Below are 144,179 nucleotides of genomic sequence, written 5' to 3'. Positions count from 1 at the left end.
ACCCTGCGTATCACCCTGTACGGCTCATAAAGGTGGGGCTTAAGTTTCTCAGCCCCCTTCTTTTTTAGTGATGATTGTCGGTATGGTTGTAACCGTAGGTAGACCATGTCCCCTACCTCAAACTATCTCTCCACCCGACCCCTGTCAGCATACAGCTTTTTCTGGTTCTGTGTTGTAGCCATGTTATCCTTGAGAGCTCGGAGAACATCCTGACTCTCTTGGATCCATATCTTGGCTCTGGGAGCCTTGCTATCACCAAACATCACGTCAGCAAAAGATAGAGGATGATACCCATATAAAGAATAGAATGGTGATATACCAATGGACATGTGATGTGAAGTATTGTAGCGGTACTCCCCTAGATGCAGCCACCTCAACCATGCTCGTTTCTGCCCACTGACGTAGTTACGCAAGTAGCCCTCTAGCCACTGTTTAACTATCTCTGTCTACCCATCCATTTGTGGGTGATAATTGGTACTTGGTGTCAACTCCGTCCCCACCAACCGGAAAATCTTCTGCCAAAACCTGCCCATAAAATGATTGTCCCTATCATTGACGATGGTCTTATGAAGACCATTTAGCCTGAAGATCTCCCTGAAGAATAGCTCGGCCACCTATGCTTCTGTGTAGTGTGCAAATATGGCAAAGAAATGCGTGTACTTTGTCAGTCGGTCAATGACGACAAAGATACAATCCTTTCCCTGTACCGCGGGCAATCCTGTGATGAAGTCCATCGCAATGCTCTCCAATTTCCCCTCTGGAATGGGTAGTGGCTGCAATAATCCCATGGGATGGCTCATCTCTCCTTTCTTCTGCTAGCAAACATCACACTCCCTCATATGTCGGAGTACATCCTCCTTGAGGCCCTTCTAGGAGAACCTCTCTCTAATGGTCCTATAGGTTTTGGTAAACCCCTGATGGCCTACCAATGGTGAATCATGTGATGCCTAGAGTATCTTCTTCTTGAGCTGAGACCCCTCACTCAAGAAGATCCGATCCCTGTAATAGATGATCTCATCGATCACCCTGAACCTGTAATCTGCCACCTATTTGTCCAGAATCTCACATGCAAGCCTGTCTTTGGAGTACTCTACTAAGAGTGAGTCCTCTAGTCTGTATTGAAGCTCATAAGAGACAACGTGGCTGGTCTACGTGAAAGGGAATTTGCTACCATTTTGTTCTTACCCTTGACATACTCATTGTTAAAGTCATATTCTTGGATCTTACTGATCCACTTCTGCTGCCTCTCTTGCAACTGCTTCTGCTCCAAAAAGAACTTGAGGCTATTGTGATTAGTCCTCACCTTGAACCTGTTCCCTACCAAATACTACTGGTACTTAGCAAATGCATGCATGATGGCTAGCATCTCCTTGTTGTATATAGAAGACAACCTCTCGTGCCGAAGCAGCTTCCGGCTCTCAAAGGCTATAGGGTGACCTCCCTACATCAATATTGCGCCGATCCCCTCTCTCGATGCATCACACTCCAAAACAAATGGCTGCGTAAAATCTAGCAATGCAAGCATTGGGAAGATGCTCATAACCTCCTTGAGCCTATCAAAGGCTCGCTATGCTGTATCCGATCAACCGAGTGCCCCTTTCCTCGTCAAATCTGTCAGGGATGTAGCAAGCTGTGAAAAACGTTTGATGAACTTCCGGTAGTAAGTACAAATACCAATGAATCCTCAAAGTTCTGTCACATTTCTCGGCTCCAGCTAATATTTGATGGTCCTAATATTCTCCTCGTGGACCCTCACTCCATCCACTCCTATGATGTGTCCCAAGTATAACATCTCTGTCTACCTAAACTCACATTTGGAGAGCTTGGCATAGAACTGCTTCTCCTCCAGATGCGTAATATTGTCTCAATATGCTGGAGATGCTCCTCCCACGTCTTACTGTAAATGAGTATATCATCAAAGAACACCAACACAAACTTCCTCAGGTGACTATGGAAGATGTGATTCATGCAAGACTGGAATGTAGCTGGGGCATCGGTTAGCCCGAAGGGCATCATCGAAAACTCAAAGTTCCCATAATGACATGTGAATGTGGTCTTGGGAATGTCTTGCTCTCTCACGTGAATCTGATGGTACCCTGATCTCAAATCAATCTTTGAGAAGAATCGTGCTCCTCTTAACTCATCCATCAACTCATAAATCCTGGGTATGGGGTACCTGTTCTTTAATGTCCTCTTGTTCAGGCCCTGTAGTCAATGCACATCCTCAATGTATCATCCTTCTTCTTCACTAACACCACAAAAGAAGTAAAAGGACTCGTGCTTGGTCGAATGTGCCCAAGAGCCAACAACTCCTGAATGGCCCGCTGTATCTCGTCATGATAGGCCTTGGGATGCCTATAGGGGGTGGTGATCACTGCCTGGATGCCCTGCTCAAGATCAATAGTGTGCTCAAACCCCCCATTTGGTGGATGTTCTGGTGGAATCTCTCCAAACACTATGGAATAACGATCAAGGATGGACTGGATCTCTAGATGTATCGTGTACCCTGTAGTCCCTGCCTTTGATGCACGTAGCTCCACTGCCCACTCTATGTCTGCCTTCTAGAAGATTTCCTCCATCTGATGAGCCGACACAGTCTGAGGCGCATATATGTGTTGTCCCCTTATCTTCTCATGCCTCCATGTCTTCTCATCATCCCACTCCATCTCTAGGGTCTTCCAATCCGTTGTGACCTTCCCTAGAGTAATAATCCATTGAACACCAAGTATCATGATGGTGTCTGGAATATCGACCATGAAAAAGTGGTTAGTCAATGTGTAGGTGCCCATCGTTATTGAAATCTCTGGGACATAACGAGCACACGTCATCATCTAATCCCCTGGGACCAATACTGAAAACCCATCAAAGCTCCCTGTCTGAATACCTCTCTGCTCAACCATCTGTGCATCGATGACGTTGTGGGTTGCCTCACTGTCAACCAAAACTGATACACGTTGGCCACATACTATCCCTCGTATGCGTAGCATCAGATACTTGGTAACTCCTCACAACACTGCAAGGGCTCCTCCGATGGGTGAAAAAGATGCACCACCTATTGCTGGTTGTGGAGGTGGCAAAGGTCCCTGTATGGCATGGCTATCTCCTGCCTCCACATCCTCCTCGTCATCCTCTTCTCCACTACTCTCAGAGAAGACCTCAATGAAATGTGCCTTGCCAGCATCACATCTATGCCCTGGTGCCCATGGCTCCTGACATGTGAAACACAACCACTTCTTCTTCAGCTCCCTCTTGACATCATCGTCAATCTACATTCATCTTGGATTCCCCTTTTGAGGTGGAATCCTCACATCCTTCCCCTTAGACTGGAAAGTCTGTCTCTGGGGGTAAGGTGTCTGGGTCCTGGGTAAGACATCTTGTAGGTCCTGGGTCCTGCTGATAGCATCCTGAAGGGTGGCCGGTCTAGCGGATCCGACTAGACCCCGAAGTGGCTCTGCTAACCCCTCAACATACATATAGATCCTCCATGTCGTGGATAGGTTTGGCACCATCACGGAGACCCTCAAGAAATCTGCAATGTAGGTCTCTGGGCTCCTTGTCTGTTTGAGCCTTGTCAGCTCAACGAAATGCTGATCTGGATCCCTCTGATCAAATCAGTCCATCAGTCTCCCAGTAGACTCGGCATACATCGCAACTGTGGAGTGCGCAAGAGTAACCATCCCGTCAAACCACAAATCTTGGGCCTCACCATCCAAATGCAATGTTGCCACCTTGATGGCCTCTGCCTTTGACATCTGGTTAAGCTGGAAATAAATGTCCAGCTTCTCCACCCAAGACTTTGCTGAACTGTTTGATGAGCCATCAAACGTAGGCAAGTGGAATCTACTCGCTGCATAGTGGGTGTCACCATCATGGTAGTGTCGGTACCCTCTGTGATGGTCGCGAGGTCTGCTATCCCATTGGAGCTGAAAAAAATCTTTGAATGAGAGGACTTCCCTGAACTCCTGCCCATAGGCCTGGTTCTTTGCAAAATAATTGCCCATATGTCCGGGCTCTGCCTCCTGCTGGGCTGCGACCCCCGTGTCCGCTCCTAAGAAAATGGGCATGGTAGAGCGTGTAGGGGCATGTGAGGCCAGCTTCTGTGCAGTATCACGCTGCTCTGGCATGTGATGGGATGCACCTCATCCCTCACCAATCTAAAAAACTCGTGGGCTCTCATTCTGTCTGGCCTCTACTGCCATGAATCTCTGCCCCATCACCTCAATCTGCCTAGACAGATCTTGCACTGATTTGAAGAGCATATCCACAAATCTCTTCTTGTGCCCATTGGCCATCTATTCTGCATCTACCACAGGCTCCACCTATTTTGCATCCACCATAGGGACACAGTCTCCCTCCTCGTAGGTATTCTCTAACCTATGTTCAGCGTCTCTGTACCTCCTACCTCTGTAACAAATGTAAGGTTTTTCCCCTCATGTCATAGATTGCTAGCTTCATAGGCTGAGCCAGATCTATGCTCTGATACCACTGTAATATCCCTAACCCAGAATATTCCTCAAAACCCAGCAAAAACTCCAATCAAATATGTGCAAATGATATAATAACCCAGAAGTGATAAAATAACAATGGAACAACATATAATAATGTAAACTGGAAATATAAGCAGATACACAAGAAATGCAGCAAGAAATGCTAATCCATTTTATTATACTGAGAAATAAAATGAGTATAAGAGGTGATTAGACATATGGCACCTCGACTTGCACAAGGCAAGTGAAGAAATACACTCAGAATGACAAGAATGGCCACTCTGCGTGAATGCTACTGTTGTGCTACTGCTACTGCTAGGAGAAAAATGATGATTTGGTGCTACTCCCCTCCTTGGAAAAAGCTAAAACTCTGGATTCGGGCTCCACTCAAGAAACCCATAAAAACCCAGAAAGCTCTCTTAAAATAGCCAACCCCCGAAAATCACCCCCTTGGGGTTCTGCGCAGTTCCTCACTGCTCTGCGTTGCCACTGAAGGAAACCCCTCTAAAATCTACCTGAAACCTTGCCAAAAATCCTCCAATAGGCAAGGCCTGGTCCCCTGCTCAATCACCGAGCATAAATCCTCCTGAAAAACCCCAATCCAACCCTACTGCCAGAAAGAACCGCGTCCCTCTCTCAGTGCTACGCAATCCTCCAGAAAGCTGATGAAACAGCTACTGAAAATGTTGATAAAGTACTATTGAAATGCCAATGGAAATACCTTGCCCGAGTATGCACTTGATGTCCCCCGGGGCTAAGGGTGAGATCTCCAAACATGCACTAAACAATGCTGCAGACTAGCTAAATAGCCAGCACGCTTAGAAGTCGAAACGACTAGCTCAAAATGCACATAATTGAATGAACCCAAAATGAGGGGGCTCCTCTCTATTTTATGGCCTCTGCCTCTCACAATCCCTAGGCTCACCTCCTCTTGGTTGATTCCCCTCTTGCCATGTGTTCTTCCCTCCCGCGCAGTCCCTCCATGTGTCTGCGTGGGCCCCATTTCTGCATCCCCCTTTGGCCCCTTTGGCTCCTCCTTAAGTCACAACATTGTGCTACTAGGAAGTGACCTTTTATTCTTAAAGTGAGTTATGTCCCCTGTCCTCACTTTTTTATTTATAAATAACTATAGAAGGAAAAAATTGGGCAAAATCAAATATTCCAATTAGCCATTGCTAATTAGGAATATTACACAACCCATCAAGGAAGAAGCCTTTAGTAGACCGGTACCAATACTGACGTAAGAGTCAGGTACACCACCCACTGAGGGTAAAAAGCTACTTGGGTGCAAAAGGACAACTAGTCCACTGTGACTACATTTCCATTCAATGGAAATAGTATGATGTGAAAGACAGTAGACACAATGGTCGTCATGGCATAACTCCAATTACGATCCTACAAGAGATTATAGTTGAAATTTTTTATCTATGACTTTGATGTCCACCATTACCATTTTCCCATACAAGGTGATGGGGTAGCTAGCTAGGTAACCTTTTGGGATGAAAGTGTGGACGTCAAAATCTAAGGGAGTTCGACGGTAGTGATAGGGTTTGAGAGCCCAAAGCGAGCCAACATAAAGCTGACATTACGCAGGTAGAAGCACCTTCATCGATGACAATTTTATGTATACCTTTAAATTTCAAAAATATTTGCACCTGAAATGCAAGCTGGTGAGAAAGGGGAGGTTTACACTTTTCCATCTCGAAAATTACAAGCATAGAATCATGTGGGTTGATACCACCAATGGCTGAAACCAAAGATTTCCTTTGTGTTGGACATGTTTGTAATACTTCGAGCACTGACATAGCCGAAGGTGATTGTGCCAAGCCTTCTACAATGTTGTAGTTTTGAGTGGCACATGTAGATGTATTGTGCGTTGTGCGTCAAAGTACCCCTTTAGGGGGGTGAATCACAAGTTTAGAAACCAGCCTTTCGATATGAAGATCATTAGGAAGCAGTGGGTTTTGATTTGAGGAGGGTTCCTCTTATTGAGCGATAGGAGCTCCATAAGATTTGGCTTTGGTTTGTAGATCTACGATTTCAAAGGTGTAAACCGTAGAGGGTCCTTCACCAGCTCGAGGCTGTTGCGAACCACCATTGCCCCCTTGTGGGGGTTAGGGTTGGTTTGTAATAAGGTGTAGCTATTGTTGAGTGGGGAAAGGATTATTCAGGACAACAGGGGTCCTACCAGTATCCTTTTTAGCAATGAAATTTGTGCATTCCTGAAGATGCGAACGACGATAGGTCATGTGATCTTCAATACAGATTTTGCAAGGGAATATGGTGGGTTTATGGTTTCCATTGTCAGGGGGCACAACAGCTTTTTGATTTGGGTTTCGCTACTTTGTTGACTGCTCTTTAAAAGGAGCGGTCTTTTTCTTATTCTTCTTATTCTTACCATCATGCTTTTACGTAGACTACACAGAGTTGATCATGGTGGTAGGAAAAGTAGTTGATTTGGTAGAGGGGTCCACTTACATCTCGGCCATGTGACTGCTGAGTTGTTTTATAGTAGCCCCAGAGGTTGCGCCGATAATCCCATCGGTGTGTGCTCTGGGTTGCTAAGTAGAGGGAGCATTAGAGTTGCAAGGGGCATTGGGAATTACATCATATAGAGTGCTAGACTACGAATATATCATATCTAAGTGTTGGGCATGATGTATTGATTGGTCTTTTGTGACCGTACCACCTAAGGCGATATCCTTAGCGATTTGGGGGAGTAGAGACTTGCAGAACCAATCCGCTAAGAGATAGTCTTGGAGGGGAGCTTTGACTAACCTTTGCCTACGTCTCCATTCATGTATATGATCAGAGATGTGGGTGGAGGTTTCCTGACCTAATGAAGTGATGAGTTCCATCCCAGTTTCATAGCAGATCGGTAGCTGGAAGTGCTTTAATAATTCCATCGCTAGAGCGTCAAAGGTATTGATTGATCTGCATGGTAACTCGATGTACCACTTGGCTGCATTGCCAGTAAGGGTGCAGGGAAAAAGACGTAACTAGATACTATCATCCACCATGGAGTTAGAAACACACCAAAGATGATAGATGGTGATATGGGTACCTGGATACTCCCCTTGTTTCCCTTCGAACTTAGGGATGTCTGTCGGTATTTTATGTGAGATTGGCGATGAGAGTAAGTTATGATAGATGGGGTCATTTGTAAGTTTGTACAAGTCAAGGATATTAAGTGTTGCCAAGAAAGGCAGAGTGTGTGATGCCCGTGAATCAGAACAAGGCGATGACATATGACTTGACGATCCTTTTGGTCCTCCCATTATGTGATTTCAAATATTATCCACAGGTGGTGTGGTATAGTAGGTGCCTTGGGCTATGGTATTGTAATGTGGATTTTGATAGGGATTGTTGGGCTGGGGTATAGAGTTTCCCGCAAGATAAGCAATGCCCCCTTGACTCATGTGAGGTTGTGAGTAGGGTGCCCCCATTGATTGATTGGGACCTCCTTGACGATTCCCACTCGGCATAGAACTAACCATAAGTCCTTGACTAGCATAAGAAGTGCTCATGTCAATCAGTGACTAACCATGCATGCCTAAAAACAGAGGGGGGACTGTTACATTCCTAGTCGATATATGCATATTGAGAGTGCCCCCATATATTTGAATATTGGGGTTAGAACTATACGATGGATGCCAACCATATTGTTGGTTGAAGGGACCTGCACTAATTATGCTATATTGAGTGTTATAAGGAGCATTTTATGTAGCACTTGTCTAAGGTATAGAGTTTGACACTAAAAAGGTGAAACCCAGAATAGATTGGGTTCCATTCGTGGAGGGTTTCATGTTAGGGGTTGTACCTAAGACAAATGGGATAGCAGGGTTTGCCATCAAAGGTGTGGTATTGACTACCTACTGGGGAAGTGGTGGGGGACCAAAAGTGTCCAAATAGACCAACAACCTGTTAGTCATTGACGGGATGGGTGGAAGTGTTCCAACTGAAGACAAAGGAGGTATAGATGCAACAAGAACGAAGAGTGGGCCAACGGATTCGTGATCCGAGGATTGTATGGAGGAAGAAATCCTGTAGTAAAGAAATCCTCTGGTAAGCTTGAATCGTTGGATGTCGAAATTGATTCTATGTGAGATCTTGGAGATTGATTTCCCGAGGATGGGGAATCTAGTTCACTAGAGCTTAGCAGATCCTCCACATTGAGTGGGGGAAGTCCTAACAATCATCTAGATTGACGACGAGGGTCAGATGTATCCACGATGGTTGATAATTTTTACAGTGATGTTTATTAAAGTCTCAATGATAACACTCTAGCACCTAAGAAATAAAAAAAAATATACTAAGTGAATCAATCATCAAGCAGAGGGAAATTACCCTGTTTGATAAGCACCGATCACTGGAGATGAAACCCGTATCACAATGAATAACAAAGAGAGATGGCCAAATGTATAGTTATGGTTACTCTAGAGCTTCACCTGAACCTCAGATTAAGGGGTCAAGTACTCTCGTGAATATGGGCACCCCCCAAAAAACTGAGGATGGAGTAGGTTCGTCCGTGTTAGGTACCAGATAAGCCCGCCCCAGTCACCTTGTGTTAGTCCCTAAGAGTATGGAAACTAAGGATACCTTAGATCACATACACTACCAGGGGGGACATAGTCAGAGACAATATGCTATGTGGGAAGGTTAATTGAGTTCCTGACTCAGCTCCGATATCCCTTAAGGGATCCCCGATACACAAAATACCAAAAGGAGATGCAAGCGAAGGGAGGCTACCGTCACTTATAGTCCGATGTTGTTTCGTATTTAGATCTGCTTTTACTACAGTGGTCCCAGTAGTATGAGTGCAGAAGGATTTCTCTTTTTTAATGACACTAGTTTTGGTGAATGATCTTGGGCAATTTACTCGCACTGCCTATCCCAAGATCGTAGCCTAAACTATTGTAAATTTTCTCTAGAAAGAGTCATTGATTGAGTTTAGGTAGATTTTAAGTTTACTTTGTTAGAGTCTTCGGTAGGGGTGTTGATGTATGATACTTGGTGGGACTCTAACTCAAATCATGCAAAAGACAATGCTTGTAAATTTTTAGTTTTGATGAATAAGTTATTTTTCACAAAGGGAGAGTTTTTCATACATCAATATTCATTCCATGCATCCTATTCATTATAACACTAGCATAACCGACATAAATTTTCAATGCTCTCTAATAACTACTAAAACCAAATAATGCAGAACTTAACTAGCTAAGCAAAAAAATAAATAAAAAAATTTGATTTTTTCTTTTATGAAAATAAAATCTTTTAAGAAGAAAATCTATTTTCTTAAAAAAAAATTCTTTTAGGACACAGATCTTGCAAACCAAACACAACTACAGATCCCTTATCAGTCTAGAAGCAAGTTTCCCACCCCTTTGAGGTCACAGACATGGTTGTATATCAAAAATTGGGTGACTAATGCTTTGTGCTAAAGGCCACAGAGAGTTACTAGAGGCACTGACGCTCTATTTGTGCAGCCACAAAGCTTTATAAAGCTCTGTTTACTCTGCTAACCTACATTAGTGAGGGAAAACAACTCAAAGAAGGGTTGAGGGGATCAGATATAGGGCTGAGCAATGAAAGAAGAGTGCTACAAGGTCCAGATGGGTCAGAAAAGGAATGAAGAAGTACAAGAAAGTCTAGAAGGAGGAGGAAGCTAGGAACTTTCTCGATAAACCAGGAACTAAAGTGTAGTCCCCAACGAAGTCACCAATTTTGCTATAGGATTAAATGCACGGTGTATGGAGAATGAAGAAATGCTAATGGTCTTCCCAAGACCCTTGGTAGACTGTAAAATTATCTACAATGATCACAAAGATACATGCATGTCCATACTCAATAACTAACTATCAAAGAAAAATAGATTCATTACCTCGAGTCTCTGTGTAGATTTTCAAGAGAGCACTATGCAACTATGTGGAAGTCCCTTGAGCTATCTCCAGATCAAGTACTACACATATAGGAGACAAGCTTAATCACAACACAAAACCTTGACAATTAATGAATGAATATACAAAAGACATCTAGTTGCACATAACTAAGCTACTCATGATAAAAGGCATTGGACAAACAAAAAAATGAATTATAATACCAACACCATGGAGTAGACAGTACAACTCTAGTTCTATACTAATGTCGAAAGAGTGATTACAACCGTTGGTTTCATCAGCCTTACCTTACCCCTTCAGCTCCTATCTCTCTCTTCGTTCTTACGAACTTCTTATGCTTAGGTCTGAGACTCTACTCGACAATCAAGTAAGTTATCCTTTCAAATGATTTGACCCCTTTCACAATAGCCCTAGCTTTTCTTATGTAGCATTTGAGGTTAGGGTTGCCAAGTTTCTCCATGAGTTTCTTTAGGTAAAAGCAATGATGTTGCCATTCTTTTGAGATCTTTCCTATTTTCCTTCTTCATTAGGATTAGAAATCCCTCAAATAGGTCAAACTTTGATGTTTCCTTGCTTTTTTGAGTATATTTAGGAGAGAATGTTGGGATATTTCTTAATCAATTCACTCCTTTAACCCTTAGATCCTCATTAGGGTTCACTAACGCAGTCCCTGAAGTAACAAGTAGAGTTACTGGGGTCACTATCGCTCGCTTAGGCTTGCAGAGAAGCTTTATAAAGCAAGTTGTCAGTGTATAGGCAACGTTAGCTTGGAAACAAGGCTTGTGAACTTGGTCATTGCTTCAGCCATCATGTCTTTCCCCTCTGAGCTGATGAGAAGTTCATTTTGTTGTATAACAAATATTCCATCACCATTAGAAAGGTATCAATACAATATTTCCAAACATTTATCCTGTGCTCCAATACCTCAAGGATAGTGTATCCAAATAAGGAATCTAAAGCCCAATTTTTTTTTATTTCTAGCAATGTTTACTTTCCAATTTTTATCTTGGACATATATAGTGTCCCCCCTATATTTCCTTCATTGAAAAAAATATTTCCAACCATATGTCCCTTTGTCATTGATGGAAACCTTTACTAAATTTTACAATAATACTATAGAACTCACCCTATCTTAAATTATCCGTATGACTACAAATTCTCCATTTTATGCATCAATGGAAAAGGGTTGATTTTACCTCTTGCTACTATTTATTGCCCTAATATTTTAACAATGAAACAACTACTTTCTGAAATTTCTTTCCTCTACTTTCTCCATTGCTAGGCTTCCCTTATCAATATTGTGTCTACAACTTAGTTGCATCTCAGAGTCAAATTGAATGAAAAATGAATGAAAATGAAGAAAATAAAGGACTCAATGATAAAAAGGCTTATGAGGATCAATTCACAACTTTTGTTGGTTACATTTTTTATAGTTTTGGGTTGCAACTTTCTCGCTATTCTCTCTCTCTCATACTCTTTCACACATAGAGAATTCTTGGAGCACTGTATCATTGGAAGAAGGAAGGTAAAGGAAGGATAAAACAGTAAAGGGAAGAAATAGTCAAGAAAGGAAGAGTTGGATCAAGCGGCTACAAGGGGATTACTTTGTAGGTATCAAGTTGCATGTATGATTTCCTTGCTGGTTTTGGCATGCATGGTACATGCATGTGTATATTTGGTTCTCTTGTTGTCATTAGCATGGTTTTTTATAAGTGACATTGGTTTCATCCTTGCCTTTCCATTTCTGGATAACCATAGTGTGATGGGCTCTTTCATTTGGTTTAGCTTTGGATTGCAAGATGGTTTTGGAACTAGGAAAGCTAGCCTTAGGAAAATTTCCAAGGGACTAGGAATCCCTTAACTGATAATGGCAGGATACATGGTAAAGCCTCAGGGTGAAAACAAGAAAAATCGTCAAGGAATTGGTGAAGAAATTTTGAAAAATCCATGCGTGTTTAGGGACTGGTGATTGCTTGACTGATTTTGGCGTGATTGTGGTAAATCCTGGTAGTGCATGTTCCTTTTTTTAGGCCTAGGAATCCCTTGATCAATAATGGAAGGATTGCAATAAATCCTGGTTGTATAGGTGAGGTTTTCAGGCCTAGAAATCCCTTGACCAGTAATGGAGGGATATGCGGTAAAGCCGGAGGAAGCCATGATTTTTTTTTTTTTAAGTCCCACATTCATGCTTGTAATATGGCACAGGGGTGATTGACTAAAAGAAAGATTCAGTTCTGCCCAATCTATGGTTAGGTGGTACATGGAACTCCATAACTTAGTTGGTTTTTGCATATGTTAACAAGAGCTCTTTTCCTCCTGTATTTTATCAGTAAAATTACTTGTTATTATGTGGCTTTAATGGTTGTTCTGTCACTATTGTTATTCTGGTTATATACTAGTTATAATCATGGTTTTATGACATATTCTAGTTATGGATCTTATCATGTTTTGATTCGTAAATGAATGGTTATTGAATGCATGACCTAATAAATGTTATTGCTACTATTGTGAGACGACATTAGAACTTCTTGATTATTCTCATATAAGTATCAACTCCCTATGTTTAGATATCCATTCATGACTTGTAAATTACATGTTCACAAAATGTTTGACGAAATGTTTGCCATGGTTAGGATTGTTTAGGTCAAGTCATTGATAACGTTTTGTGTTAGAGGATTTTTCCTTGTGTTATTTATTATTTTGGAAAGTTTCATCAAGTTTTAGGCAATGATCTAGAGTCTAGCCTTGAAAAGGTGGCACAAATTTCACGGTTACAAGCACAAAACTAGGCATTTGGGACCATAGTCATTAGTTTGCAGGATTATGTATGCAACTTGAGGCCTAAAATCACATGGATGCAGGCTTATGCATGTGATTGGGAGTCTAGGTTAGTGAAATATCAATCGAATTCAAGGTTTGGGCACCTAGATGGGTGGTTTAGCTCCTGGAGGTCTTATAGCTCTTAAGGAAGGTCATTAAAGTTTTGCTTCATCGATTCCACTTCCGTACTTTTACTAAGGAGGTTAAGTCATATCATAGTAAATCTTCATCACATATATAGCCCGGTGGACTGGTGAACTTGGGTAAGTGTGGGAGGAAGGTGTTACAGGCTCCATACATTTTTCTCTCACGCAACTAAATTTGTAAAATTTTAAAATGAAACTAGAGTTAAATGCATTAGGAGTGTCTATGTTAGTGTCATGTCCTTTGCATCATGATGTCAAATAAAATGACCCCACAACAATGTAGTAATGGGAAAAACTATTCACCCACCCTTATTTCACACTCAATATAGATGTAAACTAAACTTTTCATTCCCAAAACTTTAATAAGTTAAAAAAACTAATTAATTGTTTAATATGTAATGTTGTGGAGGTGAGTGGTGTATGGAAGAAATGTGGGAAGGGGGAATGTATGCGGAAATGTAGAACATTTACGATGAAAATGTATATTCAGTGTTCGACACACTCATCCTCCCACACATCAATTCTTTCTCATATGCATTAAAAAGCTTGATCATTTAAAATTGGATATGAATTTTCTTAAATTTAAAATACTTTCATGTTTGTGGGAGAAATTTCCCTCTACACCGTTACTCTTGCACATACCCCCTCTTTCACATGTTTTATTTCACACATATCCTCATGTTCATACACATGTTCTCCTGCACAGCTGAATCTGTACAAGTTTAAAATTAAAAAATGTTTAAAATGAAACAAGAGGCAAACACACTGAGAGTTCATGTATTTGTGTCAGCATCAACGTGAACATTAGAGCACTAACTAACATAATACAGCCCCTTCCCCCCCTCTCGCTTACCTAAAGGACCTGGGTAGAGAACTATCTAAGTGCTAGTGTCAAAGCACTCATCAATGAAATGAACATTTACAAAACTAATCTTATTTTCATTTTAAAATTGTTTGTTAGGCACTAAAATATACCAAAATTAATTTTTTTTCCATCACGAAAATTATGTAACACACATGAAAGCTCACTTAACCAATGGAAAATTAGAAATATTTTTTTAAAAAAATAAGAAAATATTTTTTAATTTATGGGAAAATATAAATATTTAACATTTCCCAAAAACTTTCATTAATGTTACTAAAAAATTACAAAAACTTGACACACTCATCCACAATATAAGGAACTTTGACCATGATTTTTTTTATAATCCATAAGAGAGACACTTATTAATAATATTATTAAAAAACAAATTTTCCAATATTATTTTATGAAAAATTATTATATTATTAACTAATTCATGCTCTAGGAATTATTTTGAACACACAATGAGGTGGTGTAACAATTGAATAATGTTTAGTCACTCTAAGAAGTGATGTCTTAAATTAAAATATTGTGAAGTATTAGTATTTGGATTGTTTTAAAATTAAATGATATATATTTTGAAATAATAGTGTATTAAAATTATATAAACTTAAGTATATGTTAGTAAATTTGAATATTATATATTTAAATATATATTTAATTGTGTATATTTTAATTTATATAATTAGTTAGGTATATGTGTTTATTTTGGAATAAGATTTCAAATAAATATTAAGATGGTATTGATTAATTTTTATGCAATATTTTTAATAGTAATTAGGATAGAGAATAGAGATTCATCTCTAAGATAGACATATTCTTTTTGTCACTTAATTCAATTAAAAGAAATGTTATGACCATAAATATAATTGAATATTTATTGTTTATCATTACATTATTATTATTGTTTTTATTACATGTTTTTTTCAATATATATATGTTTATGTGATATGCTAAACACTTATATAGTTAATAATAATAATAATAATAATAATAATAATAATAATAATAATATTATTATTATTATTATTTAATTATTTTTTTATATTTTTTTAATAATTATAATATAAGATATATAATGGAAAAAAAATATCATTCATATTCATCATTAATTAATGACTAACAATAATGTTATTTATTTAAATATTATCTAACTAATAAATTAATTAGCTTTTTTTATTATATTTTTCATATTAATTAAGATGGAAATTAAAAAATAAAAAATTAAAATTGTTTAATCTTTAAAATTTAAATACTTTAAAATTTTAAATTTGGGTATCTTAAATCCATTTATATATTTAAAAATATATTAACAAAAATCATAATTTTACATTAAATTAGTAATAATAAAAAATTATAATCTTACATCAAATTTGATTTCCTTTTATTTGGACTACGCATTTAATTTATATGGCTATTTGTAGCATTAAATTTATATGGCTATTTGATTTGGAGTAACATTTTATAAATTCTTCGTTTTTAAGTCCATCATTGAAACTCAAGCAAATAATTTATGTAGGTTATTTAGTGAATAAGATGTTTATTATTTAGTGGTAATGATTGAATGCCGGACAGAAAGAAAACGTTGACGGGTGTTGTGTGAAAACGGAAATATATGGCCGCGTAAAACGACTCAATCTAGCTTATTCCATTTTCCTTCGAACACAGACTCGACAGTTTCATTCTATGACATCGATTGTTCATACTTGTCTCTCCCTTTTCGCAGTCAAATGTGACCCATTTGCTCACAATCTCCAGAAAAAAAGAAGATGAGGAACAACCTCTTTCATTTGATTAAACCCTAAACATTTTAGTTACGCACTTTATTGTTACGTATATCTGCACGCGTCATATTAAATTTCCATAGGGAAATTATTATTTCATCATGTCTTAAGATGCAAGAAGACGTAGGCATGACGACGGATGGAATGATGCAAGTTTAAATGTAAAATATCTAAGATGGTAATTTAATCTAGAGAAGATGCTTCATTGAGTATTGCAATAAGTAGTATGTAAATATTAAGTATCATTATTTATTACCTTTACATCCTCCTTATCAAATATCAGGTATAACATTGTGACAGATATTTGCCATGGACAATATACATATCAATTGATCAAAATCACTACTTTGTGTGCCTAGGGATATCAATTGATCGCAACCACAACTCGGTGTGCACAACCAGGATGGCTTATACACTATGTTGTTCGCATTTAAGACTAAGTTTTTGATTCAGTTCAACCCTCAGATGGTTCGTATGTTATTGTATAGTCTGATTTCATCTCCTTCTTGCTTGTTTCTACACTATTTAGCAACTTGACTATTGTATGGGTTGTGCATTTTTAGCCGATCTTTCTATTCCCTGAATAAAGACAACTGACTATTATGTTTAATAAATAAACAAATTTTACTTAAATAATATAAAATTTGTATGAAAGAGGTTTATGGCATAAATGTTTGTTGTTTTATGGTATATTTAGATGTCATCAAGTGTACTCTTTTCCTAACATTTTACTCATATCTCCATCGGTTATATAGAGTATTACATTTTCTTTCTAATGGTTTGTTGTAGGCGACATTCGCCTTGAGGACATTGTAATGGGCTAGCTGAAATAAGAAAGTCTATATCATAGTCTTCTTTGTCCCAAAACTATATTGAAGATTGGTTATTAGGACATAGTATTTCTTTTTGCACATTTCAGATATTGTGTTATTGAAAATACTTTGAGTGTCACTAAGTGTTTATTTTCATAATCAACCATGTTTGCACTACTTGAAATGGGCCACTTTAGATTGTTTTTTTGCATGGTGGTTTATAATCATAATCACCCTGACTTAAGTAGCACTTCCATACTCTTCACTAGTGTAACATGGATTCTCAATATCTACAACTACCTAGTTTAACATTATGGGAGGTGGTGTGTTATCTTTGTAATCAAATCAAATTGAAAGTAATTATATATATATATATATATATATATATATAGTCTTTTCCATACTTCTTCTTCATACTTTAATGTTATTGAAGAGTAAAATGAGTTAAAGTTGTTGAAGAACTTAGTATTGATAATCCATGGTATTGTAACAAAAACCTTTTTACAAGCTAGGAATCTTCCATGGTAAAAATGGGGGAGGGGGTTCGGTCCTAGAAGTGAATGGGTGTATGCATTTTCATTTGTTGATTAAATAGAGCTACTATTGCAACTTTATCATTTACTTTCTTTTATTTTATGTTTATTTTTTCTTTTGTTATTTTAATTTTCAACATGGAAGGTAATGCTTCCTTCCGTGATTCTTTATGTTGCACCATTTCATTGGACAACATCAATTATTTTTTAAGACTGGGCCTTCTAAGGAGCATCGGTTCATATTTAGACAATAGCTACCCATGCACTCTAGCTAGATGGATTCCCATCCATAATGACACTTATTTTCTCTCATTGTCTTTATTGTACATGAATAATGCATGCATAATGACACTTATTTTATATTGGTGTTTTTTGTTATTTTATTGTACATGAGTAATTAATCAATCCATTTGCGACAAGACACATTTCAAATAATTAGTCTTTTTGCTTAAGGTAGTTAAAATTTATTTTCTTATATTTTAGAAGGACCTTGAATGGTATTGACAAGTTGGGGTTACATTGTCACCTTTATAGATTTTTCCATACATATTGTTTGCACATTTTAGTATCTACATGCTCCATTGTTCACACAAGACATTTTAGTATCTAATTGCTCCATTGTTTATTTGATGGTTAATGGTGATTGCTTCTATTTGAATCATCTACCCTAGTTCCTAAGAGCTTATTTTTCTAAATAATTTCTATAGTGGTTGTTAGTCCTTCTCTCTCTTACACTAGAGCCTTTCTCTAGAGTTCATCCAAATTAGTTGAGATTACTTGGCTAGAACTTTTTCAAAGTTTTGGTCATACTTCATGATTGGAGCTATTCCTATTTTTATGTGTTTTTCTCTTTCCTTTGAATGCATCGTTGTGAGATTTCAATTTCAACACCAATGTACTTTTCAACATTGACATCATTATATCTTTTAGAGAGGAGTTTTTTCCTATTGGTTTGTCTCGTTTTCTCTTATTCTGAAAGTTTATTTTGTATTTGGGTACCTAATAAACCCTCCTACCTAACCTAGTTTCTACTTTGCTTAATATATGTTTATCTTAAAGCATTTGTACTTGTTATTTTTAAATGCATTTTTATTTTCTCATGCAACCTTATACAATATAGCCAACTATTAATAATTGTATCCTCAACTAGATACTCTTATATTCCTATGTATGATAGATATAACTTTGGTAGATATTCAACCTTTTTCATTTCTATGTATACCATATATTTTATTAAATAATGTACAAAGGTTATATAGATCTATTTTTCTGAACATTCAATGGAGCCTCACCTCATCTATAATTTAGGTTTAAAGAAAAATTTATATGCAAAATTCCTCCCATGGTTTAATTTGTATGTGTTTATCCTAAACAAATTGCAAATTTTATTTTTTCCAAAAATGAATTGCTGAGATAAAATTGTTTTAAAATTCTTAAAAAATTAAACATTTTTACAAAAATGCCTCTAAACATTTTATAATTTACATATTAAATATTAATAAAATTTATAAAAAATCTTATATTTTTCTTAAAATAAACTTAAATTTCTATATTAAATAAAAAATATAACTTTTTTATTAAAATAACATATCTGAGTTATTAAATTTATAATATTCTCTATACATCTACTTTGAATTAAACTTAATCTAAATATTATCGTAAGCTTTCTTTATTGTAGAATCATGGATAGTAATTTTTGTGTTTATTTATAAGTTATTAGTTGAAATTACTAAACCTAATTTGTAAAAGAATAAAAATTCCTAATTTTTAAGGTTGAATAAGAGCTCATTTGAATCTATCCACTCGAGTGAGTTCATGCTACCAGTGTACGTGCTTTTCAGAACCTCTGTCTCATATTAAATGAGAATATTCACTGCGATTAGCCCGCCAATTTTTAATAACACTATAATCTAAGATGTAATTTAATAAATTTATTCGTGAATATATTAACAAATTAACATATTTAGGGATGCGCATATTTAGCGATGCGCATGTTAAGATGGTTTCCTTTCTCACTATTATAGAAATATAGAAATGTGGGCTTTTGTTTTTTTTTTTTTTTTCTTCCACGAATGACGTCTGTATAAGTTCATCTTTGTGTTTTAGTATAATAGCCTTGTTCTCCACTGAGGCTCCATTAAGAGAATATATGACAAGCATATGTCTCAATTTTTTTCATTTTCTATTAAGAAGGATAATGTTTCTTCTACGAAAAGTATTTTTTTCCCATTATCTAAGTTCAAAATTCGTGAATAAAAGTAAGGATATTGGTTTTAGCTGACTCTCTATTTTGAGAAGTGAAGTTATCATTTTCATGTATATTTAAATAAATTTATATTTTTGCATATTATAAATATTTATATTTGTTTTGGGAGAATGTAGATCTTTATGTTACAAAGCCTATAAAATGATGAAATAATTAAAGTTTAGTTGAATTTAATCTATTATTAAGAGTTTAGGAATATAAAAGAATTATTATGTATATTATTTATTTAGTTGGTTATGATAAAAATTGATGTTCTATTAATTAATTGGCTTTCCACGTAAGAGAGTTGGAGAGTGCGCAAGCACTTCACACATACACACTATGTTTCTATGTTGAGAACAACCTAGTACATATAGGCTTTCACACAATGAGGTGGTTTGAACCACTCCCTGAATATTTAGGATCTGAGATCTAAAATTAGGGTCTCAATCCTATCATTGTTATAACAACTTTCTCCATTATCTCCAACACTCCTCCTTAATGGAGAAAGGGTACTAAACAATAACGTACACTTGTTGGTCTAGTCTCAGCTAGGCTTACAATTAAAAATATGAAAAAACTTGGTAACAGAGTTTTCATTTTAGTCTTCTTGCAGCAGAGCCCATCCTTGTTCATTTGTGGATGAGGCTTCATCTTCGCTTTTCTGGCCATGAGGTATTGTTGTATCTTCACCTCATTTCTTCCCCTATGAAGGAAAACTTGAATTCTTATTCTTGCCCTTCTCATAATTATGGCAGGCTGGATAGAGAATTTTCCTTCTCACTATTTTCGGTGTTAACCATTTGAATGCTAGCTATGGTGTGTTCACCATTCATCACTGCAACTTCTATGTTGATCTCATAAAGACATTGTGTTTCAAGCCATGCTTCAAGAAACTTCAATTCTTCTTCAAACTTCATTATTTTTTCCCTGTTGTTGTTGGTAACATCTACACACACAGAAATATTAATGAGATAATCAGAATTTAAGTTCTCTCCCCCTTTGTCTTCTTCTGCCACGTCTTTGCAACTAGCTTCATGTGGCTCGTCTAATTGATCGTCAACAATATATTCCTCTTTACATCCTTCCTAAAAAACACCTCGTGAGTCTTCAGTCTCACGTTGTTGCAGAACATATAGTATCTCTTGATAATCGTGGTCATTTATAAAACCACTATACCTTATGAAAAAAATATCCTCAGGGTAAAATATGTCTAAAAGTGCAGCCATATTGGAAAGGTCCAGCTTATCTCACTTCAAGATTTCTTTTTGACTCCAGAGGGTCCTTGAGCTCCAACAACCCTGTTACCACCCAAGCAGGAAACTTCTCTCCTTAAGAGCTCTTCAATTGTAGAACCTTGTAGATTGTGGCTTCCGTGCCACATAGTTCTTAGTGCCCTTTGCTCTAGGATGAGCAATTAAACGACCTCTCACAAGCGAGAAATGCTATCAATATGTAATTCTCTTGAGCGGAATAATTTCCTACGAAAGTAATGTTTTCTTGCAGTGATTCACCCTCTATGACGACTAAAAAAGATCTCGCTTTAGACATATTCAACGGCTCGATCTCTGCAAAATATAAAAATAGTAATGTTTGTTCCCCATATTGTTGCAGTGATGGTATCAAATATTGTAATGAAAAGAAGTCCGAGCTGTTTATGACACGCAGTTTGTAAGACAACAGCTGGAGGATGGTTTTCGGCATAGGCCTTTTTTTTACTGGACTCATCACGGGAATCTCCACCCAATCTGTCCTCTCCAGGGCCTGGGATTGAATCTCCCACACCAATTTCAATTTAAATTGTGGCTTCCGTGCCACATAGGTCTTAGTGCCCTTGGCTCTGGCGATGAGCAATTAAACGACCTCTCACAAGCGAAAAATGCTATCAATATGTAATTCTCTTGAGCGGAATAATTTCCTACGAAAGTAATGTTTCCTTGCAGTGATTCACCCTCTATGACGACTAAAAAAGATCTCGCTTTAGACATATTCAACGGCTCGATCTCTGCAAAATATAAAAACAGTAATGTTTGTTCCCCATATTGTTGCAGTGATGGTATCAAATATTGCAATGAAAAGAAGTCCGAGCTGTTTACGACACACGCAGTTTGTAAGACAACAGCTGGAGGATGGTTTTCGGCATAGGCTTTTTTTTGACTGGACTCATCACGGGAAGCTCCACCCAATCTGTCCTCTCCAGGGCCTGGGATTGAATCTCCCACACCAATTTCAATGAAGGATGCAAACACAGTAATTAATTCAAGATGGTTCCACTACAATGATCAACGACAGTAGAAGTTTTTTTTTTATTTATTTATTTATTTATTTTTATTTTTTGTTATCGTGGGATGATTTAGAGTAGATCGATCCTCCATTGAATCGCTGTAGCGTAGATCTCTGTGTCCAGAAACCCTCCGATCCCTTGGCAGAAACCTTTCTGTAACAAAAAAACTTAATTTTTGAGATGTCGAGCAAGGACGACGATCGAGAAGAGGAGGAACTTCTGCAAATGGCATTGAAGGAGTAGGCGCAAAGGGATTTGAATTATTAGCGTGTCTGGCAACAGAGGCAAAGTAAGCAAGAGGTCAATTTGAAATGTGTGTCCAATGAAGATCCAAAGCGGGATATGACAACTTTCCAGCACAGGCTCATCAACAACTCAGCCCAATCAGCGCTCCATCACTTTTCTCAGCCCACTATGCATAGCAATCATATCTGATCTGAGTACTTTTGCGCGGTGTTAGCAGTCCGCACGAGTCTAGGCAATGCAGGATACCATGCAACATCCGCTGCTCATGCCACAGCTGCCACAATCACCTCAAACATGATTTCAAATGAAAACATGCAGATACAGGGTTGCACAGCCACCACACAGCTACTCTCTTGCTCACGCAGGTCGGCGCTCTTACTTTAGCTTACTGGATCAGCAACCTTGAACCCCTGATACCATGATAAAAATCGATGTTCTATTAATTAATTGGTTCTCCAGGTAAGATACCTAGAGAGTTCCCAAGCACTTCACACATACACATTATGTTTCTATGTGGACAACAACTTAGTACATATAGGCTTTCACAAAATGAGATGGTTTGAACCACTCCATGAATATTAGGATTTGAGATCGAAAATTAGAGTCTCAATCCTATCATCACTATAACAGCTTTCTCCATTATCTCTAACAAGTTAAACATTATTATTATTTCTATTGGCCATGCACATGCAAAATATTCGTTAGGATAAGATGTTACTACCAATTTGGAATTTGTAAGAAGTAAAAATAAATGAATATAGGTGAGATAGTATTGTTTTCCATGTTCATTGACCCTAGAACCAACCACTTCTTGCTAAGAAATAGGCATTTTTGCATGAGCTAGTTTGCACTTATAAGATGGGGAGATAATTGGGTGGTTTCATGATTTGTGTTTTTTATATAAACATCCCTAAAATAACAAAGAGGTTTTGTTGTATTTTTTTGGAAAGTTTGTGTAACTTCATTCTAAATCTCTATGTAAATTATTTTAATAGTAGATAATTCCATGGGTTTAGTCTTCGTCTTTCTCAAGAATGGTAAACTATCATTTGAAATTCATTGAAGGTCACCTCCTCCTAGGAAATAACTTACACTAGACATCCTACATTATAACAGGGGTATGATTTTTTACCACTCTATCATAGCACCTTTGATTCCATTTTCCCTAACGTACTTCACCCAATCCTATAGCCCATCAAGTTTTATTACTGTCCACCCTCATCACCCATCTACCCTTTTGTTTCATCGATTGTGGCTACACCCGTAAACTCTACACCACCAATTGCATCATATCAACTTGTACCACCTATAGTACATCTACTGTCCTATTTCCATTATTGACTAAAGTATTCACAATTATATCACCCATTGATGAAATATTTATCTTTCATTAATGGAAGTCATTTTAATCATTTTTTCATGATTTTATTCTTGCAACTACTAGAAGAAGACATCACAAATGATCCAACTTGTATAGGGAATGAAATGAATGTTAATAAAGGAAATGAAACACACATGAAGAAATATAATGGATAGCATAGAAATATGTTGAAAACATAACTTCTATTATTGAATGAAATACCAAAATATTGTACAACATGAAATGGCTAGAAGGGTGGTAGCTATCTATGAGAAAAGGGATATCAGAACTATTCACATTCACAAAATATGTAATAGTAGGTCAAAAGAATGGATCCAAGAGGTCTAAACTCTAACCCTAGAAGGTGGAAGACCAAAAATATTTCAGACCCCAATGTGGTTAGTTGGTACATCAAATTTCCATAAGTGCAATGTTTTCACACAATATCCATTTAGGGCATACAATAGCTCATTGGAAACAACTATCTAAGGGATAAAAATTTTGAATAGGAAAATTCATGTCATGGAAACCCTTGGCCCTTGGAATTGAAAAATAACATCGTTTAGGGTTTCAAAATGGCCTTGAAACTGCAGGATCAAACAATCATAGAAAAAAAATCCATGAAGAAAAATATGCATTGAGATAATGTAGGAGGTAGGTGGCCAATGATATCATCTTGGATTAGTCCTCTGAATTATGAAGAAATGGTATCCATTGTGTGAAGTCGCCTCATCATATGGGGAGAATTCTACTAAATTTGGCTCTTGGTGAGCTACTTTCCTTGATGAAGTAGTTTCCCTACTTTGATAGCCTCGTAGGGTTGTATGTTGTTCGTGGGTATCCTTTTTCTTGGCATCCATGACCTGATACACTATAGCCATTTAAAAATAGTCACGTTTGAGTTTTATGGGGACCAATTGCCCTAATTCTTTCAAGCTGTCCAATAGAGGTGGAAAATATGGTCGAAGTAGCTACAAATTAAATATTCAGTGCAAGATAAGGGTGAATACTTAATTGAAAATAATTTTCAACCACAACCTTTATAATTATGTAAGGCATGTATCAAATTGGTATGATGCTTTTATGGCTACTTGTTATGTACCATTTTTGTAGATGTAGTAAGACCTTATTGCCAACATCAAACTTATGTGTAGCCTTGTGCTCACTATGTCATTTCTTATACCTGGTATTAACTTTGTAAAAGATATAATAGACCAAAATGAAACCAAACACAGACAAGGAAGAGTTTAGAAGTGGCTTTAGTTGTGATAGTCTTCTTGCATGGTGGAAAAATGGTCAACTTAGAGAATTGGTCAAGAAATACAAACACATGATTACCATGCATGGTGGATGTAAAACATACCTTGTAGTCCATGGAGACTAACTCTCAAGGCTTTTTTAAGGTCAGTAGAGGAGTGTATAACCCACGCTTCTTCATGGTTGGTTTACTAATCACATAGGAACTACATGATTTGATATGCCATTGGACATCCTAGTGAAGCTTTTGCCAATAGAAATACTTATGAAATATTGCTACTATCATTTCACACCAAAATTCCCTACTGTTATGGAAATAGTACACCCTAGGGTATGGGTTGAGCACCCCGGCAGAGTGTAGGGCATACACCAAAAAGAAGAAAACAAACAAGCATCCTTAATACTTAAAGTACTAAAGTAGGAAGAAGTATTACCTGAAAGTCCTACATTTGAGGTCATTCTCATAGGGTCCAAACCTTTTGCTTCCTCCAATGCCTTAAAACCTACAACTCATTCAAGAAAAACATATACACCAGAATAATTGAAAACATGTTCATGATATAAGTGTTAGATCATATAAGCATATAAGTACAAAACATGAAATCATACATTAGTTAAATTAAAACATGAACTAAAACATTAAGATCCTAACATCATGTTAGGGCACTATAATACAAGTGATTCCCCCATTACTATTGTAATTGTAGCCCTTATTGTTATTTTTGTGCCCTTATTGTCCCCACATTGTTAATATTGTGGCCCATTGAAGCCCATTATATTTATTGTTGTGCCCTTATATTATTACTGCTATGTCGGCTTTGATTATATTTTGACCCCTTATACTCCTGTATAGAAAGGAGGCTTTGTCAATATCATCCAAGAATTTTTCACTTGTGTAAATGTAAAGGAGGTTTCCCCCTCGAAGAGGCTGACTTTGAAGTTGTTGATCTATCTATTCTTCTATTTTGTGAGTTGGTTGCATAACAATTGGTATGAGAACTTTGCATTCTAGGGTTTCACTACTTCAAAGCGGCATCATGGAATTTTCACTATAAATTGTTTTCTACGACATTTCAGAAGGAAAAGTTACAACCCATTTGAGTTGTAATCTTGATGAACCTCGGGTACAAATTTCAGACCTTGTCCTGCTATATTTGCAGAAATATGATCCGATGAAGTTATGGTTTTTGCAGGCTCCCAAATTATATCTCAAACAAGTGACCTGGGGAAAATCGTCATAAATTTCATTCTTATAATTATATTCAACTTTCATAAAAAGTTATAGAAAGGGGATCAATTCTAGTGTTCTGTGTATCTGTTTTAGGTTCGAAGGGTGAAACAGTGACACGTGGCACTTCACACAAGTTTTCTCTACTGAACCGATCTATAATCAGGCCATTGTGGGAGATTTGTTAGAACTCTTCCTTGCAGAATCCAATATTGATCAGATTTGCGGGGTTGGAAAAAGGACTCACAGGGATACTGCAAGAAACAGTTTCAGACCTTGGAGATCTAAAGTTACAGATATAAAATAGATTCAATATCGAACTTCTACAAAGCGAAAGAAAAGGTGTGTAGTTTTTTTTTTTTTTTTTTTTTGCATAAGTTTGGTTTGAAAAATTAGTTTGAAGTAATTCAAAGGGCATAATGAAGCATACTTATCATTAATTTATGCCTCGAAGAGAGAAAATGGAAACATGTAGTAAGCAACCTGAAATATCTAGCATGGTGCATGAAGAAGAGGAAGAACTGCAACATGATATATCGAAATTATGAGACCAAGTGCAACAAAATTCACTCTCACAAAAAGTAACAGAAGCTAATATGGATGGTTTAAAGAAAGGTGTGGAAGATAATATGTATGGCGTGGAAGCTAAGATGGATGGTGTGGAAGCTAATATGGATGGCATGGAAGATAAGATGAATGGTGTGGAAGCTAAGATGGATAGTATAGAAGAAAAACTTAAAGGCAACATGGAAGATTTGAAGATAGATTTAACAAAGTTTCTACAAGAAATGCTTACTAATGGCAAAAGGGTAGTAAAGGAAACTCATGATGAGAACAAAAGAAATGTTAATAATGATTTCGTAGACTTTAACATTGAATTGAAGACACACCACATTCCAAAGATAGATATGAGGAAGTTCGATGTCAAGGATCTCGTAACATGGATACTACAGATGGAGAAATATTTCAATCTCCATAATATGACAAACACGCAAAAGGCACACATAGAAACTTTATATTTGGAACCAAATCAGTTTGTATGGTATCAACGGATTTTATCTCATAAACAAATTGTCACTTGGGAATTTTTTATGGAAGAAATGATCGCACATTACGAGGATACAAAAAGCAACATCTTTTTTAGCCAATTGATAAACCTCAAACAAAAGGGTTCAATGATGGATCACATTGAGGACATTCAAAAATTGAATATAAGGGTAAAAGATATTCTAGAGGAGTATAGGATTGATGTGTTCATAGGGAATTTAAAGGATAACATCCAACATGATGTTCACCCTTGGTAACATGATTCATTAGAGAAGACATTCAGTTTGGAAAGAAAAATGGAAATAAAAACTATGGCATCAAGGAAGCCTACCACTCACAACTATAAATATGGAAGTGTTGTTGCGACTAGCCTTCCACAACCTACAAGGTTGACACCACAACAATTTGAGGAAAAAATAGCAAAAGGTGTTTGTTACAATTGTGATAGAAAATACACTAAAGGTCATAAGTGTGTTGAGAAGAAATTATTTTACATAGATTGTGAAGAGGAGGAAGAAAAGGAACAAGAAACGTCAAAAGAATAGGATACACACCTAGAACGAACCCTAGAGAAATAATAAATGAATACGACCATATCTTGTAATGCATTGTTTTGAATTACCACTCCTAAAACTATCAAGATAGAAGGACATATCAAGAAGAAAAAGGTAATATTGTTGATTGGTTCGGGTGGTACCCATAATTTTATTCATTGTAAGATAGCCATGGAATTGAATTGCTTCCTATATCTAGCACTAGAGTTTCAAGTGCAGGAACCATAAATTTCTTTGGAATGTGCCACAATATCAATCTATCCATGGGAGAATATGTATTGAATAGCTTGATTCTTTCCATTCTAATGGGTGGTGTTGATGTTGCACTCAGAGTCCAATGGCTACAATGTTTAGGTACTATAAATTTTAATTTTCAAAAACTTTTCATGAAATTTTTTCAGAAGGAAAGGAAGTTGAATTAAGGGGTATCGCAGGGAAATCGAGAAAGATAATCAACTCTAACGGAATGACAAATCTTCTAAGGAAAGAACAACAAGGCGTAATTTCACAATTATGTTGCTAGAGGTTCCCACATCGAAATCATCTATTTCTCCAGATCTCCAAAAAGTCTTGGATAATCATTCCAAGGTATTTGAGACTCCCAAAGGCCTCCCACCTATTTGTGATCATGATCATGCTATTCATTGGATTCGAGGAAGTGTTTCTCCAAACATTAGGCCTTACAAATATCCCTATGCCCAAAACAGTGAAATTGAATGTGTGGCTATAGAAATGCTAGAGGCTAGTAAAATTCAACCTAGTCAAAGTTCTTTCTTTACTCCAGTAGTATTGGTGCACAAGAAGGATGGATCATGGCGCATGTTTCTAGATTATAAGGAGCTCAACAAGCTCACTATTAAAGATAAATTTCACATTCATGTCATTGATGAATTATTGGATGAATTGCATGGATCAATTTACTTCACTAAGTTGGATCTTCTTTCAGGATATGATCAAATCAGAGTGAAAGCTAAAGACATTCTGCAAACAACATTTAGAACTCATGAGGGTTAGTGAATTTTCGGTCATGTCTTTTGGCCTTACCAATGCAGCTTCTACATTTCAAGTTTTAATGAATTCCATTTTCAAACCCTTCCTTAGAAAAATTTTGTTAGTATTTTTTGATGATATACTAATATACAATAAGTCTTGGAAGTATCATGTTCAACATGTTGACAGGGCACTCAAACTATTATAGGAGAAACAATTATATTCAAAAAGCTCCAAATGTTTCTTTGGAGTACAAGAGGTGGAATATCTCGGTCATATTGTATCTCATGAAGGTGTTAAGGTAAACCCTAGGAAAATTAAATCCATTAAGGAATGGAAAATCCCCACATCCATAAAGCATATGAGAGGATTTCTCAAGTTGATAGGGTATTATTGCAAGTTTGTTAAGAATTATGGGAGAATAGCAGCACCTCGAACAAAATTATTGAAGAAAGATGCATTTTCATGGACTCGAGAAGCAATGGAGGCCTTTGAACATATTAAAGAGGAAATTTGCCGAGCACTAGTCTTAGCTATGTAAAATTTCACAAAATCCTTTATTGTGGAATGTGATGCCTCGGGTAATGGAATTGGTGATGTTTTAATGCAATAAGAGAGACCCATTGCTTTTGAAAGCCGTCCAATCAAAGGAAAGTATTTACACAAGTCTATTTATGAGAAGGAAATGTTGGCAATACTACATGCACTTAAGAAATGGTGACCTACCTAATGGGAAGACACTTCAAGGTATCATGATAGACTTAAATACTTTTTGTGACAAATATTATCTTCAGAAGAGCAGAAAGCATGGGTCAGACAAGTGTTGGTTTATGACTTTGAAATCATCTACAAAAAAAGGAAGCAAAATGTAGTATCATAGGCACTCTCAAGAAAGGATGAGGATGTCGAAGCTACATTTCTTTGTGCCATTTATATTATCAAACTAGGTTGGATAAATGAACCAAGGGATGAATGGAAGAATGACGAAGCAGTGTGGGCACTCATTCAAAAGTTACATCAAGATCCAAGTACATATGATTTTCGCTGGAAAAATGATTCATTATGGTACAAGGATTGCTTATACCTATGTAATAATTCCAAAGTCAAAAAAAATACTCTTATGGAAATGCACACCTCTCCCTTAGGAGGGAACGCAGGATTTTTAAAAACTTACCATAGGGTTAAGAAAGAATTATTTTGGGATGGCCTTAAATCTGATATTCAAAATTTTGTGGAGGGATTTTTGGTTTTCCCACAAAATAAAACTAAAACAATTAATACCGCATGTCTATTACAACCTTTATCCATTCCAAGCCAACAACGGGAATAGGTTCCAATGGATTTTATCACAGGTTTACCCAAGTCCGAAGGAAAGAGTGTCATCATGGTGGTAGTTGAGAAACTTACCAAGTATGCACATTTTTGTGCATTATCTCATCCATTTAAAGCCAATACAGTTCCTACTGCATTTATGGAAATAATTCAAAAGCTACATGGAAACCCAATGATTATGGTAAGCAACAGAGATCCCATTTTCATCAGAAATTTTTTGACGAAATTATTTTCTTGTCTTGGTACTTAGTTAGCTCATAGCTCATCTTATCATCCTCAATCTGATGGGCAAATTGAGATAGTAAAAAAATGTTTGGAAGGATATCTTCGTTGCTTTATATATGATAAATAGACACAATGGGTCAAATGGTTACCTCTGGCTGAATGGTGGTATAACACTTCCTTCCATATTGCAGCCAAAATGACCCCATTTAAGGCACTTTACGGATATCATCCACCATAAATAACATCATATTTAAGACAAAATTCTAAGGTTCAAGTAGTGGAAGATCACATTGAGCATCAACAACAAGTTCTCCAACTCTTAAAGGACAAGCTCACTTTGGCGCAAAATAGAATTAAACAGTGGGCAAGTCAACATCGTAGCAAAATACGTTTTGATGTAGGTGACTGGGTATTTCTACGGTTACAACCATATAAACAAGTGTCCCTCAATAAATCTAAGAAGGATAATAAATTATCAGCAAAGTATTATGGTCCGTACAAGGTGCTGCAAAAGATTGGTAATATGGCATACAAATTGGATCTTCCTGCAGCTTCCCGAGTGCCCCCAGTTTTCCATGTTTCATGCTTAAAGAAGGTTATAGGTGACAAGATCCCAGTTCAAAAAATATTGCGAGAACTTAACGAGGAAGGAAAATCATATTGGAACCTAAAGCATTCACAGAGACAAGACCTCGACAACTATAAAATCGATTAATTTTGGAGTGTCTAATTAAGTGGAAGAACTTACCCGATGAAGGTTCCACATCGGAGGATGAGAATTTTATATAGAAACATCCAAAACTACTCAAGCGTTGAGGACAACACTTTTTTGAAGGATAGGGGCATGTTAGGGCCCTATAATCTTAGTGATTACCCCATTACTATTGTCATGTATCCCTTATTATTGTTGTTGTGTCCCTATTGTCCCCATATTGTTAATATTGGGCCCCATAGAAGTCCACTATTGTTATTATTGTGCCCTTACATTATTATTGTTATGTCAGCTTTGATTATATTGTGACCCCTTAGACTCCTATATTGAGTGTTATAGACATTTTTGTGCCTTACAGCTATAAGCATGAAATGTCCATAATTCAAGGGATCCAAAGTCCCTAAAGATGTTGTTACAGCTCCTAAAGGAACAAGGTCAACCAATGACAGCTTCTCCCAGAAGTTCTCCAAAAACCACTCAGAAATAGTCAATTTAGGATCAATTCAGAGGCTCCACTAGCTACCTGCGTTGAAATGCAGAGTCTACACTGGCTAGGTGCACTGCAACGTAGGTGCAAGCACTACCAGGGTGCACTGAGCGGGAAATGACAAATGGCAAGCTCATTCAACGAGGTGGAAAGACCCTGGAAGCTTCCAGAATCTTCTCCAATGACACTTGCCTCAATGAATTCGACTAGTGATGAGTAAGAGGTTCTCAACCTCCAAGTGGAAGCAAGAACTGACAGGGAGAAGCCACAAGTCAAAACATAAGCTGACTCATCCTCTCTACTTACATCTATATATCGATCTCTCACCCAGAGGTTCAGGGGGCTGGAATTTTGTACTTTGCAGAGAATTGCTGTTGGTTTGAGATTGAGATTAGTACATTGGGTGATTTATGCTTTGTTGGAGGAGAGGAAGGGATTCCTTTGCTGGGAGGTAGATGCTGGATCAGAACTCACTTGGTTGTATCTCCTCTTGGACTTTATTATCATATCAATAAACTATTTGAGTTTCTCCTACATGTTGTTTACCGATGATGTTTGTTATGCTTACATGTTTAGCTTAATCTGATCTTGAGCTTTTTATGGATGTATATCTGTATCTTTGTGTAGTTTCTCTCTCTTGTGATCTTGCAGGAATTCAGTGAAGCTGGGCCAGTGAAGGAGCAAGAAGATGGGAGCTACTGAAGAGAGGAGTGATTTGGATCGACAAACTAGCAGAAGACATAGGTTAGTCAGATCCTTCTTCCTCATTTACATTTCATAAAGAAGAATACTCAATTAGTTTAGCTTGTTTGTTGCTAAGGCACTATCACACCTTAGAGTGGGATAGGGGCATTCCGAATTGGATACTTTTCCCAACAACAAATTGGTGACTCCGCTGGGGATAGTATCTTGTTAGTTTATTTGTGTTTCTATTATTGTTCTTCTCATAAACTCAGGAGTGCCGAATCGAAATGCATTTGCCATTTTCAAATGAAAAGTAGAGATCTGCCACTCTAGTCCACTCACTGGGCCTGTTTTTATGATCTGAACAAACTGATCCACAAGTGCTCTAATAGCCCTTTGTGATAGATCTTAGTCCTCCTTTAAATCATCCTCCTAATTGTACCTAATTGATAGTTTTGATCCGGCCAAAAACTGTAGATTTAACTACAAACCGTGACCCAGAACCCAGAAACAACTCTCGTTTCTGCTTCAGCGCAGACTCTGTGAAGAGGTTCTGCATTTCAACGCAGGTCTCGTGAAGGATACCTGCGCTGAAGTTCCGTTTCTCTGTGCTGAGGGTGCGCTGATTAGCCTTTGCCTTGTGCAGCTGTGGTTCCCTGCTTCCTTTTTCTTAGTTTTATCTCTATTTTTTTGCAGCCTGTTATCAGTCAGTGTACCTATCTGAAACCCCTTTTCTTTGCCTCAATTCGACCATAGTTGTATAAAGAAACTTTATTTGTTCTTTGTGTATTTGTTACATCATTTGAAGTTTCCCATTACAAAAGTAAACTAGTCATACTTTCGCCCTTAGATCTAGACCTATCGTAAGTGTCATTTTGATCTTAGGAGCGAGTTTGTTTGCCGTTCACAGTTGATTGAGCTTTTACTTTTGTCGTTTGATTTGAATTTATGCATTTCTAGTGTCGAAACAAGTAAATCATAAAGTGTCGTACTCGTCTTTTTGATTTTGAAAAAGGAACTTGTTTATGTTTTCACTTGAAATCGAATTCAAATTTATACAACAGCTTTCTTTTTAGGCATCAATATTAAGAAAGCGAAAACAAATACATGCATATGTGCATTTTCATTTTGATAGTTTGCATGCTTTGTTTTAGGAAAAGTGCATTTACAGTGTGCTCTATGCTCTTTGAGAAAAGATTGTGTCTTTCTTTTCCCCTTGTAGCTAGGATTTTCATTGTTGAAAAGATATAAAAGCTTGCTTATCATCTTTAGACTGCATTTAGGAATTGTATCATACATCTCGTGGTGATCCAAAAAGGAAAACTTCTAAGAAAGATCAACCTAAAATAAATTGAATGAACTGAACAACGCTTTGTAACTTAACGCACAACATAGAGGTCTAGGCTAGAGACGTGTTCCGGCGTCGTAAAACCTGGTGACTGTCGATCTCGCTGATGGTTGGGTGATTCCTCCTGAGAGACAATAGCGCCAGTACGGATTGTGCTCCCACGTACCATCGAGTATATATTAGGAGACCCCTATAGGAATAAAGCCTTTATCCTTAGGAAGCTGTGTCGGCCACCCTACTGATCGCAATGCACTGAACACAGCATTCAGAAAGATTGACCGCCCGTACCTTAAAAAGTATTCTGTGGTTTTGCGAAAAGTTTGGCACACCCTCTACCTAGAACTCCAGAGTAGTTCCTTTTGGCCTTTTTCAGACTCTATAACGGAAAAAGTCCGTCCGAGCATTTGTCACTTCGGGCTCGTTAAAACATCGAAGGAGACTAGAGTCATCTTTAGCTTTTTCTTGACTCTTTAAAATTGAAAAAGCAAGTTGTGTCTAAGCGTCGTTAAAATTTATTATAAACGGAACAATCACCCCTTTTTCCTGCGTTGATCTTTAGGTTGAGAAAATGGAACCCACCAACCAAGGAATTCCCCTTGGTGGAAATCATAGTCCCTTGTCCTCTTGGGGAGATGTTGGTGCGCCCCATATGGCCACATTGTCGCTTCCAGGACTAACAATTGGCTTGCCGGTCTGGCTCTTCTCAACCAATGTCGTTCAGAACACCACTATTCCTGAACAGTCGAATCAACAGTTAGACCAGTCTAGAGTTACCCACCAGCCTTCTACTTCCTCTAATTCTTCCTCTCCTCCTTCCTCTTCGCTTGACGGAACTGGTAAAACAAAAAACCAAGTTCCTAAGGAGAAGAAGGACAAGAAGAAGAAAGAGAAGAAGAAGAAGGAGCCAAAAGCGACTGGGGGCAAAGAAGTGTCGTCTAACAAAAATCCACACACAACATTGACTAGGCCTAAATCGCCATGTGTCATATGCAAGGGAGACCACTTCCACAGAGATTGTCCCTGCATCCCTCGGATACTAAAGGACTGGTCTCCCTGTTTGCACAATCCGGTGGCATCAACCTCTGATAGCCATGTTGAATGCATACCGTCAACTAGTGAAAGTGAAGTCCTTGGACAAAAAGGGAGAGCTAGATCCCCCTGTAGACTGTGCGAAGGCAATCATGCCATCCACTGTTGTCCCTTCTTAGATGAAGCGAAAAGAGTTTTGGATGACCATCCAGTTTCACCGTTACGACTTCCTCCTGGATATAAAAAACTCTTGCCGAGTCCTTCGTTAGTTGAAAATCCAGCTGGCCCACTCAAGTGGTCAGCTGAAGTGCCGGTCATTGAAGATGAACCAGCTGAATCCATACCTAACGAAAGTAAAAAGGTCGAGGTGGCAATTGACCCGGTCTTGCCTTCAGAGGATTTATCTTCGAATGATACAGTCACTGAAGAGGATAAAGATGACACCATCCAAATTCTCTTCATCAACGCAAACTTCGACGAGCACAGGGGAAATCCCCCCATTCCTTTATCGCAGGGAGGAAGTTCGTCAAAGCGATACCTGACCATTTACTCGGTCCCACCACCAAGCAACCTAGTTGTCTCCTTCGACTGGAACCAACTAGGAACACCCCGTTTGCTAGCAAGAATACCCTTCAGAATTATCGTCCAAATATACAGAATGGTCATGGCTGTCACCATCATTGATGAGGGGGCATCTGTGAGTATCCTTTCCTCTATTTCTTGGAAAGCGCTTGGTTCGCCAGCACTTTTTCCCGAAATGAGAAATCTGACAGGCTTTGATAAAGGAACCAGTCGACCTTTAGGGATCCTCCCCAATGTGCCCATAACATTGAAAAGGAAGATCGTTCAAAAGAACGTGATGGTCGTTCAAGGACCCTTGGATTATAACCTACTCCTTGGACGAGACTATATATATTGCATGGGAGCCATCGTCTCCTCACTCTTTAGAGTAATGTGTTTTCCGCGCGAAGGAAGAGTCGTCAAGCTCGTGGACCAGCTTTCATTTCCCGCATCATGCATCGCAAATATTCATATACCATCCCTAAATGGTCTCTTCACGCAAGAAATGTCTCAACCCATGGTCCGTCATCCCGATGAGCCCGAGTAATTCGGAAGGATATGACTGGAACCCAGGGGGCATGTGTCCTGGTCTGCTTCGGCAGGAAAACTTTGGGTATAGGATAGGTTTCCGCGGGAGAATATGACTAGTCTGTACCCCGTTCGTGATTGGAAGAGGGGTTGTTCTGGAATAAGATTCTTTTGTCAAAGTTATGTGAGTTGGCGGGCATTGTCGCTCACCTTTGTTTATCTCGGTAGACATCGCTGAAGAAGTGTTTTGTTTGAAAGATTAACAGGACAATCTTTGGGTAACCTGAAAGAGGTAGGCCTCTCTCGGTAAAACAACTGTTTTGGCGGAAGTGAAGTAGAGGTGACCTTGCAACTCTGTTTTATACTTGGGGGCATGCAAACCTTTTGGAGTGCAAGCAAGGGGCAGCTATTTATTTTTTAAATTTTTAGGTCCTCCCTTTAAACCCGTAGGTCTAACCCTTTAAACTCGTAGGATTAGTCGTTTTTCAAACTTGCATAACGAAAGGATGCGGGGCATAGCTTTGGTAAGGCGCAATCTCCATAAAAAATGGCATCTTACATGAGACATTCTTATCATATGACTGGATTATCGAGCAGTTTTAGCACATAGTTCATGCTCGTTAAAAAAAATAAACATAAGACCGAGTAGTGTTTTCCGTGTTTAAGCTCGTTAAAAAATGAACTATCCTCCGGTAAATAACCACTGTGAATGTAAATTTATTAGCCATTAAAGCCTTGGTCGTGTTTGCACCGTCACCTCCACTTTTCCATTGGCCGATCATTCACCTCCATATTGATTGTTTACCCATTTTGAGGAACAGCTGCGAAGAGTGATTTCACTAGCCATCCTTGTGACACTGCCGTGAATGGAAAATTCCAACCCTTACCTGGAATCAGTTGCTACCCATTTTATCACTCATTCCTCAAAAGACGAGTCTTCTTTAAGCTCTTTTCATCTGACTCGTAAAGTATGAAAATATTGCCTAGTTTTGGCCTTCCAGCTTGTTAAAGCGACCGGAAGTGCTATCCCTCCTCTAGATTTTAATCTTTTTGGACCTGAGGGATTATTGCACAAAAAGATCGAGCGCTTGTTTTGTTCGGCTCGTTAAAACTATTGAAAACTCATCCCTTCTGTATTATTTTATACTTTTTCGGACTTAAGGGATTAGATAATGAAAAAGGACTTTCGGAGTTGACTTTACGTACCTTTTCAGACTCTCTAAAAATGAAAAGGACCGAGTTATCTTTGTCGTTAGACTCGTTAAAAACGTCAAATAGCGACAAACTTGTCTTTAGACGAGAACGAGTTTCACTATCGCTAGGCTTGTTAAAACATAGTGATGGGTTTGCCCGAAGCGAAAATTATAGAACAAGCATATGTTATCCTCCTCAAGCTTGACAAAAATAAAGAGGTACTGGTTAGCAATGACTGGGGAAACTTGGGAAGAAACTCAAAGAACTTTATTGGGAGCAAGTTGCTCTTGAACATGATACTTCCACTCCGTGCCAGAGTCGGGTTGGGTTGTTTCATTCACCGGTCACATCACCATGGTCTTGCCATACCATCCATCTTTGGGGTAAATGCTACCAATCCATCACATAAGTGTCACCGATATGTTCAAGAGAAGTCATCCAGAGAAGTCAACCGTGTCCCATCCACTACCATACATTATCCTTCATTCTTTCATGATCGCCACACTGAACCATATATCATCAGATCATTTTCACCTCCATCAAAATCATTTGCTCCGTTCCGTGTCACTGATGTGGGATACATCAAGGCCCTCCTTTGACAGATCACTTCTTGTCGACATCAGCTCATTATCCAAGAAGTTGATCTAGGGACACCCCCTTCAGTACTTTGAAGCTTGCATGCCTCAATGGCAAGTTTCTCACTTCCGGCGACAGGTATACGTCAATGGCCTTCGACCGAAAGATTTTGCGTGGTGTTCGACGCCAAGTCCTTTATTCACACCACGTGAATTGTACTGCAGTACCTTGAGGGTCATTATCATTATCGGTGATTCCTCTCGCGCTTGTTAATGGTTTACCTCATTGACCGGTAATCAAGCGATGGCTTTCCATGTTCGACTTCAGAACATTTCTCGCATGGATCGACTTGTACTTAGAGTGAAGATCGAACGATTTTGAAGACCCCAGATCTAGTTTCATCCATCCGGGCTGCGATATATATTCAGGAAAAAATAAAGACATTGACATGTACAACATTGCAGCACAGACAATCATCCTACCAAAGGATGATGATTTCAGCAGGATCATCAGTCTATCATCAGACAATTGTCTGTCCTATGTACATAAAAATGAATTTATAAAGCTGAGCATGGGAATGCCCGCCTCAGCTAGATCATGAAAACAGTATGAAAAATAATGTATTGTATTGTATCTTATTACAGGTCTCCTCCCAGCATTGAATGAACTTCGGATCATCCTAATAAAGCATTTCACTCGATAAACGGCCTCATACTTTAGGGGGAAACTGTTATAGACATTTTTGTGCCTTACAGCTATAAGCATGAAATTTCAATAATTCAAGGGATCCAAAGTCCCTAAAGATGTTGTTACACCTCCTGAAGGAACAAGGTCAACCAATGACAGCTTCTCCTAGAAGTTCTCCAAAAACCACTCAGATATAGTCAATTCAGGATCAATTCAGAGGCTCCACTAGCTGCCTGCGTTGAAATGCAGAGTCTACACTGGCTAGGTGCACTGCAACGCAGGTGGAAGCACTACCAGGGTGCGCTAAGCGGGAAATGACAAATGGCAAGCTCATTCAACGAGGTGGAAAGACCCTGGAAGCTTCCAGAATCTTCTCCAATGACACTTGCCTCAATGAATTTGACTAGTGATGAGTAAGAGGTTCTCAACCTCCAAGTGGAAGCAAGAACTGATAGAGAGAAGCCACAAGTCAAAACATAAGCTAACTCATCCTCTCTGCTTACATCTATATATGGATCTCTCACCCAGAGGTTCAGGGGGCTGGAATTTTGTACTTTGTAGAGAATTGTTGTTGGTTTGAGGTTGAGATTAGCACATTGGGTGATTTATGCTTTGTTGGAGGAGAGGAAGGGATTCCTTTGTTGGGAGGTAGATGCTGGATCAGAACTCACTTGGTTGTATCTCCTCTTGGACTTTATTATCATATCAATAAACTATTTGAGTTTCTCCTACATGTTGTGTACCAATGATGTTTTGTTATGCTTACATGTTTAGCTTAATCTGATCTTGAGCTTTTTATGGATGTATATCTGTATCTTTGTGTAGTTTCTCTCTCTTGTGATCTTGCAGGAGTTCGGTGAAGCTGGGTCGGTGAAGGAGCAAGAAGATGGGAGCTACTGAAGAGAGGAGTGATTTGGATCGACAAACTAGTGGAAGACATAGGTTAGTCAGATGCTTCTTCCTCATTTACATTTCATAAATAAGAATACTCAATTAGTTTACCTTGTTTTTTGCTAAGGCACTATCACACCTTAGAGTGGGATAGGGGCATTCCGAATTGGATACTTTTCCCAACAACATTGAGAAAGGAGGTTTTCTCATTTGTATCATCTAAGAATTATTCATTTGTCTAATGTAACGGAGGTTGCCTCCTCAAAGAGGCTGATTTTGAAGTCATTGACTGAATTGTAATTTCAATTTACCATTTACTAAATATGGTTTCAAATATTTTTTTAGGACTACAAACAAAGGAGAAACATGGTTTTCCATCATGTGGGCAAAAATTGTTGCACAGGTAGTCAAGGGATCTCAATAAAACTGTCTATGATGAGTATAGACAATTCTTACCACAAAATCATCGCTATCAAGTGTGTGACAAACATAAGTTCGATGGAAAGGAAGTGGAAATGAGGAAGACAGTAAAGCTAAACCTTGCTAGGTGGAAAGAAATGTATGACAAAATAGAAGGGACAAGTTTTCCCTTAGGAATGAAAATAATCTCTAGTGTCTACAAATTAAAATATTATGAAAACTTGCCAATAGCCCACCTATTTGATACTATGCACATCGGGAAAAATGTGGTAGAGTGCTTGTGGAAACATCTAAATGGAACTAACCTTGAAGCACAAATAAAGTTAAGAAATGACCTTCAAGTTTCCAATATCATGCCGAACATGTGGTTGCATGAAGACAACTCATATTATCATGCTCCATGGACATTTACATCAAATGAGAAAGAAAACATCATTTCTACTATGAAAATCATAATATCTCCTTTTGGCTTTGGCGTGACATTAAAAACTTATTCACAAGAGATGGATCAAAGTTCTCAGGCCTAAAAACACATGATTAATGCAATTGGATAAACGTAACGCTGTCACGTGTTAGATTTATCGGAAAATTAATTAGAAAATTATATATCCTAGTGATAATATCAGTTCATGCATATTTGAACAAGGTTATTTGTTAATGGTCATGCAATATGTGTTGCCTACAGCAATACTAAGTACTTTTGATCACGGTGCCACTTTGACTATTCACAAAATATGTAAATATCTGAGGTATTTTTCAATCCATCATGCATACTCTTCCATGACTCTTATCATTTGAAGTGCATCATTGGTTATGCCTTTATATGAGTTTCTACTTTTAGTTTACAGGAAATCAAAAGTCCTTATTGTAATACATGGTAATACTTGTAGTTAGGTCTCATCTAAAGAGATACATCATGATGACTTGAAGTATTGGAAGAGGAATGTTTCACTTTTGATGTGTGATATTCAAATGTGCTTCCCTCAAACATTCTTTAATTCTGAATAGCACTACCTTGTACAGCTAGAAGAAGAGATTGAACAGTGTGGTCCTATTTATATTCAAACAATGTGGCTCATTGAGATATATATATGAAGGTATTAAAACAATCCGTGAGGCAAAAGGCTTGACCAAAAGTGTCCATAGTTGAGGGGTACATGGTTTTCCAGAAAATGGTTTATTTGAGTGAGTACTTACCTCAATTGCATCTTGAAGCTCTACGATTATGGAATTATAACCAATCTCAATCATTTTAAGGAGAAGAAATAGAGGGTGAGGGGACTTCAAATAGGATAAAAGGTATAAAAAAATGTTAGTAGGAGTTATTTTTATCTAAAATTTTATAATACATGGCTTTAAATAATTATTAATTCGTTGAACAAATACATTTTTTCATTATAGATGTGAAGGAGTGGGAGGCATTACATTTTTATGTTGAATACAATTATGAATTTATGTTGGAATGGATGGAAAAGTATGCTGAACAAAAGAAATTAGAAGATGAAAATGCATGGGCTGATATATATAATAGACATGGTGAAAACACTACTTGAGGATTTTAGGCAAGCCATAAAATAAAGTGGCCAGAGAGATGCACATGGAATTGGTTAAAGACCAATATCAAACACGAGGCAACGAAAGGGAAGGATAGAGTGACACAACAACAATTGAATTTCATTAAAGGATCTATAAATGGGAAGTTGATATATAGTAATATATTGCATATATTTAATAAATTTTCTGTTAACGTTTATATCCTTGAATCTAATTAGTTCATGTTTATATGAATTTAGGTAAGATATTACAAAGGAATGTGGAATTTTGGTCATAATTTTCGCATCAGAAAATTTGATGAAAAGAGAAAAAATTATGATTGGGAGTTTAAGCATCATTTGAGGTGGAATCTCATTCACATGAAAATAATAGACAACCAATCACAAGCACACTTCGCTACCATGGAGTGTTGCAGGACATTATAGAGCTTGATTTTATGTCTTTTAAGAAAGTTATTTTTTGTGTTGAATGGTACAAGGTTATCAAGGTGGGAGAAGAAAAAACTATCTTTCTCCATAGTTATAGATTCCATATGATCAATACATCTAGGTTTGAAGCCACTTCTGAACCTTATGTCTTTCCAAGTCAATGTCACCAAAAAAATTTCATTCCAGATTTAGAACAACTTGGTTGGTTATTTGTGATTTATTATGATCCAAGAGGATGAAGAGTAACATTTGTTCAAGATGTAGAGGACCATGATTTACTTGAAGATGGAGAAGTTCCACCGAAAGACATAGATGGCCAAGATGGAGATGATGAAAAATTTATTGTCAATGATGCATATGACCAAGATGAAGATCACGATGAGTTCACTAAAGCTTCTGAAGGACATGAGCAACCACATGGGCATCAAGTCCATGAAGATGATGAATTTATTGATTTTAATTTACCTGTAGTTGAAGGTGATGAAGACCATGAAAATGATGGTATTAATTTATTTGTGGATTTAGGATCTATTAATGATAGGGTATTTATGCCATCAGATGAGGATATTTCATGTGAGGATGACAAATTTTTATCACTACATTTACTTTAAGATAGTTGTAAGGACTCACTACAATATAATTTTTCTTTACAAGTATTGAGTTTTTAATTGTAATGAACATTAAGTAATTTGGATGTTTAATGTTATACATGTGAGGATGATGTTTTTAATCACTATGTTTACCTTAAGATACGTGTAAGGATTCAGTACAATATAATTTTTCTTTACAAGTTAAGTATTGAGTTTTTAATTGTAATGAACATTAAGTAATTTGAATGTTTAAGGTTTTACTTGTGAGAATGATATTTTTTTATCACTATGTTTACTTTAAGATAGTTGTAAGGATTCACTACAATATATTTTTTCTTTACAAGTTAGGTATTGAGTTCTTAATTCTAATGACAATTAAGTATTTTGAATGTTTAAGGTTTTACTTGAAAGACATATATATTTGGTGGAGGAACCTGATCTACCACACCTCAATTCCTTAATTGAAAATTTGAAAACCTTTACTTTATGCCATCGACATCTAGAGAAGAGAAACACAATACTATAAACCTAAAAAAACTTTGCATATCGAGTATTTTTTTATGTTTTCGTATGTATTGAAACATATTGAAATTTGTGTATGTTATAGTTCATGTCCTAGTGAATTTGAATTGTGTTATTAATGTCACTTGCATATGTTCTAAGATAAAAGTTTTCTTATTTTTATGTTATTATGTGTCTTTTTAAGAACGCTCCCATGGGTGTTATTGATTCTACCATGGGGGATTCAATGATCTGAACTACTTTTATGGAAATTTTAACAAATGAATGAGGGAAATACATTGCTATGATGATGCATGAAGTAAGCTTGAATATCATATTTTATATGTCCAATTATCTTATGTTCCTTATTATATTATGCTAATTTATGTTTGTGGAATGCAGGAAATCTCTAAAGTCATTCCAACCCCTATAATACCTTTTAATACATCTAAGGTAATGCTAGTGGTAAAGCTTGATCAATATTTCTGTTCATTTAATAAATTTATCTCACTTTATCTATTTATTAGTATTTATGTTTTTTCTAAGCATTTATGCCCCTCAATACACCCAGTGTTGGCATGCATGGATCAATAACGCCCCCATATAAATCCAATGTTATGAAAAAATTAATATTCAACCATCTATTTGTGTGAGTTTTATGCTATTTGTTGAGAAATCTAGGGCATATAAATGAAGTTGATTTCTCTTTTCAATATCTTCTTGTGATGTATTTTTACTTCTTTAGATTATGTTTTCCTTTTATTTGTTTTTTATTAGAGTTCTTATTCATCAAATAGTTACCAAACCACAATAAGAGGATAACATGGTCAAATTGCTCTTCCATCTTCTTCGCTTGACTTCACCTTGCATTCTTGGCAACTTGACTTGAGAAGGAGACTTCCTTTTAGTGATGATAACTATATACTTACCCAAAGATGGTTTGAATCAAATTCCTCACTTGTCCTATTCCACCCTTCCTTGATTTTAGAGTTCCTTGTGTGTGATTGATGCCCTAAAAAATTAGGATGAGCTCGCCTTTTATAGTCTTCATGTCACTGCCTTTTGACCTGTCTTGTTTCCGTCATGAGGCCAACTTCTTTTTATCATTTTGAATTGGTCCTGGAGGGTCATTTGAATCTATTTGACTCAAACAAAAATATTCTATGCAATATGTAACATTCTCAAATGGGTCTTTATTACAATGACTCAATGATCTATGAGGTTACCAAGAGCTACATTGTCCTATGATGACTGCTACTGGTATGTAGACTTTTACCTCATATATGAATTCTTCCTTCAATTTGTATGATTACCATGATGACCTATTACTTATATGGATTCAACTATGGAAAAGGTATTTCATCTCCTACCTTTTCCTTGATATTCATCCATATTATGAATAGTATCTAAGGGTTTGTATAGCTATGTTCTTTCATCATGCCTTTCAATGGATCAACCCATCCATTTTGTAATTCTTGTACCTGCAATACTATTTTAGCAAGTAACCAAGACAAAATATGATGCCAAAACATGATGTCAGGTTACTTTTCTAGGGTTTTATGTAATCAAGAGGTCATTCTATGGTTTCTTAAATTCAAACCTTAGATCATACTCTTTTCCCTTTGTGTCATACTATAGTTTATCCCATGCCCTGGAAATCAAATCATAGGGAACAAATACCTTAAGATTAGGGTTTTTAAATACTAGGGTTTTCTTAAAATATAAACCCATAACTTCAACACCACTACATCTTATGATGGACCCTTAAAGAGGAAATTATTATACATACCTCGTGATGGACCCTTAAAAAGAAAATTATTATACATATGTCATGGAAACCTATGTGTAGTGCTTATTATTTTGGTTGCCATGATTCTTTGCAATGATACTGTACATGTCATTGATCATTTTCCATCTTCACGACCTTAGTTTAATGAGTCTTCAGAGATATTGTTGTTCTTTTAATGGTACTTGCTTCTTGATGCGTTCCTTCAAGTTATACTATGATTTATTATGGAACTTCTTTGTCACAAAATATCAACATGGAGATTTTTTTGCATGCTTAGTTCCATCACCTTTTCAGAATGAATAAATGAGTATTAGTCTTCTTGAAATCTTGATTGAGTTATGGAGAACAAGAATGATTGGTTCCTGCATTTTTGTGCCAGCGGATGCCTTACCGATAGTTTGAATCATATGCCTCACTTGTCTTGTTCGACCCTTCGCTAATTTTAGAGTTTCTTGTGTGTGATTGATGTTCTAAAAAATTAGGGTGAGCTCTCCTTTTATAGTCTTCATGTCACTGCCTTTTGAGCCAACTTTTTTTTGTCCTCAGGCCGACTTGTTGTTAACATTTTGACTTGGTCCTAGAGGGTCATTTGAATCTATTTAGCTCAAACCAAAAGCATCTATGCAATATGTTACATGCCCAATTGGGTCTTTATGGCAACAACTCAGTTATTTATGAGGTTACCAAGAGCTACATTGTTCTATGATGAATGCTACCAATATGTAGACTTTTACTTCATCTATGAGCTCTTTCTTCAATTTCTATGCTTAACCTGATTCCTTCTTATGAAGAAGCATTCAACCATGGAAAAGGTCTTTCATATTTTAATTTTTCCCTACTATTCATATATATTATGAATACACTCTAAGGATTTTTATAGTACCCTTATTTCATCATACCTTTCAATGGATCAACCCATCCATTTTTTACTTCTTGTACCTACAATACTATTGTAGCAAGTGACCCAAGCAAAATATGATACCAAAACATGATGTCAAGTTAATTTTCTAGGGTTTTATCTAATCAAGACATCATTCTAGAGTTTCTTAAATTCAAACCTTAGATCATACTCTTTTCCCTTTATGGCATTCTAGAGTTTATCCCATTCCCTAGAAATCAAATCATAGGGAACAAATAGCTTAAGATTGGGGTTTTGAAATACTAGGGTTTTCTTAAAATATAAACCCACAACTTGAACCCTAATACATCTTATGATGAACCCTTAAAAAGAAAATTATTATACATACCTCATGATGGACCCTTAAAAAGAAAATTATTATACATACCTCATGGACACCTACCTGTAGTGCTTATTATTTTGGTTGCCATGATTCTTTGCAACGGTACTATAAATATCATTGATCATTTTCCATCTTCATAACATTCTTTTAATGAGTCTTTAGAGACATTGTCATTCTTCTAATGGGACTTGCTTCTTCATGTGTTACTTCAAGTTACATTATGATTTCTTATGGAACTTCTTTGCCATAAAATATCAACAAGGATATTTTTTTTCCTGTTCAGTTCCATCACCATTTTAGAATGAATAAATGAGTATTAGTCTTCTTGAAAGATTGACTGAGTTATGGAGAACAAGAATGATTGGTTCCTACATCTTTTGTGCCAATTGATGCCTTATATATATATATATATATGTATATATATATATATATATATATATATATATATATATATATATATATATGTATATATATATATATATATATATATATATATGTATATGTATATGTATATGTATATGTATGTATATATATATATATATCTATATATATATATATATATATATATATATATATATATATATATATATATATATATATATATATATATATATATATATATATATATATATATATATATCGATAGATAGATAGATAGATATAGTCTGAATCATATGCCTCGCTTGTCCTGTTCTACATTTCGTTGATTTCAACATTTCTTGTGTATTATTGATGCCCCAAAAAATTAGGGTAAGATCTCATTTTATAGCCTTCATGTCACTGCCTTTTGAGCCAACCTGTTGCCGTCCTGAGGCCAACTTGTTGTTAGAATTTCGAATTGGTCCTGGAGGGTCATTTGCCTCTATTTGACTAAAAAAATAAATTCTATTCAATATGTGACATGTCCAAATGAGTCTTTATGACAATGACTCAATGAATTATGAGGTTAGCAAGAGCTACATTGTCCTATGATGACTGCTACCTGTATGTAGACTTTTATTTTAGCTATGAGCTCTTTCTTCAATTTGTATGACAACCATGATGCCTTCTTACTAAGATGCATTCAACCATGGCAAAGGTTTTTCATGTTTTACTTTTTCCTTGGTATTCATCTATATTATGAATAGTGTCTAAGGGCTTTTATAGTTCCATTCTTTCGTCATGTGTTTCAATGGATTATCCCATCCATTTTTTACTTCTTGTACTTGCAATACTATTTTATCAAGTAACCCAAGTAAAATATGATACCGAAACATGATGTCAAATTACTTTTATAGGGTTTTATGTAATAAATAGGTCATTTTAGAGTTTCTTAAATTCAAACCTTAGATCATACTCTTTTCCCTTTATGTCATTCTAGAGTTTATCCCATGCCCTAAAAATCAAATCATAGGGAATAAATAACTTAATATTAGGGCTTCTAAATAATAGGGTTTTATTAAAATATAAACCCATGATTTCAACCCTACTACATCTTATGATGGACCCTTAAGAAGAAAGTTATTATACACACCTCATGATAGACCCTTAAAATTAAAATTATTATACGTACCTCATGGACACCTACCTATAGTGCTTTTTATTTTGGTTGACATGATTCTTTACAATAGTACTCTACATGTCATTGATCATTTTCCATCTTCATGACCTTCTTTTAATGAGTCTTCAGAGATATTTTCGTTCTTCTAATGGGACTTTCTTCTTCATGTGTTCCTTCAAGTTATAGTATGATTGCTTATGGAACTTCTTTGCCACAAAATATCAACATGGAGATTTTTTTTCTTGTTTAGTTCCATCACCTTTTCATAATGAATAAATGAGTATTAGTCTTCTTGAAAGACTGATTGAGTTATGGAGAACAAGAATGATTGGTGCCTGCATTTTTTGTGTTAGTTGATGCCTTAGCCATAGTTTGTATATATATATATATATATACTTACCTAAAGATAGTCTGAATCATATGCCTCGCTTGTCCTATTCTACCCTTCGCTGATTTTAGAGTTTCTTCTATGTGATTGATTCCCTAACAAATTAGGGCGAGCTCTCATTTATAACCTTCATGTCAATACCTTTTGAGTTGACTAGTTTTTGTCATGCGGCCGACTTGTTGTTATCATTTCAACTTGGTCCTGGAGGGTCATTTGACTCTATTTGACTCAAACAAAAATTGTCTATGCAATATGTAACATGCCCAAATGGGTCTTTATGACAATGAATCAATGACCAATCCTAAGAGCTCACAATGGGAGCTGGATATAGAATACAATTCCTTGAGCATGAAACCCATGCCTCAAGCATAACAAAAATAATCTTATTTTTCCTTCTTTACATAAATTACATAAAATCATGATTACATATGTAATTATGAAGACCAAACCTAGTTACATATTTCAAAATCATTAATCTATTATTCCACATTATTATATTTGTGCCTTGCGCAATGTTTCTACGGTGACTCCAACACGTGTACAACCTGTTGGTATAGAGGATCATGTTATGGCCTCTACACCTAGACCAAAACCCCACAACATGCCCTCTACATCAAATACTAATGTTCCTAGTATCCTTGTTGAATTGCACATGCATGCCCCTATTAGGAGTAAATCAAAATTAATATATAATCCATCAAATGTGGGTTCAGTCAAAATTCTCCCACCAGGACTGGAACAAGTTTCTTTGAGGAGTCTCATAGACTCACAATCAAGAATGTTAAGGCTGATACCAACTATTCCTGCAAATGTTCAAACCAAACAAGAAATAATTGAACAAATTCAGTTATGGGAAATGCCATTGGTGGAGAGTGCAGCTCCCACCTCATATGAACAAGTAAAATTAATTTTTTTATTATAATTTATTTGTTACGTTTAGGATAATTATTTTAGAAATGAAAATATTTTCATATTTTGGTTGGGTTTTTAACAGTTCCACAATTTCATTGTAAATGCAAGGAATAAGTGAAAAAGTTCTTTATGTACCTATAATGGCATCTACCTCAACCCCAAAGACTACAACAATATCATCAGCAACTACAAAATGAATGCAAGAAGTTGCAATCTTTCTCACTTAAGAAGGAAATGTCTTGAATGATGAAATGGGGTTAAAATTTTATCCCTTTATTTTTCATCGTGTAGAAAAATTATTTGGCAATACCATCCAAAAAGGAAGATCTATTTAAAGATGTCAAAATGAACATTGGTAATTCGAGTTTTGATAAAGAAATTATTTTAGAGATTGCAAGTAAATACATTCACTCAAAAGGAGACAATTTAAGGTCAAAGTTGACAAAATGCTTGATGTATCCATGTCTATCTTGGATCACAGACCAAGTGACGTGGGATGAAACTATGAAAGATGCCAAGTTTAAGAGGAAAGTTCATAATAATCCAAACTATAGTCCATCTACACAAGGAGGAGGTAAGATATGCCTTCAAGGTACAACGAAAGAAACCCAAGCTAGGGTGTCAAGAATTGGATCTTATAAATTAGGCTCTCATGGATATCATATAATTCGTGGTGGTATGGTAAGTGAATATTTTCATCTATTATATTTTCTATTTTAGGGAAAATAACCATGGCATTGTATCTTATTAGTTATTATAACTTATAAATATGACTATCTTTGTTAATGTAGTTTCACCAATTTCAAAAGGAAGATTGAGAGGAAGAGTTAAAATATGATTTATTACATGGTTCCTAAGGTTTTCGACAACACATGATAGATTGAGGGGAAAAATTAATTACTAGTTATGAATCTGAGGTTAGTTGTTTATAATATTTTATGAATAATGCAATAATTTAATCGAAGGTATAATGTTATTCTAACAAGTTAAATTGTGTTTTGTATAGGAATCCCAACAATCAAAATCATCAGGTGAAACATCTGGGAGTGACCATGAGGATGAGATACAAGCACATGATGAATAATTTGTTGGACACAATCATTCAATTCTCATTCTTGAACCTTAGCAGGAAACCATTGTTGAATATAAATGAATGGGACATAGAAATAATGAGGAGGGTGTTCAATGTGATAAGCATTAAATGCCAACAATTATTGTAGCGCCTGCTAGAAAGAGGAAATAAAGGATTGATATGTGTTAAATTTTAATAACTTGAATGTGCATCGCTCTAGCTTCTAAGTAGTTCACTAGGTTGTGAGGGTCCAAAAATAAACGAATTCTATGTGCAACAATTGTTTTTTGAACATACTTTGTTTTTTGAACTTTGTGGAACAACACAAATTTTGAAGGTACTTTGTTTTTTGAAGGTAAGTTTGTTTTCCTGCAGCACTATTTTTACGTGAGTGCCATAGAAAAGCAATTCCTTGACTCTATATTATGAATTGAATATATTGTGACTTTGGATTAGTAATAGTTCCCTTCAATGGAAATCCTACAACAATCTTCAACAATCTTCTGGACTCTATGGCTTTGTACACTTATGATAGTTCATAATTGAAGATTTTTTTGTCAAGAATTATATTTTAGATCAAACCTGTTTTGAATTTAATGCTTACTGTTGTGTTTTTGTTTCCAAGAGGAAGCCCAACCATCATGTTAGGGAGGGATTCTAATTTAATGCTTACTATTCATGTTTCCAAGAGAAAGCCCAACCATCATGTTATGGAGGGATTCTAAGTTAATTCTTACTATTTTTGTTTCCAAGAGGAAGCCCAACCATCATGTTAGGGTGGGATTCAAGAAGACAAGAAACCTAGTGTGGGTTTTACCAAAGAATGAGACCAACCCAAATGGGCTTGTCCCTTAACATAGGTAATTGCTTCTAATTTCTCACTCATACAATTTGCATACAGATTTTATTTTGTAAGATAGAAACCACCCAATTTTTGGTTGGGACAGGATGAAAAATCCTAGTACAAGTTTCTTTGGGGGTTCCCAAGTACTATCCATACCGTAATGTACTAAGAATCAAACTGGAATAGACCAATCTACAACTATACCATAGTCGAAACAACCATACAATTTGCATACATTAACCATACACCTGTGAATTTTAAATGGTCTATTTAGCTTTCAGATGGATTTTCTATCTTTGCTTGTCATGAAGGTGGTTTTCAGATCATTTCTTGGACAGTGGGAAATACCAGTCTAGGAATGTGTTAGTGTATCAAAATTATTTTCCATGTCTAAGTGCAGTTAACAACTTTCTTATGCATATATGTCTTCAATTGCTTTCATTAAACCAATGCTTGTCATTGAATTTATAACAAAAGTTCTAAATAAGGATGTTGTAACTAGGCCCTTGTATGATGTTGATCATATAAAGGTACTATTCTTTGAGTCATATCATTCTTCAGATATCTTCTTTGATACTAAAGAGGTTCTGTTTCTTCACATGCTATTATTGGGGTCTATATGTTGTACTAGTAGCTTGTATTTATGCCTTTTATTTTAGAACTTTGTTGTAGTCTAGAATGACCCAATAGACATAAAGTATTTGGTCTTATCAATCTGGTTATATTCCATCAATAATTTATTTAAATAAGATGAACATTTTTTTCCTATCAACCTTGCCCATTTTGACCACTTTCTAGATTGTTTCTATTAGAATACCTATGAATAATCCCTAGCCACATGTAATCTTCTTCTAGTCTATTATGAAACCAGCTCAAGAAAAGATAGAAAAGATAGATCAACGCCTTAGAATTCAGCCTCTTCGAGGGGGCAACCTCCTTTACATTACATAAATGAACAATTCTTGGATGATACAAATGACAAAACCTCCTTTCTATATATAGGAGTCTAAGGAGTCACAATATAATCCAGCCGACCTAACAATAATAATATAAAGCCACAAAAATAACAATAGAGGGATTCTATGGGGCACAGAAATAACAATATGGGGGTAATAGGGGCACAACAATATAAATAAGGGGTATAACTACAATAGTAATGGGGTAATCACTAGTATTATAGGGACCCAACATGCCCCTCTCCTTCAAAAAAGTGTTTTCCTCAACGCTTGAGTAGTTATGGATACTTCTGCATAAAATTCTCATCCTCCCATGTGGAATCTTCAGCGGATAAGTTCTTCCACTTGATAAGATACTCTGAAATTGATCGATTTCGTAGCTGTCGAGTTCTTGTTTCTGTGACTGCTTCCGGTTCCAATATAATTTTTCCTTCCTCGTCAAGTTCTGGCAATATTGTTTGAATTGGGAGCTTGTCACCTATAACCTTCTTTAAACATGAAACATGGAAAATGGGTGCAATCGAGAAGCTGCAGGAAGCTCCAATTTGTATGCCATAGTACCAATCTTTTGCAACACCTTGTACGGACCATAATACTTTGGTGATAATTTATTATCCTTCTTAGCTTGCTTTAGGGACATTTGCTTATATGGTTGTAGCCGTAGGAATACCCAATCACCTACATCAAAACTTCTTTCACTGCGATGTTGATCTGCCTGTTGTTTCATTCTATTTTGTGCCAACACGAGGTTATCCTTTAAGAGTTGGAGGACTTGTTGTTGATGTTCGATGTGATGTTCCACTGCCTGAACCTTAGAATTTTCTCTTAAATATGATGTGATGGATGGTGGTTGATACCCATAAAGTGCCATAAATGGGGTCATTTTTGTTGTGTATGGAAGGAAGTGTTATACCACCATTCAGCCAGAGGCAACCATTTGACCCATTGTGTCTGTTTATCAGATACAAAGCAACGAAGATATCCTTCCAAACATTTGTTTACTATCTCAGTTTGCCCATCAGATTGAGGATGATAAGATGAGCTATGAGCTAACTGAGTACCAAGACAAGAAAATAATTATGTCCAAAAATTTCCAGTGAAAATGGGATCTCTGTCACTTACAATAATCTTTGGGTTTCCATGTAGCTTTTGAATTGTTTCCATAAATGCAGTAGAAACTGTACTGGCTTTAAATGGATGTGATAATGCACAAAAGTGTGCATACTTGGTAAGTCTGTCAACTACCACCATGATGACACTCTTTCCCTCAGACTTGGGTAAACCTGTGATAAAATCCATTGAAACCTCCTCCCAACGTTGGCTTGGAATGGATAAAGGTTGTAATAGACCCGGTGTCTTAATTGTTTCAACTTTATTTTGCTGGCAAACCAAACATTCCGCCACAAACTTTTGAATATCTGATTTAAGGCCATCCCAAAAAAATTCCTTCTTAACCCTGTGGTAAGTTTTTAAAAATCCTGAGTGCCCTCCTAAGGGAGAAGTGTGCAATTCCATAAGAATCTTTTGTTTTAGCTGGGAATTCTTACAGAGGTATAAGCGATCTTTGTACCATAACGAATCATTTTGCCAGCTAAATGTATCAGAAGTACTGGAATCTTGTTGTAGCTTTCGAATAAGTGCCCACACTTCTTCGTCATTCTTCCATTCCTCCCTTGCTTCGTTTATCCAATCTGGTTGGATAATAGAAATGGCACACAACAATGCTTCCACATCCTCATCCTTTCTTGAGAGTGCATCTGCCACCACATTTTGCTTCCCTTTTTTGTAGATGATTTCAAAGTCATAACCCAACATCTTTGTGACCCACTTTTGTTGCTCTTCAGAGGATAATCTTTGTTCTAAAAAGTATTTAAGGCTATCATGATCCGTTTTTACCTTGAAGTGTCTTCCCATTAGGTAGGGTCGCCATTTCTTAAGTGCATGGAGTATTGCCAACATTTCCTTCTCATAAATAGCTTTGCTTAAAAACTTTCCCTTGATTGGACGACTTTCAAAAGCAATGGGTCTTTCATCTTGCATTAGAACAGCACCAATTCCATTTCCTGAAGCATCACATTCCACAATAAAGGTTTTTGTGAAGTCCGGTGTAGCTAAGACCGGTGCTTGGCACATTGCCTCTTTAAGATGTTCAAAGGCCTTTGTTGCTTCCGGAGTCCATGAAAATGAATCTTTCTTCAATAATGTTGTTAGAGGTGCTGCTATTCTCCCATAATTCTTAACAAACTTGCGATAATACCCTGTCAACCCAAGAAATCCTCGCAGATGCTTTATGGATGTGGGGATTTTCCATTCCTTAATGGCTTTAATTTTGCTAGGGTCTACCTTAACTCCTTCATGAGATACAATATGACCCAAATATTCCACCTCCTGGACTCCAAAGAAACATTTGGATCTTTTTGCATATAATTGTTTCTCCTCCAATAGTTGTAGCACCCTGTCAACATGTTCAACATGATCCTTCCAAGACTTGCTGTAGATTAGTATATCATCAAAAAATACTAACACAAATTTTCTAAGGAATGGTTTGAAAATTGAATTCATCAAACCTTGAAATGTTGAAGGTGCATTGGTAAGGCCAAAAGGCATGACCAAAAATTCATAATGACCCTCATGAGTTCTAAATGCCGTTTTCGGAATGTCTTCAATCTTCATTCTGATTTGATGATATCCCGAACGAAGATCCAACTTGGTGAAGTAAATTGATCCATGCAATTCATCCAGTAATTCATCAATAACAGGAATGGGGAACTTATCTTTAATAGTGAGCTTGTTGAGCTCCCTATAATCTGGACACATGCGCCATGATCCATCCTTCTTGTGCACCAATACTACTGGAGCTGAGAAAGAACTTTGACTTGGTTGAATTATACCAGCCTCTAGCATTTCTGCAACCATACGTTCAATTTCACTTTTTTGGACATAGGGATATCTGTACGGCCTGATGTTTGGAGGAACACTTCCTGGAATCAGATGAATAGCATGATCATGATCACGCATAGGTGGGAGACCCTTGGGAGTCTCAAATACCTTGGAATGATTGTCCAAGACTTTTTGGAGATCTGGAGAAATAGATGATTCCAATGTGGAAACATCTAGCGAACATAATTGTGCAATTACACCTCTTTGCTCCTTTTTTAGAAGCTTTGTCATACCATTAGAGCTGATTATCTTTCCTGGTTTCCCTGCAATACCCCTTAATTCAACTTCCTTTCCTTCCGTAGAAAATTTGATGAAAAGTTCTTGAAAATTAAAAGCTATTGTACCCAAGGATTGTAGCCATTGGACTCCTAGTACAACATCAGCACCTCCCATTGGAATGGAAAGCATTGGGCTAGTCAATACATATTCTCCCATGGATAGCTTGATATTATGGCACTTTCCAGAGCAATTTATTGTTCCTCCATTTGCAATCATCACTTGACACTCTGGTGCTGGATATAGGAAGCAATTCAATTCTTTTGCTACCCTACAATGAATAAAATTGTGGGTGCTTCCTGAATCAATCAACACTATTACCTTTTTCTTCTTGATTTGTCCTTCTATCTTGATGGTTTGAGGAGTGGTAATTCCCGCCAATGCATTACAAGATATGGTCGGATTTATTTGTTCTTCATCTAGGCTTTGTTCCTGGAGTATATCTTCTTCTTTTGACCTTTCTTGCTCCTTTTCTTCTTCCTCTTCACAATCTATGTAGAATAATTTCTTCTCAGCACACTTATGACCTTTAGTGTATTTGCTATCACAACTGTAACAAAGCCCTTTTGCTCTTTTTTCTTCCAATTGTTGTGGTGTCAACCTTATAGGTTGTGGAAGACTAGGGGCAACAACACTTCCGTCTTTATAGTTGTGAGTGGTATGCTTCCTAGTTGCCATAATTTTGCTTTCCATTTTTCTTGCTAACCTGAATGCCTTCTCTAATGAATCAGGTTCCCAAAGGCGAACATCATGTTGGATATTATCCTTTAAAGACCCTATGAACACATCAATCCTATGCTCCTCTGGAATATCTTTTACCCTTATGTTCAATTTTTGGAACTCCTCAATGTGCTCCATTACTGAACCCTTTTGTTTGAGACTTATCAATTGGCTAAAAAAAGTGTTGCTTTTTGTATCTTCATAATGTGCTATCAATTCTTTCGTAAAAATTGCCCAAGTGATAAATTGTTTACGAGAGCAAAGCCATTGATACCATACAAACTGATTTGGTTCCAAATATACAGTTGCCATACGTACCTTTTGTGCATTTTGCACATTATTGAGATCGAAGAATTGCTCCATCTGTAATATCCATGTGGCGGGATCCTTGCCATCAAACTTCCTCATATCGATTTTTGGAATATGGTGATTCTTCGATCCAACGTTAGCATCTATGGAATCATGATTAACATTTCTTTTGTTCTCATCATGAGTTTCCTTTACTACCTTTTCACCATTAGTGACCCTTTCTTGTAGCAACTTCTTCAATTCTTCCATATCGGTCTTCAAATCTATCTTCAAAACTGCCATGTCTCTCTTCAAATCTGTCTTTGAATCATCCGTCTTAGCTTCCATGCCATTTATCTTAGATTCCACGCCACTTATCTTAGCTTCTGTTAACTTTTGTGAGCGTGACATTTGTTGCACTTGTACTTGTAATTTTGATATATCATGTAGCATTTCTTCTTCTTCTTCATGAGTCATGCTAGAGATTTCAGGTTCCTTACTAGTTGTTTGCATTTTATTTTCTTGGGGCATCAGTTACCGATAATAATGCTTTACTATGCCCTTTGAATTCCGTTAAACCAAGCTTATACAAAAATTAAAAAAAAAACTACACACCTTTTTTCACTTTATAGAAGCCTGATATTGAATATGATGTATCTTTGTAATTTTAGATCATCCAGTTCTGAAATTTCTACTTATAGTAGCCTTCTGCGTCCTCTTTCCAATGCCACAATTTTGAGCCAAATTGGATTCTCCAATGAAGGGTTATGTGAAATATTCCACAGTGGCTTGGTTTTAGACTGGTTCAGTAGAGCGAACTTGTATGACGTGCCACGAGTCACTGCTTCAACCTTTGAATCTGAAACACACACACAAAAATCTACAGTCCGTCCTCTTTCTGTACCTTTTTACGAAATTTCAATCCGACCCTCAGAGAGACATTTATGACGATTTTCCCCAGGTCACCTGTTTTCCGTGTAATTCAGGAGTCTGCAAAAAGACCAACTTCCTCAGATCATATCTCCGCAAATATCGCGCGAAAAGCTCTGAAATTCAGACCCAAGGTTCAGCACCAATTCTTCTCAAATGGGTTTTGTTTTTAGACTTCTGAGACGTCACAGAAAAAATTTTATAGCGAAAATGCCACGATGACCTATTTGGAGCAGCGAAACCCTAGAATCCAAAGCTCTGATACCAAATGTTATGAAACCAGCTCAAGAAAAGATAGAAAAGATAGATCAACGCCTTAGAATTCAGCCTCTTCGAGGGGGAAACGTCCTTTACATTACATAAATGAACAATTCTTGGATGATACAAACGACAAAACCTCTTTTCTATATATAGGAGTCTAAGGAGTCACAATATAATCCAGCCGACCTAACAATAATAATATAAAGCCACAAAAATAACAATAGAGGGATTCTATGGGGCACAGAAATAACAATATGGGGGTAATAGGGGCATAACAATATAAATAAGGGGTATAACTACAATAGTAATGGGGTAATCACTAGTATTATAGGGACCCAACATAGTCATGCTTTTACTTTGAAAAAAACAATTTGATAGAGGTCAACATATACTAGTTTATTTTTATTTTTTAACTTTTTTCCAAGAAAACAAAATTTGTATTTGATATTTCTAAAATAGAAATCAAAATACACATAAACTGGCCTTTCTGCTCTTATTCAGTTTCAGAAAGGTTTTAGCCTAGACTCCTAGGACATATTGCAGTCTTCTTTCATGAAAAAAATGGTTCTTTCTAGTCTCTCAAGAGAGAAATGACATATACATACTCAATTTTTTTCTAGCATAGACTCAAAACATGACTGACACATTTTATGGTATAATTTGGGGCAAAACTATGTACACTTGAAAGATGTTTGGTCTTCACAAGTTTTGTGATATAATTCTAGGCAAAACTATGTACACTTGAGAGTTTCTATAGGGGGTATTTCTTCAGGTGAAAACAAAAGTGAAATTTTAAATGAAATTCCAAACATACCGATGCTCCTTGCCCATACCTAGCCGAATGTTTCAGGTGGCCATTTTGGTTACCCCATACTAGATACCTGTGTCAAAATTTTTAAAGAGGTTACAATTACGCCCTAAAATTGGTGGAAATATAAATTTGATTATGAGAGTGTTTAAATTCTTTTCGATCTAGAAATATATTGAAAATTACAGTCCGATTATATCAAAAACATGCTAGAATTTTTGCTTTTTTTAGAGAAAAATTGTGGCTTGTTTAGGCTAATGAAATTATGATTGTTCCATGAAAGGTCCTGACTTGTTTAGACTACATGATGAAATTATGATTGCTCCATGAATAGTCCTTAGTGCTAGATACCATGTACCAGGAAATCAACCATGCCTAGCAACCAGTTGAACAAGATTACGAAATAAAATGCAAGAATCAATTCACATACTGATTCTACCTATGACACTTAGGCATCATTCATATTTTTTATCTATTTCTATTTTTTGGTCTGTTGACATCTATTTCAAGTAACTATTTCATGTTTTCCTTTTACTGTTTGTTATGTTTCATGAATTATCAAACCTGACCCAAGGGAGTTGTATGCCTACCACAAGTAGGTCAATGGAACATGCTAAATAAGGTAATGACTATATTCTCTTAAATATAATTTCCCTATATGACATAAACAATATATGTTCTTCAATAGTAAAATAGAATATGTATAAACTTTACTATTGAAATATTTTATGGTTTGTAATTTGTTAGCTAACATTTTTGTTGCATGATATGAAACAAAAAATGGTCAATGGAGGCATAGTTAACCACTGGGCTTGTATCGACTTCCCATGGGGCGTTAAAGAAAGTTTTTCTCTTAGATTTGGTCATGAGTTGGCCGAAATGTGCCAAATCGCTGGGATGGTAGGAACATGTGGGCCTTGTTGACCTTTCATATTATGACATGATTTGGAGTTTATCCTATGATGTACATAAAACCTGGAAAAAATTGTCCTAATATATGTTATTGGTTTATGCCTTCCCCTTGTTGTAGGTATTCAATCTTGAACCTGTTATTCCAATCTACATGGCATGCCTTGACTAGGTTGAAAGCTCTGAAACTTGTATACAAAGATGCAATGAACAAACTGAGAGGCAAGGAATTGGAGCTCCTCATAGTCATTCTACTAAAAAAAAATGGATCTCTTTATGGTCAATATTTTATTCTTTCTTGAGGATTCAATAACTTTGATCATGTAGAAGTGGATTTTACATGGAATTCAATGATGTAAAATTTATGGAATATCTGAGTATGTTATTCCAGTAATATGTTTATCATTTGTATGAAACCTTGAGAGTCACCTTCAGTTATTACACTTACATTTCTTTCTCTAGAAGGGTTGAGAAGCCTAAATTTGAGAGAAATTAACTCGGTGACATTATTGCTATTGATACCTAGGAAACATGCATACACCCAAAGAACTTCTTCTTTATCACTTATGAAAGCCCCACCAAAGTCAGTAGTCTAGTATTTCCCTTAGATTCACCAAAGTGGAGATTCATAAAATGCATGGGATTAGGCTCCTATTTATCTAGAATGGGACTTATAGGCTCTAAAGATCTTAGAAGTGAATGGGTGTTGTTAGGCTTGAGCTCCAAGCATTGGATAGTTATAACATATTGTGCATTACATTATCAATTTACTCTTGGCATGAAGTATAAAATATCATTTCATGTATGTCTTGCATGATCCTACCCTATATTCCATCCACTACAAGGTGGGTGTTTCATAAGATACGTTGGTTCCCTTGCTTCCAAAATTCCCATAGTAGGAAACCTAGAAATTGTTTCCATGTGATCTCGAGAATAGGGTTCGATAAGACATAGTGCTTCTAGTTTACTATAGTTTCAAACCATGGGATCTCCACTTAGTAAACATATATCATGACACATTTTGTCATGGGACATTAAAGAATACCCCTATTCTCACTATATATTGATCAAAGGCTCTCAAGATCATTTTGTTTAAACTCATCCAAATACATCTTTCTAATAAAAAGGACCCCTATTTATCTTTTATAGATATCTACTATTTTTATTGAAAAAATTTTTTATACCCCCTAATACCTATAATACTCCCCTACCCCTGCATCTCCCCACCCAAATACCTCTAATATTTTGATTATATTTTTCACAATTTAGAATCCCACTTTATGAATATAGTATTCCTTCTTCCAATCTAGGACTGTCTTTTTTTGTGCTATATCCATATCTGTGATCAATCCCTACGACTTATTTTTGTTCTTTTGCGTTGTATCCATATCTGTGAAAAAATTCTATTGGTAGAGTCAAAAGCAGTGATTTCTGAGGTTTGTCTCTTCGGATACCCTTATAATATATTTTTGTTTTTAGGGTCAAAAGCAACTATTTCTAAGGTTTGGGCTCTTCGGATACCCTTATACTTACAAATTTCTGTTTGCAAGCTCACACTAATATTTTGACTCTATTTTTCACAATTTAGAATCCCACTTTATGACTGAATGTGGTAAGATATTGGTAAACAAGTTGAAGTTTGTGTCTTTCAAACAAGCTAGGTTTGATTATGCCAAGCTACTTGAAGGGATTGTCCCAATTATCACATAAGGATGTCACAAATTTACAAGCGTTAAGGAGACTATCTACATTTTCCCCATTTTTGTGACAACGATGGCAAAAGAAAGGCCCTTGAAATCCTCTTTTCACAAAGTTAGCCTAGATTAAAAAAATTCTTCGAGCTAATGTTGACAAAAAAAGAGAGGATTTTTGACAGAGGGTTCACTTCCAATTTTTTACCCAAATACCATGTGGGAATCTCGTAACCCTATTATTAGCTTGTAATATTATTTAATAGTAAAATACCCACCTAACAAATATTCCCATTGATGTTTATCCATGATGTTATCAATTTTTATTTTTGTTGATGACAACTCTTGCCATAATCAATCCCAGTCAAATTCCATGCTAACAGGTGGCCTTTGATCCTTAGGTATCCATGAGAACCATTTGTCAAGGCAAATTTCATTCCAATAATGGAATCATTGTTTTCTCATGTGGATCAACATAGTATTTTGAAGTACTTATATCTTTTATTTGTCCCTCAATATTGGAAATTGCAGCTAAGAATAATCTCAAAATAATGTTGTTAATCCATCCATAACATTTTAAAATCATTGTTCCTCTATAAGGTGTCTATTGTCACAATCTAAATTTCAAATTAGAGAACTAGGTCTAGTTCTATCCATTCTTAAAAGGCCATGTTGTTTAAGATTTAACACACTTTTTCTTCCATATCCTTGTCTGTAAGGCACCATGACCTTGAAGTTATTTCCACCAAGTTTTTTCACCAAGAATTGAGATTAATATGCCAATATATTTTTGACCCAATCCTTTTATGGGAAAATTCCATGATCCCATATAACCAGTTGACATGTTTTCTTTATTTTTTCCCCATCCCATAGGAAGGCATGTTGCAGATTGCAAATAGCCTTTACAATGTGCTTGAGAAACAATGCTTGAAGAATAGTTTTCAATAGAACTTCTTAGGTCCCTATAATACTAGTGTATTCCCTCATTGTTATTAATGTAGCCCTCTTATTTTTACAGTTGTGCCCCATAGAATCCCATTATTGTTATTGTTGTTCCCTTACATTATTATTGTTATTTCCACTCTCATTATATTGTGACCCCTTAGACTCTTATATACAGAAAGGAGGTTGTGTCATTTTAATCATCCAACAATTATTCATTTCTGTAATGTAAAGGAGGTTGCCCCATCGAAGAGGCTTATTTTGAAGTTAGTAGTATATCTCTTCTTCTATTTTGTGAGTTGGTTGCATAACATTTGGTATCAGAGCTTTGCATTATAGGGTTTTGTTACTTCAAACAGGTCATCGTGGAATTGGCATTGTAACTTTTTTTTAGTGAAGCTTCAGATGCTGAAATGAAAACCCATTCCAGCTGAAATCATGCTGAAACGTGTGACTGAAATTCTGATCTTGTCTTGCTATATTGTCAGAGATACAAACTAAGGAAGCTAGGGGTTTTTGAGGCTCCACAATTTGATCTCAAACCGACGACCTTTTGAAAATCATCATAACTTTATATTTGGCCATCAAATTGAAATTTCGTGAAAATTGATAGAAAGAGGACAGACTATAGTTTGTTGGGTATTATTTTTAGGATCGAAGGTTAAAACAATGACACTTGGCACTTCGTACAAGTTTTCTCTACTGAACTAGTCGATAATGTGGTCATCATGGAATATTTAACATAACGCTTTCTTGGAGAATCCAATCTCAATCAGACCTATGGGGTTTGAAATAAAATGAAGAGGGATATAATAGGAAAAAGTTGTTGATATTGACTATACATAATTATAGAGATAATAGATATTCAATATCGAGCTCCTACAAAGTGAAAAACAATGGTGTGTAGTCTTTTTAAAAATTTGCATAAGTTTTGTTTGAAAAATTAGTTTGAAGTGATTCAAAGGGAATAATGAAGAATAATTATCATTAATTGATGCGCTGAAAAAAGAAAATGGAAAAACCTAGTAAGTGACCCGAAAGCTCTACTATGACTCATGAAGAAGAGGAAGAAATGCAACATGATATATCAAAATTATGCGACCAAGTGCAACAAATTTCGCTCTCACAAAAAGTAACAGAAGTTGCGTTGGATCGTTTGAAGAATTGAATGGAAGCTAAGATGGATGTTTTGAAGAATGGTTTAAAAGTATACATGGAAGAAGTGATGAATGTCAAGATATATGGGTTGAAGGAAGGTTTGGAAAAGTTTCTAAAAGAAAGGCGTCCGAGTGGTGACAAGGCAATCCATGAAAATCATGATGAAGACAAAAGGATTACAAATTACAATTTTAAAGAGTCGAATGGGGGGTTTAATACCCACCACATTCAAAATATAGATATGACAAAGTTTGATGCAAAGGATCTAGTAACTTGGATACTAATATGGAGCAGTGTCTTGAATAAACAAAGAGAAACACCTTCTTTAGTGAATTGATAAATCTCAAACAAAAGGGTTCAATGGTGGAACACATTGAAGATTTCCAAAAAATGAATATTAGAGTAACCGATATTCCAAAAAGGAATAGGATTGATGTCTTCATAGGGACTTTAAAAGATAACATCCAACATGATGTTCGCCTTTGGGAACCTGATTCATTGGAGAAGGCATTCAAGGTGGCAAGAAAATTTGAAAGAAAAATTATGGCAACAAGGAAGTCCACCACTAGAACTATAAATATGGAAGTATTGTTCCTCCTATTCTTCCGCAATATACAAGGTTGACACCACAACAATTGGAGGAAAAAAGAGAAAAAGGGCTTTGTTATAGTTGTGATAGAAAATACACTAAAGGTCATAAGTGTGCCGAGAAGAAATTATTCTACATAGATTGTGAAGAGGAGGAATAAAAGAAACAAGAAACATCAAAAGAGGAGGAGATACACCATGAACCAACCCCAGAGAAAGAAGTAATTAATTCGACCATATCTTGTAATGCATTGGTAAGAATTCCCACTCCTCAAACTCTCAAGATAGAAGGATATATCAAGAAGAAGAAGGTAATATTGTTGATTTATTCACGTAGTACCCATAATTTTATTCATTGTAAGATAGCTAAGGAATTGAATTGCTTCCTATATCCAGCACCAGAGTGTCAAGTGATGGTTGCAAATGGAGAAACTATAAATTTATCTAGAAAGTGTCATAATATCAAGTTAACCATGGGGGAATATGTATTGAATAGTCCAATGGTTTCCATTCCAATGGGTGGTGTTGATGTTGTACTAAGAGTCTAACAGTTACAGTCTTTAGAGACAATAATTTTCAATTTTCAAGAATGTTTCTTGAAATTTTTTTGGGAAGCAAAGGAAGTTGAATTAAGGGGTATCGCAGGGAAACCAGGAAGTATAAGTAGCTCTAATAACATGAAAAATGTTTTAAGTAATGAAAAACAGGGCGTAATTGCACAATTATGCTCACTAGGGGTTCAAACATCAAAATCATCTATTTCTCCAGATCTCCAAAAAGTCTTGGACAATCTTTCCAAAGTGTTTGAGACTCCCAAAGGCCTCCCACCTATTCATGATCATGATAATGCTATTCATTTCATTCCAAGAATTATTCCTCCAAACATCAGGCCTTACAGATATCCCTATGCCCAAAAGAGTGAAATTGAACGTATGGTTGCAAAAATTCTAGCGGATTGTATAATTCAACCTATTAAAAGTTCTTTCTCTCCTCTAGTATTATTGGTGCACAAGAAGGATGGATCATGGCACATGTGTCCAAATTATACGGAGCTAAAAAAGATCACCATTAAAGACAAATTCCCCATTCCTGTCATTGATGAATTACATGGAGCAATTTACTTCACCAAGTTGGATCTTCGTTCACGATATCATCAAATTAGAATGAAGACTGAAGACGTTCCAAAAACAACATTTAGAACACATGAAGGTAATTATGAATTTTTGGTCACACCTTTTGGCCTTACCAATGCACCTTCTACATTTCAAGGTTTTATGAATTCCATTTTCAAACCCTTCCTTAGAAGATTTGTGTTAGTAATTTTTTATGATATATTAATCTACAACAATTCTTGGAAGGATCAGGTTGACCATGTTGAAATGGTGCTTAAGCTATTGGAGGAGAAACAATTATATGAAAAAACCTCAAAATATTTCTTTGGAGTATAGGAGGTGGAATATCTGGGTCATATTGTATCTCATGAGGGTGTTAAGGTAGACCATAACAAAATTAAAGCCATTAAGGAATGGAAAATTCCCACATAAATAAATCATTTGTGAGGATTTATCGAGGTGAAAGGGTATTATCGCAAGGTTGTTAATAATTCTGGGAGAGTAGCATCACCTCTAAAAAAATTACTGAAGAAACATGCATTTTCTTAGATTCCAGAAGAAACTAAGTCCTTTGAGCATCTTAAAGAGGCAATGTGCCAAGCACTGATCTTAGTTATGCCACACTTCACAAAAACCTTTATGTCGAATGTGATGCCTCAGGAAATGGAACTGGTGTTTTTTTAATGCAAGAAAGAAGACCCATTTCTTTTGAAAGTCATCCAATCAAACGAAAGTATTTACACAAAGCTATTTATGAGAAGGAAATGTTGGAAATACTACATGCACTTAAGAAATGGCGACCTTGCCTAATTGGAAGACACTTCAAGGTAAAAATAGATCATGATAGTATTAAATACTTTTTAGAACAAAGATTATCTTCAGAAGAACATAAAAAATGTGTCACAAAGATGTTGGGTTATGACTTTGGAATCATCTACAAAAAGGGGAAGAAAAATGTTGTTGCAGATGCACTCTCAAGAAAGGATGAGGATGTGGAAGAATTTCTTTCTGCCATTTTTATTATCCAACCAGATTGGATAACTGAAGCAAGGAATGAATGGAAGAATGACAAAGAAGTGTGGGCACGCATTCAAAAGTGGCAGCAAGATCCTAGTACATATGATACATTTAGCTGGAATAATGATTCATTATGGTACAAAGATAACTTATACCTTTTTAAGAATTCCCAATTCAAACAAAATATTCTTCTGGAACTACACACCTCTCCCTTAGGAGGGAACTCAGGGTTTTTCATAACTTACCACAGGGTTAAGAAGGAATTTTTTGGGGATGGCCTTAAATTGAGTATTCAAAATTTTGTGGTAGAATGTTTGGTTTGCCAAAAAAATAAAGTTGAGACAATTAAGGCCTAGGGTCTGTTACAACCTTTATCCATTCCAAGTCAATGTTGGGAGGAGGTTTCAATGGATTTTACCATAGGTTTACCCAATTCGAAAGGAAAGAGTATCATCACGGTGGTAGTTGATAGACTTACCAAGTATGCACACTTCTGTGCATTATCCCATCCATTTAAAGCAAGAACAGTTGCTACTGCATTTATGGAAACATTTCAAAATCTACGTGGAAACCCAAAGATTATTGTAAGTGACAAAGATCCTATTTTCACTAGAATATTTTGGACGAAATTATTTTCTTGTTTGGGTACTCAATCAACTCATAGCTCATCTTATCATCCTCAATTGGGTGGAAAAACCAAGATAGTGAACAAATTTTTGGAAGGATATATTCGTTGGTTTGTATCTGATAAATAGACGCAATGGGTTAAGCGGTTACCTCTGGCTGAGTGGTGGTATAACACTTCCTCCCATATTGCAAAAAAAAATGACCCCATTTATGGAACTTTATGGATATCATCCACCATCCATCACATCATCTTTAAGAGAAAATTCTAAGGTTCAAGCAGTGGAATATCACATCGAGCATCAACAAGTTCTCCAAATATCAAGGGATAACCTCACTTTGGTGCAAAATAGAATGAAACAACATGAAGATCAACATTGCAGGAAATAAGTTTTGGTGTAGGTGACTGGGTATTTTTACAGCTACAACCATACAAACAAATGTCACTCAAGCAAGCTAAGAATAATAATAAATTATCACCAAAGTATTATGGTCCTTACAAGGTGTTGCAAAATATTGGTACTATGGCATACAAATTGGAGCTTCCTACATCTTCCCGAGTGCACCCAGTTTTCCATGTTTCATGCTTAAAGAAGGTTATATGTGACTAGATCCCAATTCAAACAATATTGCCAGAACTTGATGAGGAAGGAAAAATCATATTGGAACTGGAAGTAGTCACGGAAACAAGAACTTGACAGCTACAAAATCGATCAATTTCAAAGTATCTCATCAAGTGGAAGAAATTAATCATGGATGATTCCACATGGGAGGATGTAAATTTTATACAGAAGCATCCAAAACTACTCAACCATTGAGGAAAACACTTATTTTAAGGAGAGATGCATGTTAGGTCCCTATAATACCAGTGTATTCCCTCATATTTATTAGTGTAGCCCCCTTATTATTATTCTTTTTCCCCATAGAATCCCACTATTGTTATTATTGTGCTCTTAAATTATTATTTTTATGTCGGCTCTAATTATATTGTGACCCCTTAGACTCTATATATAGAAAGGATGTTTCTTCATTTGAATCATCCAATAATTATTCATTTGTATAATGTAAAGGAGGTTTCCCCGTTCAAGAGGCTAATTTTCAAGTCGTTTATCTATCTCTTCTTCTATTTTGTGAGTTGGTTGCATAACAAAATTAGTCAAGCTATCAAGTTAATAGAACAAAATTCCTAGCTAACTAGTTTGTTTTCAAGATTCATGATAATATACTCCCAAGTGCGATGCAAAGATAATTATCTACTAAAGTTACACCTAAATATATGAAGATAGTGAATCTCCAATGAAACCCTTTCATTATAGAAATGTTTAATTATATACCATGTTGAGTATTAAATTGGTGCTTATTTGATTGAAGATTCATAGAATATCAAAAATTTATTTTAAAATTGTTGGAAGACATTGAATTCATAGATAATAGGAACACCCATAAGAATGATATCATTGAAAATATATTGATGCAAGTTTGGAAGATTCACATAGAAATCTATCACTATACAAATTTCTATCATTGAAGATCACTATTAACCCATATTCACCTACAAAATTCTCTAGGTTAAAAATATTGTTGCAAATTTGGAAATTCATCTACAAAATTAACCCATAAATTTCTATCGTTGAAGAATGATATCATTCAAAAGATATTGATGCAAGTTACATCACCATATAAATTCACATGATGGATTTCTTTATTCACCTATAGAATCAACTCAGATTTAATGGGCAATTAATTGTTATTGTGTTTTTTGTTCTATTAATTATTTGGATTAATTCTTTGTGTCCTTGTACCTATATACTATCACATCTAAGATGGAAGTACTGAATCATATCATCATGAGTATTCTTAATGATGGTTCTAGTTATTGGACCGAGAATTCATTATTGAAGGAGCTTGTGACCGATGTTGTGGTGACTTTGCAATAAGCCAGAGAGCTTGTAAAGCATTGTAGAGAGATTTCGTTCAGTGGGAAGCTTATGTATATGAAGAGAGGGAATATCAATTGGAACCATTTCATTGTAGAAATGTTTAATTATATATCATGTTGAGTATTAAATTGGTTCTTGTTTGTTTGAAGATCCATAGGATATCATAGATTTATTTTTAAATTGTTGGAAGGCATTGAATTCACAAATAATAGGAACACCCGTAAGAATGGATCATTGAAAAGATATTGATGCAAGATTGAAAGATTCACATAGTAATCTATTGTTGGCTTAGTGGGGCTTGACCAAGGTTCAATTTCAAGTTAGCCAAGAAAATCCCTACACTACTAGCCCTTTTGGCATCAATCCATAGAGCACATACTGAAGTCTCACCCGAAGCAATATGTGGTGATACTGGAACCAACATTCTGCACCCAGAGATGGTTATGATGTCATTTTATACCCCTTTATCTATCTTCATGTAGATGGATAAGCGCTCGAGTCTTATCGATATAAGTTCCTTTTACCAGCCTCTAGACCTTCGCAAAGGTCTACGACTATCTTTCGCAGACCCTAAATAGGAAATTCAACCACCTACGTGCCTCTGTAATACTTCCTAAGTCTATTATTATCTAGATCGGCTTAAGTGTATGATATTTTTAGCAGACATTAAGATATTCTTCACGTAATCATATATTATTACTTGCGTTCATGTAACAATGTAAAACATACAGATTCGCGCATCATTATAGCTTTAAATCATAAACCCAATATGCATCATAACATAATCACATTCATTTGTAACAGAAGTAAATAGATCAAACACAGGTATTTCGAGAGTAATATTCTTTATTAATGCTACAGATCTTCTTACAAACTCAACTACCCTGTGCACTCAGTTGTAGGGGTCCACACACTCAGTTGTAGACTTCTACCCTAGGCCTCTGCACACACAACTGCAGAGCCTTTCCTCTACTCTTCTAAGACTCTCATTTTTATAAAATCCCATGGTCTGCGTACCATGGGTAGATCTTCTAAATCTAACACAACTTACATAAAGAGAAGGGTAAAACCCTTTATGATACATTACATCTACGTGCTCCGCGACCAAAAATTGTGAAGAATTTACACTTTACATAAAAAAACTTGGGCTTTTATCGCCAAAATTGACCCTAGGGCACTCTGTCCCAATAGGTCCCCAACAAAAATATGGTGATTTTCCCTGAGCCACTCTGTTGGTGCAGAGATTTTAGTGTGAAGACCCCCCAACTCCACTTGCACCACTGTAACTTCAGTTGTACACTGTGTAGCTTCCTACTTAACCTGCTCCACCAGTTTCTCTATTGTTGGTCCTGCGCTATCTGCCTGGATCTTCTGCTATGTATTCTACAGGCTTTCCAACTTCTCCCAAATGGTGGCGGAGAGCACATAGGCCTCATCCAGCCAAGGCCCTAATTTTTCCTTAAGGACAACCTCTTTTTTCTCTGTGGCTTCAAGCTAATATTTCGATAGCTTTGCCTCCTGCAGCTTTGCCATTCTTAATTTCAGCCTTAATTGCCACTCCCCCTTGTTCCTTGTAGTCGTTTTCTCACTGTCAAATCATGAGTAGTGATAGTAACAATCACTTTTTGGATTCCCTACGTGGTTGCTCCTTCTACAGTGTCGCTCCCTTCACTCTTATGTTGATGTTGTGACATTCTTCCTCCTCGTGCAGTCCCCTAGTCGCGTTGCTCTATAACCGAGGCAGTGTAGTTTATAGACTCGCACCTCCTTTCAGCTGCCTGGAGCGATAAGACTGTGCTTCCATCATATAGTCATTTGGACAAATCCCCAGTGTATGGCTTCAATCGGCTTCCATTTACCTATCCAGGAAATGGATCTCCATTCAATTTCACCAGTTGGACTGCTCCACCATCAGCAATCTCTTTGATGACATATGGCCCCAGCCAATGCATCTGAAATTTTCCTGGAAATTTATAAAAGTTGTTGTCATATAATAAAACCAAATAGTTTACCTTACGAAATTTGATGTTCCAATCGTGCCATGGATTTTTTCACTCCTTCTGAACTTGCTGATGGAATCCAGCCAAAAATTTGTCTTCTTCAAGCTTTGTCAATTGCGCGAGCCTTTCTTCTATGGCTCTGTGATGAACTATTCCTATGAACGTCGCTATACGTAGACTAGGCACAATGTACTCCATTGGCATCACAACGTCTATGCCATAGACCAGCCTGAAAGGTGTCTTTCTAGTTAGCTTGTTACAAGTAGTTTTGTAAGCCCCATTGCAAAATTTTGTCAGTACATTCTCCAATATCTTATTAAATGCTTCAACCATCCCATTAGCCTACAAGTGATATGGCGTGATTTTTTTACGATGAACTTGGAATTTCTCTGTTAGCGCACTAATGATATATCGCATATCTAGTGAAATACTCGGTCATGATGATGATACATCGTGCACCCGTCTTCTCTCCTGGAGGCTGAATTGGTCTTGCAATATCAATTTCGCATTTCCTGAATGGTTGAAACGACACTTGTTGCTTCAGAGGAAGCTCATCCCTCTGTGATGGCCCACCCATCCTCTGACATGCATCGCATGCCTTACAATAAGATTTGGAATCCTTATGCAGCGTCGGCCACCTCAACCCAACACGTAAAATTTTCTACGTTGTTGCTTTGCCTACATAATGGCCTCCCACAACCCCTCCACGAGCTTCAGCTAGGATGCTTTTTTGTTCGAAGTCAAGAACATAATGTCGCAATATGTCATCCGTGCCCATATTATACAAGTGGCCTGCAATAAGAGAAAAATCTACCACATGCACCACGAATTCCTTCTTTTGCTAGCTGATGTACCCTTACGGAGCCATTCCAGTAGTCAGAAAGTGTATGATGTCTACAAAATGATTATCTTCTACGCGCATTGCAAGGAGTTGCGCGTTAGGCAGTACTTCCTCCAAATTAATGGGCTCATCACCTATTTCAATGTGTGACAGATGATTTGGTCCTGCATTCAATCACCTTAGCTTCAAAATGACTTCAGAATCATCTTCTTGAAACAATAGTAGCCATCAGCATATCCCCCCCCCCAACACAGGCTTGATAACCATGTACTTTAATATAGAATGGTTTATATACATCTTAAAGTGTCCACCTAGAAAGTAGCATCTGAACTTTTGGAGTGCGTACATCATAGCCAAACCTTGACACTATGTCATCAAATAATTCTTCTCAGCCTTAGAAGACTTCCTACTTGCAAATCCTATAGGCTGATCTAATTCTCCCTCACCGACCTGTGTCAGTACTTCTCCTAGCGCAATACATGAAATTCTTTCTTCCAATCCTGGAAGACTATGATCAGTGCAGTGACGATATTTTCTTTTAACACATCCAAATTTCATTGACATTCTTCATTCCAATAGAATGTAGCATCCTTCTTTAACAGTTTTTCCATCAACGTGGTAATCCGGGCATAACTCTTGAAGAAATTTCAGTAATAACCAATATGCCCCAGCATTGCGCTCAGCTGTTTGACACTTCTTGACACCTCCAAATTGATTATAACTGCAATCATAGCTGGATCCACCATTAATCCTTTTCTGCATACTATGTGACCCAGCAAGATTCTGAAAGGGACGCAAAATAGACACTTCTTCAAGTTTAGCAAAATCTGATACCTCTGGCATGTGTCCAACATCAAGCATAGACTAGCTACATCGTGTTTCACCAGCCCAAACACTATCCAATCATCAAAGTATACCTCCAAGAACTTGTGAATGAGGACCTTGAACGCTACGATGACTAGGCACAAAAATATCGTCGGCGTATTCTTCAGTCCAAAAGGCATCAAAGTACACTGGAAGCATCCCCATTTAGTCATGAAGGTCTTCTTACTCCTATCTTTTGGGGCGATCTTGATCGGATCGTACCTCAAGAACCCATCAATGAATGAATATGCTTCCTGTCCTCCTACATTATCCAACACTTCATCTGTGAATGGAGTCGGAAAAGGATCATGCACACAAGCGTCATTCAGCTTCCTGATATCTACACATATCCTTATTTCATCCTTCTGCTTCTTTCCTGAACTACCATAGGACTTCCCCAGTTGGACTCCTCCACTAGTTCAATGATTCCTGCCACTAACATTTTTTCCAATTCTAAGCGAACCCTTTCTTTGTACTTAGGATTGAGGTGATATGGCCTCTGCTTCACAAGCTTCACATCTAGTTTCAACGTTATCCTCATTACCCCTATAATAGCCTATAATCCCTTTTAGGTTTGAATATTTTGTAGTGAAAAAATCCTAATACTCGTGGAGAAACTCAGCAGCCTTATCCACCGTAACATCATCCCAGTAGTCCCCTATATTCGCAAACTTCAGCTCTGCCTCTATCCCAATGTTCACTTGTCTCGTTTTCAGTGGCGCATTGATATCAGGATTCTCTATTTGTGGCCCCTCCACTTCGCGGTGACCTTTTGTTTTCGGGATATTAATGTTCCTCGAATCCTCGTCTTCCTCTTCAGTGGTCACATTCTAGCACTCCATTGCGTGGCGAAACTGAGTGGTGCAATCTGGTTGAATTAAATCCAAGGGATCCTCCAGTATTCTGAATATTGTTTCTTTGACCTCCTGTAGCACTTCACTATTGCACTCAAATCTATCTTCAAAGCTGAATGTAATAAAGAATCCCTGTCTCAAAATATCCCTTTCATCCGTGCCATGGCAGAGCTTTGTCTCCAAGTGCCAATTCATAGGTATTACATTCAAGATGTGACAGAACAAATGCACCCACTCCAGTTGCGGTTTTGCTCCATAAGCATCGGTTCATTTGTCTAAGTGATCGTGCAAATCACTCCTTCCATCATATTTCTATGTCACTCGTACCTTTGGGCAACCAAACCACAACTTCATCATTCTTCTATATTCGCGCCATCCATCAAAGTTGTCTTTATGTGTACCCCACCATCTTGCAGGCGTAGGACCGAGCGCAATGTCCAAGGCTTGGAAGAAATGCTTGTCCATAACTTCCCTTTCAAATGCATCCATAAATTTATCAACGTCAGTCAAACCATCATAATAAGGAAAACTTCTTACCTTCGATGATACACAACACAATTATTTGGTCATCATGTTACATCGTAGCGTAGACACTTCGTGCAATATTTTCTGCAAGTGTTCCAATTCCTCGTCTAAACCTGATGTGTAGGATCTTTCACAGTCCCACGAAATACGTCCACCTACAGTTGGGTTCACGCAATCTTGACCTCACATTGCTATATAATAAATCTAGTCCAAATCATCGCCACTTTTGTAATTGCATACTGGTTAGGTGAAGCGTGGTCCTTCTACAGGGTGCAACAGTAGTACGATGCAGAGTGATTTTCTTTCAATGACATCATCCACTTCTCCAAATTGATCACCCCATTCATGTCGACAGCCAATTTGATCCCAAGGAGCGTAGGGTAGGGATTCCTATCATCCACAATCTCTATCACTTCAAAATGATCCAACGCGCTTGCACCTCAATATCGATTGTTACTCCCTGTAATATTCCCATGGGGATAATATTTTTCTGACTCGCCATCCTCAATTGAATAGGAGACCACAACAGTGTAGGTCACCCCATTCTCTCCCATGTCTATTTAGGAAAAAAATTCGTGTCGGATCCTAGATCCAGAATAACTTAGTCCATTTCATATTCTCCTATTTGCACGGTGAGCCTCATCTCATGCCTTATTCCTGCCTTATTCTTACTAATTTTGCTGACCATGTGCGGTCCGTCAGGAGTATTACCAGTACATTGATCCCCAAGGTAATTTTGGGCAAACTCAACATATCCATGAGAGGTGTAGAAAAAACTCCAGGGGGAGGAAATAGAAACAGTATCTGGCCAGAAGGATAATGGCCTAGAGGAACTTCTTTGAGGTGGTTAAGAGTTGGCGAACTGATTCTGGGTAGAAATGGGTTAGGAGAGACACCAATAGAAGGAAATGATCCTTGAGGAGTAGTACTCGAAGGCTGGGTTGATTTAGGAACACTATGTTGTGGTGGTGCACCATAGTAAGCACTAAGAAAAGTGGAATCTTTATAGACTCCTCGAGAGACATTTGTGAAAGATGAGACATTATTATTGTCAGCCACAGAATAAATGCTGGAATGAGGTGAAGTCTGAGCTTTGGGGTCATACTACGTCAATTAATGTAGTCTCCAGAAATATAGTAAGCATGGATGGGTCCATTTCTTGAGACTGATTATCCTGACTTCCTAAGGTAGAGACCTCAACAAAGATTTTCTTTGCTTCCATGAAAGTTTCCTTTGCATGCTACAAATCAAACTCAACCTCCTTCTCTAGAGCTTTGCAAACGCATTCACCCTCTTCAGGCCACTTTCCCCGATATTTGCTAGTTCTCATTCCACTTCGTAGCACAATATTCACATTGGGGTCTTCTTCTCGAGGTTCGGAACTCATCATCTGCAAGTTTTGTGTAGGCTACTGAGACTGTGTCCCTTTTTCGCCCATCTTAGCTATTAGTACCACACATTCTTCTATCGTGTGGTCAAACTCAGTGTTGTATTTTCACGATAGGCGCGTTGGGTTCATGCATTCTCGCGCATAGTGTCCTGGACCTCCACAATTATAGCAAATAACTTTCCCTTGACATCTCTTAGGTCCTCCTCCACCTCGTCCTCGTCCGCACCCCAGGTTTCCTCCTTGAGGCTCCCTTAGCTCCTTTATCAGAGGTCAATCGTCTATATGAATTTGATACATAGGTGTTCTCTCCATAATTAACTCATAACTACGACAATTGCACTCATCATGGCCCACTAATTAGCAGAAGTTGCAGAAGAGTCATTGTGGTGTTTGTACAAATTTCTGCAACAATTGGCAATTATCTGTTGCATATTTTCTAGCTACTTGACAAATAGCACACCATAGTGTGGGCCTTGCACTTGGCCCTACTTGAGCTTCCACTCTTAGAGGAATCTCCCTCCCCCCCTGCAACATAATTTGCAAAGACAAGGAAATGATATTTACCATTCCCTTGACTCTTACATTTCAAACACCAAAGCTCTTCGTGCACCTCTGGCCGAGCCGCTCTATCCTTCTTTAGACATTGGAGTTTTAGGCAAAGGTTCTGCAGCTCCATGTGAATCTGCTAAACTCCTAAACAAGCATCTTGAATTGGTGTCTCGTGCAATCTCATCGCAATCTCCACGGCCTCCGCCTACGTCCCAATAATTTTTAGTGATAAAGAAACCCTCAAATGAGGCAAGAGCAAAGCCACAAACCATTCGCCGCACTGCCCATTCGTAAGATTCACGTTAGCTTCATGTATCTTGCACTTCAATCTCTGATCTAACTCCCAGGGTGTCTTGATGGGCTTCATCATGATCTCCTTGAATCCAACGATCGATTTCTCTTTAGACTTGGGCCTACTAAATTCCTTATTCAGCGCATTTTGAATGTCCGCCAATGTATCCATCGGGTTATCAGTGCAATATTTAATGTACCATGTTAGTGTGTGTTCTTGTAAAGCAGTGACTAAAGTATTTTTCTTCATCTAATCATCTGTAATGACCTAGGCTTCCCACACAATGTTCGTGATGAACCAAAACTTGTATGGGTCCTCATTCCCCAAGCCCTTGAAAATGGGCAATTTTACTGAATTTGCCATATTGAATTGTGTAAAAGTGGTCGCAGTGTGGGTGAAGGTGTATGCGGCTGAGGTGAAGATGGAGGTGGTGTGGGTGGATGTGGTATTTGCAGGAACCCTTGCCTTATTAACTAGACAATGCTCTATGGAGAAATCTGTGTTGCTTCTTCATTATCACTTGGAGGAGGCTCAATCAACGGGCTATATTTAGGCCCTATTCCTTTTCTATCCCAGCATAACTTTCCACTTTGTGTAGCTCCGAACATCAAGGTAATTGCATATCTCTATTTTCACACAATATAATTTCAATCCAAGTATTCAAAGACCTTAATTACTTACCTCACAGTCCCTTGAAGAAGCATCGCTCTGCTTCATAGTAGCTAACACAAGTATCTACTGTGAAGTCCGTCACAATTCCTCTTATGATGTGATCAAGCCATTGATCAACAACGCATATGATATTATCTTCAGATGCTTCTAATATCAGCACTAACTACAGGGTCCATGCTATCGGACCGTCAAGCCTCCACCTTCCTTGGCCATTTTCCAATTTAGTGATCCACTCGTGTAATTCGATTGGGAAGGAGCAAAAGAAAATTTCATGTATCTTTGTGTACAGATACTAGTCCAACCATTGCCCTTTCATTAATCACGGGTTCCTCTTTTCTTGCGCTGCGAATTCGTGGATCTTCCTATCCAACGGATCTTCAATTTCATTCTTAATTGGATTCCAGTGATGTGACATCACACATCTCTTTATGTAGATCCTACTCCCAACAATGGAACCATTTGTTGGCTTAGTGGGCCCTGACCCAAGATCAACATTAAGTTAGCCAAGAAAATCCCTACATTACTAGCCATTTCGGCATCAATCCGCAGAGCGTGGACATAAGTCTCACCTGAAGACGTACAGGGGGGATGCTGGAACCATGTTTCCGCACCCAGAGATAGTTATGATGTCATTTTGTAACCCTTTATATGTCTTCGTGCAGATCTATAAGACCTTGAGGGTTACCGATATAACTTCCTCTTACCAGCCCTAGACCTTCGCGAAGGTCTACGACTATCTTCGCGAACCATAAACAGGTGATTCAACAATTTACGCACCTCTGTAATCACTCCTAAGTCTGCTATTATCTAAATCAGCTTAAATGTCTGATATTTTTAGCATACAATAAGATATTCTTCATGTAATCAGATATTATTACTTCCATTCATATAACAATGTAAAACATACAGATTCGTGCATCAATATAGCATTAAATCATCAACCCGTTATTCATCATAACATAATCGCATTCAATAATAACAGAAGTAAATAGATCACACGCAGGTATTTCTAGAGTAATCTTCTTTATTAATTGTTCAGATCTTCTTACAGACTCAACTACCCTGCGCACTCAACTGTAGGGGTCTGTGCACTTAGCTGCGGACTTCTACCCTAGGCCTCTGTGCACACAACGACAGATTCTTTCCTCTACTCTAAAACCTTTCACTTTTCCTACTAATGACCCATTACATTCATCATCATCAATAATACTAGTCCCTTAGACTCTTCTAAGAATCGTTGTTTTATACAATCCCATGGTCTGCTGACCATGGGAAGATCTTCTAAAGCCAACACAACTTACATAAAGAGAAGGGTAAAACCCTTTATGACACTTTACATCTACGTGCTATGCAACCACAAATTGAAGAAACTTTACAATTTACATATAAAAGCTTGGGCTTTCTGCCCCAAAACTTGGGCTTTTAGCCCCAAAATGGACCCTAGCGGACTTTGTCCCAATATCTATCACTATACAAATTTCAGTCGTTGAAGATAGTTATTAACCCAGATTCACCTACAAAATTCTGTAGGTTGAAGATATTGATGCAAGTTTGGAAATTCACCTACATAATTAACCCAGAAATTTCTATTGTTGAAGAATGATATCATTGAAAAGATATTGATGCAAGTTGCATCACTATAGAAATTCACATGATGGATTGCTTTATTCACCTACATAATTAACCCATATTTAACAAGGAATTAATTGTTATTGTGTTTTTTGTTCTATTAATTATTTGGATTAATTGTTTGTGTCCCTGTACCTATACAGTATCACATCTAAGCTGGAAGTATTGAATTAGATCATCAAGATTACTCTTAAGGATGGTTCTAGTTATTGGGCTGAGAATTCATTATTGAAGGAGCTCGTGACAAATGTTGTGACGACTCTGCAAGAAGACAAAGATCTTGCAAAGTGTTGCAGAGAGCTTTCATTTAGTGGGAAGCTTATGTATATGAAGAGAGGGAATCTACAATGAAACTCTTTCCTTATTGAAATGTTTAATTATATACTGTGTTGAGGATTAAATTGGTGCTTGTCTGATTGAAGACTCATAGGATATCATAAATTTATTTTAAAATTGTTGGAAGGCATTGAATTGACATATAATAGGAGCACCCATAACAATGATATCATTGAAAAGTTATTGATACAAGTTTGGAAGATCACATAGAAATATATCACTATAGAAATTTTAATCGTTGATGATAACTACTAACCCAAATTCACCTATAGAATTCTGTGGTTGAAGATATTGATGCAAGTTTTGAAATTCACCTACATAATTAACCCAAAAATTTCTATCCTTGAAGAATGATATCATTTAAAAGATATTGATGCACCTTACATCACTATAGAAATTCACATGATGGATTGCTTTATTCACCTACAGAATTAACCCAGATTTAACAGGAAATTAATTTTTATTGTGTTTTTTGTTCTGTTGATTATTTGGATTAATTCTTTGTGTCCACATACCTATATACTATCACATCTAAGTTGTAACTACTTAATTAGATGATCATGAGTATTATTGAGGACGGTACTAGTTATTGGTCCGAGAATTTTTTATTGAAGGAGCTTCTGACCAATGCTATGGTGACTCTGCAAGAGGTCATAGAGCTTGCAAATCATTGTAAAGAGCTTTCATTATGATGCAAAGAAACCTAGATGTGCTCATCAACAAACTCAATTTCCATCTGCGCGATTTGAATATTCTCATAAAGAGCGGACTATTGAGGGAATCTAGTGATGGCTTCAAGGTGTTAAGTCTAGATTCCAGCAGGGATGCCTTGGTTTTTTTGTCAAGGGTTTATTTCCAAGGCTTAAGGTTGGTAATACTGAACTTAAAAAATAGGCCTTGATTTCTCTTTTACAATTTTTGGAGGATGACATGAATATTTTGTTTATCTAGATGGAGGAGTTGATATTCTTTACTTCATGCATTTGCTCAACTCGCATAATGCTGCTATTAGAGAATATGCAACTTTTGAAGTGTCGATTCTGACACAAATTGATGTCTTCAAGGCTTATGTTACTGTAGAAAGTGTTCTGCCACCATTGATTAGGTTGTTGGAATCCGTAACTTCTTTTCACAAGGAAAAAGAAATTGAGGCTCTGCAGGGATTGACTTTTGACTTCAAGGAGGAGAGTATAAATGTCAAGATGAATTTAATCTTAGGGATCTATCATTGTAAGGATGGTATACACATAGATAGGGAGTATGCCTCTGCGGTCTGTACATTTGGTGAAATCTAAACCCTAGTTGAATTCCGTAGATATGGGTATTAAAGGTAAGGTATTGCATCGACAGTGTTGAGGAACTTGGCCCTTGTGGAGGAAATAAGAGGTCTCATGGTAGAGGAAGGAGAAATTCATGTGTTGATCAATCTTGTGAATTATGGTATAGCCATTGCACAAAAGTATTCTACAAAATGTTTGCATCTATTGAGTGCCCTTCATGAAAGCTTGAGGTAGAAGATCTGCAGAGAAGGTGGGGTTGAATCGCTTGTTATATTTTGGGAAAAAACAGAGAGTACCGAGGTCTGAGGCACTAGGCTTTCCTTCCTATCTACCAATACTACCCATCCCATACTTGGCTTAGATGAGTTGAGCCCTAGAGGAGAGAAAGGTGGATAGGAGAGATGAAAATAACTGGGAGTAACTCTATGACTTCCTCACCTATTGGACCACTCCCTGGGTTGAAGAAATGGATACTTCAAATAGCCTAAACCAGAGAATACTATGGAATCTATTACTCAGTATAAAATACTTATGCAAGGGTTAACAACACTATAGAATAAAGATAGAACTCTATAAGGAAGATAGAACTAGATTAGGAATAGAAGCATTAGGACTTCTCTTATTATATCTGATCCTAGACTAAAACTTAACTAATAATCTCTTATACTAACTAAGGATTAATATTTTCATTGTTTCATTGTTTCATAAAATGAGACTCTTCTTGAAAAACAATGATATTAGACTTAGACTTCACTCAGACTCTCTCATACTCTCTTAGGAACAATAGGATAGGAATCAGGGGAATTACTACTTTATAGGCCTTAGAGGGAACCAAAACCCTTAAAACAAGAGATCACCAACCTTTCACTCTTCATATCCACCTAGTTAATCTGATAGCTGCTAGTAAATAGCTGCTAGTAAATCCAAAATCCACTAGGCTATTCCGCTAATCCTATGGGAGAGGCTAATCCTATACAATGATCCAATACTTACTGCTTAAGACTCAGTAGGCTATTACAAGGCTAGTTTCCATGGAGAACTTACTCTAATAGAAAGGAAAGTACAAAAGAAAGTTGAAGGCTAGTAGTACCTATTTGGGGCATAGACAACCTTACTCTAAGGACTAACAGAAGTGTATCTTATGACTTTCACACTCTAAGTATCAAGTGCTAGTTCATACTCCTAAAGAAAATTTGGTTGGTATGTAAATTCAAAGAAAACTTTCTCATTGCTAATCTTATATAACTTCTAGGGCATTCTAATAGCCAATAGTATTTAGTCCCCATCTAAGTATACCCCTTCTTCTAATAGTCCTTTGGTATAGTAGTACCCCAGCCATATTCCAAAATAGGTGATCCTAGAGTCGATCCCAATAATCAATGCAGTCAATGCCAAGAAGAAATAGATGTTGGTACTCAATACTGGTACTTGATGCTAGGAGTTGATGTCTTTATTTCCTCATTTTATCCTTCCTTTCTCTCTCTTCTTCCCCCCAGATCCAAAAACTCCTATCTAAGTTGAATGGATGAAATAAAAAACATACAAAATGGTAATAGCTATAAAATGGCATTATCAAAAACATGAATTTTGAAAGAAAAATCAAACATTAAGTAGACCTCCCTATGAACTAGACTAGCTTAAGTCTTAGCCCTATGGGAGACTATAGTTTTGTTCAAGCCTACCGTAAGTTCTCTAAAGAGTATAAAAAAAGAATCCAATTCCATAGCCTTAGTTCCAATTCAAATTGATTTTCAGTAAATTCCTATGGGAAACTCTAATCCGCTATAATCAAATGGAAGTATACGTGAAGCCATATATACGTTAAATAATTAGAAAGATAATAAGGTTTGGTTGGACAAGATGACAACTAACAATTATGGTAAGACTAATTAGCTTTATCTAAGCCTTACTCTCATTGTTGTTCTCTTAGCTTAACTAAGCATTTAACTAAGAATAGTGAAATCAATCTATTGTTCTAGTAGTTCTTGCTAGTGAAACCTATCTTCTTTATTTGATAGCAGTAGTGTTAACCTCAACATGAGTGAAAAATCATAAAAATGAGTGCATAAGATAAAAATAAGTTCTATCTAGATTTCTTTTCCAAACCTAGACCTAGGGAACTCGCACATTTGGGGAACCAGACTCAGATTCTCTCTAATACTGACCTTAATAAGCTGAGGACACATCCCATTGAAGATCATCATTGTAGAATCATTAAAGCATCATTATATTATGAATTACATTATTAAGAGACATGTCATCTTAAGATATTAAATGTTGTATGGTGTGTTTATTGACAGTCATTAAAGATTTTTATTACCCATTTGTTTTTGTGCATTTTTCCAGCCACCGGTTACTTTTAATTTGTACTTATGTTGGATTTCTCATGTTTATTAGTGCATTAGTGCATCATTTTCATTTTTCTGATGACTTTCTTTACCAATATTTTGTTTTGCATAGTGCTTTAACAAAATATTTCCTTCTTTGAATATTTAAGTGACCTTTGGAACTATTGTCCAAGGTTTACTGCTACGTTTTAATTCTTTGCATGATCTATTCAATTTTCAGGTCTGGATTAGTACACGATGTTATTTTTATTATTTTATAATGCTTATTGGAATTTTGTGGCAAAATCTTTGATATATTTATTTGAATTATTGGTTGTTAGGATTCCTTTTCGATATGCCCTTTGTGCCATATATCCAGCAGGTAATGAAGTTGTTTCTTGTAAATTTATGTGATTGATTAGATTAATATAATGCTTCTACAATGATAATAATTAGGGGAAATGTAATTAAACTCTATGCTACAGTCTACTAGGATTTAGAGGATGATAAGAAATTAAGGAAATGTGAATTTTTAGTTTTTGACTGGTTTTTCTTTTGTTTCAGGGTGGGAGTCTACATCTACATTGATCGTAATACTTCATTACCTCTTCCTCAACTGGAGGGCCAAAATATTCCCTGCAATATTGCTCAGCAACCTAGGTGAACTTTATGGTGTTGAGAAACATTACACTTATTAAAGAGTGTTAAATAAATACTTCATCAATGACTCTCGAATTGCTAAAGACAGTAATGGACGAGATAACTTTGTATGTCACAAATAGATTGAGAATTGGCCTATATCATGTTTCCAAGGCCATTTTCAATTTTCCATCTTTTGTAGAGTCTTCATCAATACAAGTTTGCCAATCAATTGTAGATTCTAATGCATATACATTCTTACAATTTTTTGTTATCAAGGAATCTAATTCCAATTATACAAGGGTATGAATTAAATTTTCCACCATTTAATGTGATTCAAGTTTTCGATTTATATGTTAGAGAGTAAACTCTCTTGTAGGATGGAAAAATTTTGAACATTTTTCTTTTGCCTCATAATATGTCATCAAATGAAGTTCCAACTGAGGATCTTGCATGTTCAAATTCAATGACATGAATGTATTTTCAACAAATATAAGTGTGTTACCTTATTATTTTCAAGGTTTCTTTCCAGAATTGTTAAGTTTTGGAAAAAAAAAAATCATTTAGATTTAAAATGACTTTGTTGTTAGCTTTAAAAAAAATGGAATTTATTCTTCTTCTTTTTTTTCCGTAAAGAATAGAGATTTAAGGTAATTAAAATCACTATTTGGGAACTTTAAATGTTGAAACCACCTTAAAATAACATTTAAAATGATTTTGTTTATTTATTTTTAATATTTTTTCATATTGTTTCTAGAGAGACAATAGTTGGAATTATGGACATATAGTCTTTATAGAGACAATATGTTTTTAATCTCAGCTATTGTCTTTGAAGAGACAAAAATGTAATTGTCTCTAAAGAGAAAAAAATGAAAATGTCTCTACAAAGACAAATGAGATTGTCTCTAGAGAAAATATGAAATTGTCTCTTAAGAGACAATAATGCCTATGTCTTTATAAAGACCATAGTAATATAGGTTTTATATTGTATTTATAGAGACAATTTTTTAACACACTAATTTTGAGACACCCACTTAAAGGCAATATTTAAGACAATACACACGTTTCTTTTTGCCTTAAGTTAAGACAATTGACTCTAAAATTGCCTTAAATATTCTCTTAAAAGCCCCCCAAATGTAGTAGTGTGTATATAGTCTTATTTTTAAGTTTCTTGTCCCTTTTCCTCCTCTTCACAATTTATGTAAAATAATTTCTTCTCAGCACATTTATGGCCTTTAGTGTATGTTGCAACAGAGTCCCCTAGGGTCAATTTTGGGGCTAAAAGCCCAATTTTTGGGGCAGAAAGCCCAAGTTTTTGTATGTAAAGTGTAAAGTCTCAGTAATTTTTGGTCGTGGGGTGCATAGATGTAAAGTGTCATGAAGGGTTTTACCCTTCAATTTTATGTAAATTGTGCCAACCTTAGAAGATCTACCCATGGTTTGCGGACTGTGGGATTGTATAAAAAGGAGAGTCTTAGAAGAGCCTAAGGGAGTAGTATTATTGAAGATGATGAATGTAATGGGTCATTCATAGAAAGAGCAAAGGTCCTTAAAGTAGAAGAGAGGCTCTACCACTGTGTGTGTAGGGCCTAGGGTAGAAGTCCACAGCTAAGTGCGTAGGGTAGTTTGGGTCTGTGAGAAGAGATGAAGCATTAATAAAGAAGATTACTCTGGAAATACCTGTGTTTGATCTTTAAATATGATGAATATTGGGTTTACGATTTAATATTGTATTGATGCGTGAATCTACATGTTTTACATTTTTGTATGAACACAAGTAATAATATCAGTTTACGCGAAGAATATCTTAATTCATGCTAAAGATATCAGACACATAAGTAGCTATGGATAATAACAGACTTAGAAGTAATTACATAGGCACGTAAATGGTTGATTCTCTTGTCTAAGGTCCGCAATAGACCATCGTAGACCTTCGCGAAGGTCTAGAGGCTGGTAAGAGGAAGTTATATCGACAAGCCCCGATGGCTTATCGATCTGCACGAAGACACACAAAGGGATACAAAAAGATATCATAACCATCTTTGGGTGCAGAAAATTGGTTCGGGCATCCCCCATATTTCTTCGGGTGAGACTTCAGTCTGCGCTCCACAGATTGATGTCGAAAGGGCTAGTAGTGTAGGGATTTGCTTCGCTAACTTAACACTGAACCTGGGTCAGGACCCACTAAGCCAAAAAATGGTTCCGTTGTCGAGACCAGGATCTGCATAAAGAGATGTGTGATGTCACATCACTAAAATCCATCTAAGAAGGAAATTGAAGATTGGTTGGATAGAAATATCCACGAATTTGCGACGCAAGAGAACATGAATCCGGGATTAACGAAAGAACAACAGTTGGATAGGTATCTGTACATAGAGATACACAATATTTCCTTATGTTCCTTCCCGATCAAATTATACAACTAGATCACTAAATTGGCAGACAACCAAGGAAGGTGGAGACTTGGCGATCCGATAGTGTGGACGTCGGAGTTAGTTCAAAGATTGGAAGCCTCTGAAGATAAGATCACACATGATGTCGATCACTAGCTTGGTTGTGTCATAGGAGGATTTGTGACATAGTTCGCGGTCGATACTTCGGTTACATAAAGTGAAGCAGAGTGATGCTTCTTCACGGGACTGCGAGGTAATTGCTTAAGGTCTTTGAATACATGGATTAAAATCCTCTTGTGTGAAAAGAGGGTTATGCAATTACATTGATGTTTGGAGCTACGCGAAGTGGAAAGTTATTTAGGGATAGAAAAGGAATAGGGCCTAAATATAGCCCATTGGTTGAGCCTCCTCTGAGTGACAACGAAGAAGCAGCACAAGATTCTCCATAGAGCGTTGTTCAGTTAATAAGGAAACGGTTCAAATGAATACCACATCCACCCACACCACCTCCATCTTCATCTCGACCACATACACCTTCACCCACAACGCCACCACCTCCACCACCGTTCAATATGGTGAATTCAGTAAAATTTCCCATTTTCAAGGGCTTGGGGAATGAGACCCGGACCAGTTTTTGTTCGTTGCGAATGCTATGTGGGAAGCCCAGGGCATTACAGATGATCATATGAAGAAAGTTGCATTGATCACTACTTGACAGGAATGCGGGCTAACATGGTACATTAAATACTGCACTTATAACCCGATGGTTGCATTGGAGGACATTCAGACTGTGCTGAATAAGGAATTCAGTAGGCCTAATTTTGAAGCACAATCGATCATTGGATTCAAGGAGATCATGATGAAGCCTAGAGAGGAACTTTGGGAGTTGGATGAGAGATTGAAGTGAAAGATCCAAAAAGCTAACGTGAATCTTACGAATGGGCGGCAACCACGAATGGTTTGTGGCTTTTCTCTTGCCTCATCTGATGGTTGCTTTATCACAGTAAAAGATTGGGACCCAATCGAAGGCCTTGGAGATTGCGATGAGATTGTATGAGACACAAATTCAAGATGCTGGTTTAGGAGTCCATTGGATTCATGTGGAGTTGCAAATCCTTTGCCTAGAATTCCAAAGTTTGAAGAAGGATAGAGCGGATCGGCAAGAGGTGCACGAAGAGGTTTGGTGCTTGAAATGTAAGAGTCAAGGGAATGATAAATATCATTACCCTATCTTCATGAATTATGTTGCAGGGGAAGGGATAATGCCTGTGAGATTGGAAGCTCAATCAAGGCCAAGTGTAGGGCCTGTTATGTGGTGTGATATCTGTCATGTAGCTCAAAAACATGTGACAGATAATTTCCACTTGTTGCAGAAATTTGTACAGACACCGCAACAACTCTTCTGTAAATTCTACAAATTAGTGGGCCACGATGAGCACAATTGTCGTAGTTATGAGCTAATGATGAAGAGAATGCCCACATATCAAATGCATAGAGAATCTCAGCCTCCAGATTAAGATTCTAGGGGTCCACTAGGAGGATATCCAGGGGGCGAATGAGGCCAGGGTGTAGGAGGACCTGCGAGACGTCGGGGGTAATTTATTTGCTACAGTTGTGGAGTTCCAGGACACTACGCGTAAGAATGCATCACCTCGTCACACCTTTCATGTAGATATTCCACTCAGTTTGACCACACGACAGAAGGCTGCCTTGTACTAATAGCTAAGATGCTCGAATAGGGGATGCAGCCTTAGCAGCCTACGTAGAACCTACAAATGATGAGGGATGAACCCCGCGAAGAGGACCACAATGCGAATATTGTGCTGCCAAGTGGAATGACAACTGGCGAAGATAAACGAAAGCGGATTGAAGATGGTGAATGGGTCTGAAAAGCTCCAGAGAAGGAGGGTGGCTTTGATTTGGAGCACGTGAAGGAGACTTTCATGGAAGAAAAGAAAAGCTTCGCTCAGGCCTCTCCCTCAGGAAGTCAGGATAAGCAATTTGAAGAAATGGACCCATCCATGCTTACTATATTTTTGGAGTCCTGTATGAAGCTGCTACACAATAGCAATGCCATAAAGGGATTACATGAGTTGATCAATAAATGTGTTGGTAATACTCATGAGGGACTATGCGTGGTTAGGAAAATTAGTAAGCATAAAGGAAGAACGGGGCGTGAGATGAGGCTCACCACGCAAATAGGAGAATATGAAATGGACCAAGTTATTCTATATCTAGGGTCCAATGTGAATGTTTTGCCTAAACAAACATGGGAGAGAATGGGGAGACTTACGCTGTAGTGGTCCCCTATTCAAATGCAAATGGTGAATCAACAAAAGGTTATCCCCATGGGAAGATTACAGGGAGTGACAGTCGATATTGAAGGTGCGAGTGCGTTGGATGATTATGAAGTGATAGAGATTCTAGATGAAAACAATCCCTACCCTACGCTCCTTGGGATCAACTGGGTTATCGACATGAATGGGGTGATTAATATGAAGAAGTGGATGATGTGATTTGAAAGAAAATCACTCCGCATCGTAGTCTTGTTCGACACTGCAGAAGGACCACGCTACACTGAACCATTCTGCGATTAGAGAAGTGAAGATGATTTGGACCAGATTTATAAGATAACTGCACGAGATCAAGACTGGGTGAATCTGACAGCTGATGGATGATTACATGGGACCGCAAAAGCTCTTGCACATCAAATTCATCTGAGTAATTGGGACACTGGCTGAATAGATTGCACGAAGTGTCTACGCTATGATGTAACATGATGACCAAATAATTGCACTGTGTATTGTCAGAGGTAAGAAGCCTACCTTATTATGATGGTTTAACTCATGTTAATAAATTTTGGATGCATTTGAAAGGGACGTGCGGGAGAAGCATCGCTTCCAAGCCTTGGACATCACACTATACTCTACGCCTGCAATATGATGGGGTATGTATAAAGACAACTTCGATGGATGGCACGAATATATTAGAATGATGAGGGTGCAGTTTGGTCGCCAAAATGTATGATTGACCAAGAAATATGATGGAAGGAGTGATCTATGTGATCACCTAGCCAAATGGACCAATGCTTATGGAATATAACCGCAACCGAAGTGGGTGCATCTGTTCTATCACACCTTGGATGTAATACCTATGAATTGGTACTTGGAGACAGAGTTCCACCATGGCACAGACGAATGGGATATTTTGAGACAGGGATTCTTGATGACATTCAACATTGAAGATGGATTTGAGTGCATTGATGAAGAATTACAGGAGGTCAAAGTGGCGATCTTCAGAATACCACAGGATCCCTTGGATTTAATTCAACTAGATTGGACCACCAGTTGCGCCATGTGTTGGAGTGCTACAATGTGATTGCTAAAGAGGAAGACAAGAATTCAACGAACATTATTATTCTGGAAATAGAATGTCAGCGCGAAGTGGAGGGGCCATAGATAAAGAATATTGATATCACTGCACCGTTGAGAATGAGACAAATGAACATTGGGAGAGAGGCAGAGCCAAATTTTGCAAAGATAGGAGACTATTGGGATGATACTACGATGGATGAGGTTGCTGAGTTACTCAGAATTTTTTCCCTACAAAATTTTCACACCTCAAAGGGATTATAGGTGATTTAGGGGTAATCAGGATAACATTGAAACTAGACGCAAAGCCTATGAGGAAGAGGCCATATCGCCTCAATCCTATGTACAAGGAAAGGGTCCATTTATAATTGGACAACATGTTAGCGACATGAATCATTGGACCAGTGGAGGAGTTCAACTCGATAAGTCCTATGGTAGTTCAGGAAAGGAATTAGAAGCATGATATATGGATATGTGTAGATCTCAGGAAGTAGAATGATGCTTGCGTGTGTGATCCTTTTCCGACTCCGTTCACCAATGAAGTGTTAGATAATGTAGAAGGACAGGAAGTATATTCATTCACTGATGGGTTCTTGGGGTACCATTAGATCAAGATCATGAAGGAAGATAGGAGTAAGACAACCTTCACCACTGAATGGGGATGCTTTCAGTAAACTGTAATGCCTTTTGGACTGAAGAATGTGTCGACGATCATTTCGCGTGTAGTCATCATAGTGTTCAAGGAATTCATTCACAAGTTCTTGGAGGTATACTTTGATGATTGGATGGTGTTTGGGCTGGTGAAGCGCCATGTAGCTAGTCTATGCTTGATGCTAGATACATGACGGAGGTATCAGACCACACTAAATTTGAAGAAATCCTTGTTTTGTGTTCCTTGCATAATCTTGCTGGGTCATGTGGTATGTACACAAGGATTAATGGTGGAACCTACTAAGATCATGGTCATAATCAATTTGGAGGACCCAAGAAATGTCAAACAGCTGCGTGCAATGCTTGGGCATACTGGTTATTACCAAAAGTTCATCAAGGGTTATGGCCCGATTACTGCATCGATGGAAAGACTGTTGAAGAAGGATGCTACATTATATTGGAATGAAGAATGCGAGCAAAGAATGATGTGTTAAAGAAAAAAATGGTCACCGTGCCAACCCTAGTCTTCCCAGATTAGAAGTAGGAATTTCATGTGCAGGTGGATGCGTCATGCATTGCGCTAGGAGAAGTACTAACACAGGCTGTGAAGGAGAATTAGATCAACGTATAGCATTTGCAAGTAAGAAGTTGTCTAAGGCTGAGAAGAATTATTCAGTGACAGAGAGCGAAGGTTTGGCTATGGTGTACGCACTCTGGAAGTTCAGACACTACTTGCTAGGCAATCACTTTAAGATGTATATAGACCATTCTGCACTAAAGTACCTGGTCAACAAACCTATGTTGAGGGGCAAATATGCAGATGGATATTGTTGTTTTAGGAATATGATTTCAAATTCATTATGAAGCCAAGGTGACTGAATGCAGGACCGGATCAACTGTCGTGCATTGAAACAGGTGAGGAGCCCACTAATTTGGAGGAAGGACTACCTAACCTGCAACTCTTTACAGTGCACGTAGAAGTTAATCATTTTGAAGAAATCATGCACTTTTTTACTATCGTAACAGATCCAGAAGGGTACACAAGCCAACAAATGAAGAAATTGGTGGTGTGAACAGAAAATTTTTCCCTTATTATAGGCCACTTGTATAAGATGGGTGGTGAGCTCCAGTATTGCAGCAATAATGCTGCAACTCCTGCGATTCCCTTCTTTACTTTTATTAACCCGGTAGTTCGTAACAAACTTGGAAGCGACGGTGCTGTATGCACAAGTACTAGCTCTTGCCACAACTGTCACTTGGTCAGTTGGCACAAGTCCACTAGGAGCTTAAGCCAACTTCTATGAGCTCTGAGAAGAATCTTTTTAACTGATGGATGAAAGCTAACTTAAATAAGGTTGATCTACTTGCAGAAAGAAACTGGAAGGCTGAAAGGAAACGTAAACCCTAGCAAACCATAATTTTACCAGCTATCCCTACCGATGCAAGAAAGAGGATGCAAGATACTGAAAGAAATGCCATTGACTTCTAGGAAGGTAAATACATGTATCTAAGCTACTTCTACAATAACATCTGAAAGAAACATCTTTTTGTATTTTTGAATAAGTTGCCAGAATTATCATGCATGTGATTTGACTGTTTTGACTGTGCAGAGGTGGATTGGCAAGAGGAAATGCTTGGATGAGGTCGGGAAGGTTCAAAGAGGGCCTAAGGGGTCCCTAACACCCTTCCAGAGAGTTTCACAGAGTTTGGCTATCAAGAAACCTCATTCGTGAGCTTCTACAGGAAGTCTGCAGGGGTTCTACAGGATGTCTGTGATTTTCTACAGGATGTCTGTAACTTTTCTACAAGATGTTCAGAAATCGGATTTTGGAGGATGGATGGATGAAGAAAGATGAAGGAGTGGGTATGGAGGTAGGATACGGGTTTGAGGTGGTCGAGGACTTGGTGGATGGAGTTGAGGACGGATGTAGATGGATGGATTTATTCAAGGAGGACTGAAGCAATGATGCACACAAACTAGGGTTATATGAACAAATGGAAAACGTAAGGCTAGAAGCTGACCCGAGGAATGGAGCAGATGGGTTTGATGGAGTATGGGTAGGTAGAGAAGTGGTACAGGTGCTCTGCAAGTTATTTTTCCAACTGAACCGATGAAGACTTGTAAAATCAAAAACCTAGTTACATTGACCTAATCTGATGTAGTTGTCAGTAGAAAGAATGAACAGAAGTTTGAACTGCAATGAAACCATGTATACTAACTCATGCAACTAAGCAAGAAAAATTCTAAACATGTAACCAACTTCTACAAATGAAAATCAAACACTAGTGATTGCATGGCAAAGAAAAATCAGTGTTTTGTGGGCAGCAAGGTCACCCTGATCCCAGCTCCTGATCCCACTAAGGGAGAGGTGAAACCAGGGATGTTTGATGGAAATTTTTTGAAGCTTTGCCCTGTTAACAACCTATCAACTAAATCTGAGCATCAAAATTGTTTGTAACCATTAACAGTGACCTAGTTAATCAACAAGATGTAATCTACTTAACAGAAATGATTTTGCAAATACATAAAGGACAAATAACAATACATAAAGGAGGCCTTAGCACTCGGGTTGGGCCCAACCGCAAGAGTTGCAGGCTCCTATAAAGAACTAAGATCCGATGCCAAGCAAAGCTGCTTCCCATTACTCAAAAATAATCATCACAAGAAAGTTGTACAACAGTAGCTAAGAAAAACGAGCTGAAGAAAGGACAACACTATAGTGCAAATACCAACAGTTCCAAAAGTAAACTATGAAGGCTAAGGCCTTCCTATTTATAAAATACGAGGGGGCTAGCAGCCCTCCTAGATTCAAGGGACTTGACTATTCCAACTGCTAGTAAACAGTCACTCTTCCCAAAGCTGCTTCACTGCCTTTAGAACTCGTTTTGGTGGCTAGTTAAGCTCAGAGTTGAGGGTGGAGATTTCGAGGAAGGGCCATTTAATGCCACAGACAACCTCCCTACGAGTCCTCACCTCAAGCTTGGCTGTAACCTGGGCCATAATTGCTTGGTTTTGCTCCAAAATTTGTCCCAAAAACCTGAAATGACCACGTATTTTCCTCCTTGGTAGAGTGACCACCCTTATTTTTTCAAATAACATAAATATACTAGAAAAATATGCATAATCTATGAAAAATGGAGGATTTAACAAGGACAATTAGGAAAAATAAACCCAATAATTTACCCAATTCGGGGCTCATCATCACCCCCCTGCTAAATGGGTTGCTCATCCTCTGAGCAACTAGTCCGGCTCATCATCCTTTATGGCTTTGATCGCCTCCCTCACGTCCCAAGCCTCTGCTGTGATATCCTCTTCCTGGTCGTGGAATCCTGTCTTCCTTTCCACTTCCTCCTATTGTCTACCTTCCTCCTCTTCCTTCACTCCTTCTAGCAATCCCAAAAGTAAAGGAGGACTGAATTTCAAGCCAATCCAATTGGCCTGCAAATTCTGCATCAACTCTCTGTAGAGAGGTACCCTTGCCAAGGCTTCCCTCATCCTGGTGGGAGAGTGGTATTCTTTTATCTTCAGGCTGCGAGGTACTGTGTTCCACCACCTTGTGCAGGCATGCATGCAGTTTTCTTCCAACGGTCTCTCCATGTCCTCAAAGTGGGCAATGGCTTGAGCTTGTTGCTCAATGTACTCCGGTAGCTCCTGAGGACTGTTGGCCAAGTTCTGGTGGGCGCTTATCACTACTGAGGAGTCATCCAGATCTGCCCTGATCATAAGTGGCTCACTGAGCTCTCTGCCTATGATACTGCGGACCTCTGCTGCTCTCTTCTCCTCATGGCTCATCCAAGAGGCCATGGCCATAAGCTGGACATCTGCTATCACCGTGTTGGGATCCCATGCATTCATGTTCGGAAGGGAGAAGTTGTGCAGGTAGAACTCTGATAATTTGGCCCTATCCTCAGATGAACTACTGCCACATAGAGCTGCAAACTGATGATAATTTTGGAATGCGGTGATGCCCCTTTGAGCCAAGGTATTGATCTGAAACTGTAACCACTGATCCTTGAGGTATAGGGCATACGATTTGGTAGGCTACCTACACTGCAGAGCTTCCATTGCCCAGCTGGGCATGCAGGCCAGTTGGGCCTCCTTTTCTTGTACCTGCTATTTCAGAGACTGTGTCTCCAACTCTTTTTCCTGTAGTTGTCGATTCAGTGTCTCAATTTCAGTCTGCATCCCTTCCTTTCTCTGTTTTTCATCATGGATATATTTGGCTTTTGTGGGTTCCTCCTGTTGCTGTTTTTCTCCCAAGATATGAGGCCTTTCTCCCTTCCTCTGTCACTGTAATTGTAGCTGTTGTCTAAGCAGCTCATTTTCTTCCTGTAGCTTGACCCACTGGATGCTCTCCACATGTCGTACCAGAGCCAATTCCCTTCTTGCCTCCTTGAGTTGTTCCTCAAGAGGACCTATACCTGCCACACCCTTGGACTTAGTGATTTTCATCCAAGGGTGGGTCCTCACTCTCTCTTCTTCTAGTGCAAGGAAAAGTGACACTGTGAACTTTTGAGGATTGATCTTTCCGGCCTCTAAGAAGTTATAATAGGAGCACAAGCTGGGCTGGGGGCTAGGTTCCACAATGTTCTCCACCTTCTCTTCCTCCTGGGGTGATTTAGCTGCCTCCCCTTCCATTGCTTCGGTTTCCATCAACCTCGCCAGTGTTTCCTGTAGAATAGTCTCAGCATCCTGTAGAGAGGTCTTTGTGTCCAACATTTTCATTCTCTCCCTCCACATGGATGTCTTCGAGCTTCCCCATTCATAAGTGATCGATGCCTTGGAGGGCGACCTCTCCTTTTGTGTGGTATGGGTGTCTACAATTGTTATTGGTTCTTTTGACTGTGGCTGGGGTCTGCCAGTCTTAGTCCTCACACTCCTTCTTGCCTCAAAATACAAGGGAGGTTCCCTCTTTCGCTTCCCCTTTTGCTTGGGAGATGTGCTTAGGGTGGCCAGCATAGTTGCTGCCTCCCTAGATAAAATTTCTGGTGTTTTTTCCCTCTGTTGCTCTGTCTTCAGAGTTCCTGAAGAAAGTCCTGTGCTGACTGTTTTCTGTCTTCCTGTAGAAGCAGTTTTCAGGCTTCTTGCAGAAACAGTTTTCACTGTTTTGGCATGCTTGGCTGGGGGTGCCTTCTCCTTCGATTTTGTTGTGGTTTCCTTGCATGTGCCCTCACTTGCTTGGACTTTTTCAGTCCTTTCTGCCCTGATTTGCAACCGTTTCTCCATTTGCGTTTGTGCCTTTATTCGACCTATAGTTTTGGGCTCAGCAACTTGGCCCTTCTCTTGTTTCTCTTTTTTCTTTTCCTGTGGTGGTCTGTCCTAGGGTTCCTTACCCTTGGCTTTCTCTTCTGCCTCAATGTGCTCCCTTTCCTCACTACTGGATGAGGTGAGTTCCTCGGCCAGAATCCAGATATCATCATTCTCGGACATATTGTAGAAAATCTCCCTGGATAGAGGGACAGTATAGGTATTGAGGGCATCTTCTACTAGAAGCTTGATAAGCCCATGATGAGCCAGCTTGTCTGGTGTCCCTTCCTTTATTTTCGAGCCACACTCCATTAATGACTGTAGGAGGAAATATGGGATGCTTAACTTTTGTTCTGTGGGTAAATCCATCTTATGCCTGAGCTCAGTTAACAACCGGAAGCGATAACCATATACAATACTAAACCGCCCCTCACAAGTAATGTATTTCATGATCTAAAGGCTGACCTCGCTCCAAAATGGATGTAGGCTGGCTCTCTGGACCCCATTTTTATCCTCTGAAAATTGTTCTTCTAGTAGGAAGAATGCCTTTTTGGCTTTTTGGCCCAATGCCCTCTCCTCTTTACTCCAGGGTATCCCCAATGGAAAATCAGTGACTCGACTAATGAGTTGTGGGGTGAGTTTTAAGGTCAATCCTTTGAAATTTACAGTGGCGAGTATCTTGGATTTAGGCTGCAGAGACATTAGTAATTCTTCTGTTACCTCATCATCGTGACCTTGAATCTTGTCACAGAAGGTCATCCAATTGGCACGGGTCGATAGGTCTACCACCTCGAGGTTTTCTCGCAATTTCCTAGAATCCGAGGGTTCCTTTCTGATAAACCCTCGTGGCATGGTGAAAATGCTCTATTTTTTCTTGTGTTCTTATCAGAAGGGGAATTTTGTGTATGGTTTACTCCTTTGATTCTCAGGACAGGGTTTCTCAGATGTTTGTATCTCCATTTTCACCAATTCCCTGGTTATAATGATGCTGCTGCCCCAAAACTCGATTGTCAAAAAAGAAATTAGGTTCTCACAGACAAAGTGCGGAGCTTAATTTTCACACCAATCACATACAAGTCACACTTTGTTATGCACATATCAGCCCTTACAGAGGTTTATCATTTCTACAGGAGGAATTTGTTATTAGGAACCATGGAGGAGAATGTGACACAACATCATTTGAAAGAAATTCCTTGTATGATATAGGCAAACCACCATACTTGACCCATAGGCAGACTTGTTTTAACTTTCCCTACTCAAAATAGTTTAATTTATCACCTTTTGAAATATCATGCACGGGTATGGCGTTTTTCGAGCCTACCTCTCTTAAAAACTCTAATTCCGACGCAGAAGATCTGGATTTCTCTGCTCCGAGAGGCTATGATGTGCTTCCTGTAGAGCTCCTTCCCGTAGAGAGCTTTGTCGGCTTCTGGAGGACGTCACGGTGCTTCTGAGCAAACCTGGGATGCGCGAGGAGTTTGAAACGGGCCAGGAAGCTCGAGCTAATGAACTGCAGAGGAGGAGGATGTGTACGTTGCTGAAAACAGATTGCAATAGTAAATTCCAATGGTTAATGTGAGTGTTATGACTAAAGGATTTTGAATTACAGCGCAATTCATGGCATGGGGGTGAGGTGTCAAGGCCGATCCGTTGGCCAACGTCACGACCATCATTCTCCGGGGTGTCTCTGACCACAATTTTTCTATCTCTGCCATTACTCGCCGTCATTACTGCCCATCCGCCCATTTCACTGCAAATCCGTCAATTTTCCTTGAGTGGACACTTCCCACGTGTCGGCTCCACATCCCTTTGGCATATTTGAGCGTAACTGAGCTCATTCAGATCCCACGAGGCCATTTGATTGACTGTGGGTGGCAAGTTGACTAGCCACCAAATTTGTTCAATCTGCACCATTCACAGACATGCAATTTTCATAGTATAGTCTATGCAATTTGACGAAATAAGGTTAGGCACTTACCTGTGTGGCCGTGGACGTGCTCTGCAGGTTTCTGGACATGGAACGATGGCTTTGCTCATTGCTGCTTTGTGCACAGGCGCTGGAATTCCTTCGTTCATTGGCTGATGCTACATGCAAGGCTTCGGGACCCGATCCACTGGTGGTGAACGTTGCATGCACGACTCTGCCTTTTCTCAACTGTTGAGGAGGTGTTCACGTTCAAGCAGAGCTGGTTACATGCCTCCTGCGTTGATTTCAACTACTATTGACTCCATAGTGTGTATTCCAGGTGGATCAGCTATTATAGGATTATTGTAGGACATCTTGTAGCTGCTTCTCCTCCTGTGTTGCATGCTAAAACGAGCAGGGTTTCATCCACGATTGGAGGGTCTTGATGGATCTTTAATAGTCAAACCTGCCTCCGCATCCTCTCCCTCTCCTAAACAGTCGAGCCCCTGACGGACCTTATGGTTGAGCCCCTCACCATTGGAATAGTGAGTGACTTCGTCCCTCCAGTCCTCTCCTTAACAATCGAGTTCCTGCTGGACCTTATGGTCGAGCGATAAATCGATGGTGGCCTTAGCAGTCGAGTCTACTAACACACCCTCACCCATCAGAATGAGTGAGTCCAAATTGTTGTAATGATGGTGGAAAGAGATGAAACCAGTGATGGATGGGAGAGAGGAGTGGCTGCAGGTCTCATCAATAGACTTCAAGCTTTAAATCCCTTTCTAGAATCGACTTTGGCCTGGCTGAAGTCTCTATAGGATGTTTCCTGTAGAACTGCGAAAATTCTTGTAGAAAGCCCCAAAACTTCCTGTAGAAAGCTGAAAACTTCTTGTAGGAGGTTGAATCTCGACCTGAATGTGTTCAAATCCTAGAAAAAGTGAGTGGCCATGGAGGGGGTGTCTGTGAGGATGTCTGGTAGCTTGGTACGGACCCCTGTCCTCGTTTCGCGCGACCTTCTTTATCTGCACTGTATTCCGTGCAACCTGCAATAATTTCAAAGATTAAACTTGTTTCTTTTTCTTTTTCCTTTTTTTTTTTCTTTTTTTCTTTTTGAGAGACAGCAGGAGCGCCTCCATGATGTTTTCACCCCCACTATCTGCCCTGGACGCCTCAGGGAGGTTTTCGCCCAAGGATCTTTTTTATTCCATTTATTTATTTTCTGAGAGACAGCTGGGGTGCCTCCATGAGGTTTTCACCCTCACTGTCAGCCCTGGGTGCCTCAACGAGGTTTTCACCTAGGCATCTTTTTATTCCCTTTTTTTATTTTTGATGATCAAGGTGTGGCCGGAATAGAGGCAGAACCCACCCTGCTCTACTACCAGCATTGATTTTTCCACAATTTCAATGAACTCCTGCCTTGAAAGGGGTTTCTTGTAGATTTTGAATCGATGCCCATTGACAAGCATGGGGATGGCTTCTTCATCAATGGTCCTGATAAGGACTGAACCATTGTCATTGCATTTCTCCACTATATATGGTCCTAACCATCTTGTCCTCAGTTTTCCTTTGAAATCCTTGTATCTTAAGTCATACAGCAGCGCCCAATCTCCTAGCTGGAATTGCTTTTCATTAAGGTACCGATCATGCCATATCTTCTTCTGGAGCTGAACTACTTCTGAGTGGAGGCGGGCATGCATTCTCTATTCATCTAATCCATTCAGCTGCAATAATCTTTCACGTTGAGCATGACTGAGATCTAGGTCCAGCTGAGCTGCCACCCTCAATGTATCGTACTCGAACTCTATGGACAATAAAGCTTTCTTCCTGTAGACCAGCTCATAAGGTGTGAAACCGGTTATAGCCTTCCAAGTGGTGTTGTAGGCCCAGGTGGCCTCAACCAGGCGATCTTCCCAATCCTTTATGCTGCTGCTCACAACCTTAGTCAAAATCCCTTCCAATGCTCTATTAGTGACTTCCACCTACCCATTTGCTTGAGGATGATAAGGGGTGGAAGTCTTGTGCTTGATCTTGTGATGAGTGAGAAAATCTTCAATCAGGTTGGAGGTGAACTGGCTTCCTTGATCTGTGACTAACTCTCTTGGGTAGCCATACTTGTAGAAGATATTTTCCCTCAGAAACTCAGCCACCTTTTCTTCTGTTGTTGCTTTGATTGCCTTCGTTTCTGCCCACTTGGTCAGATAGTCGGTGCACACAATGATGTAAGACCGTTGCTTTGAAGGAGGGTTGATAGGACCCACAAAATCCATGCCCCACTTCTCAAATGGCTCGAAGGTCACTTGAGGTTGGAGAGGCATTTCATCCCTTGGAGTCGGTTTCCCCATCCTCTGACATCAGTCACACTGGTTGATGTATCTTCTGACACCTTGATGAAGAGTAGGCCAATAGTAGCCTGCCTTTAGAATTTTGAAGGCAGTCCTTTTTTCTGCAAAGTGGGCCCCACAAGGTCCATCATGATAGGTTAGGAGGATGTCAAAGGCTTCCTCCTCCCTAACACAACGTCTAAATATCTGATCTAGGCCAAGCTTAAACAGGTTGCCCCCGATCCAAGTGAATGGGGCACTCTTCCTTACAATTCTGCTCTTCTCCTTTGAGGATAGATGCGGAGGGAACTGTGTTGAGACCAAGTAATTTGCTATATCAACAAACCATGGAGAGAGTACTGAGATAACAAACAAATGTTCATCGGGCATCTGGTGATCCACTGTTCCTTCTCCACCTGCAGGCAAGTCCAATATAGACAAGAAGTCAGCAACAACATTTCCCTTACCTGGCTTGTCAACAATCGTCAAATCAAATTGCTGCAACAAAAGTAACCATCTAGTGATATGAGCATTGACATCAGGCTTATTCATTAAATATCTAATTGTAGCATGATCAGTGTGTACAAATGTTTGGTAACCACTGATGTAGTTTCTGAACTTGTTTAGGGAATGGACTAGAGCTAGGAACTCTTTCTCGGTTATAGTATAGTTCATTTCTGCCTTGGACAGGTTTTTGCTGACGAAGTATATGGCATATCGGAGTTTTTCCTCAACCTTTCCTAAGGCTGCCCCTATGGCTTTGTTTGAGGCATCAGTGTGGATGTGGAAAGGTAGGGCCCAGTTTGGACCTCCTAAGATTGGGGTGGACACCAGCTTATCTTTCAACTCATCCAGTACCCCTTGATAGTTGTCAGTCCATTTAAACTCAACATCTTTCCCTAAGAGGCCAAACAATGGCGAGGCTAGCTTGTTGAAGTCTTTAATGAATCTTCGATAATATCTTGCTAAGCCTAGGAAACTCCAAACATCTCTTACCTTTTGAGGAGGTGGGACCTTTTGGATAATAGCAATCTTATTAGGGTCCACTTGTAATCCTTGCCGAGAAATGGTATGACCTAGCACGGTCCCTTCAGTCATCAGGAATTCACATTTTTCGGGACTAAGGGACAGGTTCATCTCAATGCACTTGGTTAGAACTTTTCCCAGATTAGTCAATGCTTCTTGGAAGTTGGACCCATAAGGATTAAAGTAATCCATATAGATTTCTACCGAATCATGAAGCAACTCAGAAAATATTCTCAATACTGCTCTCTGGAAAGTGGGAGGAGCATTGCATAGCCCAAAGGGAAGGACTCGGTAGGCAAAGGTACCCCAAGGACAGCTGAAGTTGGTTTTATCTTGGTCTTCCTCACTGATTTGTATCTAGTTATACCCGCTGAACCCATCTAAGAAAGAGAAGAACTTCTTCCCTGCCAATCCATCCAACACCTGATCTATGAAAGGAAAAGGGAAATGGTCTTTCTTGGTGGCTTTGTTAACTTCTAGGTAATCTACACAGATTCTCCACCTCCCATTCTTTTTGGGCACCAGCACTAGAGGGGAGACGCACTCACTATCGGAGATAGGGTAGATGAATCCTGCATCCAATCATTTTTGCAATTCTTCTTTGACAATGACTTTAAGGGCTGGATTCATTCTCCTCTGAGGCTGCCTGACCGGTTTACAATCCTCTTTAATGTAGATGTGATTGGTACAGACCAAAGGATGGACTCCTTTCATCTCCTTATAGCTCCAAGCGAAAGCATCTAAACGATTTTTCAATAAGCTACACAGCTCCTTCTCCTGGGAAGGAGATAGGGAGGAGCTGATCTTTAAAGTTCTTTCAGGACAAAACTACACATTCTTAACTCTGGGAGAGGTTGAATCAATCACATAGAGGTCCAATAAGGTGCTGGCTTGGGTATCTTCCACCAATTCCTCTAAGGAAAGTGCACTGGGAGGTGGATTTTGAATCAAATTCTCAATCAAATCATCCTCGGTTTGCGAGCCTCCCCTAGTGTTTTCTATAGTTCACAAAGGTGCAGAGTAGACCTCATCCTCATCTCCTTCTTCCAACCAGAGTGGTAAGTCATGTTCTAGCAGAAGTTGGATAGGAGGATATAGGACTAGCTGCTTGGACATAGGCCCATTCTTAATGGTCATGCTTCCAGCTTGGCAACTGATGTAAGCATCCGCGGTGGCTAACCAAGGCCTTCCAAAAATGAGGGGGTATCCAATGAGCTTTGCCTTTGGCTGAAGGACTAAGAATTCTGCAAGGTACTCCCAAGAGTCAACAGAGACCAAGACATCTTCCACAATCCCTTCGGGAGTCACGGTGGAGCGATCTGCCAACTACAAGACTGTCGAGGTCTTCCTTAAGGAATTCTGAAGGTTGAGTTTAAGCATGGTGTCCCTGGTCATCACAGTAATGGCAGCCCCTAGATCAATCAAGGTATGGGGAATTATGGTGCCATTCATGTGGACATCAACTACAGGACTCCCAGGGTCCAAATACTTTGGACAGATTACTTGCCCCAACATTAGATCAGACAGTTGTCCAATGACATTGATAGTCGAGGCATATCTCTTTCGCCTGCCTGGGTGCCTGAAACACTTCTCCTTAATCAATTTGTTGTATATCGGTACATCTTTGATGGCCTGGAGAAGTGGTATTTTAACACACAACTGTTTCTGTTCTCCCAAAAGTCCAGTCTCCTCTGGGTTTGGTTGTGTGGTTACTGTTAGTCCCTCAGGAAAGGGTGGAATGGCTTTGGGTTCACTTTCCTATTTCTCTTCCTCGTCCTCTGGGGGAGGAGGTTGGAAATCTAGAAGGGTCTTCCTGGATTGCAGGTCGATCTCTTGGATCTCCACAACATATGTAGGACATGTCGTCTCCCCAGTGTATACCTGCTGGGCCTATCAGTTGTTGGGGTTCGGGTTCGGTTGATCAGGCATCTGGGTTGTCTTGGAGGAGCAGGAGGTAACGTTTGTGGCTGAGCTGGTGGTGGAGGCAAAATGGTGGGAGGAGACTTGTATTGGGGCCTCCACCCTCGCTGAGGTGCATTCCACTAAGGCTGTGGCTGGACATGTGAGTGAAACGAATGAGCAGTGGGTTGAGTATGGTATTGAGGTGGATAAGATGACAAAGGAGGTGCAGACCAGGAAGGATGAGAAAGGGGACCTTAAGAAGGCATGTGAGCAGATTGGTTGGGGCTATAATAAGCTTGGGATGTCCCTTGCATCCCCTGCTGGTAAGGTCTGGGTCCATGCAACCTCCTTTCGTTTAGGAAGTAGAGAGGTCTAGTGGGTGCCTCAGTCCCTTGGTACATGGCTTTGAATCCGGGCAAGGTTGGGCATTGGTTTGTGGGGTGATTCTCCTCACAAATGAAATATACCTCTACCGAGTGCAATGGACACTCGTTCTTAGGGTGCTTCCTCGGACATCTAGGAAAAAAAATGGCCAAAGCCCTCTCAGCTTCCTCTTTCTTTTGTTGGATTCGGAAAGTATCAAGTTGCATGGTGTTATAGACATTTTTGTGCCTATCAGCATGGAGCATGAAAAGTCGATAATCTGAGGGATCCAAAGTCCCTAAACATGTTGTTCTTACCCTTAGAGGAACAAGGTCTGCAAACCACAGCACTGAAAATCAGTTCTCCACTCAAAAACACTCAAAAACAGGCCATTTCTGGATCATGTCAGCTGCTCCACTGAGCATCTGCGCTGAATGTCAACTGCTCCTCCTTGTACCTGCGCTGAAGGTCAAAATCAATGAAGGCTACCTGCGCTAGGCGAGATTGGCCAAGTGGCACAGTCATTCTGCAAGGTGTCAACTGCCCAGGAAGCTTCCAAACTGACACTTGGTTCAAGGAATTCGCCCTATGATGAGTAAGAGGGTCTTGATCTCCAAGTGGAAGCAAGATTCTCCAAGTGGACTCAAGAACTGAAGATTAACTAAAGTGGGAGAGGACACAAGTCAGCTTCAGGCCAGTCTCAAGATGACTCATCGTTTCTCCAAATCTCCTATATATAGAGCTCTCTCATGAGGTCTAGGGAGGCTGGAATTTTGTGCAAGTAAGGAAGTGCTATTGGTTTGTGATCAGAGCTATTTGGTATTTACTTGAAGGAGGTGAGGAGGAGATTTCTTTCAGCTGGGAGGTGTTGCTGGATTGGGCCCATTGTGGTTGTAACTCTCTCAGAACTTTACTTCTATTATCAATAAAGTATTCAAGATTCTTCTATGTGCATGTGTCTTTATGATGAATAGATGTTTGTACATTTGATTTATGCTAATCCTATAATCGATTATGGATGTATGCTTCTTGTAGTTTCCTTTTCTTGTGCTTTTATAGGATCTGTGTGTAGCTGGGCCGGTGAAAGGGCAAGGAGCTAGGAGCAAGTGGCAAGGAGTGAAGACTGGATCGACTATTAAGCGCAAGATAACGGTTAGTAGACCATCCTTTTCTTCCCTCTCTCATCTCATAAAGAAGAAACTTTGAATAGCTTTGAATTCAGTTGTTGCTGGAGTACTCTCACCTTCAGAGTAGGGATAGAGGCATTCTGCATTAGATACTTTCCCCCCCAACACATGGCAATGGTCTATCTCATCTCACTTTTGAGGTCTTCCATCTGATTAGCAAACTCATGCTTGCAGAAGGTAGTACTAGCTGTAAGTGGATTCCCCCTACCTCTTTTCTGGGCTACCCTAGAGTGGTTTCTAAACACAATCTTTATGTCCTCATAAGGTAGTTGGTAATGTCTACTCCAACTAGGATGTGAAGGGTATCTAGAAGGCCTTTAGGGACTCCTCAGAGCAGAACCAACTTTAGAGATTCAGTGTCAAGCGTGCACCTAGCCCATTTATAGCTAAGTTGGAACCTTTCCTCGTAGTCTTCTAAAGGCTCATCATTTCCCATGGTAATCCGAAATATTTCTCCCTTGGTTTCCTTTATCGTGGTATTTGTTGTTAAAGGCTTGCTGCATCTGAGCCCAAGTAGTGATACTGTTTCGAGGTAACCCCATGAACCAGCGTAATGCTGCATCCTTGAGGGTAGAGGGAAAGAGTTTCAACTTTTGCTCATCTTTTGTATAGTCATAAGTTCGACAAAGGACAACAAACTCAAATAGGAAGGTATCAGGGTCTTTAGTGGTTAATCAATGGAAAAGAGGTAAGGCTGAGGGACTTATGTTCTTCATTTTCATGTCCCCGTTGGTCTCTCGGATGGGGAAGGTACCTTCTATTCTCTCGTCATCGTCTCTACTATTCCTGTTGTCAGCCATGGTCTCAGAACGAATGTTTTCTTGCTCTTCTTCTGTTATAGGATCTTTGTATATCTCAGGAGGTTCACCTATAGGTTCTTCTGGATCACTGCCACCAAAGAAGAGAGAAGGGTGACTTAGTGAAGTGGTGGGGGTGTTGGGTAGGAATTTTTCGGTATTATCTCTGTTCCTACAAGGCATGAAAGGATTTTTGGTTGCTTTTGTTTTTTTTTTCTCTCCTTGTACCTACAAAACTGAAACAAATGGAATTTCAACTAACTAAAATCTATCTTGCAGAAATGAAAATGCGGAATTGAAATGAAAGCGGGAAAGGACCAATCTATTTTGCTGAAATCAAATTGCGAGAATGAAATGCTAGACTACGCTTGCAGAATTGAAATTCTATCCTACGCTTGCAGAACTGAAATTGCAGAATTGAAAGGCTAATCTATGAAAGCAAGAAATGTCTAATTTACTTTTGCAGAAATGAAATTGCAGAATGGAATTGAAATAAACTACTTAGCAGAAGGTTAGAGTAGGAAAATAGAAGAAAAGCAGCAATCACAAATACTCTGACGCTTCCCCGGAAACGGCGCCAAAAAGAGTGGTGAGCTCCAGTATTGTAGCAATAATGCTGCAACTCCTGGGACTCCCTTCTTTACTTTTATCAACCCGGTAGTTCGTAACAAACTTGGAAGCTACAATGATGTATTCACAAGTACTAGCTCTTGCCGCAACTGTCACTTGGTCAGCTAGCACAAGTCTACTAGGAGCTTAAGCCAAATTCTATGAGCTCTGAGAAGAAGCTTTTTAACTTATGGACGCAAGCTAACTTAAAGAAGGCTAATCTACTTGCAGAAAAAAACTGGAAAGCTGAAAGGAAATGTAAACCCTAGCAAGCCCTAATTTTATCAGCTATCCCTACCGATGCAAGAAAGAGGATGCAAGCTACTGAAAGAAATGACATTGACTTCTAGGAAGGTAAATACATGTATCTAATCTACTTCTACAGTAACATCTGAAAGAAACATCTTTTTGTATTTTTGAATAAGTTGCCAGAATTATCATGCATGTGATTTTACTGCTTTGACTGTCCAGAGGTGGATTGGCAAGAGGAAATGCTTGGATGAGGTCGAGAAGGTTCAGAGAGGGCCTAAGGGGTTCCTCACACCCTTCTAGAGAGTTCCACAGGGTTTGGATATCAAGAAACCGCATTCGTGAGCTTCTATAGGAAGTCTGCAGGGGTTCTACAGGGTGTATGTGATTTTCAACAGGATGTCTGTAACGTTTCTACAAGATGTTCAGAAATGGGACTTTGGAGGATGGATGGATGAATAAAGATGAAGGAGTGGGTATGGAGGTAGGATAAGAGCTGTAGGTGGTCCAGGATTTGGTGGATGGAGTTGAGGACGAATGTAGATGGCTGGATTTGTTCAAGGAGGACTGAAGCAATGATGCACAAAAACTAGGGTTATGTGAGCAAATGGAAAACATAGGGCTAGAATCTGAGCTGAGGAATGGAGCAAATGGGTTTGATGAAGTATGGGTAGGTAGAAAAGTGGTACAGGTGCTCTGCAAGTCATTTTTCCAACTGAACCGATGAAGACCTGTAAAATAAAAAACCTAGTTATGTTGACCTAATATGATTTAGCTGTCAGTAAAAAGAGTGAACAGAAGTTTGAATTGTAATGAAACCATGTATACTAACTCATGCAACTAAGCAAGCAAAAGTTTGAACCTGTAACCAACTTCTACAAATGAAAATCAAACACTAGTGATTGCATGGCAAAGAAAAATCAGTGTTTTTGTGGGCAGCAAGGTCACCCTGATCCTAGCTCCTGATCCCACTAAGGGAGAGGTGAAACCAGAGATGTTTGATGGCCATTTTTTTAAGCTTTTCCTTGTTAACAACCTATCAACTAAATCTGAGCATCAAAAGTCTTTCTAACCATTAACAGTGACCTAGTTAATCAGCAAGATGTAATCTACTTAACAGAAATGATTTTGCAAATACATAAAGGACAAATAACAATACATAAAGGAGGCCTTAGCACTCGGGTTGGGCCCAACCCCAAGAGCTGTAAGCTCCTATAAGGAAATCAGATCCGATGCCAAGTAAAGATGCTTCCCATTACTAAAAAATAATCATCACAAGAAAGTTGTACAGTAGTAGCTAAGAAAAACGAGATGAAGAAAGGACAACACTATAGTGAAAATACCAACAGTTCCAAAAGTAAACTACAAAGGCTGAGGCCTTCCTATTTATATAATACGAGGGGGCTAGCAGCCCTCCTAGATTCAAGGGACTAGGTTGTTCCAACTGCTAGTAAACAGTCACTCTTCCCAAAGCTACTTCGCTACCTTTAGAACTTGTTTTGGTGGCCTGTTGAGCTCAGAGTTGAGGGTGGAGATTTCAAGGAAGGGCCATTTAATGCCACAGACAACCTCCCTACGAATTGTCACCTCAAGCTTGGCTATCACCTGGGCCATAATTGCTTGTTTTTGCTCCAAAATTTGTCCAAAAAACCTGAAATGACCACGTATTAGCCTCCTTGGTATAGTAACCACCCTTATTCGTTCAAATAACATAAACATACTAGAAAAACATGCATAATCTATGATAAATGGAGGATTGAACAAGGACAATTAGGCAAAATGTGCCCAATAAGTTACCCAATTCGAGGGTCATCAATGGGTGCAAATGAGACATTGCGATGTTATGTGCCTCAGTTCGAATGAAGAAACATCCTAGTCGAAGCTCATGGAGGGGCTCCGGGAGGCCATTATGCAGGCAAAGCAATAATGCAAAAGATTTTAAGCATTGGGTTGTGGTGGCCGACACTACATAAGGATTCCAAAGCTTATTTTCAGGCATGCGATGCATGTTAGAGGATAGGCAGGCCATCGGGGAGGGATGAGCTGCCTCTAAATCTGCAATTGTCGTTGTAGCCATTCAAGAAATGGGAAATTGATTTTGTGGGACCAATTTAACGTCTAGGAATGAAGACGGGTGCACGATATATCATCATCGTGACTGAGTATTTGACCAGATGGTCGGAGGTGTAGTCTGTAAACAATTTTACAAGGGCAAGAACAACAAAGTTCCTATTTGAATATGTGACGACTAGGTTTGATTTCCTAAATATTTTATGAACGATCGCAATACACATTTCGTTAATGAAATGATCCGTGCGGTAATGGAGGAATTCCAAGTATATAATCAAAAGAACATGTCATATCACTCGCAGGCTAATGGGATGGTTGAAGCATTTAACAAGATATTGGAGAATGCACTGACAAAAGTTTGTAATGCGCAGAGGAATGATTGGGACATCCGCGTACCCGGGGTGCTATGGTCTTATAAAACTACTTGTAAGAAGCTCACTGGACAAACACCTTTCAGGTTGGTCTATGACATAGAAGCTATGATGCTAATGGAGTATATTTTACCTAGTCTAGCATAGAGGACTTCACAGGAATGGTGGATCGTGGAGCCCTGCTAGAGAGGCTCGTGCAGCTAACAGAGCTTGAGGATGATAAAATTTTTGGCTAGATTCCATCAGCAAGTTCAGAAGGAGCGCAAAACGGCGTGGCACGACCGACACATCAAACTACACACCTTCAAGGTAAATGATTTGGTTTTATTATATGACAACAAGTTTGATAAATTTCCAGGAAAATTTCAGATGCATTGGCTAGGGTCATATGTCATGAAAGAGATTAACGATGGTGGAGTAGTCCAACTAGTGAAATTGAATGGAGATCCATTTCTCGAAAAGGTAAATGGCAACCAATTGAAGCCATACACTAGGGATCCATCCAGATGACTATATGATGGAAACACATTCTTAGTGCACGAGGCAGTTGAAAGGAGGCATGGGACTATAAACTACATTTCCTAGGTTGTATAGTTGTGTGACTAGGGGACTGCGTGGGATCGAAGAATGTAACACCATCAACAAAAGTGCAAAGGGAGCTGCGCTATAGAAAGGGAGACCACACAAGGCAGCCAAAAGGTGACCGTTACTGTCACTGTTCATGATTTCAAAGTGAGAAAACAGTTAAGAGGAGCATGGCGGGTGGCATTTAAGGCTGAAATTTAGAGCGAGATCTTTGAAAATCAACCGCCAATCTAGCATTTATTAGCAGATTTTGGGGGGAATGGTTGGATTTGAATTCAAATTTTCCTATAAATTACAGTTGGTCGCCTAATGAAAAACACTTTGCATTTTCAAAGTTTATGTGTCCTACTATCAGTTGCGCATGAAACTTGCATTTTTTTAGGACTTGGTGGCCAGTTCAGTGTTTGAAAAGTTACCTAAGGAAACCTAGGAGCTCCTTAATAGCCTCATGTTTACACCAATAGAAACCATAAGCGCAGAAGGAACTATGGCCTCTGAGGGAGCTACCCCTGAGGTTGTAAGTATGGAGGTGCCCGTAGGAGTGCCAAAATCACCGAGGTCGCCTAGGCCAAAGCCTACACTGGAAGGAGAGGCTTCCAAGATGAAGAAGGATAAAGAGAAGGTGACACAGTCAGTGCATGAGTCACCAAGAAAGCATAAGAGAAAAGAGAAGCCAACTGCACAGGAGAAAAGAAAGGTGGTAGACCTAGAGGCCGATGAGGGAGTAGAGGAAACTGATATGGGCATAGAGGACATTGATATTGAGGGGGTAGACCCTATTTCAAAGCTGCCAGAAATATCACTCTACGTAAGGGCAAGGTAAAGGTCCTGAAGGACCCTCACGAGGGAAATTTTCTCCTTAACACACCCATGCTGCTAGAAAAAATAACATTTTAAGGTCCGCGCATCCCACAATTGAGATTAGAGGATTGGAACTTGGGGGACACTAAGGAGTTCCCCCTCCTGGCTACTGATAATTTCATGTAGAGAGTATTCTACAAGGACTCAGCTGTCACCACACTAGAACCAGTGAAACGGACTTGTGGGGTGGAAAGAGCAGGATTGTTGAATATGCTATGGGTGTCGCATTACCGCCAAACTCCCATAAATTTGATAGTTATCAAACAGTTGTTGTGCTTGGTGCAAGATGGGTTCCTGTGGTTGGGAGAGCCAATCCCTATAGGTTATATGATGATCCAGAGGATCACCCTACTAACCCATTCAAGGTTGAATCCGGCCAAGGCATTTGGCAGAAAGATGGGCGAGCGCGACCTCACCGAAAGATTGAAGGACAAGTTTAAATTTGTGGAGAAGTCATGTAGATATTCAATTTCAAGTATTATGAACCTCGTGGTGAAGGTGGCCACCTAGATCTTGGCTGGCAAGATGATGAGGAAGTGTCACGCAGACGAGGTACCGACACCAGTGGTCTCATTACCAGCCCAATGCGTGGAGGGAGTAAAATTCAACTAGGTGCACTACCTGTGGAGTGAGTTCCTCACGAACTTTAGGGAGGCATTGGACAACAACAAAATGTTACAATACTCATGGCTGTTACTATCTATTGTTTTGGTCACGTGGGATCTACCGGAGGATAGCCAATTTCCTCCGGTCACGAAAGATCTACCAGAAGCAGCAAGGAGATGGTGGGTCTTCAATCCATCATTGGAGTCTATGAAATCATGATTAAAATTTCTTTTGTTCTCATCATGAGTTTAATCTAATACCTTTTCATCATTAGGAAGAATTTCTTGTAGTAACTTTTTCAATCTTCCTTTAAATTTTCTATGTATGTGTTTAAACCATTCTTCAGATCTTCTATGTTGCCTTTCATTTTTGATTCTATACCATCCATATTAGCTTTCATGTCATCCTTAAAACCTTCCATGTATGATTTTAAACTATTCTTCAAACCATCCATCTTAACTTCAATTTCATCTTTGATTACTCTTTCTGAGAGAGAAATTTGTTGTGCTTGATCTTTCAATTTTGGTATATCATGTTGCATTTATTCGTCTTCTTCATGTGTCATAGAAGAACTTTTTGGTTGCTTACTAGGTGTGTCCATTGTTTCTTTTCAAGGAATTTTGAAATCAAACAATGATATATATTCTTGACTATGCCCTTTAAATCACTTCAAACTGATTTTTCAAACAAACATTATGAAAATTTTAAAAAAATACAAGCCTTTTTCTTACTTTATAGGAGCTCCATATCGAAACAATTCTAACTATGTAATTTTGGATCTCCAAGCTTTCAAATGTCTTCCTCTGGTATCTCTCTGGGTCCTCTTTCCAACCCCACAAGTCTGATTGAGATTGGATTCTTCAAGAAAAGAGATATGCCAAATCTCCCATGATGACCTGATTATGGACTAGTTTAGTAGAGAGAAGTTGTATGGGATGCCACATTTCACTATTTCAACCTTCGGCCCTAGAATTTTTACATGAAAATTTGTAGTCTATGCAATTTCAGCGATTTTTTACATAAGTCAAATCTAATGCCTTTAATGAAAGTTATGATGATTTTCCCTAGGTCACCTATTTGAGACAGAATTCTAGAGTGCACAAAAACCCTAATGCCCTCAGAACATATCTCCAAAGCTATAGAGAACCAATATCTAATTTTTTTACACGAAGTTCCTTGAGATTTTGGCTTCACAAGGTAAAAATTCAACTTTTGAAGCCTCGTAGAAAATAAGTTATAGCAAAAATTCCAAGATGACCTATTTGAAGGAGCGAAACCCTGTAATCTAAAGCTCTGATACCAAATGTTATGCAACCAGCTCATAAATAGATATATCAGTGACTTAAAAATTACCCTCTTCAAGTGGGAAACCTCCTTTACCTTACATAAATGAACAATTAATGGATGATTCAAATGAAGAAACCTCCTTTCTATATATACGAGTCTAAAGGGTGACAATATAATCAGAGCCTACATAACAATAATAATGTAATGGAACAACAATAATAATAGTGGGCTTCTATGGGGCACAATAATAACAATATGGGGGCTACATGCGCACAATAATAGAAATAATGGGGGCTACAATAACAATAAAAATAAGGGGCTATACTAGTATTATAGGGACCTAATAACTTGTTTTCTTGCAATTAATATATGGTAAATGGAAGAAAAGTTAGTGTCACTATTGTATAATTATGGCCACCTAGATGTTTCACGCCCACATTTATATATAGAATTTTAATTTAGCGCCAGAACCAAGGGATGATTTAGAAAGATTAGAACATGATTTGTGTTATCTTATTGCATTTAATGTTCAAGTGGAATTTTGCAAATATGTGGACCATTTTTTATGACAATCATTCTACAACTTTCCTTATGTTTGCATAAATTAAAGAGGCCTTTGATCAGTGTGAAGGATTTTATCTTTCCCTAAATTATGATGCTTCCATTATTAGTAGGTCTGCATGAGGGATTAAATCTCCCTATGATAGGTGGGGTACATCTGAATATTATTACAAGTTGTTTGACTATGATAGATCACTAGATGTCCTTGTAGAGTGAGGAATACACCAAGAGCATAGTCAAAGACGCTTTTGTCAATATCAAATAGTCGTTGTAAGTTTTCTAGGATGAAGACTAGTGCAAATCAAAGTGATGTTTTAGATCCTCAAACTATTTTTGTTGTGACTCAAACCAAGAAATAAATTATTTCGATCCAATTTTGACTAGTTTAATTAAGGGCCAAGTGATATGAGATAAGTCCAATATGAATGTTGGGGAGAAATTATCAAGAACCAAAAATCTACGGAGCTTTATTAAATTCGTTGGGGTTGGTTGCTCCAAAATTACTTGGATCATGGTTGGCTACACATGCGTCATATGTTCAACCAAAATATATACCAAATATTGATTTCTCTATATGAAAAAAAAAACATTGTTGGAATTATGAGTGATGTGATGTCCTTGATGGCAACCTATTTGATGGGTTGTGATTTGATGGCAACCTGCTTGATGAAGATGTCAACATGATGTGTCTACATGTGACAGAGAGTTTGATCAAAGGCATATAAGTTTAGGGATAGAGAAATGATAAAGATGATTAATGCGTTGAAATGAATAGAAGTTCAAAGACACATAGATGATAAGGATGAAGTTTAAAGAAATATACGCAGGTTTGATGAAGCAAGGTCGCATATACACATGTTCTATGAAGCAAATTCAAGTATCACAGGTTCTATAAAGCAAAGTAGTGTACGCACTTAGGTTTGGTGAAGCAAAGCAGAGTATATGCAAGTTCTGCGAAGCAAAGCCACGTACACACCCAGATATGAAAAAGGAAAGGCACGTAAAATTTCTGCACCATGGTATTCTAAATACCAACGGTCCATGCCATGGTATTGCCCTATGGTATTAAGCCCAACAATGGATGTTTTGATCCCGTCTAAGAAAACCATCAGCCAAAGTATGGTTTTGACATGTGGTATTGGATAAGTGCTTCTAGATATATAAGGATATGAAGATAAAAGTGGTAGAAGGTGTGAAATTGATGAATATTTTATGAATAGTTAGATTTGAAGCAAATATGCATGTAATGGATTGTTGATGTTTTGTTTAATCTAAAACTAAATATGCACTAGGGAAATTGATGATGGATCAAATCTAATAGATCTGAGTTGACAATCTTGATTATGACTTTATTTGATGAGTGTTGATAATATCTTGACACATGGTTTTTCTGTGTATGTCGAGATATGGGTATGTCTAAAGTTTTACGATGCAACAAAGTTTTGCACCAGTAAATGAAGATCTATACACATGTTTTATAGCCTAAAGGGTGCTTATACACACAAGTTTGATATTGGTAAGTTGCATATATATTATGATCTATACGCAGTTGGTTTCCTGAAAAGCGCATATACATGTGGGTATGGTTTTGAGGAAAGTGCATATAGAAACTAGTCTTTTCAAGAAAATGGATGTTTGATTAGTTTTATCAGTATTTTTGTGTTCCTTTTGTCTATCAACAAAGTCTTTCTTGATGATCTGGGCTTAACAACAATGTTGAAAAGATGAATTGACTAATTGAACAATGATGAACATACATGTTGTTTGTGATTGAATTTCAATGAAGGTTTTGTGATTGTTTCTTAATGATGCAGTGGATCTTTGAATGATACAATATTTAGTTCAGAGTGACAGTGGTTTGGTTTTTAGGATTCAGTGGTTTAAGATCTGTATGCAGGTATGCTTCATGGAAAACCCATAGACACGAATGTTTTATACTGTAAAGTAGCAAATATATTTTGATATATGGTTGATCAGGGTGTGCAGTAATAGAATCTAGTTTTTGTGATATGAAATATGTTGATTAGTATTCTGGTTACAACAATCTAATTGTTTTGATTGTTTAAGTTTGAATTTCAATTGATTGCTTGAGTTTTTCTTGATTTGGTTTATTCAGTGATTAGGTTTTAGTTGATGGTTAAATCAGTTGGGTTAGAGATTGGTTTTTTCAGATGATGATTGAGTCATTTATTGTAGAGATCAGTTTCAGTTTTAATATTTGGTTTTTGGCTTAAATGTTGGTAGTGGGTCTAGTTTGAAAATTTGATGAAACATGGCCTACAAGTTTTGATGTTGTGTATCAGGTGGATCAAGTATGAAAATTTATGAAACGTGGCCCACAGAATGTTCAGGGTTGGAGAATTCAATGATTGAGTTAAAGATTCCTTCGAGTGGTGGTTGGTAAATCAAATCAGAGGGTTGAATCTCCCTTTTGGAGGGTGCCAGTAAATGCAATTAGGGGGTTGGAGCGCCCTTCCAATAGGAGTTGGAGAATGAACGAAGGTTGTAGCCTTCTACATGTGGGTTCCTGTGTGTTGGTATGAGTTTGTGCCAATAAAAAAATGTAATAAGTTTTTATTTATATTAAAAAGAAGATAGAGATGACCATAGCGGTGGTTTTTTACCACATTGGTTTTCCACCTTAAACCATGGTGTTCATGTGTGTTGATTATGTGTGATGGTGTATTTTGTTCCTACTACACATGGTCACTATAGATATATTGTTGAATTAATTACTGATGCATTGGCTTAAGATAAACTAAATATGAATTAACTAAAAAATATGTTTTTCTATGAATAATAGTTGCATACACATGCAGGTTCCCTTAAGTAAAGTCGTGTACAGAAACCAAGTTATGAAATTGAAAAGTTTAATGGTTTTAAAATATTGATTCCCCCCGCCCCACCCCGTTTGTATTTTTCCCAACAATTGGAATCATAGCAAGTCCTTCGACAGAAGCTTGATTGCTTAAAGGATATCAGTGAAGATGAGTAGTCATGAAGAACTATTTTCTATCAGAACTCCTATATTTAATGGTACTAACTTTGCCTTTCAGAAAGTTAGGATGACAACAAACTTGTAGGCACTAGGAGCTGATGTAAACATAAGTGGTCGACATGATGCTTGTGCACATCTTGCACATATGTAACTAAAAATCACATATGTATATGGGAGAAAATCCTTTCATATGGTCATCATAACTATAATAAATCTCTCCATAGTTTTATTTTCCAAAGAGCTTTCAAGGTGTGCTTGGTGATCTAACCACTACCCCTAACTAATGTTGTTATGCCTATTGCATCTTCACTAGTAGAGTCCTCGAATGCTGAGATTGAGGCAGATAGGGAAGTTTTTTTTTTTTTTAATGGATCCAAAACCTGCAACAACAACTACATCATATTTTGTGAAAGGTCATTTCCAAATACACGCTGACACATGACGAACACAGGGCTCCACATAAGTTTGCGGTTGGTGATAAGGTGTGGATACATTTACATAGGCCCTTATAGGAACTTCAAACCACTTTGTTGTGGGATTTACACAAACATAAAGGTTGTAGCTGAAAATGATTTTCAATTAAGTATTCACCTATTGCTTGGCTTGCACCTTGTATTTAATGTGGAACAACTAGCCATACTTTCCAACTTTGTTGGACACATCAAAGGGATCCCAGCAATTGCCCCCCCCATAGAACTCTATAGTAACTACATCTGATACACTATAGTAAATCACATCATGCACACCAAGGCAAGGAATACTTTCCAACAACACATAATTCTACTGAGATGTCAAAGCAAGACAAGTTCTTCCCCAAGGCAAGTGCCTCACCAAGAGCCACATCTACTAGAAGTTTCCCCATCTAATGAGGGAAGTTCACACAATGGACACTAGTGCTTCCTAAGGGGGAGGATTGATCTACGTGGATATTGATGACCACCCACATCTTCCATTATCTCAATGGTTCTCTATCTTCTTAGATGTTTTTCTATGATTTTTGGATTTTGCACTTTCAGGGCCATTTTCAGGTCTTAAATGATATTATTTGGTAATTTCAAGGGCCATAGGTTGCAATTTCATGCCTTTCTCTAGTTAAAAATTGTAGTCCTTGGATATTTCTTTTTCAATGAGCTATTATAAGCCCCAAATTGATATTGTATGAAAAATGTTCACTACTAGGACATTGGTGTACCAACTAACCACCTTGGTGCTTGAAAGCCTTTTATTGTCTCTTCTTCTACAGTTAGATTTTTGGGCCTCTAGGTTCCTTTATTTATGTTAAAATTCCTTTCGTTCAACCTCTTGTAATAACTTTTGCAAATGTGTGTAGTAATCACGTCTCTCTGTTCAGAGATAATTACCACCATTCTAGCCAATTTGTCTTCTACAATATTTTTTTATTTCATTCAATAATGGAACTTGAGTTTCAAGCATATTGGTATTCTTTTTGTTATATTTCTTCATGTGTGTTTCATTTCATTTCTTACCTTTTATTTCTTTCCCTGTTCAACCAAGATCATTGTCCACAACCCAATAGCTAGTGTAGTGTTTATGGTTGTAGAGATAATGGATGAAAAGATTATGGATATAGTTGGGTGGACTATTGTAGGGTGGACAAATGCAACCATAGTGGATGAAATACAAGGTAAAATGAGTGGTCGGGGTGGACATTAATAAATATCGATGGGATATAGCATTGGGTGAAGAACCTTTGAAGGGTAATGGAATCCCAAGTGATATGGTAGAGTGGACAACAACCATACCTCTTGTCTATAATGTACAATGTATATCTTAGGTCATTTCCTATGAGAAGGTGACAACCCCTCAACAAGTTTCAAATAGTAGTTTCTCATTCTTTAGAAAAGACAAGATTAATCCAATGGAATTCTCCTTTCATGAAATAATTGACATACAGATCTAAAATGAAGTTATGCCATAAATTCCAAAGAAAATACTAAAAGACCTGTTTGTTATTTTAGGGAGATTTATAAGAAAAACATAAACCTTCAATCCATCCAATTATCTCTCCATGTCGTGAATGGCCATTAGCTCATGCAAAGATGCCTCTTTCTTAGATCACGAAGTTGGTTTCCTTTACGGTCAATGAGAATGGAAGACAATGCTCTCTCACTTATTCCATTTTTTGACCTCTTACTTACAAATTCCAAATCAGTAGTAGCATCTTATCCTTGCCAAAGATTTCAATATAGTGGATAATTTGCCATGGAGATGGCTATTAGAAGTAATAGTGATGGCCAACTAAATATATAATGGTTTTCTTGTGTTCCTACACTCTTCAATCACTATAAGGATGTTAATTAAGTTCATTGAAATATTAAATATTTCATCACTGTATAGTTCTTGTACGAAAAATATTTGGATTCTTCATAATCATGTAATAAGAGTTGTAAATAAAAGAGAAAATCTCTTTTCACTTTAAAAGAAATTTGTATCTCAAAATATTTAATAGATTGGGATATGAATGTGAATTGATTCAATTATTAATATTTCAAGTGAAACTCATTTCAAAAAATGCTTAAAAAAATTATAAAAATTTGAAATAGTTACATTTGTAAATATAAAGATACAATTATAGATATTATAATTTATTTAAATTGTATTTTAAATGTAATAATAGATTAAACACTCTTGAAAAATCCTAAAACACTTAAATTAGATAAACAACACAAGTGAAATAAATAATTTTAACCAATATTTACTAAATTTATAACAAAATTAACTAAATAATTCAACTGCATTGATAAAAATATTAAACACCAAAAATTATATACCAAATAGAGACAAAAATTTATAACGATTAAATCTGAAAAACTTGAAATTTAATTTGATAGATTAAAATGTTAAGACCCTTTCACAATATTTCTCTCATGATCGACGAAAGTGCACGCTGCATAAGCTTGGGCACAAATCTTTCTTTGTTGAGGATCATCTTTCTTTTAAAAAGACACAATTTTATTGATATAGATCAAAATAACGAAATATAAAAGGAAGGTTTACTAAGTAACCAAATTGCATTCTCTGAGATATGGAATTAATTATTTTTTTTCTTAAACGAAACTCATATATATTTTTAGGAATGAATTGCATTTTCCTTTGGGAAACTAAGATAAGTATGGTTAGAATTAAAAAAATTTGAAGTTGATAAATTAGATTGCACATCAAAAATTATATTGTATTTTATTAAACCTCATATATAAATATAAGTATTGATTTAATTAGAAATTTTATTTCAATTATACAATCAATTTATGGAAAAAATATCTCAACCAAATACTAAATGAAAAAAATATCTCAATTAAACACTAAACTAAGAATTGTCTAAACAACTCCTAAAGAACAAGAACAAACTCTTTTACTTAGAAACCATCATAATTAAGACAAGTAGGAATTAAGTAGGAATTATATTTTCCAAGTCCCCATTTAATGACTACTCGTCTTAATGTCAATAAGTAAAGTCTAGTGGTATGGTGTTTACAAACATAAAGAAGAATATGTCGATGTCCATATAAAGGAACAACCATCCACCAGAATGCATAGGTGACCCCATCTTAAGATGTCTAGTCCAGTTTTTATGAGGATCCCCCTTGTCTGCATCTCCTTTTGATATATCTATTTTTGTTCTCCTGTTAGCTGATCCATCAACTCTTCCGGGCCTTTCCAAGTCCTCCACACTTTATCTTGGCTTTCCCTCTTCCAGAAGTCCCTGACTAAATGCCTTGCTCTATTGCTTTCTGGCTTACTTCCATTAGGCCTTGCATTCCATTCATTCTTTCCCTTTGTTGCCAGGCCTCATCCCAAAATTTTGCTAATTTGCCTTCCCTTATTTCCCAGAATGCATGCTTAGCAATCAAATCTTTATTGAGGCTGGCAAGATTCCATATTTTCGACCCTTTCGGAGTACCACTTATCCTTAGAATTTCCTTTGGTTTTGTAGGCATGTTATATTTTTTTGTCCATATTCTTTTCCACAAGTCATTTCTCCTGTTTAGCCACCACCACCATAGCTTAGCTCCCAAACCCTGGTTCAGAACATAAGGATCCTTGAGGCCTAATCCTCCTTCCATTTTGCTCTTTACTGCGTCCTTCTAGTATACCAGGGATGATTTATTTTGCTCTTTCTGGTCACTCCATATAAAGCTTTTGAATATCTCTGTCATCTTAGTGCACGCTCCTTTAGGGGCTGCCATAGGTGAAAGTTGGTATATAGGTATTGATTGGAGTACCGCTTTAATTGAGACAGTTCTTCCTGCAAAATTCAAGGATCTAAAGGACCAATTTTCAAGTTTCCTGGCAATTTTGTCAAGGATTTGTTGCCAATTGGACATCCTCAGGGGGGTTAGGGCCAGCGGAGTTCCAAGATACTTGGTTGGGAGTTCCCCAAATGGGAATCCCAAGGTTTTAGACAGGAAGTTCCTGATGTTTCCAGTCGTGTTCACAAAATCAGTACAAGATTTTTCCTTGTTGATTTGGGTGTCAGAGGCTAACATGAAAAATCTAAAATTGCCTTGATTCTTCTGGCTTCTCTCGAGGATACTTTACATAACAGCATGATGTCGTCAAAAAATTATTGATGGGAAATTGGGAGGTTATTACCCCAAAGTTGGATTCCTTTTAGCTTCTTCTCTCTCACTTCTTTTTTAATGTACCTTCCTAGCCCTTCTACAACTATGATAAAAAAGAATGGTGACAGAGGGTCTCCCTGCCTAAGACCTCTAGACGATTTGAACGGTTGGGAGGGAGTTCCATTCACCAGGATAGAGAAATTTGTTGAAGAGATAGCAGACGCAATCCATTCAATCCATCTATTGCAGAAACCACAAGCTCTTAAGATTTCTTTCAGGTAGTTCCAGTTTAAGCGGTCATAGGATTTTTAAAGATCCAATTTGATCATCATACCTGCTTCCTTTTTAACTTTTAGAGAGTGCACTATTTCTTGGGAGACCACCAATCCGTCCAAGATTTGTCGCCCTTCAACGAAACCTGTTTGTTCCAGGGAGATAATGCTAGATAGGAGGGGCTTGAGCCTTTTTGCCATTAAAGTAGACATGGTCTTATATATCGCATTACAGAGGGTGATAGGTTTGAAGCCTTGAGGGGTTTCAGACTTGGCTTCCTTAGGAATTAGGGACACAAAGGTTGCATTAAGGCTTGTACTTACCTTTTGGTTCCTTCTTGATTCTTCCACCACATCCAGGATATCTTGTCCAAGGAAGTCCCATCCAGCTTGATAGAATTCTGCTGTGAAACCATCAGGGCCTGGGGCTTTATTCTTTTTCATGCCTTTCACTATTTCTTCGACTTCCTCCAGGGTAGCTGCCCTCATCAGAGCTAGGTTTTGTTCTCTGGTGATCCTGCTCGGAATTTCTTTGCATATTTCCTCTATCGCTTCTCCTCGGTCGACATTTGGTTCAATTAGTATTTCCTTGAAGTGATTTGACAAGACTTGCTCTATATCTTCATGTTGTGTAACCCTCGTCCCCGTGTCATTTTTAATGGAGAATATTCTATTTCTTTGCCTCCTCTCGACCATTGCTTGATGGAAGAACTTAGTGTTTCGTTCCCCCTCTCTTAGCCAGTTAACCTTGGATTTTTGCCTCCACAAGATTTCTTCTTGTTTCCGTCTCTCCTCAAGTTTCCCTACCAGGATCCCTTCCTCCTTGGCTAGATCCTTGCTTCTACCTATATTTATTATTTCTTGTTGTATTTGTTTCATCTTTTGTTCTAACATCTTCCAGTCCTTGAGTATATGCCCAACCTCTTCCTCATTCCATTTCTTAATGTGTCCTTTAAGCTCTCTTAATTTGATGTGAAATGTCTGCATCTTATTTCTTCCTCTCTGACTGCATTGTTTCCACCACTTCTCTACTTTCTTCATAAAGTTTTTGTCCCTAAGCCAAAAGGCTCCAAATCTAAAGGGTTTCCTCTTGGGGCTAGCTTTAATATCCATTTCAGCTTTAACCGGCCAATGATCTGATCCCATTCCCGGGAGGATCACGACTTCAATGTAGATATCCCAGTTCATGATCTGTTCTGAGAGGAGGAATCGGTCCAGTCTAGATGCGATCTGGTTTCTGCCTCCCCTCCTGTTATTCCAAGTACGTATTCCGTTTGTAGTCTGGATATCTACAAGTCTTTGCTCTGCTATCCATTCTCTGAAATCTTCCACGTCTATCTCCATTCTTCTGAGCCCGCCTTTTTTCTCACTCAGATCTTTTATCATATTGAAGTCTCCTCCTACTATCGAGGGCGAATCACGGTAGAGGGAACGTATGACCGCCATGTTCTGAAGGAAAACCCTACATTCATTCTGAATATGAGGCCCATATACATTTGATAATAGGATCCATTCTTTAGAGCCTAAAATTCTAAATCTCCCTAAGAGGATGTGGGGTATGCTAGTCCAGTCTTCAAATTGGACTACCTCTGGGTTCCACAGAATTGCTACTCCCCCAGCACTGCCAGTTGCATCTTGTCCTATGATCTCAAATATGGCTCAAAATTCTTCATCACTTCTTTTAGTTTACTTTCCTTTAGTTTTGCTTCTTGGACTAGCATAATATTTGGCTTCTCTTTTCTGAGTCTCTCCTTCAAATATCTCTGTTTACCTTTATTGTTCAGTCCTCTGATATTCCAGGTTGTAATTATCATTTTAAAAGTTTTGAGGGTTGTTGGAAGACCTTCGACAATGGTACCACTTTCCCTGAATTCACTAGCATCTCTCCCACCATTTGAATGGTCTCGCTCATAGGCCTTCTTCCTCTTTTCCGACCGCCTTTTCCTATGGTTCCTATTTTTTCATTATGATCTCCTTGTGATCCAAGTTGCTCTGGTTGTTTCACTGTCCCTTGTCCTCGCTTTTCCTTGTATCTTTGGAACATGTCCTTGTAAAGCTGTTTTTGATCCTTTGGTATGAATCTTTCATCTAAATGCTTCCACTCCTGTAGCAGTTTCCTCATTATCTGTTCTTCCACTCCTCCTTGTTCTTGTTGCGAGCCTATTTCCATTTGAATCTGTTCCTGAGTTCGCTCTTGTTCCCTATCATCCTTTTCTCCCTCTTTTTCCACCTCTTTAATCTTTGTTTCTTCGTTATCCTTTCTATAATCTTTCTCGATTTCTGTCAACTCCTCTTCCTCCTCTTCTCGTTCCACTTCCATTTCCAGATCTCGCAAGATCTCAAACCGATTCTTGTTTTCCTAGTTATCTTCTGGATTTGGAGGGTTTATTTTGGTCTTCCATTGCGAGATCTCTTTCTTTTCTGAACTTCCGTGAAGCCTTCTCTATTCCCTTCATTCATCTGCCTCTCCTGCACTGTCCTTTTCTTTTCCTCCCCTTCGTTTGGTGGGTTATTTCCTTCATTAGCGGACAATGTTTAAACAGATGGCCATACTCATGGCACCGTCTGCATCTAAATGGGATGTGCTCGTAATCTAGTGGTTGTTGCCATACTTCATCATGGTATTCTACTTCAATGTGATCTGGCAGAGGTTCTGTAATATTCATGTAGATGCAGATCCTAGCATATGACGTGTATCTTCGTCTCCTGGTGGTCTTAGCAACCTTTACAAAGGTCCCAATCGAGTTCCTGATTCCTTCTAAAATTTATGGGTCCCAAAACTCGATCGGGAATCCAAACAGTCAAACCCACACCGATGCTGCTAGAATTCTTTCTTTTTTTTTTCCGGATTTTAACAGTCCTACCATTGCCACATGAATAGGCCTACATTATTGAAAAAGTATGGCCCTTCCTCAAATATCCTCTCCTTATCCTCCAAGTTTGTAAATATTACTATAAAAATCCCTTTTGCTCCTAGTTTGAGATCTATATGGCCTTTGGGTTTCCACTTTAGGTATATCCATTTCATTAACTCTTTTTCAGATGGCCATGTTCCTACAAACTTACATATAATCGCATGATCCCTCATATAACCTCTATACTCTTCCAATTTGTTATTCGGGACAACGAACCTGGGTTTTTTAGAAGCCCTCGGTAGGCATTTGCTTGTTGTTCTGGATTGCCATGCGACTCCCATCACCGGTGATGTCTTACCACGATTTCCTAGTCCACCATTTGCTCTGGCTCGGCTTGATTCCCCTGTCGTGACCTCCTTGTAGGAGGGGATCTCTCCCCCCTCTCTTACTTCCGTCATGTCCTCGCAGTCCGGCATGGAACTGAGACTACTCCCCTAGTATTATTTTCGCCTCTGTTCTGCTATGTGGTTCCGTAGGAGGCCGCTATTTCCCTGTAGTAGGCCCGGCCCCGAGCTTCCCAGGCACCTATTCCTTCACCCTAAACCCTAGTTTGCCATCGCTCCTCGCGCCCCGAGCTCCAAAAAAAAAACACTAGGCTTTATCACAATTGGTATTATTGTTTTAAGTTAAATGTTAAATTTTATAAATATTTACAACTATATATTTCTATTTATCTTGAATTGTAAAAATCATCCCACAAAATAACAATAAATTTATTTAAAATATATATATATATTTCCATTCCATAAAACTATATAAATAACATTTAAAATTATATATATATATATATATATATATATATATATATATATGATAACTTTCTATGGTTAATTTTATATATAAATTTTAAAACTGAGATGATGAGGAAGACAAGTCCTCACTAAGAGTTTGTATTGGAATATGTAATTCCTATTGTCTGAGTTGTGATTGTTTCTATCTAGAAGAGTCTGCTCCTAAACTTATGTGTAATTGAAATATTCTATCAACTAATAAATTGTGTCCAAAATAGTTTCCTATCTTGAAACATTACTCTTGTATATATGTAATATCATATTTGATTAATGAATAAAAAAAACATATACACTATGCACCACAAATATTTTTATCAAAATACATTACGTATAAAGTCTTTAAAAACATAAAAATAAAAATAATAATTAAAAATTAATATATTCACCAATAAATTTATTAAATTATATCTTATATCATAGGGATATTAAAGTGGTGGCGCTAATTGCACTGAATATTCTCATTTAATGTGAGACAGAGGCTTTGAAAAACGCCTCCTAATAAACCTACTCGAAGGCTGCTTGAACCACTTGGTCGAGAAGATATTTTTCTGGGTAAGTTGATACTATATTACATTTGAGTATATTGTTCACCAAGATTTGGTCCCTTCGATGTCTCATCTGAGCAAAGTGTTTATGACATCTTTTCTCCACATACCAAATTATTATTTCCCCAGGTCCAGAAGATAAATTAAAATAAGCTCTTCTTCAACCTTATAGATGAGAAATTACCACTCTTTTACAATTTCGGTTTAGTAATTTCAGCTAAATTTATAAATAAACCCAAAATACACAACTATCTTTTTATAAATTGAAAAACATGATTTAATATTTAGATTATGTTAAAATGCATTCTCTAAATTAAAAGAACATAAGATAACGTTTACATTAAGTTAAAACGAAAATTGATTCCTGAACTTAGTTCAATGTAGGTTAGAAAAGAATATATTATAAAATTAATAAATAAAGTATACATTACAAAATTCGTTAAAAGGAAAATTGATTCCAGAATTTAATTCAAAATAGGCTTGAAAAAAATATATTATAAAATTAATAAATAAAGTACATATTACAAAATCAATAATTCAAATAAGTATTTTTGATAAATTTAAATGAATGTGGAAATTTAAGTTTAAGTAAAATAGTTCAAATTTTAGGAAGGAAAAGTTATTTGGAATTGTAAAAATCTTGTTGAGTTTTACTAATTTTTAGAATACAAATTATAAAAAATTTGGAAATAATTAGTCAAAATATTCAAATTTATAAGAATCTTAAAATAATTTTATTCTATATGATTTTTTCATTTTTCACAAATTACTCCACGTCAAAAATTTGGCCTTAAACATGAATTATGCATGAGGAGGTGAGACTCCATTAAACATTGAACAAAATAGATCTATATAATTTTTTGTAAATTATTCAATAAAATAGGACGTCTCTTGTATATAGTAATGAAAGAGGCTTAGTGTTACCAAAGAGAGAGCTAGATAAAGCGTATCTATTTAATCTTACAACTAATATTGCATTAGATAAGGATGCATGAGAAAATAACAAAATAAATGCATTGGAAAATAACAATGACAACCTCATTAAGATAGACATATATCAAACAAATAAAAAATTGGATTGGGGTTCATATAACAAGGACTTATTAGGTACCCAAATACAAAATAAATTTTCACAGGCAAAGAAAATGAGATAGACTCATAGGAAAAAACTCCTCTCCAAAAGTTAAAAATATATCAAAGTTGAAAAGAACATTACAGTTGAAATTGAAGATCTCAGAATGATGCATTGAATAGAAAGATAAAAACACATAAGAATGATAAAAGTTCCAATCATGAAGTATTACCAAAACATTTAAAAAGAGTGTCCAACAATTTGAACAAGATTAGATGAATTCGAAAGTATGAGAGGTTCTAATGTAGAGGCATGAGATAGGAAAACATTAAAAACCTCTACATATATTATTTATAAAAATAGGTGCTCGTGAGTTATGAGGATAGAGGCTTTGAATATAAACAATGTTGGGTCCCTATAATACTAGTGATTACCCCATTACTATTGTAGTTGTATCCTTTATTAATATTGTTGTGCCCCTATTGTCCCCATATTGTTATTACTGTGCCCCATAGAATTCATCTATTGATATTTTTGTGGCTTTCTATTATTATTGTTAGGTTGGTTGGGTTATATTGTGACTCCCTAGACTCTTATATATAGACGGGAGGTTTTGTCATTTGAATCATCCAAGAATTGTTCATTTATGTAATGTAAAGGAGGTTGCCCCCTCGAAGAGGCTGAATTCTAAGGCGTTGATCTATCTTTTCTATCTTTTTCTTGAGCTGGTTCCATAACATTTGGTATGAGAGCTTTGGATTCTAGGGTTTCACTGCTCCAAACAGGTCATCGTGGCATTTTCGCTATAACTTTGTTTCTGCGACGTTTCAAAAGCTAAAAAAAAACCCATTTGAGAAGAAATCGCGTGAATATCGGGTCACATTTCAGATCTTTACGTGCTATATTTTCGGAGATATGATCTAAGGAAGTTGGTCTTTTTGCAGACTCCTCAATTACATTCCAAAAAGGTGACCTGGGGAAAATCATCATAACCTTCTCTCTGAGCATCAGATTGAAATTTCGTAAGAAGGTACAAAAAGAGGACGGACTGTAGTTTCTTGTATAGCGTTTTCAGAGCCATATGTCAAAACAGTGACTTGTGGCACGTTGTACAAGTTCGATGTACTGAACTAGTCTATAATCAAGACACAGTGGGAGATTTCACATAACGTTTCCTTGGAGAATCCAATCTGGATCAAACTGGTGGCATTGAAAAGAGGACATAGAGGTCTACTGCAAGTCATAATTTAAGAATTGGATGATCCGAAAGTACAGAGATACATCAAAGGAAATATCGAGCTCCTACAAAGTGAAAAAAGGTGTATAGATTTTTTAAAATTTTTGCTTAAGCTTGGCTTGAAAATTTATTTTGAAAGAATTCAAAGGGCATAATAAAGCATTATTATCGATAACTGATGCCCCGATGAAAGAAAATGCAAACACCTAATAAGAAACCTAAAAGCTCTAGCATGACTCATGAAGAAGAGGAAGAAATGCTACATGATATATCAGAATTACAGGACCACGTGCAACAAATGTCACTCTCACAAAATCTAATAGAAGCTAAGATAAAGGGCATGGAAGCGAAGATGGATGATTTGATGATAGATTTGAAGACAGATTTGAAGAGAGACATGGCAGATTTGAAGAGAGATTTGACAAATTTTCTACAAGAAATACTTACTAATGGTGAAAAGGTAGTAAAGGAAACTCATGATGAGAACAAAAGAAATGTTAATAATGATTTCATAGGATCTAATGTGGGATTTAAGACCGACTGTATTCCAAAAATCGATATGAGGAAGTTTGATGGCAAGGATCCCGCAACATGGATATTACAGATGAAGCAATTTTTCCATCTCAATAATGTGCAAAACACACAAAAGGTACGTATTGAAACTTTATATTTGGAACCAAATCATTTTGTATGGTATCAATGGCTTTTCTTTCGTGAACAAATTATCACTTGGGCAATTTTTACGGATGTATTAACAACACATTATGAGAATACAAAAAGCAACACTTTTTTTAGCCAATTGATAAGTCTGAAACAAAAGGGTTCAATAATGGAGCACATTGAGGAGTTCCAAAAATTGAACATAAGGGTAAAAAATATTCCAGAGGAGCATAGGATTGATGTGTTCATAGGGACTTTAAAGGATAATATCCAACATGATGTTTTCCTTTGAGAACTTGATTCATTAGAGAAGGCATTCAGGTTAGCAAGAAAAATGGAAAGCAAAATTATGGCAACCAAGAAGCATACCACTCACAACTATAAAGATGGAAGTGTTGTTGCCCCTAGTCTTCCACAACCTATAAGGTTAACACCACAAAAATTGGAAGAAAAAAGAGCAAAACGGCTTTGTTACAGTTGTGATAGCCAATACACTAAAGGTCATAAGTGTGCTGAAAAGAAATTATTCTACATAGATTGTGAAGAGGAAGAAGAAAACGAGCAAGAAAGGTCAAATGAAGAGGATATACTCTAGGAACAAAGCCTACATAAAGAAGAAATGAATCCAACCATATCTTGTAATGCATTAGCGGGAATTACCACTCCTCAAACCATCAAGATAGAAGGACAAATTATGAAGAAAAAGGTAATAGTATTGATTGATTCAGGAAGTGCACACAATTTTATTCATTGTAAGGTAGAAAAAGAAAGGAATTGCTTCTTATATCCAACACCAGAGTGTCAAGTGATGGTTGCAAATGAAGGAACAATAAATTTCTCAGGAAAGTTCCATAATATCAAGCTATCCATGGGAGAACATGTATTGACTAGCCCAATGTTTTCCATTCCAATGGGAGGTGCTGATGTTGTACTAGGAGTCCAATGGCTACAATACTTGAGTACAATAGCTTTTAATTTTCAAGAACCTTTCATGAAATTTTTTGTCGAAGGGAAGGAAGTTGAATTAAGGGGTATTGTAGGGAAACCGGAAAGGTAATCAGCTCTAACGGTATGACAAAGCTTCTAAGAAAGGAACAATGTGGTGTAATTGCACAATTATGTTTGATAGATGTTTCCACATTGGAATCATCTATTTCTCCAGATCTCCAAAAAGTCTTGGACAATCATTCCAAGGTATTTGAGACTCCTAAAGGGCTCCCACCTATTTGTGATCATGATCATGCTATTCATTTGATTCCAGGAAGTGTTCCTCCAAACGTCAGGCCGTACAGATATCCCCATGCCCAAAAGAGTGAAATTGAACGTATGGTTGCAGAAATTCTAGAGGCTGGTATAATTCAACCTAGTCAAAGTTCTTTCTCTGCTCCAGTAGTATTGGAGCACAAGAAATATGAATCATGGCACATGTGTCCAGATTATAGGGAGCTCAACAGGCTCACTATTAAAGATAAGTTTCCCATTCTTGTCATTGATGAATTTCTGGATGAATTACATGGATCAATTTAATTCACCAAGTTGGATCTTCATTCAGGATATCATCAAATCAAAATGAATACTGAATAAATTCTAAAAAGAGCATTAGAACTCATTCGGGTCATTATGAACTTTTGGTCATGCCTTTTGGCCTTACCAATTCACCTTCAATATTTCAAGGTTTGATGAATTCCATTTTTCAAACCATTCCTTAGAAAATTTGTGTTAGTATTTTTTTGATGATATACTAATCTACAACAAATCTTGGAAGGATCATGTTGAACATGTTGATAGGGTACTACAACTATTGGAGGAGAAACAATTATATGCAAAAAGATCCAAATGTTTATTTGGAGTAAAAGAGGTGGAATATCTGGTCATATTGTATCTCATGAAGGAGTTAAGGTAGACCCTAGAAAAATTAAAGCCATTAAGGAATGGAAAATCCCCACATCCATAAAGCATCGGCAAAGATTTCATGGGTTGACAGGGTATTATCGCAAGTTTGTTAAGAATTATGGGAGAATAGTAGCACCTCTAACAACATCATTGAAGAAAGATGCATTTTCATGGAATCCAGAAGCAACAAAGGCCTTCGAACATCTTAAAGAGACAATGTGCTAAGCACTGGTCTTAGCTACATCGGACTTCACAAAAACCTTTATTGTGGAATGTGATGCTTCAGAAAATGGAATTGGTGTTGTTTTGATGCAAGATGAAAGACCCATTGCTTTTGAAAGTCATCCAATCAAGGGAAAGTTTTTACACAAAGCTATTTATGAGAAGGAAATGTTGGCAATACTCCATGCACTTAAGAAATGGCGACCGTACCTAATGGAAAGACACTTCAAGGTAAAAATGGATCATGATAGCCTTAAATACTTTTTAGAACAAATATTATCTTCTAAAGAGAAACAAAAGAAGGTGACAAAGATGTTGGGTTATGACTTTGAAATCATCCTACAAAAGGGGAAGAAAAATGTGGTGGCAGATGCACTCTCAAGAAATGATGAGGATGTGGAAGCACTGTTGTGTGCCATTTCTATTATCCAACCAGATTGGATAAACGAAGCAAGGGAGGAATGGAAGAATGACGAGGAAGTGTGGGCACTTATTCGAAAGTTACAACAAGCTTCGAGTACGTCGGATACATTTAGCTGGAAAAATGATTCATTATGGTACAAAGATCACTTACACCTCTGTAAGAATTTCCAGCTAAAACAAAATATTCTTATGGAATTGCACACTTCTCCCTTAGGAGGGAACTCAGGATTTTTTAAAGCTTACCACAGGGTTAAGAAGGAATTTTTTGGGATGTCCTTAAATCAGATATTCAAAAGTTTGTGGTGGAATGTTTGGTTTACCAACAAAATAAAGTTGAAAAAATTAAGACACCAAGTCTATTACAACCTTTATCCATTCCAAGCCAACGTTGGCAGGAGGTTTCAATGGATTTTATCACAGGTTTGCCCAAGGTTGAGGAAAAGAGTGTCATTATGGTGGTAGTTGACAGACTTACCAAGTATGCACACTTTTGTGCATTATCACATCCATTTAAAGCCAGTATAGTTCCGACTACATTTATGGAAACAATTCAAAAGCTACATGGAAACCCAAAGATTATTGTAAGTGACAAAGATCCCATTTTCACTGGAAATTTTTGGACAGAATTATTTTCTTGTCTTGGTACTCAGTTAGCTCATATCTCATCTTATCATCCTCAATCTGATGGGCAAACTGAGATAATAAACAAATGTTTGGAAGGATATCTTTGTTGCTTTGTATCTGATAAATAGACACAATGGGTCAAATGGTTGCCTCTGGCTGAATGGTGGTATAACACTTCCTTCCATACAATAAGAAAAATGACCCCATTTATGGCACTTTATGGATATCAACCACCATCCATCACATCATATTTAAGAGAAAATTCTAAGGTTCAAGCAGTGGAAAATCACATTGAACATCAACAACAAGACCTCCAACTCTTAAAGGATAACCTCATGTTGGCATAGAATAGAATGAAACAACAGGCAGATCAACATCACAGCGAAAGAAGTTTTGATGTAGGTGATTGGGTATTCCTACGACTACAACCATATAAGAAAATGTCCCTCAAGAAAGCTAAGAAGGATAATAAATTATCACCAAAGTATTATGGTCCGTACAAGGTGTTGCAAAATATTGGTACTATGGCATACAAATTGGAGCTTCTTGCAGCTTCCCGATTACACCCAGCTTTCCATGTTTCATGTTTAAAGAAGGTTATAGGTGACAAGCTCCCAGTTCAAACAATATTGCGAGAACTTGATGAGAAAGGAAAAATTATATTGGAACTAGAAGCAGTCACAGAAACAAGAACTCGACAGCTATGAAATCGATCAATTTCGGAGTATCTTATCAAGTGGAAGAACTTATGCGCTGAAGATTCCACATGGGAGGATGAGAATTTTATACAGAAGCATCCAAAACTACTCAAGCATTGAGGACAACACTTTTTTGAAGGAGAGGGGCATGTTGGGTCCCTATAATACTAGTGATTACCCCATTACTGTTGTAGTTGTATCCCTTATTAATATTTTTGTGCCCCCATTGTCTCCATATTGTTATTATTGTGCCCCATAGAATCCCTCTATTATTATTTTTGTGGCTTTATATTATTATTGTTAGGTCGGCTAGGTTATGTTGTGACTCCTTAGACGCCTATATATAGAAGGGAGGTTTTGTCATTTGAATCATCCAAGAATTCTTCATTTATGTAATGTAAAGGAGGTTGCCCCCTCGAAGAGGCTGAATAATAAGGCGTTGATCTATATTTTCTATCTTTTTTCTTGAGCTGGTTTCCTAGCAAACAATCACCATTAACCATCAAATGAACAATGATGTATATAGATAGTAAAAGGACCAAACAAGGAGTACTAAAAAATCTATAAAGATTGGAAAATAACCTTAACTTGTAAATACCATCACAGATTCTTGTAAAAGCCAAAGAAAACAAATTTTAAATTTCTTATGTAAAGAGACTAATCATTTCAAATATGTCTTGCATAAAAAAGATGGATTAATTACTCATGTAGAATGAAATAAGATCATAAAATAAGTGTTCTTATGTAGAGGAATCCATATCACTAGAGTGTCTAGGTCACTCTCACTACAAATACATGTTAATTGGTCCTTAGAGATATTGTACATTATGAGCTTAGAATTAGTTTACTTATCTTTTCTTACAGTTAGTAAAACTACCAGTCAGTAAGTTGTCATCTCGTAACTAAGCTTTGTTTGTATAAATGACGAATGATTTCAAATTAATGGTATAATGATTTATTGTGGAGTTCAATGGGCATGCAGCAATGGTATCAGAGTGACGAAGTTTATACGTTGGAGTAATGATCCATTCAGCATGTACAGTTGAACTACATTGACATGTCATTGACGTGTGACTCTGTGACGTGGATGGTGTAGTGGAAGACACATATGGTACAATAGAATCAGAATTAGTGCATGATTTTACCATGCATCAAATGGTTTATGACATACCTACTAGTGGTTTTTGAAACCCACCTACGTCCTCCCATAATAAATTAGAGACGTTCATTAACCGATCGACTATTTTCTTGAAACCATCCCCCCAAGACTACTCATCTCGCTAAATTTCGGCAAGTTTTGTGCTGCTATAAGCCATTAGAACCATTAGAGCCAATCCGAACCATTGATTGGATTTTTCACATGAAACCATCTCATTTGTTGTCCCCATCGATCTTAGGACTTCGTAAAATTATGCAATTTGTTATATGTAATAATTTTTAACATTTTTTCACTGTCAATTAATGTCCAAAAAATTGTTAACTGACGAAGATTTCTTTGTTGTTAATTAAATTCGGTTGGATTTGGTTAATATTTGTTAAATTTTTATCTATTACGAATACTTTGTCACGAGACTGTTGATCATATACCACGATACTTTCAATTTTTTTTTTACAGACGGTGACATATTTTTGTACTTCATTAACATTCTTAAAAGTTTTTTTTTTTATTTCATGACGCCGATAATTTGTTTGGTTGTGTTGATGGTGCTGGACCTGCTAATATTCAATGGATCTCCCTGGTATGAAGTCCCAACTAGACCTCACACTGTTTTATGTAGGAGTCCCATTTGGTATGATGGCCCAGTTTCCATTATCTTAAAGATTTACCTTATCTCTTGCTTGTCAGCACATGAGAGTGGTTTACTTTTTCATCGAACAATGAGGTTCACATTCCTAGTGAGTGCTTACTGTCTCTTGTGTCAAAGTTATTTCACTGCAAAGGGAGAGGCTGGAAGTGAGTCTCAGGTTGAAGGGAATAGTCCCAACTCTGCATGAGACACACATAACATCAGGACATACACATCTTTTGTCACAGTAGTCCAAAGGGATACAGTAGTCACAAACACAAGGTGAACATATAGAATGTAAAACACCTAATGAAATAGTCCACATGAGTGTGATGAGCATTATAACAAGTTTACAAGAATGAATCTGTCAAGTGTCTGTTGGGATAGCCCACACAGGTGAGATAACATTAACAATTGACACAACACATTTCCAATAGCATATGTACTAAAACAACTGAAATAGTTTCACTGTGTTAATACATGTCAAAGTAGCATGCATTACAAGTGTCCAAAGAATAGTGTTACAAATGAATATAATACATGTGTGAAATCATGCTAGCTTGTTAACAAGCTTCTGAATTAAGAAAAAGTTACAGGACACATTCATACACCATTTCATCACTAACCCCAGTAGTGGGGCATTAGATCCTCTGCTCGCTCCTCAAAGAAAAGATTACAAACTCTCAAGGCTATGTGGGAGGAGCCAAGGTGAAAAACTATTTTGCATGTACAAATGAGGGGTATATATAGCCAAGGGTGAAACTGACCCTTGTGACTGTTTGACTTCCCTCATGATTGTTTGACTTACATGACTCTTCAAATTTACATGTGGGTCTCTTGGACTCCCACATTACACTAAACTGATTACAACTGTATGGCCCATAGTAGCGATGTGGCTGAGATGACTCGTGACATGAATTGACATGACAAAGCTAGTATGTTCATGTTTCTAGTGGTGTCCATGTTGAGCTACAGTGTTGCTGAGTGAAAGATGTGCTCTTGGTGTATCATAGCTTCATCTCCGCATGGCAAGGTGTGGGGACTCTTCAAAGGTCTTGGTGTTTGCTTGATGTTTTACATGCATGCCTCCCTTTCACTTGTACTTGGCATGCTCCATGTGTTCATTTCTTCATGAACATGTCTCCTTGCATGTGCTTCTTATTCATCCCATTTGTTGTCACGCTATGTCTAATCCATGTACCTACATCTGCAATCACTCATGACAAGATGATATCAAAGCGATAAATATCCTAGTCTACCATGGTGCATTATCTTTCATTTTCAAATGCAAGTGACTGGGAGAGAGGACAAGGCTCTGAAACTTCGCTGAGCACATTTTAGGTTGGGATGTGGACTCCAGGCATTTTCAATGAATATTACGCACAGGTCACTACAAGGCTGGGATGAGCAGTTCATATCAACAGTGACTATCTGCGGGATCTGGGTCTGAAGGAGGGTAGATCTGCGCAATTTTTCTAGGGAGAGTGTGCAAGCAGTAGGGGGACACTGGCAATGAAAACTGCGTAGATTCTTCGGGGAGGATGGCAGTGGGCTGTGGGCCAAAAATATGCAGAAATGGGAGGTAGGCCTGCAGGACATCCCCTCACAGTTTCTGGGTTGAGCGGGATACTGGGAAACTTGGAGGCAGCCCATGAAAACTATTTACTTTTCATGGGGAGCAGGAGGTTGGTTGTCAAGATTGCTAGCTGATAGAACTGGGTAAACTTTGAGGACAATGCAGTGATAGGCAGTAGGTCTCTGTCCACCATGTCTGTCAAATTTCTTCACTTAGCAGAGGCAGGCATGCTTGGCAGCTTCTGTGAAATTTTTTGGAAGCGTGAGGCATGGCATCACTACCTGGTCAAACTCTCTGGTTGACTAGATGGAGGCTTCATGGCTTTGCATACAGGCAGCGTGGATTGAGATGGGTTGTTGAGAAACTTATACATTATTCTAAGTGACAGTTAGTTAGGTCGATTCCAGGATTTTGCAATGCAGACTTCCTGTGAAGCAACCTCAAGCTTCGTGTAATTCTTGGTAGCAGTACATGATCACTAAGAGCTGAGAGTGTGTAGTGCATCTCAGCAAGGGTCCAGATGTTGGAGGGTGGTCTAGTCGATAGAGTTTCAACAAAATGACTAAGTGTTTGAACGAGTGACTTTGTACATGCATGGCCTTGCTAACGCACACTCAACATGACTTGATGATAGGATACCTCAAAATATGAAGACAACAGACACTTAGTGTGACTGACCAACGAGTGCAAGCAGCAAGCGCGACGCTTGTGATAGATCATTGAATGACCACGTCAAAACTTGTGCAATAGTGCTTACAACATCGTGTGTGAGTGCGATAGATGTTTACATAGCAAGCACAACTCGAACATAACCTTCAACATCACCAGAATGATATCACAATCAGGACACAACAATCAACATGCCGAAGATGAAAATTGGTCAAACAAGTGAAAAGGAAGCAAGACATGTAGAAGAAACACATAAAATGGCTTTTCGGGTTTGCACACATGCATGTTACTGAGGACATGACAATATGACAATGATAAGTAGTCCTGCAAACTCAACTAAGAGGTATAATTTGAAAGCTTTTCTTTACTTACTATACTTACCCTTAAGATAATCATGCATCTGACGAAGTTTGCAAGTGGTCCTGATCTTTTCCATTACTTGGTTCCTTTGTCCTTCTCCTCAACTCCTTGGAAACTATTTCAGCATGTCAACTTTTCCTGTAGTCACTGAGAGGTAGATTTGCACAATTTCAGCAGACAATGACTGTTGCCAGAATGAGGTCTTTGGAGGCTTGTCTGCATAGTTTCTGCATGCAAGACAAACAGGGCATCTTGCACAACATTGCGCAGTTTTAAGGCATAGTACAGTGTTGCAGGATGGGAGTCCTGGGAGGAATCCTCTACGCAAGTTCTTAGAGAAATGCAACTAGACTCCTCTGTGCATTTTTGCAGAGTAGTGTTGGTTGGGGTCTCTGTAGGCTGCGAGGTTTCAGTAGGCAAGGGAGGTTGGTCTCTCTATTGGCTGCGGGGATTCAACATGCAATGGATTTTCGTTGATGGTTGTAGATGCAAAGTGAAAAGTTTTGAGAAGCTGAATGAGGTTAGGTTGTTGAGGAAATGGCTAAGTGTGAGATTAGTGACATGTATGTAAACGTGATCGGACTAGATTGTGATCACAAATGGACACTTAGTGACACAACGTAGACCATCCATAATGCATAAGACATAATTTTCTTGATGCAACAACCTTCGTGAAAAGAGTGCGTGAAGTTAGTTTGAAACATGTCTATGAATTGACAACCACTCATGTGCACATGCTTTCCTTTGAAGAAAAAAAACATTCACTTTTAATGAAGAATAATAACCCTTAAGCCCAAAGATGACACATGCTTCATAAAGATGAGAACACGGACAACTATTAAGATCAAGTAGGGAGCTTAAAATCATCAGCTTATCAAAAAGCAACCAAGGATGATCGATCACACGATCCAAGGTATGCTCCAAAATTTGCATGTGAGCAAAAATTTTGGAGGGTGGTTGTAGCTGCTACAACACCTCATGACACACTAGTAGAAATCCAGCTCTCTGAATGGACCTTGTTTCATGAAAAGTGAGTCTAAACCCTTTGAAAGTATTGTTTGATTCTTCGATCATCGTGGTTTCCACACTAACTTGATTGAAATATGTAGCACATGCCATGCTCTTGATCGATCGGCACACTTCCAAGCTAATTCAACTGACTTGTTTCGATTAGGGATGAGGGGTATATTGATGCAAAATTAATATAGCTGTTAGAGTTTAAGTTTCATCTCTGGTGTTGCTTCGCTGCGAGCAGGCCTAGGTAGTACCCTGGTGAAGTCACACAGGAACACAATCATCACTCCGCTGCTAGCAAGCCTGGTCAGTACCCTGGTGGAGTTACTTGCATCACCTCCCTATGCAAGATGCCTTTATCTTCTCTCGCCATATTCATTTTTCATTTTTCATTTTTATTTATTTATTTATTTTGTATCTTTCAAAAGAATCTATGTAGGCACTTATTTATTTCAGAGGTGCAAGAGGGGTCCCAAATTATTGAGAGCAGAAGAGGTTGTTCCTTCACATAAGTGTGTTATTTATACCTCTAACATACTTGTTAAGGTTTCCCCCCTCACCTCACTCTACTTGACTGAGCTAACAAGTGTTAACCCAAAATAACTAATTAGAGTAGGTCATACTAGTTAAAACTGATTACTTTGTGTTTTCACCAAGACTCACTCTAAACAGAATGTATTTTCTATAAAGGAATCATCAATTGAAGGAAACAAATTCTTCATAAATAGATAGGACAACAGATAGCCATATGTTGATAGTTGTACAAGTCCTCTAAGATTCTCCTAGCTTGTCGTGAGAGACAAACACAGTTTCACGAGAGGCTAACCTATGGGTACAAGCAAGAAAATAAAGAAAAAAGAAGAAACTAGAAGTAAAGCGAAGGAAAAACAAGTAAGTAAAGACAGTAGGAAAGCAAACCAAACCAAGTAAGAAAGAAAACAAGCATGCAAACCAGAAAGTAAATCAAAGCAAAGAAGCAAACACTACTCCTACAACTACGCTAAAAAGTGCATGGGCCTACTCAGGTGAAGTGATATTTCCAATGCAGCCACCGATGCATTGGTTGGCCCATGTTGGTGAAGGCATGGTTTGCAAAAATCATAGTCAAGCGAACCATGAGACATTAAAGACATAACAATGAAGACCAACACACTCTGAGTTTAAACACATCCATAGAAAAGAAAAGAGTGAAAGCACAAGAAAAAAACTTTGTGGACTTACCATGGTGTTGTTACACACTGTGTACAGATGATTAGCATATGCACTCTCTTGACTGTGACAAAAAAACAAACATGAGAAAAAAGAGACAACTTACGCGTTGCAAGTGTGCTTGTTGTGAATGATTCCTCCAGTGCATAAGCGATGGGATCATGTGATTCCAGTGGAGGAAGCTAAATGTGTATGTTTGATTGATCTTTAATGCGAAGGAGAGAGTGATGAGGAGCCTTGGGTGTTTCACAAATTTTATGATCGGAAGTGGAACTAACCTTCGGACAACGAGGGCTTGACATAACCATCAGCTTAGGCTGAAGTGCCTCAATAGCCTGTGGGGTTTCCACTTCGTCAATAGATAAATCATCAAGGACTAGTGGCTTAGAACAACAAGTGAATCAACATCGTCATCATATGAAGAAATACAGACATCACGACAACCAAGATAAAAAAATTCAGGATGTTTTTCAACATCCTCATGATTTGATGAATCATAGAGAGGGGTAGATGAGAAGGAAGAATGTTTACCCTCTGCATTTTCGGAAAAGGTAAACGAAAATTAAAGGGTTTTCTCAATGAAAGATTTTCCTCTCTATTATCAAATGATAGATTGACATCGGGTGTGTTTTGCGAATGATAGCAGAATCACCAGAGATATCAAGAAAAAGAGGAGGAGGTGGGGACAGAAGGAGGTCATCCTTTACCGCGAGTTCATGTTCAGATTCCAACACACACTCATCATGAATGATAGCACAGGTTGGTTGCACAACACCAACTCTGTCGACAACTTGATCCTTGTTCACAATAATTGTGGAGTACAGAATGGAAGAACACAATACATTGTAATCCAGAGGTTCAGTAGAACGTGGGGACAAAGGTTGAGGTAACAAGTCCACATGACAACCAGTAGGCTTGCAAGTAAAATTTACATAGATATTAAGAGTAGTGAGGGTGGGATGATGTGAAAGTTGAATAGACATGTGTGCACCTTCTCCCACATCACTCTGCAATGTTGAAGTTCTCTGATGTGGGGAAGGTGGACAATCACTTGTGACAATGATTGTGTTCGCGTGTAATTACGGAGCTCCATCATCAAAGTATGATGAGAGAGGTTTTAACTTTTTCTTATCATTGGGATAGATTGCTTTGTGAAGGAAATATTCAAATATGTCCATGTGATATTGGAATTTCATCTAACTTGTCGGAGCTTCAAACATGAGTAGATGGAAGCACCCCCAAAATTACTCTATAGATTCATACGAGGCCTTCCGTTGTTGTAACCTTTTTTTATCAAGTTCTTTAGGATGAACATGGTGAAAAATAGATTCTATCATATCACTAAACTATTTGAATGAGGGCACCGAGTTATGAGGCAGTATGTGACACCATAGCAATGGGTAGTCACGAAGTGTGTGCACAAGCAATGAACATAACCCTGTTTCATTAAAACCTTTCACATTCTCCATGACCGTGTGCGAGTCATCTAAGTGCTCAGGCCAGGCCACTTCACCTTCAGCATCATACGTGATTTCTTACAAGTCATCACAGAACTCCCTCTCGGCATGAAAGATATTTATGTTGGACAGACATTTTGGAGGGTGAACTATAACAAAATCCGTGATAGATGTGTGAAGATTCAATATATACTGTGATGGCTCAGCTTGTCATTCGGCCCTCCTTCTAGAACCAGAAATGTTGACAGTGTTGGACTCGCCAACATTCAGGGGATCTCCCCGATATGATGTCCCAACTAGACCTCACACCATTTGGTGTAGGAGTCCAGTCTGGTACGATGGCACGGTTGCCATTATCTTAAATATTTTCCTTAGATCTTGCTTGTCAACACATGAGAGTGGTTTAATTAGTCTTCGAACAATGAGATTAGTGTGCCTGGTGAGTGCTTAATGTCGCTTGTGTCAAAATTCTTTCACTGTAGAGGGAGAGGGTGGAAGTGAGTCTCAGGTTGAAGAGCTATAGTCCCAACTCTGTTAGAGACACACAACACATTAGGACATGCGCAACTTTTGGTAGAGTAGTCCACATGGATGCAGTTGTAAAAAACACAAGGTGAACAAATAACACGTAGAAGACCCAACAGAATAGTCCACACGAGTGCAACGGGTGCTATAACAAGTTTACATGAATGAATTTGTCAAGTTTCGAACGGGATAACCCACGTGGGCAAGACATCATTAACAACTAATACAACACATTTCCAATAGAATATGTACTAAAACAACTGAAATAGTTTAACTGTCTTAATACATGTCAAAGTAACATGCATTACAAGTGTCCAAAGAATAGTCTTACAAACGAATACAATGCACGTGTGAAAACTGTTTTCCTATTAACATGTTTCTAAATCAAGAAAAAATTCCAAGACACATATGTACACCATTACATCACTAACCTCGATAGTGGGGCATTGGAGCCACTGCTCGCTCCACAAAGAAAATATTACAGACTCTCAAGGCTATGTGGGAGGAGCCAAGGTGAAAAAGTCTTTTGCATGTACAAATGAGGGGTATATGTAGCCAAGGGTGAAACTAATCCTTGTGACTTTTTGAACTCCGTGATGACTGCTTGACTTACATGAGTCTTCAAATTTACATGTGTGTCACTAGGACTTCCACGTTACATTACTGTCAGGCAGAAAGAGTCGATAGTGCGGACACAACCAACCTCCCTAGGAGCCTAAGACTCTCTAGTGACAAACAAGACAAACAAGAGCAATCCTTTTCTAAACATGCATTTACTATACGAGAAATCAAGTGTTTAGATCCTACCTGTAGTCCAACGCCGTTGTAGCAGTCCAGCCTCGCTGATCCGGATGAACTCCTCCTTCACTTCGAAACCTCAATTCACTAACAATCAAACGATTAAATAGCACTTGATAATCTCATAAAATAAAACATATTTAACACATAGACCAAGGAGTACATGAAACAACTCATAAATAACAAGTTATTGAGAAGAATGGACTCATTTGCATTAATAGGAAACAAAAAGGAACAATTACAACCTGAGCCTTGGTGTTGTGCAAGTCCCTCCCAGGATCCATCAACAGTTCTCCTTTACTTTGACAAAGCTCACCCACTTCCAAATAGAACAAGGAAAGATGGCAATCTCTCCTCACAAGCTTCTAAATGGGAGTCCTAATTCCAGTAGCATCTACCCTTAGAAATGTTTAGCTTTCAACCCCCTCCTCCTTCTGGCCCAATGCCTGTATTTATAGTGCTCAAGAGGAAGTTATTCAGGTCCACCATCAATGGGATAATCCTCTCTTTGGATGGGATAGCTCCCTTATTGATGGGATAAGTTCCACTTTGGTAGGGGTACATGAACCATCTGGAAGCGCTCAATACACGTCGAACAACCTTCTAGAATGCTCTAGAAATGACCACAAGTAACTTTTTAAAGATGAAACTTGCGCATTTTGACCTTTATAGGGGTACGCACCTGCCCCTTTACATACAGAGCATACAAGTACGCAGCTTTTATGAACATTAGGTGCGTATCCGCAGGTAAGGTTGAGAGAACCTGCGTACCCAGAGATAAATACATTTATAAAGACTTTCTCTCTTTTTGGAGTTTGACATGGAGAGCAGAGGCATAAGACTTGCCCAGGAGGATAGCATGACTGTTGATAGAGCCATACTAACTGTAAATAGTCATGGTGACATTTTTTAGTGTAACAGATTGCCCCCTAAAGTGCGAAGCCTGTAGTAGATTAGGGTTTTGTATTATCTAGGAAGGGTGAAGCGCTTTATCATTTCAAGGGTTATCTCGTGGAGGGCCTGGTCAGAACCTGCAATTTTCAACACAAAATACATGTATAAGATTATATCATCGCTGAGGTAGACATTCCCATACTCAAATCAAAAATTTAACTAACAGACTAACTACTCTGATACAGGAATGATCTTGCAGTACATCATAATCATAGACTCTTGTAGACACAGTATGGGCGCAACCATCTGTTTATGGTTAGTCTACTTAGATAATGAATACAAAACTCCTCGCAACCTGGATGGTGGAAACTAGATCCAGGGTCTTCATTTCTACTTCCCGAATTAGTACGATTCTAGCCATGCGAATAAATGAGTTGATGTCGAACATGGTAGAAACCGCTTGATTACCAGTCGATGATGTAAACTGTTAACAAGTGTGAGAGAGACCACCAGTAATGTCAACGGTTCTCAAAGTACCCAGTACAATCCATGAGATGTGAATGAATGAGTTGATGTCGAACATTTCACGGAATCCTTCGATCGAAAGTCAATGATGTAAACTGATGTCAAAGGCGAGAAACCTGCCATTGATGCATGCAGACTTCAAGGTACTGACGATTTCTAAGTCATCTCTCTAGATAATGTGGTGATGTCGATAGAAAGCGACCCGTCGCAGGCAAGCCCACAACACGAAATCATTGTTCAAGTTGAAGAAATGTTGCTGTAAGGACTGACTCAGGGATGGTCAAATGGATGACAAGTATTTTGCAGGTGAAAGTTTTGCTTGCAGACCTCTTGAACACATAACGACACAACAGATGGCTTGGTGACGAATGACTCAAAGTTAATCCCCGGAACCCGGCTGAAGACTTTCAAAGTGTTTTGATCAACTTTTAAGTCAAAGGATTTCCCAACCCAGGTGAACGGAAAGTGTCGTGTCCAAGAGTGGTAATAAAGTTTCTTCTGAGACAAAAGATAAAAAATAGGCTCATTCTTCTCTCTTTTCTGCCACCATTTCTGGCAAGTACCTCTTTATTTTTAACAAGCTTGAGGAGGATAACATATGCTTGATTATAAGCTCATCCTTCGGATGAGTCCAACCTAGTTTTGATTCGAACCCTAGGAAGGAGTGGTTCGTTCCTGTTTGTAATTGAACAGGTCCTTTACTGTGAAATTTTAACGAGCCCAGTATAGGAGAAACTCGGCGCTTTTCAATTTTAGAGAGTCTGAAAAACTTAAGAAGACTCCAGGTTGAACTTTTTCGTAATTTTGTGTCCCCCAAGCCCGAAAAAGTATAAAATAATACTTGGGAGAACCGCTTGATCTTGCGACCAAGGAGTACTTTCATGATTAGTGTCTCTGACCTGAAAAGTAAAAAGCGATCAAGGACACGTCGTTTTATTTCCGTATCGAGTTTGAAATGACAAAAACCTGGCAATCTTTTCCTGTTTTTACGGTCAGAAAAGAGATATAAGGGGATCGTCTTTTAATTCCATTTTAACGAGTGTAAAAGAAATGCTCGGCGATCTTTTCATATTTTAGGAGTCTGAAAAGGGCTTAAAAGATGACTCTGATGTTTTGGTTCATGAAAAATGATGATTTTACTCTAAAGTCCTTTTGTCCTACGCAAAAACGACACATTACTCATACCTGTTTAACATGGGTAAAAATAAATTGAAAAATGTCCTTTCATGGTGAAAAATAAACAAACTTAGCATTCATTCATCCAAAAAACCTATAAAAAGACTTTTTACCATGTCATTTTTACCATTTTACTGTTGAGGTTAAGAAAAGGGCTTTTGACAAGAAACTTCCCGTGGAGATTGCGGAGAATCCGACCGTCAGAATCGAACGCCGTTTCACCAGGTATTCTACAACACCCCCCTCTTGATTTCCATCCGTTTAGAATTCATTTTTAAGTTTTTATTTGATTTTTTAGGGGTCTTGGGGTTTCAAGATGCGCACTTCGGGGTACGCAGGTCATGCACTGCTGACCTGCGTACCCCGATATTTTCCCAATGAGAAAATTACGGGGTGTACGCACCCGACCTTAAGGAAAGCTGCGTTCGGGCGCTCTATCCCTAAAGGCCGGGGTGCGTACCCCGCAAAACACAAATTGAAACCCTCATACCTCCAAAATAGACCAAAATTTTTAAATTTTATGTATCCTAACTAATGTTTTGTGATGTGCAGGGAGCACACCATGCTTTATTGGCATGAAAGAGAGCACGAGGACGTTGATTTGGCCGCGATAGGTCATCAACCTTCCATTGATGCATTAAAAGCATGCGGATTGTACAAATACTGGGCCATACCTGGCATGAGGGGCCAAGTGCCGTTCTTTGAGTGGCTGGGTGAAAGGTGGAACATTCAGGAGCAATGTTCCTACATCGGAGAGCACCAGCTTGAGATAGAGCCCTCCGACATATATTTTCTCACTGGCTTGCCTAACAGGGGCGAGCAACTTTCTCTATTCGGGACTAGGCCGGGTGGCCAATCCCTTGCTAGTCTCTGGCTAGAGTGGTGCAACAACCAAAACCGTGAGAAGGGGATAGAAATCAAGTACATATCCCGACTTGAACTTATGGTGATAGCCTTTACTGTTACCAGAATTTGCGGCGTGGCCGCTTTGCACCAAGCCACGGGGTCCCAAATGCGGATGGCTATAGACTGCTTCCACGACACCATTTTCAACTGGTGCGATGCTGTGTTGGCTAATTTGAAGGGCCAACTAACCAGGGCAAAGAGAGGACAACTGAAGACCTTTGGATATGGGCCTTTAGTCGTGAGCTTTTCCCTAGAGAGAGTTCGAATGCTGGTCCCCCAGCATCTTACAGTTCCAGTTGGGGCGCCTCGGGAGCCTAAGTTGACGAGATGGGTTGCGGTAATGGCCCGGCATCCTGATGAGGGCGCAACAGTTGTTTGATTTCCTGATGGTTACTTTCACTGGCTAGAGAGCTAGGTCTTTGCTATTCAGGACTTTCCTTATGCCGGAATGGATTTTCGGAATGATCCGGACATGGTTCTTCCACAGGGAGAACAGTGGGACGACAGAGGTATTTAATTTTTCACGAGTTTTCAAATTATGTATTTTTTTTGTTTTTATATATCTCCTTAAGACTGACAGCACAAATTTTCAAAATCAGATGTAGGTCCACGGCGTCCGGCCAACCTCCGGGCTTTTGAGAGGAGAGTACCATCTGTACCAGCACCAGCCCCACAGGATGCGGCCGCAAAGACCTTAGCCGAGCTGGAACAGGATCTAGAGTGTCTGACGGCGCATATACTAGAGACCACCATAGATGATATTCCCATTCGACTTCAGCGCTATGTGGTCGCAGTCCTAAGACCTTTTAGGAGGTTCTTATGTAGGGTAGCGCGGGAAGTGGTCTCGTATAGAGAGCGCCACCAGTGATTGACTAGTCACTTTTGTAGACACATATGACATTTTGGCTTTTTGTACTTATCATTTTTGCCGATCATAAGGTGTTTTTCAACCTATGATCGAAGACAATGTATATTTTTGACACACTCCTATCTATATATATCTCATTATTACCGGCTCATTTTGTTTAACATATTTGATGAAATGTTTTTTAAATTTACTTGCATGATTATCGTAAATTTGTGTCAACCATTCGAGAAGCAATTGCATCTGCTAATGTATTTAAAGACCTTGGAATATGCTGATATTCAATGTAATCAAATTCATGTTCCAAGAGACGCACTCTCAAAAACAACCTTAATAACACGGGATTTCTAATGGCATATACTCTATTAAGTTGTAATACAACGAGTTCAGAATCTAACCTCACTATCAAACGTCGAATTCCAAATGAAATAGATTCAGATAATAATTCAACCACTGCACTGTATTCTGCAATGTTGTTCGTCGTTTGATCGAGGCTCACCCCATGCATAGAAACTAACTCGTCAGAGGGCGAATAGATAACCCAAGCTGTAGAAGAGGTATTCCGTGTACTACGACAAGCACCATCGGCAAATCCCATGTACGTTTGGAGAGGCGTCGAAATCTGCAATATCAAGAGTAAAACCAAGATAAGCCAGAATAACGACAAAAAACACACTTTTTAAGCTAAGCACACTATCTAAACTAACAAACATACTAGCTAGAAAGAAAACCTAACCTAACTAAAAATCTCCACACCCACCATTTAAGCATAATACCTCTTTAGGTAAAGTCCATTTCTGGGTTTACCCAAAGAGTCCCCATCAAAATCTACCAGCTCATAGGCCCCTTTTTCTAGTTTTCGCTTTACAATGTAGGGTCCATGCCACATAGGAACGAATTTTCCAGCACTTAGCTTATCGTTAGCTTGATCATATAACAACACTAGGTCTCCCTCCGAAAAACTCCGAGGGGTCACATTTCTATCATACTGAGCTTTCATTCGCTTCGCGTGAGTCTCGATTGCCAATGCAGCGTCACGTCGAGTCTCATCTAATTGAGGTAAGTATAATAAACGTTTCTCCTCTTCAGAAGTAGCTGGGAGTAATTCGAGAGCCATTTGAAGTGATGGGATTTTGCATTCAATGGGTAACACAGCTTCCAAGCCATAAACTAGCTGGAAAGGGGTGAACCCTGTTGAAGTTTTCACTGAAGTTCGGTATGCCCATAGCGCTAAAAATAACATGTTGTGCCAATTCGACCGATGAATACCAATGATTCATCGGATCATGATAACCAGAACTTTGTTGATACACTCAACCAAACCGTTGGCTTGCGGATAATAAGGAGTAGAGCTATCTAGGCGCAAACCAAGCTGGCTTGTAAGCTCAGTCATCATGATGTTTCGAAAATGGCTCCCATGGTCAGTGATGATTGCTTGTGGGACACCAAACCTAGTTATAATGTGATTGAATACGAAAACTGCAGTTGTTTTGCCGCTTGCACCGAATGTAGGCATCGCCTCGGCCCATTTAGTAAAATAATCAACCGCGAGGATGATATACGCATGCCCCCCGGCCGAGTGAGGGTTACAAGTAATAAAATTGATACCCCATTTGGCGAAAGGACCAACGACAATTATACGGTGGAGAGGAGCAGGTGGTGCGTGCATCTTGCGATC

Source organism: Pinus tabuliformis, chromosome 6 (assembly GCF_031772625.1).
Source record: "Pinus tabuliformis cultivar Carrire ecotype Pingquan chromosome 6, CPIR1, whole genome shotgun sequence".
NCBI classification, from domain to species: Eukaryota; Viridiplantae; Streptophyta; class Pinopsida; order Pinales; family Pinaceae; genus Pinus; species Pinus tabuliformis.
This window is presented reverse-complemented; position numbering follows the sequence as displayed.